The sequence below is a fragment of the Lucilia sericata genome, unplaced genomic scaffold (assembly GCF_015586225.1).
Source record: "Lucilia sericata isolate MDLA Ls3-8-SP2 unplaced genomic scaffold, ASM1558622v1 Contig000078F_arrow, whole genome shotgun sequence".
NCBI classification, from domain to species: domain Eukaryota; kingdom Metazoa; phylum Arthropoda; class Insecta; order Diptera; family Calliphoridae; genus Lucilia; species Lucilia sericata.
Genome location: NW_023994111.1, coordinates 647219 through 791397, shown reverse-complemented (window position 1 = coordinate 791397; position 144179 = coordinate 647219). Strand labels below are relative to the sequence as shown.

Below are 144179 nucleotides of genomic sequence, written 5' to 3'. Positions count from 1 at the left end.
TCACCCATTTGTCCTGGGAGATAGCTCCGTCATTGACACTTTTGTCAACAACGGTCCCAACTAGCGGGTTTTTAGCAACTTCGCTGTAGGGTCTGTTGACTATACGAGTCTCGAATTGCTTCTGACGTATAGTCTTCGGCTGTGGGACTGCCTGGAGAGCATGTTCTTCCTCCGATCGCTGCCGTTTAGACCCTGCAGATGTAGCTTGGTCCGCTGCATCTGATGTTGTAGGAGGGTCAGAACACTATGGCTGAGACAGTAGGGCTTTAGCCCAATCTAGGGACAATTTTTCGTCCGTGTTGAGCGACTTAATTCCAAGCCACTCGACTAGACGCAACTTGAACAAAAACCTTCCTAGGTGGATCATTGCGACTAGGGCGGTTTTCGTTAGCCGTGATCCCGGTAGAGGGAGCATTAGTTGGACCCGACATCGAGTTCGACGATCCAACCTGTCCAGAAGTCGTAGGGATCACTGCTTGGTCCGCAGTGCCCGAGGCAGGGGTGTTTGCTGGCGTACCAGTTAAGGCTTGTGCAGCTAATGAGGTGCTTGCCACGACGGGCAAGTGCGTGTTAGTGCGTAAATAAACTAGTCGTGAGCAATTCCCCTCAGCGTCATGGTAAAGTGCTGTTGAAAGTTAGTTTCCTAGCCCATGTATGCCTCCACTGCGTGGGTGGTCCGTCTGAACGAGCTTATTTATTCGTGGGCACAAAATGGAAAATTACTTAGAAAAAACAAAAAACAATATAATGGAAGGAGGAGAGGACAGTCTCCCCCTAGGATTAAAAATATGTTAATAACATTTCCTAATATATAAAAATTTTTTTTTTTGCCACGCCTAGAAATACCACCCTTTTTGTTTTCTATATGTATGTATATTACGTCGTCATTTTAAGTCCGATCCTAACATATGATTTAGGATTTTTTAATTAGACGTAATGTTCTGTGCCCGACTTCTGATATCTTAGATCCTTCCTCAAAATCTGAAATTGTGGCTATATAGGAATAAAAAGCATTTAATTATATGAAATATTGGCTTTTTAAATGCCCACTTTTATGCATAAACAGCTACATATTTTATAAATCATTATTAACCGTTCTCACAAGAAAAAATTAATTTGCCAGGAAAAACAGTCGAAAACTTTTTTTGAAAATGAATTATAAAATAGAAATCCTGATTTATTTTTTCAGTTACAAACCATTTCAGATCCTATTTCCTATCAAAAAAGAAGAAAACCTAACTCTAAATATGTCCCTATAAGCAAGAAGATACGATACGAATTCGTATTGCTTATACGAAAAAAATTATTTCGGCAACGTATTGCGGAAGATAATCCCTTCGGGAGAGATTGTGCGGCGATATCTTCAGCTAATCTTATTAAGGATAAATATAAGATATCTCTCGATTATCCTTATTTATTCGAAATAAAGATAAAGTGAAATTTTGATATAAAAATTAATTTTAGTATACTTAGTTTAAATTATTTATGAATTCTCGAACAATATTCTTTAGCAGACATATTATATTTCCCAAAGAATTCCTCAAACAGCAGAAAATGTATTGCACCTCAACATTTCAAGGACATGGATTTCTTGATGAGTTTAAAGAGCAAGTAACATCGTGAGCTTAAAAAAACAATTAAAAATTCAGCTGAAATTAATAAACAAAGAATATAAAGAAATTGGGGCTTGTCAGTTGGTACGTAAAGGAGTTGTCATTCGGTACCTAACTCTAAGTATGTATTGTTAGAATTTTTGTATTAGTATTGGAGCTCCAACCACTTTCACCACACTTTCCAAACATACATACTTGCATAAAATCGTACATAAAAATTTTAGGAAAAATAAATAACATTTAAATTTCTACATTCGCAGATTTTTGTTATTTATTTTTCCTAAAAATTTTAGGAAAAATAAATAACATTTAAATTTCTACATTCGCAGATTTTTTAATTTATTTTGCCCACATCTAATCAGTAAACATTTAATAAATATATTTTTCGGACATAAAATCTCTTTTTTTTTTGCAAAAAAATAAGTTTATTTTAAATAATTTTTTCATTTTTAATTTCAACACACAAAAATTAATTGTCAAAAAAATTAAAAAAATATTTTTTTAGTTTGTGAAAAATAAAAATATTTCAGATTGTTAAATGCGATAAAATTGTGTAAAAAATTAAAAAATAGTTATGTGTTTGTGAAAAAACGTCGTTCAAGTCCTATTATCCCGGTATTTTCGCGAAAAAGTTTTGAAGTGTTGTGAGAGAATTGAGTTCCCACAAGTGTGTTGAATTTACACAGAACTCGTCTGTGAAGAGAAGGAAATGTTATTGTTGTAAAACAATGTCATAGTCCAACTTCTTATTATTCTTTGTTAATAAACTTTATAAAATTAATACAATTTTAATTTATTATAAAAAATAAACATTTTACATTTAAATTGCGATTATACGCACACGCTACCACCTTCTCTCAAAAATTAGTTTTACAAAATAAAGTTGTATTAAGAGATTGCTTTCAAAATTGTAACATTTGTGTGCAATATACGCAACTTGATTGTAAGCAAAGTTGTTTAAAAGGACGCATCGTGTATGCCTTGCATAATAAACATTTGAAAAATTTTACAAAATTTGCATTTTTAATAAATGTATTGAAATTTGGATATTAAACAAATATTGCTTTGTGCCCGTCTACACAGGGAAACTTTAGTTGATGAACTTTTTCATAATTCTCTTTTAAAGTTTCTTAATTTTTACACCAATTCGAATAGACTATAAGGTGAAGTCATTTCATTTTGCGGCAAATTTATGAAACTTTTTATATATGGAGTTTGGCAGCCTCAGGCTAAATTTCCATAGACAAAAAACAATCAGCTGTTGTTGATATAATAAACTAATAAGGTGATGCATATCAACAATTATATTTAGGAATAATTGTGATTTTTTTTCTTTATGCACATTAATATGTTTAGGAACAAATCTGACATACACCTTACCCTCTTTTAACGCTGAAAATAAAATTTGTAAAAAGAGGATAAGGTGTACTTCAAAGTAAAAAATTCAGAAACAATATACATATCGTCACCTAAAACGCAAACGGCCCTAACTAACCAAAAATTCAAAATCGATTTTATTGTTGACTACAATGTATTGCATCAAAACAAATGTACACACAAAAAATTGGACCCCTCCGACCAAAATTAGCGATTGTATTGACAAAAAACAAAAGGCCCTATCTACAAAAACATTTAAATATTAAAGCTAAAAAGTCCAATTTATTCATTTTTATATACGTCATTGTCAACTATTATAACATCTACAATAAATCGCGTTGATAGAAACAAACTTTTTAATTGAATAGTTTTTTGCTTCTCCTGTAAAATTTTAAAAATGTTAGATAGGGCCGTTTGCATTTTAGGTGACGATATAAACTGATACATTACTTTACATATTTTTCTAAAAGGTTTAATAAAATGTCCCGTGAGGTAATATAACTCTATACAAATAATTTTTCTGCAAAGATTTTCTCAATTATTATGACATCAAAAAAAACTTTAGTTTTATTTCAGAATAATCGAAGAATTAATTTCCCCTGAAACTAATTTAGCTCAATTTGATTATATTTATTATTGTTTATGTTCTAATCCTAGTTTAAAATCGGTTTAAGAAATACTTAAAAATGTACTATGGCAACTCTGGATTCATAAATTTCTATAATTTCTAGCAACAAATAAGAGTCCAAGTTACAAAATGTATTTTAAATGAATTTTATAAATTCTTGTAATACCGTGAAATAGCATTTTAAAATTAATATGAATACAATTTTACATTGGGGGGAAATGGGTTTAAGCGGTCTAGTTCTCAGATAGGCAATTGTGGCAACATTTTGATATTGAATGTGTTAATATCAGATACTGAAAAATAACGGGTCCACTTTGTTTTTATAAGGTTAAATGCTGTGATCACCATTTAAAATTGTGTTTTTGCAGTTTATCACTGAGAGAAACCTTTATGTTAGATTTTTTTGATAAGTGGTTGAGAGAAGCCGAAAAGAAAAACAAAATAACTCGCTACAATTGATTTTTATTTTGTAAACATATCTGAAAAAGTCTGCTTATGATTTTTATTCTTAAAAGCAAAACAATAAATCGCAAACATAAATACACGATTACGACACATATACACACAAAATATCTTCAGAAATCATAGCAAACAATAACTACTTACTCTCCCTCTCTCATATAAGCAAGAGAAAAAAAGGAATACAAAAACCAAGTGCTCAGCCAAAAACATAAGTAACAATACAACAGTAGTAAAAGTTATACATTATAAAGCATTCATATTATAACTGTTATTCTGAGTGATTTATTTTAAAAAACAAAAATAAATCACAATTCAGTCACATTGGTTATGTGGCCTAGTTATTTTCAGTCTCTGGTGAATAATTTGTGTAACGAATTGTAGGAGAATTCTGGAGATTTTTTGACTATATTTGCTTTTAAAATTTTTTAATTATAAAAATAAAAAGAATTTTTTTTTACAATTACAAACCTTCCCATTATAGCTGAAATGACTTCACCTCTGGGATGGAAAAATTGGTACAATGGTACTATTTTATGTTCAAAAGTACCGTGATACTTCCGAGTCTTATTTGATACTCTCAATGCATCCTTAAAATTTTAAATTTTTATTCAAATTTGAAATTCCAAGAATTTTTTAGCACATATCTACATATAATTATCAAGAATGCATCAACAAAAATTTCTAGAAAAAACGGCGAATAAAATATTACCAGGATTAAAGAAATCTAGTTTTAAAAACCACTTATTTAGAAGTACATATGTTTGCAAATTACTAATGTAGCACATTCGAAATGGAATTTCGAATTTTTTTCTTGATTGACATTATATGAATATTAATCTAATTAAAATTCCATTGTTAATATTTTATGAGAAAATTACAAAAAATTTCAATTTTGAAAAAATATTTGACTTTAAAACTTTTTATTTCCAAATGACAGAAACTCGAAGGTTTCAATTTCTATCTAATATAAAACGATATGTTTTGAAATTAAACATTCAACTATAGATAATATAAGAAATATTTGGTCAAAAATATTTGAACTTTAAAGCAAATTATTAGTGTCTTCCCGAACGTTCGGGTACGGGTTCGGAGTTCGGTAAAAAGTGAGGTTCGGTCAATGTTCGGTGTTCGGCGAAATTTTGACCGAACGCCGAACTTTTTATAAAATGTTTTTTTTTATCATATTTTTATATCATCAAAAAGTTTTAAAAATGCTGAAAATCTGTTTACAGAAGTTATCATACATCCTGGCTGTACAATAAATTTCGGATATACATAGGTACAAAACGCCTTTTTGACCGTTCGTTTTTTCGGCTGATTTGAAAAACTGTTAACCAGAAACTGATTAAAAAGCTAAGAAAAGTGAAACATTAAATTTGAATTATCTAGTTTCAATTATAAACCTTTGATTTCATTTGTAACATCGAAATTTTCTAGGTTCTTATTCTCAAACGATCTAGACATGTCTGTCAGTCAGTCTCTTGAAAGAACGATAGGACCTAAACTATTGTTGCAGTTTGATTGGTATTCAAAATGGACAAAATCGGTTTACATTTGGACATGGCCTCCATATAATGTTCGCTTTAGAAAATTACTAACGTTCATAACAGGCTTAAAAATACTAGTATTTTAATGAAATTATAGTTACATTTTTTTATGGACTAAAATTTCATATAAATTGGCAAATTGAAATTTGCGAATTGTGTTAAGTATTGTATATATATTTTTTATTTTTTTAAAAACTAATTTTACTGATTCGATAAAATTCATTTTGATTTCGATACATATTTAAAACCAAATTTTGATCACATTGGATCATGATATCATGTATACCAATATTATGATAAATACAAAAGTATAATGATGAAATATTTTGACGGTATTTAATCATGATATTTTAAAATTGTTGCAATAGCGATAATATGTTTAGACCACAATCATAATTTTAATCATAATATGTTGCTCTTAGAACATGGTTATCACAACCATTATTTTTCTCAGCGTGTTCTTACAGATAATTATATCATTGTCAATAAATCATTCAACCGTTATGTCAATACCCACATACCCGGGTATGTTTTTCATTTTTGAAGTGATATATCTCCAGATCTATGTATCGTATCGGCTTGAAATTTGGACTAGCTTTCAGAGTAATGTTTTCTATACATTTTCCAAAAATTAGTTAGATGTATATATATATATATATATATATATATATAAATATATATATATATATATATATATATATATATATATATATATATATATATATATATTGTATATAGGTTCATTAGTTTTTTTGGTATTCACTTTTTTCGAAATCCATATCCGAATACGACTGTTCAAAAAAATAGGAGTACCGTATAGTATCTAACCTAAGTTAGATTAATTTCCTTTATTCGTAGTAAATATTAAAAATTTAACATAAAACTGTTATATTTAGATGATTTTGAGCTCAGTTCATAATTATTTCATTTAAAATCCTGAAAGAAAATGTCAGAATTGACGAAAATGAAATATGTTTAAATATCTTGAAAATTATAAAAATATCGCGAAAAAAATATGAAAGTTCTCACGGTAATTTCATTAAAAGATTTTTTGAATACTTTAGGAAGTCAAATGTTTTAAAATCTCTCATAAAAAATAAACATTTTATTCAAAAACGATAAGGGCTTATCATTTTTTAAAAATTAATCCCATTAGGGCGTCCCGAATTAGTGAAACTAAGCCAAATTGTAGTTATTAAACATCGTGATCAATATTCAGTTAGCTCAGATCAATTTTTAAACAAATCTTTTTTGAAAAAATTTAATTTTAGACTATAAAGCATATAGTGAAACCCATAAAGTTTGCCAAGTAACACATTTAGAGGTGGTTTCATAAATGGATGAGTTTTTAATGCATGAATACAACAACAAATTACATTTTTAAATCTAAATAAATTCAGAAAATATATTGGAAGTCCATTAATCGAAAAATATTAAGCTAAAACCAACTTTCAAGGAAGTTGTATAATAAGAATGATTCATGATGGGTCTTGACAAAAAGGGTATGGTCTAATAAATTGTAAAACGGTATCGTAGACAAAATGTTGTAGGTAAACATATTACCCCAAGATATGTTCTCATAATCCCAATAAACAAATTTGATAAAATGGCGGTGTTGTCCTATGAAAACATTACTGATTCCAAATTGGTGGAAGCTCGTTCCATAGGAAGTAGGCCATTACTTGGTTGTCGACTTACTGATTCTAAAGCAAAACGTTAAAAGACCTTGCGTATAACATCTTTTAAGGCTTTCTGAATAAATTACTGTGTATTTATTGGTAATCGGCCACGACATGTGTCATCAAGCCCCTCAAAACCGTTGTCGGAAGGCATTAAGTTCCGGAGGCTCATAGACCCAAATTCTAAATAAAATCTTTACAAAAATTACTGATGTTGTACTGCCACACATTAATTAATAATATTTTGGATGAAAGTCCTTTCAGTTTTGTTTTTATTTTAAAAATAGTTGAACTTAAATCAAATACTCCTATTATTTTGAACAATAAATTTTGTATATAAATTTTAAAAAATAAATATTTTTTTATATAAATTTCTTAAATATTTAAAATAACGACTATAAAAATAAGAGAACAAGTTAATAAATAAATCTTTCACTAAAAAATTCATATTAAACATTTTTAAATTTCACTCCTATTATTTTGAACGCAACTGTATATATATATATATATATATATATATATATAAACCGATTTATGACCGATTTTCTATTTTTACCTCGTGTATCTATACCCAACATACCCCGGTATGTATACAAATTATATGTCAGTTGTCGGACAAAAATTAAGTTCCATTATAAATTTTATGTTTAATTTTTAGAATTATATATATTCTTGTATCTTATGAAAAAAATTGAATTAAGCAACAAATTTAGTTTCAAATACAGAGTCATGTGTCTTTATTCATAAATATATATTTGTGACATATTTGTGGACTCTGTAACATTAACAAATATGGGCCGATTTTGATGATAATAATTTGTTTTTGTTGTATATGACTTAGTACAGTAAAATTATGATTATAATAATTTTATTCTCATATAAACAAAAATATTTAAGTTTAAATTTTTAATTTTTGACCATGACTTAGCAATTTTTTTTTTGCAAAAAAGTTCCCTACTTACGAAAGCAGAAACAATTTCTTTAATGCTAATCGATTTTATACACCTTAATAAATAAAATATAAAAAGTTTTGTTCAATTATCTTTCCCGGTCACAGAGTAATAGCTTCTTGAAGTCAAAATTTTACAAAGTCAAATTCTGCATAATGTACATTATACGTTATGAAGGCGTTTTCTTTAGGTTTTTTGCATATGACATTTTTGTTAACAGGAAAGCAATAAGAAAACTTAAAAAATGCTAAAATTTAATGGTTTATGATCAAAAACTATTTAATTTATATATACAGACGTTTTATTAAATTAGTTTTAATAATTATAGGAATTATACACTAGAAATGTATAAAAAGATAAAATAGCCATATGAATTGTATGACATACCTGTATGTTGGGTATTGATGTACGTAATTTTGCTCGGGTATAGACAAGACGGTTAAAAACCAAAAATAAAAAAGTATTATTTTTCATTTAAAAAAAGTTCGTGTTCACCGAACTTTGAAAACCGAACAAAGTTCGGGTTCGGCCGAACTTTCAAATTTACCGAAGTTCGGGTTCGGTGTTCGGTACCGAACGAAATTTTGAGTTCGGTCGGACTCTACAAATTATTTTTTGTTGTCATATTCAGAATATGTACATAAGAGATTTATTGACAAAAATTAATTACACTGCGCAACAAGAAAATCTTTCCCGAATGAGACCAACGGGAAATAATAGTTGTCCATCAGTAGATTTAAATTCTCAAAGGGTTTGAAAAAGTTAGCTCGAGTTTTTAATTTATAGGCATTTAAAGTTTTGCAATTTTGTGAAAAATTTTCCTATATATGTATGTATTTTATATGTATGTAATCCAATGAAATAAGTCAATATATAAATTACTTAAGGTCTTAGATAAAATACTCTACTAGAAATGTTCAAATCTTATTTGATTTATCAAAAAATAAAAATAAATATTTTAAAATTTGTACGGAAGTAAAATGGATTAGTTTACTAAAATTAGATTTTCTATGGATCCCTTCATGGTCCAACTCTGATTTTTTATATGTTGTTTTTGATATTATATACAAATTTTCTTAAAGGAATAATGAAAATGGGTGATACCGTTTTTAAGATATCCTTGACTCAAGGACATTTTTTTGATATAATTATCCTTATTTTAAAACTATAATATTTCAAAAAAAGTATTGTCAAACTACAACACATAGACATTAATTACAGTCTAAAATGATTAAAATCGGATAAATATATTAGAATATATACAATATCAATTTTAATCCTTTTTAGTAAAACTGTTAGAAATATGAACTTTGAATGTCGCACAAAGGTTGAATTTGGAAAAAATGGAGATTAATTGAAAAAGTAATATTAGTTAAAATTTTTAAAGAGTACAAAATTATACATCACTAGTAAAAATTTCAATGTCATATGTTGTTGAATTTTTTTGCTACATAGCTTTAAAGTTGAGAAATTTTTCTTGTTTTTGTAAAAAGTTGAAATAATTTAAATTCGGATTATTTTTAAACTTTATAACTTTTTTAATACTTTAAAAGTGATATTTTTATTATGGAATCATGAACTTCGGCCTATTAGGTGTGAAAAAAAGAATGGATTTAAAAAAACATGTTAAAATATTTTTATTATTTTTTCTTAAATATGTCCATTTCTGCGCGTTTTTCAGCAAATCACTTTTATTAAATAAATTGTAAAAATAGTCACTCATTAAAAACCAAATGTTCTTCTCATAATTGGTTTATCATCGTTTTCGTTGTTATGGTTGTTGTTGTTGTACTGAATTTTTATTTAGTTTTGATTTATGTTTACAACAGAGACGAGCAAAACCACTCATGTGATTATCGTGAATCACGCGTGATCTCAAATTATAGTGATTTTTACTTTTTTGTATTCATTCTCGTGGTCTTAATCATGGTGAGTCATAAATATATTGACGTGGGAATTTCGTTTAATGACCATGTTTGATTTTTCTTTCTCTACTATACTTACATGGTCGTGGGTAAAGGTACTCACGACCCCAACTCTAGTTTAGACAAAGCATTGAGGGCTGTTTTTTTTATTATTTAGTTCATTCTAATCAGCTAATTAGTGTTCATGTTCCTAAATAACTTAGGGATTAGGAATTTTATATGTTCCTAATAACCTCGGATCCAGTTATGTCTGGTAAAAGCAATTTATATGAAAAGAAAACTCCTTTCAACACATCAGAAGGTGGAAATATTTCAGATGAAAAATAGTTATGAGCTGGTTTATGAAGAGGAGTATAATAATTTTTGGCACCATTAACGTGTTTACCACATTTTTTAAAATAATAATAAATAATTTTAATAACACATTTTTAAAAACATATTTAAAAATGGTTAATTATAGCTACTTATTTCCAAATTAAAGCAAATTGATAAGTCATGCTCATATTCAATAAAAGTGTCAAATAAACCAAAAACAAATATTAATAATTTTTTTTATAAAATGGTTTTGCTTTGAGTGTAGTATGATTATTTATCAAGAAAAAAAATTATAAAAATTTATTTCATTAAGTTTTCAAAAATGTTGCAAAATTATTGATATCGATCTAAACCCAAATTTTGAATTTAAAGTAATTTTTTTCTATGTATGTATATACAAAACTGGATTAAAGCTCCCCTGAATTAATCTCCATTTTTGACAATTTCAACCCACTGTGCGTCGATAAAATCATAAAATGTTTGTATGTATGAAAAGAATGTGTGTACCGAATTTCATCTACATCAGAGAGGATCATGCTCAAAATTGTTTGATACTACATATGAGAAAATTTTACTGAAAAAGCTGAGTTTAAAATGCCTATAAATTAAAAATACAAGCTAACTTTTTAAAACCCTTTGGGGAATTGGGTCTATTAATTGTCTACTTTCATTTCCAGTTGGTCTTGTTCGGGAAAGAATCGAAGACCCAAAATTTGTTGCATAGTGTTATTAGCTGAATTTCTAAATTCATCATTCATGGACAAGAAATTTCATCAAATCATATCTAAAAGGTTAACATTGAGGGACAGGCAAAGATTCATCATATCAACATATAATGCCCTTTCTACTTCCGTTGTTGATTGTTTAAAAATTTCAAAATGCATAATAAATGCATTTAAGAAATTATCAACTTTCAGCAAAAAAAAATTATTTTAGTAATCTGAGATCCATAAAAGTATCCTCAGAAATATTTTTTGATACTGAAACAAAATCTAATTTTCCATCCCTCCCTCACCTTATAGTCTATTCGCCTTGGTCTACATCAACGGTGACCAGAAATAGAGTGTTTGAAACGCATATGTTGTAGCAAGATATATTAATTATAAGGTAGTGTTATCAGAACAGCTGATCGTTTTTTTCTACGATGTTTATTTTTCGCCGTGGTGTAGAATAAATGTCAAACTATGTTTACATTTTGTAATGTCGAACTTTGTTTTAATTTTGTTAATGTCAAACTGATTTCATTTTGTTTATGTGAAATTCGTTTGTTTTAAAACTAATAATAATACTACAGGAAATTAGTTTTATTTTTAAAAACATCAAATGAAATTACAAACAGATTCAAATTTATAAACATTTTTTGTTTAATAAAAATTCGGATCGATTTATTTGTCAGCTGTTTTTGACATTTCGCCTTCAAGTTCAGGCACAATTTCAAACTACATATAAAAATATTACCAATTCGCTCGGTATTCTGAATTCGCTGATGACACTACCTTATAAAATTAATATACCTTGTGTTGTAGTGTAAAATAGAAAAGAGAACATAAATGAAAATATGTGTGATTTGCACTGAAAAAAATTATATGTTTGTAGTTAGTTATTTGTGTTATTCATATCATTTGTATTATAAATGAATAATAGAAGGAATGAATATATCGATGTATGTATGTGCTAATGAAAGTATGTATTCATGCATATTTTGATGTAAGTATGTATTGATGTATTTATTTGCATACATATGTTTTAACGTATTGGTGCATAGATCTACCATGCCAGCAAATTTGAGTTTTATTTTGGATACATGAAGCTATAAAGGCTCAACTTTATGTTTCTCAGTGCTAAGTTAAAAAATTTACAAAAACAAAATACATTACTTTCTAATTTTCATCATAATTTTGTTAAATTTTAGTGCGTTTTAATATACCAAAAAGAAGCTTAAATGATAATAATTAGATAGAATAAAACTTTCAAAAACGAACACTTTTTAATGCACTAACAAGATAATTTAATGCAAAATCATTCTTGCTCTCAAAATTCAGAAGAAAAAATGTTTGCACATTTCAGTAAATATATTGAAAATTTCAGTTTGTAATAAATTGTGTTAATTTAAAATTTAATATATAAAAAACATAAGTTTAATATATAATAAACATATGTAAGAGATTAGTGAGTATAAAACAATGTTTAAATTATTCATAATGAAAGAAAAAGAGAAATAAAGTCTCTTTTATTACATAAAAGAGTGTAAAATTAGAATAATTTCCATTTTCCCTATTGTTATGTCAAAACTGGAAATTTACTACTTTTACGAACTTTTATGTTATAAAAAAGAGACTTGAAACTGAAACGAAATCGACTCATCAAGTTTCTTCCGAGCGGGGTCACTTTTCATTCACTCAGATTATATCAAATTAGATTGTTTTAAACTTTAAGCTGTTACGTTATGGTCACAATTTGGATAGAAATTGTTGGCAGGGTATCCATTGATGTTAATTTTGTTGTTTAAACGATAATAAAATGTTTTAATTTTATAAATAATTGTTTTAAAGTCATCAATTGAGTGTAATTTAAATGAATTTCTTTGTTTTTAAAAGTAATATTTTAATCGGTAAAACATTTCAAAGCAAAAACACGATAATTTAATATGTGAACGGTTTTATTTAAACTCATTGTGTTTTTCCAAAAACACGTTAAAAACATGAATATGTGAACATAGTATTAGCTTTTTAATAATTCATTATTGTTTTTTATTTATAAATTACTTTTCCAAACACTATTAACACCAAAAATAACTCTTTTGACTTTGCTAGGAATTCAGTAAAATTTCATTATTTTACAAGAACAAAAAATAAATTTATTCGTTTTAACCAAGAATTATTTATAAAATATGTTTTTGTATCAAAATAGTTATAAAAATTTCGGGAATAAAAATAACTTCGCAGCAAGAATTATTTATAATTTTTTTACATTTGAAATATATTTGTCCCTCTTTTAAATCTCCCGTGGTTCATTATACATTTTCCTTTGTTCATTTTTTGTAAAAATTTTTTTTGTTTGCCTCCACCATATTACTAAAATCAGCTGATTCCAGTCTATGATACTTTTCATGGAACAGTATACCCCTTTATAACTATTTCTTGCTTTATACGAATTCATCTTAATTACCGGAATTTTGATAGCTATTCTGATACAAATTCTTGGTTAAAAAGAATTACTATTAAGTCCCATGAATAAAATTTCATACAATTATCCATTTTCATATGGAACTTCAAAAAATATGTGTTGAAAATAATTATACGTGTTTTAATGTACATGCAAAGTTAAAAAAGTTGTTTGTGGTATTGATAGTTATAATGAAAAAACATTAAGGAATTATTAAAAAACAAATCCAACACACTTTTAATTAGAATCTATGCAAGTATATAATAAAATGTGGTTGTTTTCCTTTTAATTTTCATATTTTTGCAATTCTTCTTCACATACAATTTCTTCAATGTTTACATTTTTGGCTGTTTTTTTCAAACGAGCGATGAAAACAATCATACAGCTCATCTCACACACTCATCGATTTGTTAACACATTTTATTTTTTCTTTTGCTCTAAAATTTTACTTAATGGCGGAATTAAAAAAATGGTAAAATAAATGTTAACAAAACCATACGGTTCGAATTTACTTTTTTGACAGCTGTCAATGGTCTTATCTGGTTATGTGTGGTACTTTTGTGAAAAGATTTTAAATGAAATATACTATATTTCGTGTATATTTAATGGGGTGTAAGTTTTTGACAAAAATTTTCAAAAAAAAATATTAAAAAAAAACATTTTTAAATTTTTGAAACAATGAAGAAATAGCTATCTGAACTCCTTTAAACAATTTTTGCTGGGACCTATAGGTGACCCCTCTAACTCTTGCAGTTCATAATCGATGGAGCTGAAAATTTGTGTCTGTCCTACTACCCTTTGGTACAAACCTTGGTGCAAATTCATCAAAATCGAAAGTTATAGATTTTTGACCGCCATCTTGTAGAATGGTCCACTGTGCGCCGCCTAGTCTTGCTTCCGTCACAGTTTTTAATAAAAACGGATTTTTCTAAAAAAAATTGCTATAAATAGTGTTTTAAATAAAAATAATTAAAAATATGTATTTCCAAAAAATCCTGTAATCTGGCAGCACTGGTTTCAGTATACGACTGTTATGTTTGAATTACCAAATACTCAAATATGATTACTTAGTTATCTTAATTTTATCATTTTGCAACACTGTTGCTAATCTTGTATTAAATTGTCAAATCATCCATTTTCTTAAAATTGTAAAGTAATATAATTTCTGCTTGAATTGAATAAAGATAATTATATAAACGAAGTAAATACAACATTGGTGTCAGAAGTGGGATAAGATGAGTATCTCACCGGAGCAGATGAATGCAATTGCGGGTATGCTAGCGGAGGCAATGCGAAGCGCAATGGGTAGTTCTACGTCGTCTGCGTCTTCTCCTGCCCTGGAGATTTTACCACGAACACCACAGTTCTCCATTTCCGAGTACAGAGAGGTTGATGGCACAACTGTAGCGGATTACTTTACTAGGTTCGACTGGGCATTAGATTTGTCTAAAGTGCCGGAGGCCGATTTTGCAAATTATGCCCGTGTTCATATGGGAAGCCAGTTAAATGCCGCTTTGAAAATCTTGGTGAGCCCGAGAGTGCCGGGTGAACTAACATACATGGAGACTAAGAACACACTAATAAACCATTTTGATGGAAAGCGGAATAAGTATGCTGAGAGTGTGAAATTTAGATCTCTAAAACAGCAGTCGGCAGAATCCATCGCAAATTTTGCATTGCGGTTAAAACAGGGTGCAGCTTTTTGTGAGTATGGAACATTCTTAGACCGGATGCTCATTGAACAACTGTTGTTGGGGCTGGAGTCTGCAGCGGTTAAGACAAAAAGTAGTAAATCATCTGTACCACAAATGAAGAATATACAGTGTTATGGGTGTGGTGGCAACCACATTAGAGCAGAGTGCAAGTTTAAAAATTCGAAATGTTTTGCCTGTGGTAAACTGGGCCATATATCAAAAATGTGTAGAAATAAAAGTAAACAGGTGTCTGTTGAAGTGGAAGATCACGAAGTAATGCAGCAACTAAACCAAGTAGCAAAGGCAGGTAAATCGAAGGGGGTGGAACGTAAACTTTTAGATGTGTTGATTAATGGTAAGTGTGTGCAAATGGTGTTAGATACGGGATCGCCTTGCAGCATCATTAATAGAAGAAATTTATATGCTATCAAGAACAAATGGAATTTCGTCAAAGCTGATAGGAAATTCGTTAGCTATACGGGTCATAAAATAAACTGCATTGGTAGAGTGGTTGTCAACGTCACAATTGGGAAAACCACAAAATTGTTGAATATATATGTTGTTGAGGATGATCTTGACACGCTTTGCGGCCGAGAGTGGATCCAACATTTTGCGCGTGATATTAATTTTGCTGACCTGTTTGCGTCATATGACAGCGAGGGTTGTTCCGATGTTGACATACATAATATCAACAGTATAGTGTCACATGTTTGTAACCTTACTACTAACGAGAAAACTCAATTACAACAAACAATTCAGCGGTTTGAGGAAGTCTTTGCTGAATCCGCCGGTAAGCTGACAGGTCCACCTGTAAAGGTACACATGAAACCAAATGCTACACCTATTTTTTCGCGCGCAAGAGAAGTTCTATTGGCACTAAGGGATGCTTACGCTAGGGAGATTGATGATTTGCCCACGGTAATACAAGGAATTCCAAACGTTCTTAATTAATATTTTGGAAACCACCCTGAACAGAATGAAGACATGTGGCTTGAAACTAAACAGGAAAAAGTGCATCTTTGCTGCGTCATCCGGTGAATTTTTGGGGCACATAATAGATGGAAAAGGTATACATAAGTCCACAAAACACGTCGAGGCAATCTCAAGGGCACCTAAGCCATCCACTCTAGAACAGTTACAACTTTTTTTAGGTAAAGCATCCTACTACGGAGCATTCATCCCCGATTTATCCACGAGAGAAAAGCCCCTACGGGAAATGTTGAGATCAAAGGATATGACTTGGTCTACAGAAGCAGACAGGGCATATAAGGACATCAAGACCATTCTAATGTCACCACAAGTTTTAATTCCATATAACCCTAAGTTGTCATTGTTGTTGGCAACAGACGCAAGCAGTACTGGGCTGGGTGCCGTGCTGTCGCACCTATTGGACAACGGTCAGGAGCGTCCTATTGCCTACGCCAGCCGAGCAATGAGTGATACAGAACGTCGATATTCACAGATTGATAAGGAGGCATTGGCCATAGTGTGGGCCGTTCAGAAATTTTTTAAATACCTCTATGCTAGGCGATGGACGTTAATTACAGATCACAAGCCTCTGACGCAGATTTTGCATCCGGATAAGTCACTTCCCGTGCTGTGCATTTCACGTATGGCGAATTATGCCGACTTTTTAAGTCATTTCAATTTTAATATTGTGTATAAAACATCGAAACAAAACGCTAACGCCGATTACTTGTCTCGTATAACGCCACATTGCCCACAAATTCGTCAAATAAAATCGAATAATTCCACCACATCTGAGCTGGACGAATTTGATACCTTCACTGCAGATAAAATAGAGCGCGAAACGAGAAAAGACGTGGAGCTGGGGAAAATTGTTCAACTACTATAAAAGGGATGCTGCTTACTTAAATATACAAGTCTCCTGAGGCGAACTACATGTTGTCAGATGGCTGCTTAATCTTTGAGCATAGGGTGGTGATACCTAAAAAATATCGAGAGTGTATTCTAAAAAGTTTACATGCTGCACATTTAGGAATAGTGAAAATGAAGGGAATTGCTCGCTCATTTGTATATTGGCCAAAAATAGATACTGATATAGAGGGTATGGCTAAAGAATGCGACAGGTGTTTAAGAATAGCTAATAGACCGAAAGTTTACGAGGGTCACCACTGGGAATACCCTAGAGCACCATGGGAGAGGGTCCATATGGACTACGCCGGTCCAGTTGATGGAATGATGTTGCTCATTATCACGGATGCATACAGTAACAAGATCGATAACAGCGACAGCAACAATTGAGTTGGTTGATGAGGTATTTGCAGCTTATGGCGTACCAACAATGGTTGTTACTGATAATGGTACTAATTTTACGTCGAAGGAGTTTAACGATTATTTGACTAAAGTTGGCGTCAAATATCATAAATATACCGCCCCATACCATATTATATTATTATATTATATATTTTCTACCTAATAACAAAAGAAATGCACCATGGGTAAGAGGAACAATATTAAACCGAATTGGCGATATACATTATGAAATTCGCTTTGAAGGGAGAATCATAAAAAGACACATCAACCAGATCCGCCGTGGCAACAAGATCATTAAAAGATGCCCAGTTGAAAAGAAACGATCAGGAAACAGTAATTCCTATCAACATAGAGACACATTCGAGGAGGAGACTAGTCCCGAAGGTAACTTACCTGTTCTAAGCTACACACACCCCAGTCCCGAAAATAATTTACCTGCACAAAGCTACACACCCCCAAATATCGAAGGGAAGTCGAGCACTTCAAGTGACACACCCCCAAGCTAACGATGGCCATCAGTAGAACGAGAAGAAGCTGGAAATAATAGTTCAGTGCCAAGCGTAAGAAAACCGTTCCCAACGAATGGTTCTGAAACTTCCTCTTCGCAACTAATAGGGTTCGAAACACCACCATCTGTTACAACGCGAGCTGGGGATTCCACTTCGGGAGAAGTACCACACCAGAATGCTGTAAAGCCACCACCAGCACCCCGACGGTCCTCTAGGCCGCGCAAACAAAGAGTCTTGTTCTCTCCGTAAACTTTCCGAGAAGGAGGGGAAAGGTGTTATGTTTGAATTACCAAATACTCAAATATGATTACTTAGTTATCTTAATTTTATCATTTTGCAACACTGTTGCTAATCTTGTATTAAATTGTCAAATCATCCATTTTCATAAAATTATAAAGTAATATAATTTCTGCTTGAATTGAATAAAGATAATTATATAAACGAAGTAAATACAACACCGACTATCACCCAATTTACAGATGATTTTTTTTCATGTTTGCCCAGACGTCTGTTTTCATGTTTGTCGATGATTGTTGGTAAGGGGGGTAAAGAAGAATGGGGGGAAAGAAAACAAACATGATTTGGAATTTTCATGATTCTCAGATTCCTCTTTACACTTCTTCCTACTGTTGATATTATACTCATGTAAAAAAATAAATACGTGTTTTTTTTTAATAAAAACATTAAAATTTGCGTTAAAAAATACTATTTATTATTTTTAATCAAACTAAATTGTTTTTATGTTAAAAATTTAATATTACTTTTATTACGAATAAGTAATTAAAAAGGATTATACAATTAAACAGCAAAAACATGAATAGTTGCATGTAAAAAATCACCATATAAATGTTCATGATTTATTGGAAGATTCTCAAAAGAGAATTGGAAAAAATAGACGTCTGAAAAGTCTTCATGTAAATTGCGCCTATTAGTCGACTTTCTATCTGCTTCGCCCATTGTTCCATTTGCGATTGTTGACAAGAATAATAAACTAAAGATTACGCCTTGCGCATGATATACAGTTAGATGACGTAGTTGTTCCCTTTTGAAGGTTTCCAAATATCTTTCATGTGTAGAAATTAGAATTTCTGGAAAAACTCTTATGTATATTATAATAGTTGGTAACCTTTATTTATTTTACTTTTACTAATTTAATTTACTTTGACAGTTTAGAAAAAAATATTACACCAGTTCTTGAAAAATATAAGGAATTTCGCCTTAAATTTATTCAAATATAACATTAAAAAATATAAGATGATAAATAAGTGTAGCGGAGTTCGGTAAAAAGGATCCAGAACATAGAAAAATGAAAACAAAATTTAGAGGAAAAAACATAAACATGGAGTGAACGGTGGACAAATGTAATCAGTGTTTAAAAGACTAGACTACATAAGCAGCGGGGGAAAATGCTAGGACTTCGATTCGTGGGCCTTCTAAAGACATATTTACATATTATAAAGGTTTCTCAAAAGGATTCATGCACATTTATCAAAGGATTATGTATCAAATTTTGCATGAAAATTTGCTTTATACAATTTTTATAAGTTCTAGTGTATAATTATTAATGTAATTTCCTATAAGGCCATTTTACAAATCGACTGAAAATCTTGTAAAAAGCCTTTAACGGAAGACCATCTACAGGCCTTTTTAAGCATGTCTAATTAAAACGATTTTGCAATGCGGCTGATTGTACTTGTGTCTATAGAAAAATGTCCTTAGTAAGGCCCCTATACTGAACCTTTTTCCCGTTGTGATATGTTTATTTGTTAGTTTATTTTTTTTTTTTTTGTCGAAGTTTTTTATTTTATTCTATTGCTACTTCAATAATTAGGTAGCAATAGAACGATCAACTAGTAGCAAATATTTCTATTGCTACTTATCAAAAGTAGCAATAAAATTATTTATATTTTTGGGCTACTACTCCATTTGTAGTTTATGTTTTTTTAGAACTATTTCTACTGTTACTGTTTTATTACTACTGCTATATTTTGAGATTTACTTTTTTATAAGTAGCAAAAGTTTTACAAACTTATGATTATAAAACAAAACAAATGCTACTGCTACAACATCACACAAAAAGTGAAGTGAGTGAAAAATTGTGGAAAAAGTTTTACATTGTGCCCTTTTTTCTATATATTTTTCTCACTTTTTAGTATTAAAATAATATTGAATATTTTTTTTTTTTAAATTGCAATAAATAAATAAATTTATGAATAGAATGGTTACTATCCATAAATTATAAAAATAATAAATTGTCCCACTGTTATATTTATAGCTAAAAATTATTAACCAATATTAACACAGATTGTGTGACGTCAGAGCTCCTATATGCGCAGAAAGTTTTAACTATGTTCGCCTGACGACGTAATCTTTATCCCTACATGAAATGTATGACCCACAGTGGTATAGGAAAAAAAAAAGAGGGAAATAATTCGGTAACTTCTAAACGGTTAATCCGATTTTAATGAAATTTGGTATGCACAAAGAGGAGGTGTTGTCGAGTTTAGGTTTTGAATTTGGACCTTATAGGCCTACCAGGGGCCCGGCGGGGGGTCCTCAAATTAGGACACCTCGGCTATGTTAAATTTTTAAAACGATCCTATTTCTTCATTTGAGTTCCGATTTAAAAAAAAATTTCGTATATAGAATCTCCTCATCGAGCACTATAAAAAATGTCGCAGTAAATTATCTCTTATAGTTTAGGAGATATTCGCATTTGAAAATTAAAATTTTAAAATTTTTACCGTCCTTACTTTAGTTTTTTTGATAATAGCGGGTCCAAATATTCCCGATTTTCGCCATTTTTTTTATTCGCTTAAAAACAAGTTTATATATCAAGCAGTGAAAGAATTATGTAAAAATCATGACTGAGTCCAAAGTTATAGGCATTTTAATTTAAAAAATTAAAAAAAGGCGATTTTTTGTCATTTTTTTGGGAAAAAAGTATCTTTTTCTTTTTAAGTTATCTAAAAAGTTTCTAAGAAGATGTATATAGAATTTATACTTTTTGGAAAGCTGACTTTACATAAAATACGATAAATGAAACAAAACCTAAAAATTTTTGATACCGAGGGGACCAGGTCCATCCAAAAAAACCCTATTTTTTATGGAAAATTCAATTTTGAGCAAAAATTCTCAAATCGCATAGTCGATATCAAATTATAGTGACCTGTTTTATATGACCCAATATGTTCTTAATCATTTTGTAACGGGTTTCGATAACCCCGCCCCTGGTATGGATATAATAGGCAAAAAACCAAAAAATCCCATTTTTGGGATTTTTTAAAACTTTTTTGGGAATTCCGGGATTTCTAATAAGAAAATTCGAACTTTTTATTTAATTTTAGATTTTGAGTAAAAAAATCTACCTAACTGTAAAATTTCATCAAAAAATATTCATAAATAAAATTTTTATTGCAATTTGAAAAATTTGTATCTTCGCAAAAACTGAATAAAAAACATTTTTTAATTTTTTTTTAAAAAAAGTATTCCGCGAATTTTTTAATTTTCAAAAATTATATACAGTTTTGAAAAATAGACAAAATTACCTTTCCATTGATATATAACATGCCTACCTAATGTTTTTTAAGTGACAAATTAATTAGGGAAAACTCAACATCTTTTAGAAAATTTACCTAGCACTATTATTTTCATCAATATATGTAACAAATTTAAGAGTTAATTTTATGGATGAAAATAATAGAAAATAATAATTGGAGAACTTGGTTGATTTCCTTTGTTTAGTTTTAACGTATACGTTTTTACACTGACAGGCAGATATAATAATATTTTTTGTGCATGTGCGATCCTAAAGTAGGCCTTAACTTTGGATCGCAAGCAGTGTTGCCAATTTGGTTATTATTAACTAAAATTGGTTATTTTTATTTTGCATGTGTACATGTGAACTATTTTTTCGTTTTGGTTATATTTTGCAAACAATTGAACTAAATGATGTTTGCTTTTATTCTATTTGTAAAAAGTGAAAAATAAAAAGACTTTTTTGATCTTTAGTAATAAACCAACTATGTAAATAAATATATGTACATACATATATTTTATTATAACCACCGTAAAAGAAGATGGGGGTTCTGTCATACCGTTTATAAATATTACTCATATACCCACAAAAGTAAGACGATCCAACTATGTCCGTCCGGCTGTCTGTCTATTGAAAACACAAAAGAGTCGAAACGGAACAAGATAGCTAAAATATTTTGTCAAAATATTTTCAGTTGACCCAATTTGTTTGGTTTTGAAAATGGAAAATATCGGTCAACGATTTCACCTAGCCCCCATATTAGGCCCTACTCAGAAAATGACTATATTCCTAGTAACTGGCTTGAAAAAACATGTATAGCGATGAAATTCAACATAAACAAGTTTTATTGGAGACGAAATGTTTTTGTCAAAGTTTATAAGGATCTGCACAAAATTGGCACTATCACCCATATTAAGTCCTCTCAGAAAAATACTTTAAAGCTTATAATAAGCTAAAAAACTGCAATATAGCGTCAAAATTCACCATAATCAAGTTTTAATGGAACTAAAATCTCACTTTCAAATTTTATGAGAATCGGTACATAATTTACCCTAAATTATTCATAATTTGGTTATTTTTTATTCTAATTTTGGTTAAAAAAAATATTTATTGTGGCAACACTGGTTAACCAAATTTACTGTTTTTAGTGAATAAATATTTTTCGGGCGCTGATTTTTAGCCAATGGGAGCCGACAAAATCGGCGGCGGCGCGCTGCCGAATTTGAGCCGGTTGGCTTGTTTCTCTGTTGGCAACATAGGGTTTTCATATTTTTTGCGCCGTGATTTGTTTATATTTTTGTTTCGAAATCACAACAACCGCAACACAATAAAATTATAGTTCTAAAATACATTAATTAAAAGCCAAAATGCCATTTGCAACTTTTACTAAAGTACGAGAAGTGAGCAGTGAGGACAATGTAAGAATTGTATTCAAATATTTACACACGTCTTTTAAATATTTACTGACGTTCAATGATTTAAGGTTCATCTGGCTGAAAATTTGATTCAAATTCAACCAGGAAAGAAGTGGAAAACAAAAAACGCTGGAGAAAAGTCGGCATATGTAATTTTAGAAATGTCAGATTGCCAACAAATTACAGGAATTGATATTGGTAATGAACACTCAGCATTTGTTGAAGTTTTGGTTGGAAAATCCACTTGTGGTCCTCAGGACTTTAAAGTAAGTTATTTATAATAAATTATTATAAAATACTAGAATGTATGTACCTACAAATATTATGTTTAACAATTAAGCCATATTCTTTTAGGAAATCTTAATAACATGTTCTTTTATGACACCCACTGAGAGTAAAAGTTCAAATAACACAAATAGAGTGAGGTGTTTCAGTCGTGAAGCCTTGGTTCCTTCAGTTGCAGACAGTAAATGGTCACTTGTAAAAATAATTTGTACCCAACCTTTTAATAAGCATGTTCCGTATGGGCTTTCATTTATTAAAGTTCACATCACTGAAAATGAAAAGAAAACACCATGTATAACCCAAAACAAAAATGTTGTACCTGAGCAGTTCCTCAATAAGACTACTAGTATTATTGGTAAACTAAAATATAGAGAAGATTCTCCAGATTCAGAGAGTGAAAATACTTCAAGCCTTTTTAATCGGTGGAAAAAATCAAAGGAAAATGATGTTGAAACGACTACTGCTGCTGCAATAAGGACAGCTTCAAAAAGTCCCCTAACATTAATTTCTCGACGCCTTAGTGATGTCTCCAGACAAACTTCCCAAACTATAATGTCGGAAAAAATTCCCGATCGAAATCGGGACAAATTGCTATTTGGAGACGAAAATGATGATATAGACAATGCAAATGTGAAAAAACGGGAGCGTTTATCTGAAAAAATCGAGGCCGATAAGGAAAGACGGCGTTTAGAGAAGGAAAAGGAATTGAATAAAAATAAACGTAAATCAATAGACGTTACAAAATCATTAGAAATATCAAAGAATATGAATGATAAATTAGTGGAGCCATCATGCTCAAAAACCATTAGCATTAATAAAACTTCATCGGAAGCTATGAAAAAAAGACAAAGCTCTCCTCCAGAAAATCCAAAGAAAAAGATAAAACCTACAAAGAATTTTAGACCTTTTAATCAGCTGTTGAAAGGTGTAGTTTTGGTTATAAGCGGAATACAAAATCCAGACCGAGGAGACTTGAGAAATAAAGCAATAGCTTTGGGCGCAAAATACAAAGCTGACTGGGACAGCTCCTGTACACATTTGATGTAAATAAAAAATAATTATGATAATTGCAATAAAAATGTGTCTTTTCTTTTAGTTGCGCATTTAAAAATACACCCAAATACAATCAAGTTAGAGGTAAAGGAAAAATTGTTACACGCAGCTGGATTGAAAAGTGCTATAGTTTAAAGAAGTACTTGCCATGGAGAAGGTATGCTTTGGACAGTATAGAATTAGCCAAACCGGAAAGTGACGAAGAGATTTTTGACGACACTAAGGATCCTCAAACTGCTGTAGTCAATATTGATACATCAGTAGAGAAGTCTAAAGAAGGATGTGAAGACAGGAATAATACCCTGGCTTTATATGATATTGATGACCAAAAGAATACTAATAATTCTACTTTAAATAATAACGAATCGTCTTCGGAGAGTGATACTGATGATGAAATAAAACGAATAAAGCAAGGTAAGGTATAACATGAAATACATGTAAAGATAACGTAAATGTGTATATACACATACATACATACTTTCAGTGATCAACACTGTCGATAACAACGCAATGCCGAATTCAGTTAACATATTCGAAGCATCAACTGATGAGGAAGATTACATTACAGAAAAACTAAATCAAATAAAATAATTAAACGTTATTCTTGTAATTTAAACCTTTATGCAGGGTGTTTTTTACCATTAAAACGAACAATAAAAAAAATTATTTAAAAAATTATTTTAATGACAGGTTTTTTAGTATTAAATAATTTGTCAGCTTTCATTTCAACTTTTATTTAGTTTTGACACAAACTAATTTAAAATTGTTTGAAATAGGCACAAATTGTTTACATAACACTACGCGACAAAAATAAATACCTGGGAAGTGATACTATTTTTCTTCAGATCCACCTATCTGAGTAAAACAAGAAACTGTTTATGAAATTTCTCAAACACCTCCAAAATCTTGAGATATGGGTAAAAAAAAACAGTTTTTCTCATAGTAGAAAAATATTAGAAGGTACACTGAAAATAATCCATGCTTAACTTTACGAAAAACATTTCGTAACTACTTTTTTCGTAATATATACGAAAATTTCGTGTATAATACGAAATATTGTTTAATCAACCCCTTTTATAATTTTACGAAAGTACGAAAATCTGTCGTAATATCTTTTTTCGTATATATTAAGAAACATTGTTTTCTTTTACAAAAATAATTTCGTTAAAGCATGTAATATTTAACGAAAGTAACGAATTTTTTTCGTAAAAAAATTATTCAGTAATATACAAGAATTATTTTTGATTTCACAAAAAAAAATTATTTTGTTACGATTTTTTGTTTTGTCATTTTCGTAATTTTAAGCGAGTTAAATTAAACGTAATTTTAAATTTACGGGAAATTATATGCTTAATTTCCTGTAAAATTATTTATGTGTTTTTAAAAAACATAAAAAATTTGTTTTTTTTTTTTTCTAAATTTACAATAATTATTTTGAAAGAACTAACATATTTATGTCTTTAAAAAAAATCGTAAAATGAACAATTTTTTTTTCTAAAATTATATAAAATTATTTTGCATTTTACTAAAATATTTCGTACAATTTCGAATATATTACGAAAGAATTTCGTGGTGCGAAACCACAAAGCATTTCGTACAATGTACGACATTTTTCGTGTATATTATGCATGGATTATTTTCAGTGTAGTTTCGATTTGATATTTTTGACGAGAATGGAGATTTTTGAAGTTTATTTTATTTGTAAACTAGCTATACCCAGTGTGCTTTGCTACCCTAAAAGCAATATAAATAATAAATCTTCTTAATAATTTTGCAAATTCTAACTGTAATGCTTTCCAGAGATATATTTTTTCCGAACGTTAATTAAGATTTTAATGTAATCGATGACAAATTAAAAAAAAAAAATCTAATATTTTCCCAGATATACGAAATTTTGTATTTCTTCAATTAATATTTGAAGATTGTAGCTCTAATAGTTTCTCAGATATAATAATTTTCCTATTTAATTTATATGGGGGCTCCAAGCTCCCCATGACGAAAGTCGAAAGTCGGAAAGTTCTTAGTGCAAAATTTGAAGAATTTAGTTCTATTAGTTTCCCAGATAAACCAATTTTTGTATTTTATTAATATGGGAGGTACTGCTCCCCTCATGGATAGTCCGCCAATTTATTTCCCAAAATGTTTACATGGATGTTAAAGTTACTCGTGGAAATTTTTAATATTCTAACTATAGTTTCCAAGATAAACGAATTTTTGTATTTAATTTATATGGGAGGTGCCACGACCCCTAATGCTAATCCGCCCACTTTTTGTCTTAAATAATTATTTTGATACTAAAGTTGCTCCGACAAAATCTGAAGACTCTAACTATTATATTATCTCAGACTAGCTATACCCAGTGTGCTTCGCTACCCTCATCGTAATGGAATAAAATAAATATTATTGTAAATGTATATATATCTGCAATATCAAAAAGTCCCCTATTTAAATTTATGTTTATATATTCAATATTTTAGAAAACTCAAAAAGTACCAATGAAGTACGAAAAAGTAACAAAAGACCTCTTTTATTTAATTTCATGTTCCTAAGTTCAATATTATAGAAAATTAAAAAAGTACCAGTTGAAGAACGAAAAATTACCAAAGGGTCCCCTTTTATAGATTCTCATTAACTCCGGGCTCCACATGGTTAATTTCATGTTATAAAAAACACAAAAAGTACCTTTTGAAGAACGAAAAATTACCAAAAAGTCCTCTTTTATATGTTCTCACTTACTCCGGGCTCTACGTACTTAATTTCATGTTTCTAGGTTCAATATAATAGAAAATTCAAAAAGTACCTTTTGAAGAACGAAAAAGTGCCGAAAAGTCCCCTTTTATAGGTTATCACTTAATCTTGGCTGTACTTGCTTAATTTCATGTTTCTAGGTTCAATATTATAGAAAATTCAAAAAGTACCTTTTGAAGAACGAAAAAGTACCAAAAAGTCCCCTTTTATAGATTCTCATTTACTACGGGCTCTAAATGCTTATTTTCATGTTTCTAGGTTCAATTTAATAGAAAACTCAAAAAGTACCAGTCGAAAGACGAAAAAGTACCAAAAAGTCCCCTTTTATAGATTCTCATTTACTCCGGGCTCTACATGCTTAATTTCATGTTTCTAGGTTAAATTTTATAGAAAACTCAAAAAGTACCAGTCGAAGGACGAAAAAGTACCAAAAAGTCCCCTTTTATAGATTCTCATTTACTCCGGGCTCTACATGCTTAATTTCATGTTTCTAGGTTAAATTTTATAGAAAACTCAAAAAGTACCAGTCGAAAGACGAAAAAGTACCAAAAAGTCCCCTTTTATAGATTCTCATTTACTAAGGGCTCTACATGCTTAATTTCATGTTTCTAGGTTAAATTTTATAGAAAACTCAAAAAGTACCAGTCGAAGGACGAAAAAGTACCAAAAAGTCCCCTTTTATAGATTCTCATTTACTAAGGGCTCTACATGCTTAATTTCATGTTTCTAGGTTAAATTTTATAGAAAACTCAAAAAGTACCAGTCGAAAGACGAAAAAGTTCCAAAAAGTCCCCTTTTATAGATTCTCATTTACTCCGGACTCTACATGCTTAATTTCATGTTTCTAGGTTAAATTTTATAGAAAACTCAAAAAATATCAGTCGAAAGACGAAAAAGTGCCAAAAAGTCCCCTTTTATAGATTCTCATTTACTAAGGGCTCTACATGCTTAATTTCATGTTTCTAGGTTAAATTTTATAGAAAACTCAAAAAGTACCAGTCGAAGGACGAAAAAGTACCAAATAGTCCCCTTTTATAGATTCTCATTTACTAAGGGCTCTACATGCTTAATTTTATGTTTCTAGGTTAAATTTTATAGAAAACTCAAAAAGTACCAGTCGAGGGACGAAAAAGTACCAAAAAGTCCCCTTTTATAGATTCTCATTAACTAAGGCCTCCGCATGCTTAATTTCATGTTTCTAGGTTAAATTTTATAGAAAACTCAAAAAGTACCAGTCGAAGGACGAAAAAGTACCAAAACGTCCCCTATTATAGATTCTCATTTACTCTGGGCTCTACATGCTTAATTTCATGTTTCTAGGTTAAATTTTATAGAAAACTCAAAAAGTACCAGTCGAAGGACGAAAAAGTACCAAAAAGTCCCCTTTTATAGATTCTCATTTACTCTGGGCTATACATGCTTAAATTCATGTTTCTAGGTTAAATTTTATAGAAAACTCAAAAAGTACCAGTCGAAAGACGAAAAAGTTCCAAAAAGTCCCCTTTTATAGATTCTCATTTACTCCGGGCTCTACATGCTTAATTTCATGTTTCTAGGTTAAATTTTATAGAAAACTCAAAAAGTATCAGTCGAAAGACCAAAAAGTACCAAAAAGTCCCCTTTTATAGATTCTCATTTACTAAGGGCTCTACATGCTTAATTTCATGTTTCTAGGTTAAATTTTATAGAAAACTCAAAAAGTACCAGTCGAAGGACGAAAAAGTACCAAATAGTCCCCTTTTATAGATTCTCATTTACTAAGGGCTCTACATGCTTAATTTTATGTTTCTAGGTTAAATTTTATAGAAAACTCAAAAAGTACCAGTCGAAGGACGAAAAAGTACCAAAAAGTCCCCTTTTATAGATTCTCATTAACTAAGGCCTCCACATGCTTAATTTCATGTTTCTAGGTTAAATTTTATAGAAAACTCAAAAAGTACCAGTCGAAGGACGAAAAAGTACCAAAAAGTCCCCTTTTATAGATTCTCATTTACTCCGGTCTCTACATGTTTAATTTCATGTTTCTAGGTTCAATATTATAGAAAATTCAAAAAGTACCTTTTGAAGAACGAAAAAGTACCAAAAAGTCCCATTTTATAGATTCTCATTTACTCCGAGCTCTACATGCTTAATTTCATGTTTCTAGGTTTAATTTTAAAGAAAACTCAAAAAAGTACCTGTGTAGAACGAAAAAGTAGCGAAAAGTCCTTTTATTATTAATTTCATGTTTCTATTTCAATGTCATAGAAAACTCAAAAAGGACCAGTTGGAGAATGAAAAGTACCAAAAAATATCACTTGATACCGGGGTTCCAAATAACACCCCATTAGGATATTTAGTGTTTCTAAATTTAAAAATTTTATCTAAATTGGATCATTGTGGTTGAATAAAATCAAATTTCCCGTTTTTACCCCTTTTGGTACTTTTTTTCCTCCCCATTAACGAAATAAAAATTCTATTCCAAAAAGTTGCAACATCGTAGTGGGAGCCCGTTACTATGTATTCATATGTATAAGTTAATAAACCAAAAACAATGTTTTATGAAAAAAGTACCAAAAATAGGTACAATTTTAGCCCCTTAAACGTCCGTATATCCAAAAAGTACTAAATTCATATTTTTATTTTTTCGTTAAGTTATGAAGGAGTCAAAAATGTTTTTTGAATGTGCACTGGTTTAAAAGATACATGGGGTGCGAAAAAAGTACCAAAATACAGTTTTTACCCGTTTATTCCCTAAATGGGCCGAATTTTAAAAAAGTACCAGACACCTGTCCGTTTATTTTTTAAATGAACGGCGATAAGCTTTAAACTGTTTTTGTATCTTTTCTAGTTTAGGAGATATAAGGTTACCGAATTTACCCGTTTTTACCCTTTTTTACCCCCTAAACATTCGAATTTCCAAAAATCCCGTCTTAGTGGATCTATTTGGCGGGAGACCAACCTCCTGTCCAAATTTCAGCTCTTTAGCTTCAACCGTTTAGGCTGTGCGATGATGAATCAGTCAGTCAGTCAGTAACGTTAGAATTTTATATATATAGATATACTAATTTAATATTTTCTTAATATGGGCGTGGCACGTCGCCCACGTGAAATTTCAACATAAAAGGTAGCCTATAGTTCCTTCCAGACATACAGGAAGAAACTGTGAAAATTTCAGGAAAATCGGTCCAGCCGTTTAGCAGTCTATAAAGCCCAAACAAACATCCCAACAAACCAAGCCATAATCAAAATATAACTACATTTTAAAATAAACTTATAATAAAGAATTTTCTACAACATTTCATAAGGATACTTATGATAGGTTTATTTTAATGGAAATTATAAATACTTTTAAAATAATGCTTAAAAAACGCTTCGTATAGCAACAATATTTGCAATAATACTTGCTGTACACTTAGTTAGGATAACAAGTTTTACAAATGTGATTGTAAAAGACTAATGATCGCAATAGTTTTGTAATTGTTTTCCTATAAGATATCCCGTTATTTTATTGCGTGTTTTTCTTATTATTATTCTTCTTCATTTCAGTCTTCTTGTTTAGTTTGGCAAAGGCAGTGTTTTTAAGTGTTTAAGATTGTAATTTTATAAAATAAAGTAATATAAAATTTGTGTTTAAAAATGGTAATTTAATTAATATATAAAAAATGCCACATAATAGAACAATGTGCTTTTTTATTTTATAGATTCCGCTTTTTCTATATTCTATTCTATTTCAATAATAGACTAATACGTAAAATATATATAGAAAAGTGCAAAATTGTAGAAAGTATAATTGAAAAATATCAGTAAAGTAATGAAAAATAAAAAATATGTATGAAACAAAAAAAAAATATTGTTTTAATTGAATTAATAAGCTTATAAAAATGTTACGAAAATAAGCTTATTTCAATCATGTTTCAAAAACTATTTTTCAGTAAGCTTATTTCATAATTGCGATTCTAAGCTTGTTGTAAACTGCAACTAGGAATATTATCACAAGGGTTCAATTTTCTTGATAAAATAATTGTTAACAAGCATTTTACAATAATTATCATAATAGTTTTGCAAACCTAACGCTTATGGTAGTAAGTTTGTTATAAACGAATTTTAAAGCTTTTTGGTTTGTTGGGATAGTACATACATACAAACACACTTTCATTTTTATATATATAGATATTTAAAGATAGCATTGCCACATTTAGGAAATGTGTAAAATACTTCAAGAAATTTTTAAGCAAACATGTGTAATTTAAATTTCTAATTTAAAATTCTATTTTTTTGAAAGTTACTAATTGTGCAATTCCAAAGCAACTTCAAATAATATGTACTTGAATTGAAGATCAAAAGTAAACAATTTGTTGTTTCTTTTTCTATAACACTTTTTAATTATTTTAAGTGCAACATTAAAAAAAGTTTTTCTCATAGTGGATAGACGTGTTTTAAATCGCTCTCACAAAAACTAACATTGTTATTATAAATAATTAATAAAAATATAACAAAGATAAGTAACAGCGAATGGACGATAATTAAATACTTACAGTCAAACTCGCTTATAACGAACTCGGTTATAACGAATTCTCGGTTATTACGAACAAGTTTTCAAGTCCCGCTATTTTGGTAACTATTTTCATACAAAAAACTTCTCTTATAAAGAACTCGTTTATTACGAATCCTCGTATAAAACGAACTACTTTTTCAGTCCATCAAGTACATTTTCATACAATTTTCCTTTTTTTATAACGGACTTGAAAATTATTTGTTGAAATCATAAGGATATATGTTGCTTTGTTAAAAAAAAAACTTAAATTTGTTAAGAAAAATATGAACAAAAAAATGGTGTTTTTTTGTAAAGAATATTAAATAAATTTATAAATCATATTCTTAAAATTTCGTAAAATGCCAATTTATTTTTGGAACTACAAAAACTTCACCTGTCTTATTACAAACTTCGCTTATAACGTACAAATTTGACTGGTCCCGCGGAGTTCGTTATAAACGAGTTTGACTGTATATATGTATATTTTTTAATATTAAAAATACATTTGAAAATAAAATAAATTGTTGTTGTTGTAGCAGCGACACGTGTAAAGTCGGTGTGGCTGGGTTGACAATCCTTGGTCGTTGTTCGTTGAACTCCGAGTCGTTTCGGTGCGAAGAACCGATTGTCGTGGGAACGAAAATAAATTGTCGTTTTTGTTAATGCAATTATTAACAATAACAAATTGTAGCATAACAAAAAGTATTAAAAAAGAAAAAAAGAACAACAAACCCTTAAATAAAGTGTAGTGTTTGTGTTATTGTGCATGAGTTTCTCTAACTCTCCAATAAGTGAAAGGAGGCTCTGTAGCAATGAAAAAAATGCATACATTGTTATGAGCTCTCCATACAATAACAATTATGATCCAAAAAATCATAAAAATTATTTAAATGCAAGAACAACAACAAACGAGAGATCACCTCTCCCAAGTGCGCCAAACCAAAGCAATTTTGTGGATAATAACACAAAAGAAAATATAAATAAACAACAGCAGACTCAAGAACAACAACAAACGAGAGATTTCCTCTCTCAAGTGCGCCAAAACAAGACAATTGTGTGGAAGATAGTGCAAAAAAAAAAATAGATAAACAGAAAACTAATTCAATGGTTGATGTAAATAGTAATGCTAATGTAGACAATATCACAAATAGTACCATAGTAGAAAAAGTAAAGTATAACCCAAAGTAAATTAATAAAGTAGCGACACGAGTTGTTGTACAACAAACGTCTACAAAAACCACAGGCAATTTGTTTTTGTTCGAAATACTCACTTGTCAAAATTTGTTTACAAAAATGAACCAATAGTTAATGGAAAATATGGCATTATTGTTGTACTTTCCAAAAATATGTTGTTATTTATATTAAAAGTCACAGAGTTTTCTTTATTTTTTAAAAATTAGAACATTTTTAAAAATATTATACACTTAAAATACACTTTTTCACATTAAATACAACAAATTACTCAGAAATTTGTACAAAAGCAAGCGTTAAAATGAAAACAAATATGGCAACATAAACATTTTTGACAAGTAAGTCCACAAATAGCAAGTTTAAAAAAAATAGTCAGCTGTTCAAATGAGTCTACTTTATAAATTTACTTTGGTATAACCGTTCTCTCTTTTCGTATCCATGTTAAACTTCTGATAAAGACGTGCACAGTTACAACTGTTTGCACAAGTTTTATAGTGTCTACTACGGTGAGTGCGTATTGATGAGTAGTTGAGTAGTTCTGGTACAAGTTGATATTGTTATTTTCTCAAACATAGGTTGTGTGAGTGAGTACAAAGAGAATAAGAGTAACATACTTGTTTTGCTATACGTTTGCCAAACAAATAAAATAGATAATGATGGTTGTACAACAAATAACTTATTGTATGCTGCAAGCGTATAAAAACACAGTTGTTTAGAAACATTTTTTTATTATTTTATAATGTATATTCGGTATCTCGTGATCTATATCGTAGCAAAATTTAACATAGTTAGAGCTGAGGTGTTTGCGTATCTACTTACAATCTGTAGACTCCGTAGGTCCAATGGAGTCCAGTGGTAAGGCCCTTAAAATTGGTCACCTCGACTCAATTTTTTTAAAATCAATAAAAGTGCATTTATGATCCGAATTAAAAAAAACATTTAAATGAAAAAATACCAAACAAAACTTTTGAAAGGGTCCTTAGTTTCCTAATTGAAAATCCTGATCTCAGTACAATTTTCCAAAAAATAAGTTTTTAACTTTTGTCGAAATTCATCTCAAATATTCCCTAAATTGTAAAATTTGTAAGAATATTTTTGGTCCACAAAAAGACTTTTATTTAGCGCATTACAAAGAATTGAATTTTTTCGAAATATGTAAAAATTATCGTAATTTTAAGAAAAGTTTACAAAAATATTTAGCTTTTTACTTAATGACTTTTTTAATTTATGTAGGAATTCTGAAGCACTAAAAGTAATTCTGTGGAATAAAAGTACTTCAAACAATTTTATGATTATTTTTTCTAAAAAATGTAGGAAACTTTTTTTATAATTTGTGATGAGATCATTATTTTCAATAGGTGGGAAAATTATTTTTTATTTTTTTTTTCGAGTTCACTACGACAATACACATCATTTGAGACTTGTGCCCACTTTAAATCACAAAAAGCTGTTTCTCGTTACACTTTTCTTTAGATCAGATATTAGGCTTAGACTTTTTTTGAGAGACATTTTTCAAAATTAAAAAAAAAAAATGTTCTTTTAAATGTTGTATTTTAATTTTTTTTATCAAATATATGATGATAAGGAATATCTATATATTTTCTTTTCATTTATTATTGATTTTATGTCGATTAAAAAATATAACTCTGGAGACCACCTAAGAATATTTATGTAAAATTTAATTTCAATATCCTCAAAAGTTCACTAGAATTATTTTCAGAAAATGTTGAATTACTATCAGAAAATATCACAGAAAAAAACAGATTTTAAAAAAATTCAGTTAAACTATTAAACGAAAATTTTAAAATGGTTCAATTCATTTTGTGTTTGAATCATAAAAATGTATAATCAAATACGTATTTAACAACAAAAAAATTAGAAACAAATAAAAATGTTGTGTGAAATCAATCAAAAATGAAACATCAATAAATAAAATAATTGAAAACAAGGTTTTGGTAATTGAATTCGTTTTTCATTTTAAATAAATATTAAATAAAAAAACTGAAAACTGAACTAGAACTGAACTAGAATATTAAATAAAAATATAAATAAATAAAAAATAAATATAAAAATATTCACTAATTTATTATTCATTTATTACATATTTTTCTTTTGTTTTGAAATAATCTTATTTAATATAAATAAACATACTGCATCAATATAGATTCTTTGTATTACTATAAGTAACAACAAATAGTCAAAAATATTTGTAGTACAACAGTTATTTGAGAGCAAGAAACAAATACAATACAGTATTCAACTCAAAACCATAAGCAACTGGTATTGTTTTTGTGGATAGAGTGGATGAGCACAAGCAAAAGCATACAATATCAGTTACACTCATTCTCTCATTCATACTTATAGTATTAGGTACTCACCATGGTGTATTTGTTTTACAAATACTTTGTGGTGTACTACTGCACGTCTTTAACTTCTGACGTTTAAGCGATTTATTTTTTTATATGCTACCATATTTACTTTATAAATCCAAGTTTTTTGTTTATTATTTTTTTTTTCTTTCAATATAAAAATAGAAAATATTTTTCAAACTAAATTCAAAATTTGAATTTCAAATATTCTTCAACATAAAATACAAGTAATAAAGAAAATAATAAAAATGTTAAAAACCGTTCCTCACTATGCGGACGGACCCTGCTGATTTGAAGTTTGCTTGTAAGTAGTGCGGGCCATTCTCCGTAAAACAGATATGATTTCTCTGTAATTTCTTCTTTGTGTCCAATCCAATCCAATCAAATAGGGCCTTCGGATTAACTTTAAGAGACATGCCAAGCAAAAACCTCTAGATTTCGACGGATCTTCAAAGGAATGCTACCATAGACCGACTCGCAAAAATGCAGCTTATGTTATATGATATTAACCAAAATATTTTGGGATTTGTGTTGGGTTTAATGTTGTCCGTTTGTGAGCTGGACCGTTTTGATGAAAATATCGTTAGAACAGACAATTGTTATGTTTTATCATGGTTCCCAAAATATTCTGAGTCTATCGATGGCTGATGGGTGCTTACAAATAAGACACTTTTTAGTACTTTTTTTAATTGTACAGTTTTTCTAAAATAAAATATACAACATGAGAATAATTTGATAGGTTTTTGAATCCGCGTCTAATGGTGTACTAAACTTGGAAGCATTGGATTTAGCTTTAAAACCCCTTTCAAATGATACCTCTGATTCGAATATTCTAACGAATATATGGTTTATCATCTTGATTCTTTCTGTGAATTCTTGTATCTAGTAAATAAATTCCACATTTTTTATTTCTAATTTCCTAAATATGATTTTCCCTTCTACATGTGTGGCAACGTTTCTCCTTATTTGTTTACAAAAAATAAATTTCAATAATTCTTATTTACGTCAAAAAACTTTTCATTGAGAGAGAACGGAGTTACCTTGTTTTCTTTATATCATGAATAGTACTAAGAACAATATTAACACTATGAAAACCATTAATGATAAGGAGAATCAGTTAAGTCCTATGCCAAAAAATACTGGTGTCATACCAAAAAATACTCAAAGTACATTGAGCTTGAATAGAACAGAAAAGATCCAAACAGGAATGGACCGTTACGTTACTTATACAAAACGTAAGTCCAGCCCTAGGACTTCAAAATTGGAACCAAATCCAAAACAGGCGAAAACAAATTCGGTAAGTCAGAATCGTTTTGCACTCCTTACACGTATCAACTAAAAAGTGCAAAGAGTTTGACAGTAGTTATCAAAGGTGTAGATAGTTCAGTTCCAACTGATGGCATTAAAAAAGCGCTAGAGTTTGAAGGTTATGAAGTGAAGTCCATTCACAATATATTTAACAAGGATAAAATTCCTTAGCCAATGTTTAGGGCTGAAATTATTTTTAACTCTTCACAATTAAACAAAAAGAGTGATACACATCCAATATAAAGCTTAAGATATCTTCTAAATAGCAGAATTACGGTAGAGGAACCCATTAAGCGCAGAGGTCCTCCTCAATGCCTAAATTGCCAAGAGTTCGGACACACCAGAACATTTTGCAAATTACCTTCTGTTTGTGTGAGATTTGGAGACATTCATAAGAGTCAAGAATGTCCCTAACCAAAAACAGATACTAATAAAAGAAAATGCAGTAACTGTGGTCAAAATCACACTGCAAACTATCGCGGGTGTCCAGTATTCCTACAGATCTAACAATCAACCAAGGCCAGAAGAAATTTATATGCTCAATATAAGGCTTCTAACTTCCCAAGCCTTCCTGATACTTCTAGTGCTCAATATAGAATACGACAAAAGAGGGTTCCGTTACCCAAATGAATGCAAAACAAACTTCTAGTGCCCAATGCACATGCATTAAAAGAGGGTGTACCTGTACCCGAAACAAATTCTCAAAGCTCCATTGAGAATCTAATTCAAACCATGAACAGTTTCAAGGTGAACATGCAAAATATGTTTCAACCATTGATGCAGAATCAAAGCATGCAGATCCTGCTTGAAGTACAACAATTCCAGCTACTTCAAGATATTGATGTACTACTAGTCTCTGAAACACACTTTACCCTAAAGAATTGTTTCAGAATTAACGGATACTAAACTTATGACACAAAACATCCAAGTGATAGAGCTTGTGGCTGAACAGCTATTTTAGAGAGAAAAAATATTAGGCATTTTCCAATGCCAGAATACAAAATGGACCACATCCAGGCCACATCTATAAATATACCAGATTGTAGAGTTACAATATCTTCAATATATAGTCCTCCTCGGTATAATGTTAATCGAGAGCAGTTTCTCGAATACTTTAAAACTCTTGATCCAAGATTTATAGCAGCTAGTGATTATAATGCAAAACATATTGGGGCTCTCGCCTCATTACTCCCAGAGGTAGGTAATTGTTAGAAACAATATCGCATAACAGACTAGATGCCATATCTAGTGGCTAACCTACTTATTGGCTTACAGACCTCAATAAGATTCCCGATCTAATTGACTTTGCTGTAATAAAAAAAATATAAAACGAGAATTTATTTCAGTGATCCCTTCACTGGACCTCTCGTCAGACCACTCGCCTACAATTTTAATGTTTTTAGAAACTCCAAATAAATTGTAAAACGATTATTCTTGTTTCCTTAACAAGAAGACGAACTCATTGAAAAATTACCACGAAATACAATCCGCTGTCGATATATTTACCGATATTTTACAAGACGCTGTCAATGTGTCTACACCCCCTGTCACCTTGCGAGACCATAAAAATTAGAAATGTCCTAGAAACATTGAGTCTCTTATAAAAGAAAAGAGAATACTCAGACGTCAATGGCAGCAATCGCGATCTGCGAATATAAAGGTTAAACTTAATCAGTGCCAAAGAAGACTCCATATCGCCTTAAAAAATAATAAAGAATTTAATCTGAGAAATTACCTCAAAAACTTAGACCCAACTAAGAAAACAGAATATAGTCTCTGGAAGGCTGTCAAAAATATGCAATGCCCTATTGCATATGAGTCACTCATACGCCTCCAGAATGGTGAATAGGCAAGAAATACCTCAGAAAAAATTGAAGCATTCGCCAATCACTTGGAGAATGTGTTTACTCAAAATGACACAAATTCATCTATTAGTGCCAACATTATAGATAACGAGGTTCCACACAATAAAATTCAGGCTCTCTACCATTAAGACGACAAGCAAAGGTCAAAGGCAGGAAAATCACCTGGTACAGCTAAAATTACTACCACCATGATAAGTAACCTGACCAATTCAGCACTGAAAATTATTCTGTTCATTTTTAACTCGATGCTACGTATTAGATATTTTCCTATCTCATGGAAAATATCTGATATAGTTATGATACCAAAACCAGGAAAAGATGTCACTCAAGTGACTTCATACCGTCCCATTAGCCTCTTGTCTATATTCTCAAAACTTTTCGAAAAGTTATTGCTCGAAAGCCTTATAGTACACCTTAACGATAATTGCATTATTCCTGATCATCAGTTCGGTTTCAGAAGAAAACACAGCACTATCGAACAGGTACATCGAATAACCACTCCTATTCGGAAGGCCTTGGAGAGCAAGCAATATTGTTCAGCATTATTCATAGATATTTCTCAAGCTTTTGATAAAGTCTGGCACGATGGACTAATACACAAAATTATCACATTACTATCTGCGAATGTTCACAAACTGCTTAAAAATTACATATGTGAAAGAACTTTTCAAATCAGATCTAAAGATGTGATCTCTTCACATCGTAAAATATCTGCTGGAGTAAACTAGGGATAATATACTGCAGATATGCCAACGAGCGCACTGACTCACACATCTACATTTGCGGACGATACCGCATTTGTAAGTATACATGAAAACCCTTTAATAGCTTCATCACAACTCCAGACCAGCGTTGCCACTTTGGTCCAATTGGACCAAAATTGGTAGTTTCAAATCTCTGTAATGACTTTTGGTAGTTTGGTTGGTAGGTTTAAATTTTGATCCAAATTTGGTAGGATGAGATAATTTTGATCTCATGCATATGAATTTATAAACATTTCTGACCTTGTTATGGCAAAGTAATAAGAATTTCAATTAATACGTCAATCTTAAGTTTATCCTTGTTAAGTTTATAGTTTGTTCTAAGAAAATATTAAGTTTCTATGTATTTTAACATTTCTGATTGATGAATGTTAGTAAGTTTGTTAGTTTGAAATGAGGATTTTACATAAAATCCGAAGGAATACTTCTAGGCCTGAATAAACCAATGCCTCAGCTATAACATAAACCACAGACCTACTGGAGGCCACACTAATTCATTTTTTTCTAAGAAGCCAGATTCATGAATGAATATACAATTTGGTATATTTTTTGATTCCTTACAAACGGAATCACAAAATTAATATACCCAAATCTTTTTGATGGGTATAAAAATATTAGGGTATATTGATTTTGTGATTCCGTTTGTAAGTATATATTTTTTCTACGTTCTTATTAGATTCAAAGACGATATAGCCATGTTCGCCCGTCTGTCTGTTGAAACAGTTTTTTAAGAACCGAAATCTATGTCGATTGGTTCACAATTGATCCTATTACAGCCATATAGCCCCTTTTTAGGAAAATAATTTTATTATCAATAAATAGCAAATTAGTTAACCGTAGTATAATAGAAGGATTTATCCATAAAGTAAACTATATAGTACGAAAGTATTTGGAAATTTTGTCTAAATACGTAAAAGTAAACCATTGATTCTTTGGAGCAAATCATTGTATGATATTACATATTAGTTTTAAAAATAATGAAACTCTAAACAGAAGCAATCCCAATGTCCCTAAGGAAATTTGTTAGTTTTTGGAACGTTTTGGTAGTTTTTTGTCGGAACTTTGGTAAGAAAAATAAATTGTGAGTGGCAACGCTGCTCCAGACTCACATTGGCGAATTGGAAAAATGGCTGGGCAAATGGAAAATAAATGTCAATGCAACAAAATGTACCCACGTTACATTTACTCTAAGACGACCCTGCCACCAATTTTGTAGTCGACTACGATAAAAATTCACTTCTAGTTTACTTTTACAGACTGACTATAAGCTAACTACAATGTAATGCAGAGCTGTCCCGAAATTTTGTATTTGGCAACGTAAAGAACCGACTTTTAAATACTAACTACAAGCTAACTATAATGTAATGCAGAAGTGCCTCAAAATTATCTGGAGAGAATTAATTGTATTTCAACATGTTTCTCTTGTTTCTGTATTATTATGATTTTATTTGTTAACTTTATTAGACTGACTATAAACGAACAACAATGTAATGCAGAAATGTTCCAAAATTTAGTATTTATTAACGTAAACAACCGACTTTTAAAGACTAGCTACAAGCTAACTATCATATAAAGCGGGAGTACCCCAAAATTATCTGGAGAGCAATTTGTTTCGACATGTTTTCTCATGTTTCTTTATTATTTGGAATTTTGTTTTAAATTTTTGTCATTTTCTTGTATACGTTGAGAAATTAGAGTCAGTAAATTGGAAAAATTAATTATAAAAGGTTAAATATTTCAAAACTCGGTCCCTAAATTCTGCTGATTAATACTGTAAATATAATACATTAACAGTTAACATTACACATAACATTTTAAAATTTATTTTAGATTTGGATCAATGGAAATCATGGAAATAATGAACAAATCATTCATAATTTTATGGATACCGGTGTTATTATTAGTTCCCCTGCAGAAAACTGATGTCTATTAATTTTAACGAACTAATATCATAACTTGTATTAAAGCGAAATGTAATTTAGATAACTAGTAGTTAAATTTTAAATATATTTAAATAAAATGTTATTAATTAATGCAGTAGGGAGTACAAAAGAAAACTATTACTTGACTTTTCTGCAACTAACTTTAAGTTAGTTAATAAAGAGTTACCTTTAAGCTAATTTTTTAGTAACTAACTTTAAGCTAGTTGAAAAGTCATGCAGAGTCGGACAATTGACTACTGCGTAGGACATCGCCATGTTAAAATAGTCAGTTGGCCCCATTAAAAATAATCCAAGAATCAACCATTACTAGTTGATGAAAAAGTCGGCTTTTAATTCATTTAAAGTTAGTTGAGTTGCTGGCAGGGGAGAGTTCTCCAATACACATAAACAACGTCAAAATTCCAGCTAAGGTTACACAAATAAAATTAAAGTCAGCTCAATTGCACTGGCTAATTCGCCCACGGTCTGATCTAGACTTAGAGTACAAAGTACTTTTGTACAAGACTGTCATTGAACCGATATAGCTATGGGGAACAGCATCCTCATCTTATGTTGAAAAATTGCAAAGAAAGCAGTCAGCACTGTTAAGGACAATAACAGGTGCCCCGTGTTACATTCGCAATAGTAATATTCACAGGGATCTCAATGCCCCCATAATACGTGAGGAGAGCAAACTCTCCAGTTTAACCTACCTGTCGAAACTAATGGATCACTCAAATCCCCTTGTCAGGTTAAGATTTTAATAATTATTGTAAATTTCTACTTAAGAAAGATTCAATAAAGAATAAATAAAATGAAAAAAAAATTAAGTACAACAAGTATCAATTAAGCCGAATCTTACACAATAACCACGATCAGAACATGTGTCATAACTAAAAGAAGAAGGTACAAGTTATGGAAACAGCATGAAAATGCTCTTATACAAATTTACAAAACTGTCTCTTAGAAAAAATTTATTGTACGCTCGACCCTACTTTAAGCCAACAATAAGTTGAATTCTTACAAATTTTGTCTCTGATTAAGCTTTTTTCATTAATTTTAGGTTGAAGACGAAAACTAATCATGTTTTATTCTGAAATGAAATCTAAAAATTGTAATTTTAACGTTTACAAATTTGTAAATAAAATTCCAGATAAATTTTAAAAATTTCTATTTTGATGAAAAAACTAAAATCTAGGCATTATTGGATTAATAGATGAATATTTGACAGTATTCCAATGGGTCAATACTATTTTTGGCAATTTGGAAATGCCCGCCTGTCAATCAAATCATGGCCACAATCATTTTATTTGTCTTTTTCATAGTTTATTCGCTAAATATAAAGCCATGAAGTAATTAAAGTATCAATGCAAAATATCTTCTCCGGCAATAAAATGTAGTCTTTTATCAAAGAAATTTATCAGTATTTGCAAAAATTTATTAAAAATTGCTAAAAAAATAAGTAAAAATAACAAAATGTGCATAGTGATGTTTATTTTGTCACAAAATATTCGTTATTCGAATACTTTTAATTATAATTAAAAATATATATGTTATATTCATTCATCTGAACTAAATATATATTTATTGTAGCCATGTATACATTTATTTTTCTTAAAAGTTCGTTCTTATTTTCAAAAATGTGTTATAACCAAAAATATAAAATTAAGAAAACCGACTCAACGAATATTTTATCCTAATTGTTCGCAACACTAACACAAAAAATGACAGCCAAATTGTACAGTGCTGCCAAGGTAAACAATAAACAGCACAATAGTTAATGTAGATTTATTATTTGTTTATGAATACCACAATTTTATTAATGGCTTTTAAGTCTAAAGTGTACTTTAACTATTGTGTGATTTGAATCTAAAATAAGCATTTTTTATGAATACAACTGTAAAAATATAATATCAGTTTACAAATAATTATGTTGCAATTCAATATTATGTTTTTATTAATTAATTGCTGATTGTGCTTCTTATTAGGTATAAATATGACACTTAGAATTAAGAAAGTTAGTTTATTGTAAGACGCGGTGTTATAGTGTTAAGTTAATAATGTAAAAGTGAAAGTGAAAATAAAAATATATTTTTTTTTAATATAAAATAAACATTTTAATTGGGGGCTCAACCGGGATCCTTCTTTAAAAAAGGGTCCAACCACAAATAAGTATCCTTTAAAAAGGAGAAAAAATTCAACAAATAAGTATCCTTTAAAAAGGAGAAAAAATTCAACAAATAAGTATCCTTTAAAAAAGGAGAAAAAAATCAACAAATAAGTATCCTTATAAAAGGAGGAAAAATTCTACAAACAAGTATCCTTAGAATAAGGAAAAGAATTCTACATATAAAAAATATTCCTAGAAAGAAAAAAAAGGAGAACAAGTTCTACACAACATTTTACAACTGCGAAGAAATCCGGAGTAAACCAGAGAATTTAAATGTAAGATTATTTTTATATTTATTTTTTAAGGAAATATTTTTAACTTCAAAACTGATTAATTATCTTATAAAACAATATCCTTTGAATCATATAATTTTTGTATTTGTTGTATTGATTGTGAGGCTTAAAACTGGCTTATTCAATAGAAAGTGTAGTGGACAATTTAACGGACTAAGAATTGAAATATTTAACTAATTACAGGACACTGGATATAGTTGACGAAGATTAGAAGAACTAGAAAGAAAATATAGTATAGACGACTCAGTTGACGAAATTACTGGACTATTTAGGAGTATGAAAACAAACAATATGGACACAGAACAGGTTTTACGACTAGTTACACAATCCACGGCACCACTCCTAAGAGAGTTGGAGTTGCTGAAGGTAAACTTTGACAAACTTACAGTCACAAATACTGTTACTGAATACAGACAGGAAACTATTGACGAAACCAAACTATGTGACGAAAGTTTGGACATTATTAAATCCCTTCCAAGTTTTAATGGTAAGGATAATTCGTATGTGAGTTGGCGAGAAGCAGCAAACAATTCAATGAGTCTTTACGTTAGGGGTAGTCGTAGGTACTTCGCGGCATTGACTATTTTACGCAATAAAATATTAGATGATGCAAATGACACTTTGACAAATCATGCTACTGTACACAATTTTGATGCTATAATAGCTCGTTTAGATGCCGACAAAAGGCCAATTCATATTATTGAACAGGAATTAAGTATTATGAGACAGGGTTCCTTGACTATTTTAGATTATTATAACGAAGTGAATAAGAAACTGACCTTATTAATAAATAAGACAATAATGACTCACGGTTCAAATTCTTCTTTGACAAATGAATTGAATAATAAAAATCGGCAATATGCTCTCAGGGTTTTTATTACTGGATTAAATCCGCCATTGGCAAATATTCTATTTTCAATATCACCTTCTGATTTACCTAATGCCTTAGCCAAGGCTCAGGAACTAGAAGCTAATCATGTTAGAGCTAATTTTGCAGTTCAATTTAACAGAAATCAATTCAATGGCCAAAATCCAAGAAATAACCAGAATGTTTTACGATTTCCTCCCAGAAATGACAATAACAATTTTCAGTACCAAAATAATCGACACATACGTCAGGCAAAGCCTGAACTGATGGAAATCGGCAGTTCAGCAAATCTTGCTGTCAACACAAATAAAATTCCTCAAAATGGACAAACTCAAAATTACACTCGAGGACCACAATTCGGTCAATGGCAACAACGACCACAAAACTCAATCAATTTTTTCAAAGGCCTCAATTTAATCATGGCTTAAAAAGACAACAACCAAGTGGACAGTTTAGTTCTCAACCAAATAATAAGGCACAAAGAATAAATAATTTAAATGAAACTGCTTTTTTAGACATGACCCCGGATTGCCCTATATCATCAGAATGGGAGCATCCGGAAGAACGTACAGAATTTTAATTGACAGTGGGGCAACCAGTTGTTACTGCAGCCCAAATGTCCTTACTAACAGGAAAGACTTAGTTCTTAAAAAGAGAATTAAAACTATAAATTTGATTTACAATTATTCACCATTTCTACGATGCAAGACTTTTTGGCATAAGGGAAAGATTCTATGCAATTCCCAACTTAGAATCTGATTTGTTAATAGGATATAATTTAAAAAAAAAAGCAAATATTAAACTTGATTTTGAAAATGGCACGATTACTTGTGGCAATAAAACTGATAAATTTTTAAATTTCAATAAACCTACGTCAATTTCTAGTAGAACTATTAATGATAATAATCATAGAAGCGAAATTGAGGAAAATATTATAAATAGATTTACCGACTCAGGAAATAATCTTGAGGACAAACTTTTTGTAGATGATACTCTCAATCATGAGAAAAATACAATTGATAGATTAGAAAGTGAAATTCGTAAGGAAATAGATAATTTGCATTCAAAAATTAATACAATTTTACCACTTAGAACGGATATAAAAGCTGAGATACGTACAATTGCTGAAACTCCTATATGGAGTAAGCAATATCCCTATCCCCTCTCAGTAAATTCATTCGTAAATAAAGAAATACAAAAACTATTAAATGACGGAATTATACGTCCCAGTAAAAGCCCTTACAACTCCGCAATATGGGTAGTGCCAAAAAAAGGAATTAATGAAGATGGGACTAATAAAAAATTAAATGAAAACACTATATCATATAAATATCCGATACCGAATTGTAACGTTATACTTTAAAATTTAGGAAAAGCAAAATACTTTTCCACCATTGATCTCGAATCCGGCTTCCATCAAATTTTAATGAAACCGGAAGATATTGAGAAAACTGCATTTTCCATAAATAATGGAAAATATGAATTTATTAGACTACCTTTCGGATTAAAAAATGCACCAAGCCTTTTCCAAAGCGCCATGGATAACATTTTAAGAGACTATATAGGGAAATTTTGCCTTGTCTATATAGATGATATAATAGTTTACTCTGAAAATTTAGAAGAACATAAAAAACATTTAAATATGGTAGTCCAAAGACTTAGGGATTCTAATATGAAAAACTCCTTGGAGAAATCGAATTTTTTTAAGAAAGAAGTAGAGTTTTTGGGTTATATTGTTGCCCATGGAATAATTAAAACTGATCCAGGAAAAATAGAGACTATATTAAACTACCCTGAACCTAAAACTCTTAGACAATTGAGAGGATTTCTTGGTATAACTGGATACTCTAGAAAATTTATAAAGGACTATGCCAAGATTTCAAAACCATTAACAAAATATCTTACTGGAGACAATGGAAGAATTTCACAATATGTGTCCAAGAAGACAGCAGTAGAATTCGATTTAGAGGCAAAAACCGCTTTCAATAGATTAAAAAATTTGTTAACTAACCAAGTTTCACTATCGCAACCTGACTTTAATAAAAAATTTACACTGACAACTGACGCGTCTAACGCAGCAGTTGGAGCTGTCTTAACCCAAGAGGGTAAACCTATAATTTTTATCTCAAAAACACTGACTTCTACTGAACAAAATTACGCTACAAATGAAAAAGAATTATTCGCTATAGTTTGGTCGTTAAAGACCTTGAGAAATTATTTGTATGGTGTTGCAGATTTGGAAATACATACTGACCATCAGCCACTAACATTTGCAATATCTTCTAACAATCCAAATGCAAAACTTAAGAGGTGGATGTCTTTTATAGAAGAGTATTCCCCGAAATTTGTTTATAAGCCGGGTGCGACAAATATTGTAGCAGACGCACTTTCCAGACATGTTTTGAATAATATTTCTGATGACGAGTCTTTACATAGTACACAACATTCTGCCGAAAGTAGTGAAGAACTCACTATTAAGAAAACTTCCAAACCACTTAATGAATTTAAACAACAAATTCTTTTAAGCAGGGCCAATTTCACAAATTATGAATCACTTACTCAATTTAATAGAACTAGACACATTATAGAATTTGATACAAGGGAAAATCTCAAGAACAAATTGAAAGAAATTTTACGACCAAATTTAGTGACAGCGATACATTGTTGTCCTGAAGATCTATATGAGTTTAAGGAAACAATAAAAGGAATATTTACAAAACAAGTTTGTTTTTACAAGAATCTTTGCAATTGATATTGTTAATATTAATGACCAAAAAGCCATTATTAAGGAAACTCACACTAGGGCACATAGGAGTTCTAAGGAAAATCATAAACAAGTTTATAAACAATATTATTGGCCCAGGATGATTGATCATTTTAAGGAATTTATTAGGCATTGTGATATTTGCAATAAAGCGAAATATGATAGGAAGCCAACAAAGATTCCAATTGGATAGGCTCCAATTCCTAGCAAGGAGGGAGAGTTCCTTCACATTGACATTTTTTATGCCCAAAATTTGAAATTCCTTACATGTATTGACGCTTATTCAAAATTTCTCGTAATAAAGCAAATAGAAGACAAAACAAATTTAGGCGAAAAAAAAAGACTATTCAAATTCTCAATTAATTTCAATACACACTGGACTAACAAGATTGCAAGACGGAAATTTTAAATTAATCCATTCCATAGATTTGGACAAATATGAACAAGTAATTACGAATTTAAAAGAGGAAATTCGAAGGAAAATACCTTCAAGCAACTCCATACTTCCAATAATCGACCATGAGATTGAACAGACTCGACTGCAACTAAACAATATGAGACCAAGACAGAAACGTTCACTAGACATTTTAGGGACAGCTTGGAAATGGTTGGCAGGAACACCGGACCATGACGATCATAAAATAGTACTTGATAAAATAAATAACATGTTAGAAAACACGAACAGACAACGTATAATAAACAGGGATACCGCCACAAGACTAAACCTAATGACTAATATAATAAAACCTGGAATAATCCTGTTAAATCAATCCATGGAATTTATCAGGAAGCTTTTTAATAAAATTTCATAATACCACAATTAATTTAGACGGTATTGATTATTTTGCAATGGAAGTACATGATTGGAAATCGCTTCCACCAATTCTGCAATTAACAAAACAGATATTGAAGAAATTCTTTCTCTTCAAATGTTGAAAGAAGTCCAGTTGACCAATGTTCAGGAATTAAGCTCATTATCAACCGAAGAAAGAATTGAGTTTTCTTTAAACATAATACTTTCAATGACAGTAATCATAATTATTATTTACACTATATGGAAACAAAAAGACAAAGCAAATTCCACAACCAATAATCAAGGAACTAAGCCAACAACTCCACATCCTGAGAATCCGCCAGATAGACAACAAGTTATTAGAACATTAAAACAAATTTTCCAAAATGATTCAATCGGGACGATTCAACTAACAAAAGGGGGAGTTATGGAAACAGCATGAAAATGCTCTTATACAAATTTACAAAACTGTCTTAAATAAAACTGACCTAAATAAGTTTCACTGAACCTGAAAATTATTTGCTGACAGTTAATAAAATATTTATAAAAAATAGTTTACAAATAAATTCGCTGAACATTAAAAATATAATATCAATTTACAAATAATTATGTTGCAATTCAATATTATGTTTTTATTAATTAATTGCTGATTGTGCTTCTTATTAGGTATAAATATGACACTTAGAATTAAGAAAGTTTGGAGTTTATTGTAAGACGCGGTGTAATTCATAGTGTTAAGTTAATAATGTAAAAGTGAAAGTGAAAATAAAAATATATATTTTTTTTTAAAAAATATAAAATAAACATTTTAATATATTATCCGGGGATTATCTGTTATAGTGTTAAGTTAATAATGTAAAAGTGAAAATAAAAATATATTTTTTTAAAAAAATAAAAATTTTAATATATTATCCGGGGATTATCTGAATTTCATTCATATAGTAGACCAATCACATTATTTTAAGATTGATAAATATCAGTGTTTAAACAGTATTCTGGGAGGGCATTAGTATGTGGACTAGCTCAAATTGTTGGACGACATTCGCAATACTGAATAAGCTGCATCAATAGAGAATATGATTATTCCTCTAGTTCATTTGGTGGTGTAGGTATAAAAATGCATGTAATAAAAAAAAAACAATCTATTAAGAAAAAGAACACCTCGACCAAGAAAAATGGCATTATTGAAGAAGAAACTCGATCTGCAATTCATATTCCCATTATTATCCTTCACTTTTTCAGTTCTGTATTATAGCCATGATCAAGGCACGTGTAGTCAGTTTACCCTGGATATGATGTTATAGATTTGAATGGCTTTGGGAAGCTTTCATTATGAGCAACCCCGTTTGGGATTTGCTTCAAAAACGCTTCTAGCTCTCACAAAAATTAGCGGTCAGCTTATTTTACAATTTGATATTGTATATTTTCTTTGAAAATTATTTCTTTTTTAAACAAAATATATGTATAAAATTTGTTAATTTTGTTGGAAATTTTTTGTTTATATTTTTATTTGAAATATAAGAAAAACCGTACAAATTATTACAGATATGGTAATTGTCAGTTGGTTATTCAGGGTGACATTAAGACAAATTGAAACTACCTTCTAATATTTTTCTACCAAGGTTTTTCATATCTTTAAGCACTAAAAAGTCCGTAACTTAGGTATATCTCAACCGATCAACCGGATTTAGAATGCAGAAGCTGAGGCCTTTATAATGACATATAGGGTAGAAGGGGGACCATACGCCACTTTTTTTGAGGCGGCCTCAAATTAAAACCACAATACATATTCTTAATTTCTTTCTTGGTTCGGATACTTAGATATGTTGGCTTTAGTTTTATTCCTTTCAATCTTTCCTAAGTCATCCTCATGTACATATTTTTTTAACTTTTCCGCACTGACCAAAAACGGCGATACCGCCCCATCCATGGGGTAAATTCGCCAAGGGGATGGGGCAGATTTGTCATTAGTAAAATAAAAGAAAAAATTACAAAAATAAAAACATATTTTGCTGTTTTATACTTTAATTCATTAAACAAAGTATAATAAACCAGATATTTATTGTTTATTTCACAAAACTTAACAAAAAAATTAAAACAAATTATTACTGATTTTTTCTATATTTGAACCAAATTTTGTTCTACATCACAAGCATTACATATATTTGGCGCATGTGCCCCACGGGCAGTTCTGGGGTTTAGTTTCAATTTTTTCGGGCTTCAAATTATATTATCGAAAATATTATTATGTCTTATTGTTTACTATTATTGACGTTCTAATACTGACCAATATATTTTTTCTATCACAAAAACTAAAAAAGTTAGCACAAAAAGTTCACACAGTGAAATATTTTCACAACCCTTTGAAAAACAATTAATCATGTCTGCCTCCCATCATATGTAAAGTTAATGTTTCAAATTTTCAGGGATGATAGATAATCAATAAACGAAAACAAAATTTGATAATGCGATAAAATCGATTACTCAGTTTTCAAGTTATTCGCTATTGGCAGATGTGCCCCCCTTCTACCCTATGATGTTTAAGGAACCTAGAAAAATATGTGTGCATTTAATCGGAAAACATGTTTTTGATTTTAGCTTTGCACCGTTTCTAAAGTTTGGAGATGTTTTTTTAAAGTATTTTATATAGGAACCGTACTATTTATTAATTATTTATAAGTCTATGTTTATTTAAGAGTAAAACGCAACTTTGATTTTAAAAATCCGTTTTATATGCCATTTACACCAAACAATAACTAGTTGTTTTCGGTCTTATTTGGTTTTTGATTGAAAAACTACTAAAATTTCGTTGGTTTTTCCATACAAATAACTAAAAATTAAAATTCCATATCTGGTTTTCTCACTTTTGAGCTTTTAAAAAGCTTTCATAAAGAAAAATGTCAAAAAGAAAAAAAATATTTTTTAATTTTTTAAAAATACATACTTTTTGTTAATATAATCGTATATTTTTGTTTATTTAACTAAAAAAAACTATATTAGAATAAGTTCTTGAATAAAAAATTGCATCCTAACAAAAAAGAAAATTTCATTGTGTGTATGTATAGGTGAGTAGAAGGCAAACAAATCAAAAGCTGTTGGTATAACCGTATTGATTTTTAAAATTTAGTTTTTCAAAAACCAACTAGTTTTTGATTTGGTGTAAATGACATATTAGCAATTGACGGCGTTATTGATATTTTTCTTAATACAAAATTGTTAAAAAATTATTTTCTAAAGTATGCTTTATATGGGGGATAGGGTTAAATAGAGTCCGATCCTCATTAAATTTGAAGGAACTATTTATGTTTATACAAAAGTTATTTATGCTGAATTGCATCGTGATATTAATATAATTAAGGTACATAATTATAAAATTAAAGTCATTTTTTGAAGGAGGGTTTGTATGGGGGCTAGGGTTGTTTTGATGTGTCAAAAATCAGAGTTGATTTTCTTTCTCTGTATTTAAAGATTAAGTAATAATAAAAATTAATTAATATTGTTATATAATTAATATAAAAATTTTATTTTCTTTCTTGGTCTTTTCTTTTTTCTCTTATGGCGTTTATGTTGACAGTAATTGAAAACAAAAAGAAAAATATGTGTGAAACAATTGAAAAAATAACAATAAAATGTGCAATGAGATAAAAACAGCTATAAAAGAAACAAATGTAAAAACAAAAATGTCATACGCCCAGACTTTATCAAACAATATAGTGATGCCAGATGTATCGAAAAATGTCCCATTAATTGTGAGACCAAAATAAAAACAAATAAAAAAGTATAGTCCGGCGTGACCGACCATATGATACCCTACACCAGTAATGGATATTGCATGTAATTTATTTTTCATAATAAAGCATTTATCTTCAATATTAACTTGTTCCGATACATTTATGGATGAAAAACTAATTTTCTAAAAGAGGCTTTATATGGGGGGGCTAGGGGTAAATATGGACCAAGCTCGATAAAGTTTTGTGAATATATTTATATAATATTTATTTGTGCTAAATTTCATCGCGATATTTGTGTTTATAAGTTAATTTTGGACATTCAAGTAATTTTCTAAAAGGAGACTTTGTATGGGAGCTAGGGTCAAATGAGGGCCGATCTTTATGAAATTTGGCAAGGTCATCAATGCTTATATAAAACTTAGTTGTGCCGCTTTTTATCGATATATAGGTAAATTTAACATAATTATGAGCTCAGAATTAACGCAAAGAATAGATCCAGTAAATTTTAAAATAACTAATATAGAAAATAAAAAAATGGTACATTGTTAATTCAAAATGAGAGTAATGAAGAAAGGAATAAAATAATTGACGCAAGACCGTACCAAAGCAAATAGAAAATAATAACAACAGATATGCACTTTAAAATTCAAGAAAACGAAATAATTGATAAATTGATAAAACAAAATGAAATTTTAATTTTAATGGAATTAATAAAAATATTTGAAACAAAAAGATTTAATAAAACAATATATAACGCAAAAATTAAAATAGACAATGAAACATATGCAAAAATTATGGCAGTACAAAAAATTTATGCTGGTTGGGAAAGATGTAGGATATTTGATGGTACTAGTATAATACAATGTTATAAATGCCAAGGATATAACCACAAATCATCGGAGTGTAAAAATGAAGAAATATGTTACAAATGTCATGGAAATCATAAGAGCAAGGAATGTAACACAGAAATAATAAAAAAATGTATTAACTGCAAAAAAGAAAACAAAGGACTTAATCTAGGATTAGATGAAAACCATGTTACAAACAAAAGAGAATGTCCTGTATTTTAAAAATATAAATAAAAAAGAAGAAATGGTTTAATAGCATAACAACCAAAGTCAATATGTGAAATGTATACAAATATCCAAGGTCTAATAAATAATTTCAATCAATTAGAAATAATACACCCAATTTCATTATATTATCAGAAACACACGTAACAGATGATATAACTAAAACTGAAATTGACCTACCAAAATATGATCAATATATGACTATATCGAAATAAAAAAAAAAGTTTATACAAAAGTTATTTATGCTGAATTGCATCGTGATATTAATATAATTAAGGTACATAATTATAGAATTAAAGTCATTTTTTGAAGGAGGGTTTGTATGGGGGCTAGGGTTGTTTTGATGTGTCAAAAATCAGAGTTGATTTTCTTTCTCTGTATTTAAAGATGGAATAATAATATACTTTAAAAAACAATATAATGTAAAAAAGATAAATGAATTAGTAATGGATCATAAATACTGGATTAGTGCCTACAAAGTGAAAAATGGAATAAATACATTTACAATAGTAGCAATATATAGGTCGCCAAGTAGTTCAAAATCTAAATTTTGTGAACACTTTCAAAAGACAATTTTGGAAATATGTGATGAAAACTGTGATATAATAATAATAGCGGGAGACTTTAACATAGACTGGAATGATCCCGATATATGATTGAAAACTGAATATTTGAAAAACAATAACAAAATGTATAGCAATCATAAATTCATCATCCTGGTGTTTAAAATATGATTATTTTTAAAAATTTATTTTGTGGTCATATTTCAAGCAGTTGGAAATCTAAAATTGTTCCTTATGTAATTGTTTTTGTTTGTAATGAAATAGTAACACTTACACTTAAAAATTACTCAAAAACGATTCGAAACTGATTAGAAATGGGGCTCAGAAAAGACTCTTTTGGAAGAGTTAGCGAAACATTTTGTGTGGCCTAAAATGAGTTGATATAATTCTCATTTCGTTTATAAAATTAAATGTATAAGTATTTGAATTTGTGTGATATTTATAAAGTCGTTTTTTTTTGTCAAGGAGATTGAAATTATATTATGCTTTAATTATAATAATTTTCTGTGTTTAATGATCTTCTACGGAAGATAGTTGGGCGACTAATCACTAAACTAAGTCTAAATAATCCAATTAATGTTTGAAATCTGATTTATTTGAAAAACAATAACAAAATGTATACCAATCATAAATAGATCATCCAGGTGTTTGAAATATGATTGTTTATAAATTTAGTTTGTAGTTATATTTCACGCAGTCGGAAGATCAAAAACTGTTTTCTGTTGTATTGTATTTGTCTGTAAGAAACATAAACATTACTCAGAAAAGACTCAAAAATTACTATAATATGATTCGGAAATAACTCAAAAACGACCAGTTATATGGCTCATTAATGACTCAAAAAAGATTAAAAAATTAGTCATAATTGATCAGAAGTGGGGCTCATACATGACTCATTTAGAAGAGTCGCGGGTAGGGTACCATTTTCTCCCGACGAATGTATCATTTATGATCAGAAAATGAGCGCATATATGATCATTTTAATCGTGTAGAAGAGTTATAAATGACTCGAATGTGATCAAAAATTTAAAAATTTGCTAGCTGGGGATTATATAATTACAAATAATGAAACAATAGTAGCGAATAATAATAAAGACAATAAAATTGCTGATCATGAAACAATAGATATAGTTATAACATGAAATAAACAAGTAAAAAAGCTAAAAAACGAAGTAGAAATTTTTAAATATAGTAAAATAAACTTTAATACAGAACTAAGAGCAATATTACAATATAACAACCTAAGTACAATAAGACAGTGTGATGAAATAAGCAATATAGATGAATATGTTTTAAACTTTGACAATTGCCTAGAAAAACCATTACAAAAATTCGCTATTAAAAATAAAATATTATATTCAATTAAAAATAAATGGTTTAATAACTTAGAAATTTAAAAAATGGGAAAATTGTTAAATATCATAGAGCAATTAATGAAAATACAAATGATACTCTAATATTTACGGAAGCAGAAACAGAAAAGATATGCAACAATAACTTACAACCAGACATAGACGGCTTCTAAATGAATTATTAACAAAAATAAGGATAAAATTTAAAATTTATTTTAAAAAAAATTAACTTTTTTTCGCAAGCCTTCTTTCACAAACCAAAAAAATAAAAAAGGGTGTGTAAAAATTACTACCACGTCATAAGTTAAAGTTAAATATGCAAAATGACAAAATTTTAAAAATTAACGACGTAATAATAGACGTAAACGACGTAATAATAGATAACGAGCTGAAATTAAAACATATCGAATATATATGCCAAAAAATAGAAAGTAAAATTGGATTTTTCAAAAGAATGCGAAATAAAATACATTTAATAACAGCAATAAAGAAAAGCACATTGAGAGAAAATACGTATGCAAAATTTGACAGCCGTATGGCTCTCTTCATTTTTTGAAATGATTAAATTGAATTGAATTCTTTATTGAGACTTTTTTCTTTTTTTAACAACATTCGAAAGGTTAATATTAACCATATGATAATTAACAGATGATTCTTGGAACTATATCCGTATTGTTCTAGTACACGGTAATTGAATAAGCAACTTGCTAAAAATATAATTGACAATTATTCTAAAGTATATGTATAATGAGTATTTTCAATGCTTGCTCACGGCATTTAAGTTAACAAACAGAGCCATAGTCTGTATAAACAAAAACATAACATCAAATAAATAACACTTAAAACTATATAACAAAACGAAATGTCAAAAGCATTCTCGGAATGACAATAATGGGTGAAAAGCATGAAGTAAACATTCGCACCGATAACAAACAAGGTATGTATATTAATATAAAATCCTGGAGCAAAAAATTAAGTATGAGATGTCCAACTAGCCGTTGTCGTCAAACAGTCTTCTTAAGTGAATATCACATATAAATCAAGTATCATTAGCCTAAGTATGTATAATATATATAAATTAAATAAATGTATTTCTTAATGTTAGTATCACAGTCGGGATTCAGCTAGCCCCTATGGGAGCCTGGCGCGGTTCTGAGGGAAAATTGCGAGTGAGAGATGGCTTCGTGGTCAAGGTTAACAATGCTAATGGGAGACAGATAAGTAGAATTGTTCCAATCAATTCAATCAATCACTTTCAAAAATCTCAATCATTAGGTGGTTATCATGGAACTCAAGGTGCTCTACAAAACGTTTTTGTAAAGTCAGTGCGTAAGTACACAGCGGAGTTATATCCGAGTTTTCATATATATATGAGTTAGAGAACCGTCTAGTTGGGTTCCGGAAATTCTTACCAAGACATTTTCTCAATATGGACCTCTCAAAGATTTCCAGATCTTTCGCTATCACGGGAGATATGGTGAACCAAATGGGGAAAGCATATGTGAGTACTGGTCTAATCGCGACATTATACAATAGTAATTTGGTCCTCTGGGGGAGAAATTTGCTGTGCATTACCCTCGAAAATATTCGCGTGATTTTCTTTGCTTTCGCCAAAAGGTATCTGCTGTGATTATTAAATTTCCTTAATTTGTTAAAGTGAACTCCAAGATATTTAATGGACGGTTTGAAGGGGATTTCTGAATTGCCGAGGCTGAGAGAGAGATGTTTACTTTGTGGTACGACCTGGCGATGACATTTTCCTGAGGCGTTTCTAGTGCAAATTGCCTCGGATTTTGAAGTATTTATACGGATTCCCCATTTATTATAATAGTCATTGATGATGTGCCGTGGCCTCTGTTAATGCCCGCAGTGGAAACTCGTTATGTGAATATATCATGCAGTCATCAGCGTACAATATTGCCTTTGAACCGGCCATGGTATGTGGGAAGTCATAAAGGAATATATTAAATAACAGAGGTGCCAGGACACTTCCCTGGGGTACCCCACTTTTGACATTACCGAAGCACGAGGACGAGTTATTTATCCCAACGTAAAATTCGCGATCCATGAAATAATTTGTCAAAAGTTTAACTAGGAAAGGATCAACGCCTAAGTCAGCTAATTTGTATAGAATCCCCTTATGGCAAGCTGAATCAAATGCTTTTTCAATGTTGCCGCCTAAATCCAAATTTTCAATTTTTTTCTTTAAGATATGCTCAAAAACTTTACCAACATTCGATAATAATGAGATGGGTCTGAAGTCATCAATCCGAGTGCTGTTGTTTTTCTTTTCAATTGGAATGATTTAAGAAGTTTTCCACGCTTTAGGAAAGTAGCAATTATTCAGACAATTGTTAAAAATACATGACAAGAGTCTGGTAATTTTTTTATTAAAAAGTTTGGTATATTGTCAACGCCATGAGATTTTTGTTGTTTAATTTCAGGAGGATATGTGAAATGATAACTGTCGTCGTTTCGAATAGAGCCGAAGGAAATATCAAACGAATAAATATGTCGGGGGCAATCCGCGATGTATGATGAAACTCGCTCAGAGAGGTCGGAAACGGGACACACAGGTAAATTTTCACTGTACACATCTGAGTAATAAGAACGAAATGCTTCGCTTATCTCAGAATCATTAGAGATGGTAGTATCATTGACGATGATTTGCGAGCAGAAGCCAGATTTCCCCTTCCCCACCATATTATAAATCTCCCTAAACGCCGATGGGCCGGGCTTTATATTCTCCAACTTGTTGCTGAATATTTGCGCATGGTCCATATTAATTAGATCTTTCAGGATTATCCTTAAAAGGCCAATTTGTTTTGATAGAATGTTATACTCAACGCTAGCCCGGTTGCCAGTTCGATGGTATATTTGTTTAAGAATTTAGTTAAATTCATTTATAAGAAAATCTATTTCATTGTTGCTAAGATTTCCGTATTCAGGAGGTGTAATAGAGTTCATGGCAATATCTATGTCAGTTCCAGTTCGACTTTTTATATGAGGTATGAAAATGTGCAGGATTTAATATAAACTCCGTATTCTCTAATCTCAATTCCAATTTTAAGGGGAAATGGTCCAAGAAAGTTGACAAACTAGTAATCCTAAAGTTTTGAAACTAGTAATCCTAAAGTTTTGAACAAAATGTGCACTAGAGTGGGTCGGTCTCTATGGACAAAAAAAAAGTTGTGTCAGTCACCCCCTAGGATTAAAGATATGTTTTTTGCCACGCCTAGAAATACCGCCCTTTTTGTTTTTTATATATTACGCCGCCATTTTAAGTCCGATCGTAACATGTCATATATCAATATTTATGGCTTGACTGTAGCTATATTTCACTCTTAGAAAATTTTTTTATTCGACGACATTCTCTATGCGTGACCTCTGATATCTCGGATCCTTCCCCAAAATCTAAAATTGTGGCTATACTGGAATAAAGTACATTGAATTATATGAACTATTAGCTTTTAAAATGCTCACTTTTATGCAAAAACACCTATTTTATAGATATTTAAAAATGTTCAAGTATTTATCAACCGTTCTCACAACAACAATTAATTTGCCAGGAAAAACAGTCGAAAAAAATTTTTTTTATGAACTATATAAAACAGAAATCCTTTTAATTTTTTCAGTTATAAACCATTTCATTTCTAACTTCCTTTCAAAATAAAAGAAAGTTAACTACATATATCCTACAGCAATATAGTGGTTTAGCTATGTCCGTCCTACTGTCAGTCCATGTAAACCTTGTTGTCAAACTACAAATCGCAATTTTCCAGATAATTTGATGAAAATAGGCTCAAATATTTCATTTTACCAAAGGACGAAGTTGTTTGAAGATGGATTAAATCGGAGCCTTTAATTGTGGCTTGCCGTTATTTCCCTCTTAAACACTACCATTATGATAAAATTCTGCATATCTAACTCCTATATGAACATAAATCCCTCCACTAAATTTTGTTGGGATCGGTCTATAATTGATCCTAGCTCCCATATATAGGCACTTTCAGAAAATCAGTTTTTCATCAATAAATTGCTTAAAAAGTAGTGGACAAATTTCTATATAAATGCTTTATTAAAAAAGAAATCACATTTTAGATATACTCATAACTGGTATCATTCCCGACTAATATTTATACCCTACACCACTATAGTGGTGTAGGCTCTTTCAGAAAATCAGTTTTTCATCAATAAATTGCTTAAAAAGTAGTGGACAAATTTCTATATAAAGGCTTTATTAAAAAATAAATCACATTTTAGATATACTCATAACTGGTATCATTCCCGACTAATATTTATACCCTACACCACTATAGTGGTGTACAAAAATATTGGTCCTACACTCACCTTAAAGTATACCGATCGATTCAGAATCATTTTTTGAGTCGATTAAGACATGTCTGTCCGCCCGTCTGGCTGGCTGTCCATCTAAACCTTGTGCGCAAGGTACAGGCCGCAATTTTCAAGATAATTTGATGAAACTTGGCCCAAGCATGTTTTTGGGCACAGGGACGAAGCCCAAATTCGGTCCATTATTTCACCAAGCCTCCATACAACCGTACCTCCCGATTTGGGCTTTTTATGCCATAATTACGTCAAATATACTGTTATCTCTCTAAAAATTAACACAAATAAGTTTTATATAAGTACAAATGACACTGCAGATTTTCGTAATGATCGGCCCTTATTTGACCCTAGCCCCCATACAAACCCCTCTTCAAAAAATGTCTTAGACGTCTAAAATTGACTTGTAACCATTTGTATCGCAATGAAACAAAACTAACTGTTATTTAAAAATATATCCTTTTCCCAAATTTAATAAGGATTGGCCCATATTTGACCTATACTCCTATATAAAGCCTCATTTAGAAAATTTTGATTTTTATCAATAACTTGCTTAAATACTTTGGAATTAAGGTAAAATTCAAAGTTATTTTTAAAATTTTAAAAATATACTCATGGTGTAGGATATTATATGGTCGACCATGCCCGTCTATACTTTCCTACTTGTTATACCCTACACCACTTTAGTGGGGAGGGTATATTGGATTTGTGCTGATGTTTGTAACATATAAAAATATTCGTCCTAGACCCACCTTAAAGTATACCAATCGGCTTAGAATCGTTTTCTGAGTCGATTAAGCTATGTCCGTCCGTCCGTCCGTCCGTCCGTCCGTCTGGCTGGCTGGCTGGCTGGCTGGCTGTCCATGTAAACCTTGTGCGCAAGCTACAGGTCGCAATTTTCAAGATAATTGGATGAAATTTGGCACGCACGTTTTATTTGACCCAAGGACGAAGCCTATTGAAAATGGTTAAAATCGGTCCATTATTTCACCTAGCCCCCATAGAACAGAACCCCCCGAAAAGGGCTTCTGAGCTCATAATTATGTTAAATATACAGATATATCGATAAAATATGGCACAACTATGTTTTATAGAAGTTTCGATAACCCTGCCAAATTTCATAAAGATCGGGCCCCATTTGACCCTAGCTCCCATACAAAGTCCCCTTCAGAAAATTACTTGAATGTCCCAAATTAACTTATAAACACAAATATCCCGATGAAATTCAGCACAATAAAATATTATGTAAATATAAATATATTCACAAAATGTTATCGGGCTTGGTCCATATTTGCCCCTATCCCCCATATAAAGCCTCTTTCAGAAAATTAGTTTTTCATCCATAAATTGCTTAAATGTATCGGAACAAGGGAATATTGAAGATAAATGCGATATTATGAAAAATAAATCACATTTAATATTCATAACTGGTGTAGGGTATCATATGGTCGGCCATGCCCGACTATACTTTCTTACTTGTTTTTTATTAGTTTTTATTTCAAGAACTTCTTTAAAAATATATAACTATTTAAGAAAAGTTAATATATCTTTAAATAAATTTATTACATTTTATAAAAATTAGTATAAACATTTTTGAAAATTGTTAAAAAAAACGAGCAAGTAATTGTATGGTAAAAACATGAAATATTTTTATAAACTCCTTAATTTTTCAGCGATTTTTATAAAATAAAATGTTTAGTTTTTATGTACCTACGTGATTTTGTTATTAATGAATAAAATTAAATGCTGAATAAAATTATCTTTCTTGTGTTAAGATAGGGGGCAGAATGAAATTTTTGTATTGTAAATTAATTTGAAAAAATAGTTTTCGACCATATCCCCAGCAAATTAATTGTTTGTAGTTAGAACTATACAGGTAGTTTAAATACCTGTAAAATAGCTGTTTATGCATAAAAGTGAGCATTTTAGAAGCAAATAGCTCATATAATTAAATGTATTTTATTACAGTATAGCCACAATTTTAGATTTTGGGGAAGGATCCGAGATATCAGAAGTCGAGCATAGAATATGACGTCGAATTAAAAAATTGTCAGAGGGTGAAATATAGCTACAGTCAAGCCATAAATATTGATATATTATATGTTACAATCGGACTTAAAATGGCGACGTTATATATATAAAACAAAAAGGGCGGTATTTCTAGGCGTGGCAAAAAAATATTTTTTATATTTTTTGAAATGTTATTAACATATCTTTAATCGTAGGGGGTGACTGACTCAACTTTTTTTTTCGACCCACCCTAATGTGCACTCAGAAGAAAGTGGTCCAGAAACGAGTCTCCATTGGGGTAGGACGGTCTAATATCACAAAGTCGGGTGGTCTTGAAGCCAATTGTACAAAGTTTTTCCATTCATATTTTCGGAGTGATCACCCCAGGATGTGTTCTTGGCGTTGAAATCACCCCCGAGAATCAGACCATCGAAACGGCTTGCTGTCTCCAGAATCACGTTCAGTCCGCCAGTCAAGGATTCGCGAGATAGATTTGTAGGAATGTAAACGGACCCAATTAGAATTCTCTCGAGTCGGCTGTTCTTATTAATCTTAATTTGAATAAAATTAGTTTGAAATTGGTTGATATCAATAAATACTTTTTCAAATGAAATGTTATTTTTCAATAATATTGCCATTCTGACAGGAGAATTGTCTAGGAAAACATTGTAGCCATCTAGAGATATGCGCCTGTTTGCCCTGATGTGGCACTCTTGGATAAATGCCACGTCAATTTTATTATATTTTAGAGTATTTGAAAGTTCAATTTGTCGAGTTCTGTCGATCAGAGACCGTACATTAAATGTCATATAATTAAGATGTCTATGGAACATTTTTGATTTTATTGTAAAGACGTAAGAATTCGATCTTAGCGGTATTCTTTAAGGAATTTTTCAATTTCTTGTTCAATGGTAAGTTCTTCCGGTACCATAAAGTAATTAGTTAGTTTAAGAAATTCGTCGACGATCGATGTTTTCACCCTGTTCTTATCCTTGTGAAAGAGGTTAGCAAATGATTTACCCGGAGAAATAAATGAGGTTGCCATGTTCCTCACATTGTTCTTGGCAATCTCCTTTTCCTCCTGAGATTTTCTCATTCTTTGTCGTTTCATTTCAACGTATTTCTTATAGGCGCTGCAACCTCTCCAATTAGCCGGGTGGACAACTTCACCACAATTCACACATGCTGGTTGAGTGCCATCTTGATTTACTCTCAGGCAGTTGCCAGGCTCGTGATCTTGATCGCATTTGACGCATTTAAATGCAGCGTTACAATTCTTCGCGATGTGCCCCCAGTGCTGGCAACTACGACATTGGATTTCCTTTAGTTTATTCTTAGGTTTCTCCCACGATATGATCTGACTCGAGACGCTTTTTATATGCTTAATATCATCAATATTCCTTCCGGGATGAAGGGTAACAAGAAACAGGCCAGTCTCATAGTGATTCTTCATTGAGTGAGGAGTAGAGCATTTAGAAATCCTCTCCACAATCCCAGGAATCCTTCCGTCAAGGTTTTCTTTAACTTCCTCAGCTGACGTTCTAAAATCAAGGCCACGAAGAACCAGCGATATCTGCTTCAATTCCTTTGGGGTAAAGGAATATGAGTTGATTTTCATTTCGCTTAGTATTGCCATCATCTTCGAATGCACAGCTGCGTCCGAGAAATAAATTTTGCTCTTGCGGTGGTTCACATTCTTTATCTTAAAATTAATTTTCGGTGTCCTTGCCTCTAATTGGGCTGCCAGAGCCTTTATATTCTGGTCGAAAAGGAAAAACTACGACATTGGATTTCCTTTAGTTTATTCTTAGGTTTCTCCCACGATATGATCTGACTCGCGACGCTTTTGATATGCTTAATATCATCAATATTCCTTCCGGGATGAAGAGTAACAAGAAACAGCCAGTCTCATAGTGATTCTACATTGAGTGAGGAGTAGAGCATTTAGAAATCCTCTCCACAATCCCAGGAATCCTTCCGTCAAGGTTTTCTTTAACTTCCTCAGCTGACGTTCTAAAATCAAGGCCACGAAGAACCAGCGATATCTGCTCCAATTCCTTTGGGGTAAAGGAATATGAGTTGATTTTCTTTTCCCTTAGTATTGCCATAATCTTCGAATGTACAGCTGCGTCCGAGAAATACATTTTGCTCTTGCGGTGATTCACATTCTTTATCTTAAAATGAATTTTCGGTGTCCTTGCCTCTAATTGAGCTGCCAGAGCCTTTATATTCTGGTCGAAAAGGAAAATCGGTGGGCAAAACTTTCTCCTGGCCTCTGTGGGGCAATCAGTTGTGGTGGCCTCATTGGTGTGATTTTTGGTATTGTCGGTATGTTTGGAGAATACGTTCTCCTCATTGCCCGATTCCATAAAATCCAAATCACCCAATTTGGAGAACCTATTCTGGTTATCAGCATCAAAAGATGTCACGTCAACGTTACCTGATGAATCATCATGCCTCATCCTCTGTGCGCCGTCATCCATGGCCCCCTCCTCCGTCATCCCAGATAATCCGAGATTCCACGCAATAAATAATAAAATGTGTCAATAATATTGCAAAAAAGTGATACAAAAAACTACCCGCCTTGTCAGCTGTCAGTTTGTTTCCCTTAATATGAAATGATAAAAAAAATGATTAAAAAACAAGCAAGTCGCATTAGATCAGGGATGTATTTTTATGTTAACACATACAAAAAAAGTGAAATATAAATCATACGACTTTTATTCTCTTTTTTGTCATACGGATGGAATTTCATTTTACTTTTTCATTAGACTTGTCGGCCCTTCAGTGTGATCGTGGTGCCACTTCCAATTTCATATTTTATTTTATTCGAAAGTAATTCATTTTTTCAAATGTTAGCTTAATAAAATGAAATTATTTGTTTAGGTTAGGTTGATAGGAGGATGTATCAAATCCGACGAAATACACCTAGGCCACTATCGGGCCTGTTGTGCGCTCCAATTCATGAAAAAAAAACTTGTTCACTGAATGTATTATTTTTCCATGTTCAGAAATTCAGTTTCCTGGACGTAATTCCTATGAATCTTCCAATCAGTGTTGGCTAAGAATGTTATTTCCGGAATAACATCACTTCCAAGATACTTGGATCTAACTTCGACGAATGCCTGACAGTAGCAAAGAAAGTGCTCCAGAGTTTCGCTGTCCTCTCCACATGCTCTACATTCGTCTGAATCCGCACGTCCAATTTTGTATAGATGTGCACGTAATCCTGTGTGTCCACTCAGAATACGTACCATCATACTAACCTCAGACTTGCTCATTTTGACGAGATTTCTCGTCTTGCCCTCATCAGGGTCACCCCATAGAATCTTTGTGGTTCTACCCACCGTTTCATTATTCCAAGAGGCCTTATGGGATTCTCTCATCCATATTTTTAATTCAGCTTTTGTTGCGTCGAATGGTTTTGCGTTTGTCAGGTTAACTACATCGAGCTCCCTTCCCTTTAAAGCTATTACATTCGCCCTTTCGTTGCCGACTACTCCCGAGTGGCCTGGTACCCATATGATGTGAACCTTACCTCTGGGAGAGTATTCAGTTAAAGCTTTCTTACAATCCAATACCTAATTGCCTTCTGACTGTCGGTAAATATATTAAGCCCTGTGGGAGCCATATTTATTCTAATCCAATTTACACATTCCGTTATTGCTCGTACTTCTGCCTGGAAGCTTGTGTTATGATTACGTAAACGGTGGTATATTTCTGTTTCTGGGTCTTCAATATAGAACCCCATGCCCACTTTGTCCCCTAATTTAGAGCCATCCGTGTAGCAACGGATTCCTACTGGTATTTGCTCCAATGTTCCGCTTGACCAAGACATTCTATCTGGGATTAGAGTTTCAAAGTTTCCGACATATTCTTTGTCTGGTATGCGATCAGGCACGTCCGATGAATGTGTATAACCTTCCAATGTGTCTAGTATACATTGATGACGTGTCCTATAACCGTTTTTGGCCAGTTCGCCTAAAGTAAAGAGCCGTTCGGCTGTAAGCGCCGCCTCATATCTTATATATGTTTCAATGGGTGGAATATCTAGCAACGTTTCCAGAGTCTTGGTTGAAGTAGTACACATGGCACCACTTATACCCAAGCAGCATGTACGCTGAACTCCCTGTAGTAGTTTGAAATTACACTTTTTGTCCAAAGCGGTCCATCAGATTATTGAAGCATAAGCTAGAATTGGTCTAATTACACTTTTATAAAGCCAATTTGTCATAGTAGGACTAAGACCCCATTTTATGCCTATGGTTCTCCTACATATCGCACAGCACCGATGTGCCTTGTTGATCCTATCCACTATGTGGTGTCTCCATTTTAATTTCCGGTCGAGGATTAGACCTAAGTACTTAACTTTGTCTGTCACCGGTATCTTCTTGCCCAGGAAGCAAGGTTCAGTATATAAAGAAATTTTTGTCTTAACATTGAGGCCTCTCGGTTGAGCCCAGCTCAAGGCCGTATTCAGAGCCTCCTCAGCTCTTCTACACAAGTAATTTGGATCCTTTCCCTTAAAAAGTATTACGACATCATCTGCATAGCAGACAGGTCTAAGTCCTTTCTCGGTTAGAGTCCTTAGGAGGCAGTATGCCACCCTGTGGTATACTGCGAAATACCTTTTTCCTGATAATTATATCGTACATCTCGCAGCTTATCCATCTGTTCCTTAGCATGTGGTTGATCCAGTTACGGAGCACCCGGTCAACATAAAACTGGTCTAGGGATTGGATAAGGGTATCAGTGTGCACGTTATTTAAAGCGCCTTCGATGTCAATGCTTACCGCCAGTGTATACAGTTTGCTATCGAAAGATTCAGCGGTTTCCACCGATCGTCCCTTTACATAAGCATGCTGCTTATATTTAAGCTCTTTGTATGGTATACTGCTTTTAACCATGCTATCGACTATCCGTTCCAAGGTTTTAAGTAGGAAGGACGTAAGACTTATCGGTCAATAGGACTTAGGTGTCGCATAGCTTGGTTTCCCTGGTTTGGGTAGAAATATTACCCTTGCATCTTGCCATTTAACTGGGGTATATGCCAATTTTAAGCATGCAGTGAATATCTGTGACAGATGTACGGAAACAAGTCCCGCCTCCATCTGCAAAAGTGCCGGAAAAATGCCATGTCAGATGTAATAACTATTTCCGTGTTACCCTATCGGTTCATCTATGTTATTCGATATACCGGGTGGGAAATGAGAATCCATTAGGAGTTTCATTGTCTTCTCCATATGGATAGGAATTTTTTTATTTTCTACCTGTTCACAGAAAAGTTTCCAGGAGTCTCGTTTGGCATTTCGAACGATTTTCTTATATTCACCAAGTTTATTACGATACTCATCCCAGTATACTGCGGTCTTTTTAAGCCGTGCCCGGTTAAATAGTTTGCGAAGAGTCTTCCCAAGGTTCTGGATCTCCCCAGTTACCCAGGGTTTTTCCTGGGCAGATCTCCGCTCTCGCAGAGGGCAGCTCTCCTCGAACGATTCAACCAGGGCACTTGTGAACGTTTCCACTTTGGCATCTATATCCTCTTTATTTCGACATTGAAAAGTGTCCTGACTTAAACGGTTCTTTAGTAAGGTCCCGAACATTGTCCAATTAGTTTCAGACTTATTCCGAAACTGTATCGGCTTTGGTAGTGGCCTTAGTATTTTGAATCTTATGTACCGATGATCAGAAAAGGAGTGCTCGTCCGAAACTCTCCAATCCTGAATTTCGTTTATAAGCTCTTCTGAACATATAGTTATATCTAATACTTCTTCTCTGATTCTATTGACGAAGGTAGTTTTATTACCTAAGTTCAATGTTATCAAGTCTTTAGTATTAAGAAAATCCATGAGGGCTTGTCCCCTACGATTGGTGTTTGTACTACCCCAAGCTACATGGTGCGAGTTGGCATCACAATCTATTACAATTTTCTTATTTTTCCTTTGTGCCTCTTCAACCAGTTTCATCAGATCCGAAGTTGGTGGTAGTATCGGAGAATCGAAAGGCGGTAAACAGATGCAAGGAATATGTTGGCACGACCTTGCTTCAGCACCGTTGCATCCGATGTTGATAATCCTGTTGAGAGGAGAAAACATAAGTTCTTGTGACATAAGATACATGTTCTCGGGCGAGACCCTGTATCAGCGTAGAAAAGTTGGAAATTTACGTGATTTAATCCAGTTGGAAATTTACGTGATTTAATCCTGTTGAGAGGAGAAAACATAAGTTCTTGTGACATAAGATACATGTTCTCGGGCGAGACCCTGTATCAGCGTAGAAAAGTTGGAAATTTACGTGATTTAATCCAGAAACCTTGTTGCGAATCGTCCAAGGTTCCTGGATTAAATCTATATGTATTTTACCTGTGTTAATTTTAGCCATCAGAGAGTTGGTAGCTGTCTCGCTCCGATGGAGGTTTATTTGGATAACCTCAATCATGGTCATCCATTAAACTGTCTTCCAGCGAGTTGGTGGTCACCTCCTCGCTCTTTGGATTTGACTCCTCCGGGTAGCCTGAAGTGGCTATTAATGTAGTGGGTACTGTTGATGGCTCTGCGGTGTCCTTATCAGGCATAGGAATAGCAGTATTTTTAATAGACACATTTCCAATTCTGGAGAGCACTGCTGTTCTGTCTTCTGCCGGGTGAGTGAGGAGGAGCTCGCTTTTAGGATTTGACTCCTCAACATTGCCAGTACTTGCTAATGATGCTTTTGGGTCTTAGGTGTTTTAGTGTCCTTGTCGGGGCTGGTTTTGACAGCCCTTTCAATTGGCGCCTTCCCAATTTTGGAAAGGGCAACTACACTTTCTTCTGTCGAGTTAATGGTAAATTCCTCGATTTTAGAATTTGACTCCTCAAAGTTATCGGTAGTGGATACTAATGCTGTGGTCTTAGGTTTTTTAGTGTCCTTTTCGAGGCTTGTTGTAACAGCCCTTCCAATCGGCACCTTCCCAATTTTGAATATGACAGCTTTAGAGGCGAAGTAAGCCCTACCTTTATTCTTGGCAAGACTAGCCATGGATTTCTGGTCGATACCTATTACAAATAAAGTTCCCTCAGGTTCTTCTTTCCTGTAAAAGACATCCCATTTTTCCACGGCCAGCTCAGCATTTTGACCTCCAAGAATTTCCAGTATACGTTCATTAGCCAGTTTACTGCCCCATCCTTTTATGTAGACAGTGGACTTTAAGAGCACCGGAAGCTCCCAGCCTAGGAGGAGGGATACTTTCCACCAAGTTCTTTAGGGTGATAACACATTGGTGAGATGCCAACCTCATCAACATCACGCCCATGCTGAACTCGCAGCTCTCGCTCTCTATTGGTTGTTTGCCCTTTGAAGCGATTGCATGGTCCACTATCTTATTGTTGACCAGGTCTTCTATTTTACTCTTTTGGTCTATTGGAATTTTGCCTGTCGGATTATCGGCATCGTAAACTGCATAGCAGAGATCGTCCCGGTGCCTACTTCTGGCAACTTTGGCGTAAGATGGCGGCTCTTTACCTTTTCCTCCGTCTAGCTTCTCCTTCCTCGTTTTTCGGGGCTTCTTTTGGGGATACCCTTACCTTCGAGGTTGATTTCGCCGACGTGTTCGTCTTCGGAATATCTTTCTTGCCGTTGTCACCCTTACTCGCAGGGTTCTCACTAGAGATTCCTTTGAGTGAAGTATGGCTTGACTTCGACTTCTTCTTAGGCTTCTTAGGCTTATTCTCAGTTGTCAACTCCTCGGGAGACCTGATCCTTTTTGCCTCAGATCTTGTGAGAGAGTCCGATTTTTCCTTTGGAGTGTCGTGGTATTGACTAATTATGATTTCCTGAAGCATCTTTTTCAACTTCCTCCTCCGTGCTCCAGAAAGTCTTTTTATACCCTTCACCTTCGTGAGAAGGGTATATATAAGTTTGTCATTCCGTTTGTAATTTCTACAATATAATTTTCCGACACTATAAAGTATATATATTCCGAGTCCTTATAGATAGCGGAGTCGATTGTCTGTCCGTCTGTCTGTGTGTTTGTTGAAATCAATTTTCTAAAGACCCCAGATATCTTCAGGATCCAAATCTTCAATAATTCTGTTGGACATACTTTCGAGAAGTTTCCTATTGAAAATCAGCAAAATCGGTCCAGAAATAACGGAGATATGAGCAAAAATCCGAGACAACATCTGAAAATTTCATCAAAAAAGCAACAACAACACAGCTTATTGTATAAAAGGTTGGTTTCATTGCGATGTGTATTTTGTTTTTGTTTTTTTGTGCATGTATTTCGTTTCATATGTTTGGATGTCTGTGGTTTCATTGCCTTGTGTATTTTGTTTTTGTTTTTTTGTGTATATTGTTTCGAATGTTTGGATGGCTATGGTTTCATTACGTTGTGTATTTTGTTTTTTCTGTTTTTTATTTCGTTTAGCATTGTTGTTGTTTCTCTTGTTTTGCTTAAGTTATGACAGGGTCGGGAATATGAAATAAATTGACATTATATAAAATTAATATTTTTTAAACACAATATGGTGAAGGGTATATAAGATTCGGCAAAGGCGAATATAAACTTCTTACTTGTTTTAGTAATAGGTAGTTTAGCTATGCTATCACTTACCTCTTTTACCATTTGCTCTACTTCATCCTTTTTGGGATTTGCTATAATGGTATTATTATTATCATCTGAGGATTCAGAGTCGGAACCCCCACCTATATTTAAAGGCTGAGGTAGCTTAGAGCTCTCATCCTTCTCTTTCACCCCTATGTTTTTGCCAGTAGCATGCTGTACACTTGACGCATTGTCCGCCACGGAGGCCAAGGTACCCACCTCCGTAGTAGTATTTTGCTCACGATTGCAGTATGACGACGACACGTGACTCGCGAGTAGATCAACACTTGCCGCCGGTACTGAAATATTTAGGCCCTGCACCGTAACTTTTATCTTTTTATTTTCCATATTTGTTTTTTCCAGTTTTTTGGTCGGCGGGGAATATAATATTCCCAGGTGGTGGAAAATCTGCCCTCCCTCAGCTTAAGTGAAATTAAAGCTGGGAGAGGACAGATGGTCCATCACCACCCGGGGACGCGCTCGGTAGGAAAAACTGAAAAACTCCCCCGAGGGGAATTATTTGTTTAATAAAAAATAAATTATTACAAGAAGATCTAAAACTTACAGCTAATGGTAAACAACAATGTAATTTAAAGTATTTTAGTAATGTTTTTTTATAATATAATAAAATAACCACTTAAAAAATTAACTCAATATTTATTTAAAAAATCAAGATATTAGTTCGTTTATAAAATATTTAAATAACTACATTAAGAATTATAAATATGGCAACACTCACACTCATTAGCAGGCATGCCTTAAAAGACATAATGTGAACATTCAAGATTTTAGGAAGGGCATTAAAAAGAAAATTGAGAAAAAGTCTGAAGTCATATGATAAAACTGGACTTAGTGTTGTGTACAATTACGATGAAATATTCGTTGATTCGGTTTTCTTAATTTAATTTTTTTGTTTGTAATAAATTTTTGACAATATAAACGAACTTTTAAGAAATATATATATAAGGATTTAATAACTGTTTATTTAATTGAGATGTAGAAATATAACATATAATTTCTAATCATTATTAAAAGTATCCGAATAACGGATATTTTGCGACAAAATAAATATCGCAGCACATCTTATTTTTACTTATTTTCCTTGTAATTTTTGATATTTTTTTTTTGCAAATATTGATAAATTTCTTTGATATTTGCCTAATTTTAACGCCGGCGAATATATTTTGAATTCGTATAACACTAATCAATATAATTTACATGATTAATTACTTTATGGCATTATATTTAACCAACAAACTTTGAAAAAGGCAAATCAAATGATTTTGTCCATCATTTGGTTGACAGACGGGCATTTCCAAATTGTCTAAAATTAGTGCTGGCCAATTGGAATATTGTCAAATATTCGTGTATTACAATTTTAAAGTCCTTTAAAAAGGACAAACGATCAGAAAATGAAAAACTGAGTTCGCAGTTATACCATATAAATTATGTGCTTTCGTATGTATATGGTTTGGTTCGTGTGTGAAAAATGGTGTTGGACGGTGTTATTATAATAATGCCTAGATTTGAGTTTTTTTCCGAAATTATTATCGTTAAAAATTGTTCTTGGATTTTATTTATGAAGTTTTAAAATATTTTTAATGATATTCCATGTTTTGTTAACTTTAATTATCCATTTATTTATAAGAAAAATCATTGTTTGTTATTTTGGTGTTTAGTTAGCGATTTAGATTTCAGTAAAAGGGCATTACTAATCTTTGTTTATAAACAAAAACTTGCAATTTTTTACAAATTGGCGTTTGAGTACTTTTTTTGGTTATTTTTTGGATTGAGAGTAAATTAAAAATTACTCTCTATCATAAAGTTACTGGATATTTTTTACTGGAAAATACGCGAACACGCCTCATAATTAGTTTTCGCTATCAACCTAAAATTATCGAAAAAAAACTTTCTGAGAAAAAAATTTTTAAAAATCAACTTATTGTTGGCTTAAAGAAGGGTCGATTTTATTAGATTTAAATGATTCTGTCGAACAATTTCATATAAAAATATTACTTTATAGTACTGTGGCATCACCATCCCACATACTTTATTATATAACTTTTTACTACTTTCGTTTATATAATCAGTAGCTATACTCAGTGTGATGTGCTACCCTAAAAGGAATATGTATAAATAAATACCAGATTTATTATATATTACATATGAAAGATGCCAAGCAAATTATTGCAAGTTCGACATTTTCTATCTATCGCCAATTTCTATTTATCTATAAAAAAGTTGAATAATATAAGAGTTTCCAAGATGCACGAAATTTTGTATTTAATTCATATATGTTGTGCCAAGCCACCCATTGAAAGTCCGCCCGTTATGCTCTAAATGTTCACATGAATTTCAAAGTTCTCCATGTAAAATTTTAAGATTCTAGCTCTAATAGTTTCTCAGATATACGAATTTTTCTATTTGATTCATGTGGGGGCTTCAAGACCCCCCAGATGAAAGTCCGCTTTTTTTTCCTCCAAAATGTTCAGATGAATATTAAGTTCTTCGTGCGAAATTTGATGAATTTAGTTCCATTAGTTTTCCAGATAAACGAATTTTTGTTTTTAATTAATATGGGATGTGCCGCTCCCCTCATGGGTAGTCCTCCAATTTATTACCCAAAATGTTTAGATGGATGTTAAAGATTCTAACTGTAAAAGTTTCCAAGATAAACGTATTTTTGTATTTAATTTATATGGGAGGTGCCACGCCCCCTAATGATAGTCCGCCTACTGTTTGTCCCAAATAATTATATTGACACTAAAGTTGCTCCGACAAAATTTGAGGACTCTAACTGTTATATTATCTAAAATATACGGATTTAATATTTTCTTAATATAGGCGTGGCTCCTCGCCCACTTCCAGACATACAGGAATACGCTGTGAAAATTTGAATAAAATCGGTTCAGCCGTTTAGTAGTCTATAACGTTCAAACATACAAACATATAAACATACAAACATACAAACATAAAAACATACAAACAAACACACATTCATTTATATATATAGATTTTACCACAAAGTATACAGAGGTGTCACTTTTGACATTTAAAAAAGTCAAAAATCAGCTTTTGTTTGATTTTGAAATTGTTTGGTGAGAAGAGGTATATAAAATACAGCTAAAACAAGAAAGTGTAGTCGGGCGTGGCCGACCATATGATACCCTACAAAAATTTTGAATATTAAACGTGATTTATTTTTCATAATAAAGCATTTATCCTCAATATTCCCTTGTTCCGATACATTTAAGCAATTTATGGATGAAAAACTAATTTTCTGAAAGAGGCTTTATATGGGGGCTAGGGACAAATATGGACCAAGCCCGATAAAATTTTGTGAATATTTTTATATTTACATAATATTTTATTGTGCTGAATTTCATCGCGATATTTGTGTTTATAAGTTAATTTGGGACATTCAAGTAATTTTCTAAAGGGGACTTTGTATGGGAGCTAGGGTCAAATGGGGCCCGATCTTTACGAAATTTGGCAGGGTCATCAAGACTTCTATAAAACTTAGTTGTGCCGTATCTTATCGATATATCTGTATATTTAACATAATTATGAGCTCAGAAGCCCTTTTCGGGCCGATTTTAACCATTTTTAATAGGCTTCGTCCTTGGGTCAAATAAAACGTTCGTGCCAAATTTCATCCAATTATCTTGAAAATTGCGACCTGTACCTTGCGCACAAGGTTTACATGGACAGCCAGCCAGACGAACGGACGGACGGACATATACTTTAAGGTGGGTCTAGGACGAATATTTTTGTATGTTACAAACATCAGCACAAATCCAATATACCCTCCCCACTAAAATGGTGTAGGGTATAAAAATCATTGAAATCGTTTTGTGCGAAAGAGAGGGAAATAGTTTTTTGCTTGTAACGCCTCTGTATACCCTGTGATTTTACTACTATTTTTAAATTAACCATTATTTTATGTTACTTGAAGTACAATCCTGTATTGCACATGTACAATTTTGATTTTGTTTTGTAAATAAAGTTAGTTCTATGAAAACCACGAAACAGCGTACACCATAAATGGTGACCCCGACGTGATTCGAAAACAATACGGTTTTTTGGAACGCGAAACAATTAAACAACTATTTTAATTGTCGTTATTTATAAGGAAAATAAATAATTATCCCTGGTGGCAATGAGGTTGAAGGAGCTGCCGCAGCAGCTACCACTGACTCTAACAGACATGTTGCCAGCAATGCTGATGGAGATGCTGCGCAAATTGCAAGAGTGTCAATACGGAACAAGGTAAAAAAAAATCACAACTAAAATTCTTAATTGACACTGGTGCCGAAGTTAGTGTCATTCCACCTTCACCCAAACAACGAAACCATCCGCAGGACAATTTGTATTTGTACGCTGCTTACCATTCGCCAATAAAAATGTTTGGTGAAAAAACAATTACTTTGAACTTGGGACGCCATCGTGACTTCAAATGGAATTTCATAATAGCCTATGTCACTCAGCCAATAATCGGGGCAGATTTTTTGTCGTTTTACAACTTGTTGGTCAACGTACGTCAACGCAAGCTCGTAGATTATTTAACCAACGTTCAGAAAATTTTTCTTTACGCAAGAACGGTGAGTTTTATAAAAGTCTTTCATTTATTAATCAGAACGATTCTTTTAAGAAACTTTTAAATGAGTTCAGGGATATCACCTAACACTCTATTGGCTCTTATAGTGGATGCATCAGGCACCGCAATGGGCGCCATTTTACAACAACTCGAAGACAACATATGGTAACCCCTAGGTTTCTACTCAGAACGGCTGAACCCAGCACAACAAAAATATAGTACCTATGATAGGGAACTGCTGGGGGCCTACAAAGCGTTTAATATTTTCGTCATATGGTGGAAGGTAGAAATGTATGTATTTACACCAGTGTTGGCCAAACACATACTGTTGCACATTAATTTGTATTGGTAAAGCAGCAGAGAACAAAATCATAAGCCCTTACAATACGCTTTCCAACAGAAGTCGGAAAAGGCAACACCACGACAAGTCCGCTATCTCGATTTTTTGGGTCAGTTCACGACGGACATCCGTTATATACCCGGAAAAGACAACATTATAGCCGAGGCTCTATCACGGATCAAAGCTTTACACATATCATCGAACATTGACTACGCAGAACTATCGAAAAGTCAGGTTAACGTCGAGGAACTCAAAAAATTTTAAGAGCACGACTCGAACTTAAACATTAAGGAAATTTAAATTTCTGGCACACAGTCGGTGATATTTTGTGACGTCTCAACTGGTAGAGCACGACCATTTTTAACACCGTCTTATCGTAGAATAGCTTTTGATTCAATATTAGTCACCCAGGCGTAGCCAGAACAACGAAAATAATTTCTGAACGTTTCATTAGACCAAAAATGAGAAAAGATTGCATGAAATGGTGTAAGGAATGCATTCCATGTCAACGAAGCAAGATCCATCGACATAACGAAGCCCCGATTTCTAATTATGCTCTTCCTGGTGCAAGTTTCGAACATGTCAACATCGATATTGTGGAACCCCTGCCGCCATCCATGGGTTATCGTTACTGTCTCATATGTGTTGACCACTATACCCGTTGGGTCGAAGCATACCCCGTGGAGGACACTACTACCGAAACCAATCTAAGAGGACACCTTTCATCGAGAACTACTTGAGCACATCACCAGCGGTATTCGTTCGTACAGATGCAGTACGTCGACCTTTAAAACAACCTTATTAAGGCCCATTTGCTGCAATCAAGCGTTTTGACAAATTTTATAAAATTAATATGAATGGCAAACCAGTTTACGTAAGCATCGATCGTTTGAAAGCAGCATTTAATTGCATAGAACAATCACAACCGGACACAACTTTAACTAATGAAGAACCAGCCACAACCAGTGAAGAACCTGCAGCCTACACTACAGCCTCCGGAAGAAGAGTTCGTTTTCGTGTTCCTTAGAAAGGGGAGTAATATGGCATCACCATCCCACATACTTTATTATATAACTTTTTACTACTTTTGTTTATATAAGCATTTTACTATTTTTAAATTAACGATTATTTTATGTTACTTAAAGTACAACCCTGAACTGAACATGTACAATTTTGATTTTATTTTAAAAATAAAGTTAGTTCTATTAAATCCACCAAACAGCATACACCATAGTCCATTTTTGATATAAGCATTTTTCACATACATATATGCCATCTACCCGTGGCTATTAAAAGTCATGTTATATGAAAATTGTGAAACACGAAATTTTATTATGCAGTAGATATTTTGCGACATTTTTGCTTAGAGCAAGATATAAATTCAAATTTTTTATTTGAAAGAAAAAAATAGAATATACAACTGTAACCAACGTCCTCAAGCTAAAACGGACTACAGTTATATATTTTTCTAAATAATATAACAATATTTTTTAATTTAATGAATTTATGAAAATAATATTTATTTCTTTAATAAACATGAATTTTTAATTTTTTTATATTCACGGAAAAATTAATATATAAGAATTTCTTTATAAGCCCATTGTGGCATATACTTTTTGCATTGTTTCCTATGTATTGATTTGTATTAACATGTGAATGAATACTTAATGATGGGCTCCTACTACGATATTGCAACTTTTTATAATAAAATGTTTATTACTTCAATAGGGAAAATAAGTACAAAATGGTGGAAAAACGGAAAATTTGATTTTATTCAAACTCACTGACCCATTTAATAAAATTGGAGAAATTGATAGATTTAGTAACACTAAATATACCAATTGGGTGTTACTTGGAACTCCGGTACAAAGGACTATTTTTTGGTACTTTTTCGTTTTTTAACTGGTACTTTTTGTGTTTTTTATAATATGATCCTAGAAACGTGATATTAAGAATGTGAACCCCGGAGTTAATGAGAATCTTTAAAAAGGGAGTTTTTTTTTGTACTTTTTCGTTCTTTAAAAGGTAATTTTTGAATTTTCATTATTGAACCTAGGAACATGAAATTTAGCATGTACAGACCGGAGTAAATGAGAATCCATGAAAGGGGACTTTTTGGTACTTTTTCGTTCTTTAAATGGTACTTTTTGTGTTTTCTATAATATTGAACCTAGAAACATGAAATTAAGCATGTAGAGCCCAGAGTAAATAAGAACCTATAAAAGGGGAATTTTTGGTACTTTTTCGTTCTTCAATAGTTACTTTTGAATTTTCTATACTATTGAACCTAGAGACATAAGGAGTAAATAAGAACCTATAAAAGAGAACCCTTTGGTACTTTTTCGTTCTTCAACTGGTACTTTTTGACTTTTCAATTATATTGAACATAGAAACTCAAAACTAAGCATTCAGGCACTAAAATCTAAAATGGAGTATTTTCTGGTACTTTTTCGTTCATTAAAAGGTACTTTTTGAATTTCCGATAATATTGAACTTAGAAACATGTATAAACATTAAATGAAACACGCAATACCCTGATTGAACGAAAATATACAAAAAGAGACTTTCTGGTACTTTTTTAATAATACTTTTTGAATTTTTTGAAACACAAAATTGGACACGCAGCTTCTTGAGTGTATACAAATCTGTATGAGAGGAACTTCCGGTTGAAAATTTAATATGCACCATCCTTATTCAACTAAAATCTAAAAAAGGGACTTTCTGCTACATTTTTGTTCTCCAACTGATATTTTTTGAGTTTCCTGTAATATTGAAACTAGAATCAATCATTATTGATTGAAAATCTATGAAATATTGAACCTAGGAACCTGTATGAAAATCTATAATAGGGGACTTTTTGATATTGCAGAAATTTACTGAATGACTGAAAATTTACAATAATATTTATTTTATTTCATTATGCTGAGGGTAGCGAAACACGGTGGATATAGCTAGTATGTTTATAATTGTGTATTCTTTTCGTATTGATAACTTTTTTGAAAACTACAGTATATTATGAACTATGTGAGGTATATTTATGTCATTTTGGACATACACCCTACAGTCAGTATATACCGAAAATATTTTTAAATATTTGTATTGAGAAGTAAAATAAGTTTGAAATAAACACTATAATCATCATAAAATAGTTAATATTTAATCATTAGAATAGATATTTTTCATTCAACTATTTATGGTTATATTTTTTACCAATTTAGTAATATTAATAATTGCTACAGTATCTGTTATTGAAAAAACTACATAAATATTACATATAAAAATAATAATTCTTTTCGTTACCCTTTTAACTAATGCATTTTTTGTTTACATTTTCTTTACAAAATTATTTCTTTAGTAGAATTCAAATGGGAAGATATTTTTTTTTAATCATCGACGAGATAGCACCCCAATATTCTCTTCTGTTTAGGATTATGTCAATAATGTTGTGCACATTTAGTTTTGTTTCTATATATTCTTCTGCTCCGCAGCTCATGGATGAAGCGTGGGCAGTAAAACATGACATGTTCCGCGTCTTGTTCTTGATTAGGGCAATATGGGCAGTATGGAGTACTGTCCAAACCGAATCTATACAGGAAACTTCTGTACTATCTATGACCAGAGAGAAATTGTGTCAGGTATTAGTTTACTTCCCCATGCCTTCTTTTTAGCCATACATCAATTCTCGGTATTAGTTTAATGGTCCACTTTCCTCTAATACTTGATTCCCATCTATTTTGCCATTGTCTTATAGATTCTTCTCTTTCAAGTTTTCGGACAACTGTTCTTGATCGTGTTGAGTCTCTATTTGTTTCGTTTAGACGTTTAGCTTCATCAGCCAAAATATCTATTGGAATCATTCCCGCAATTACGTGGGCCGCTTCGTCAGAATTTGTTCGGTATTAACAACAAACTCTTAGTACGAATAACCTGTATACTGATTTCAGTGTCATGGCTGTGGACTTTACTTTCAGAGCTCCTGCCCATATGGAGGCAGCGTAAAGTATTACATAGCTGACCACTGTTGATATAATTTCCCGTTTACATTGCATAGGTCCACCTACATTTCGCATCATTCTTTCAAGTGCCGATCTAACGTTAGTTGCCTTGTTAGAAACGTATTCAATGTGAGCCTTAAAATTTAATCTAGCATCTATAATAACTCCAAGATATCTTAAACGCTGTTTTGAAGTTACTTGGTGCTTCCCGACTAATATTTGTATATTTTCTCGTTTTCGTCTGCTAGTAACTTATACGATTTCGGTCTTATGTTCTGCTATTTCTAGACCTGCGATCTTCATCCAATTTTTAATAATACACACTTCCTCGTTTGCGATTAGTTCTACTTCGTCTATGAATCTTGCTGAAACTGTGACTGCTATGTCATCGGCGAACCTTATAATTTTTTGCTTCTTCCGGTATACTGAGCTCGAGTTGAGTTGTATTCCTCCTAATGACACCAGTTCTAGACACATCTCCTCAAAAATATAGGAATTTTTCCTAGTGCCTCTCAACATATAAATTTTTGCTGCCCATATTTCGCACAGTAGCGACTCTTAAAGATCATATTTTCTTCTTTTTTCGTTTTTGGTATTGTATTTTATTTTAAAAAATAACGTGCAAAAATTTTTTTTATTTCGAAATTAAATATAATTTTTTCGATACAAATATTCACTTTGAATTGTATCCAAAAGTTGTATTTGTTTATCCGAGACACAAAACAGTGTTGCATAAGCAAATCTTGTTCGAAAAAATACATTTTCGACTTGTTATAAATCAAATCTAGTAGATTAAGTAGATTTGGATTTGTAAAAAATGTATGGCAAATCTACATGATTTTAACTAGTTTTGCCCAAATCCACTAGATTTGCTCAAAACGCCTCAGTGGAAACATAGCATTAAGCTATGTCCGTGTGTGTGTCTGTCTGTATGTTTGTTGAAATCAATTTTCTGATACCTTCGGGATCCAAATCTACAACAATTCTGTCAGCTGTCGGTTCATAAATAACGGATATATGAGCAAAAATCCGAGACAACCTCTGAAAATTTCATTAAAAATTTAGATTTTTCGTGCATGCTGATGCTGAAATTATAAACAAACAATAACAACAACACACTTAACCATACGGTAAATTTTGTTATTGTATTAGGTTAGGTTGATAGGAGGATGCATCTACAAATTATTTGTTGGTAAAAAGAAAAAAAAACTTATATAGTATTCACTAAATGTATTATTGTCCGATGTTCAGAAACTCAGTTTCCTGGACATAATTCCTAAGAATTTTTCAATCAGTGTTCGTAAGGGATATTATATCACGAATAATATCACTTCCAAGATATTTGGATCTAATTTCGGCGAAAGCCTGACAATGGTAAAGAAAGTGCTCCAGAGTTTTGCTGTCCTCTCTACATGTTCTACATTCGTCTGAATTCGCACGCACAATTTTGTGTAGGTGTGCCCGTAGTCCTGTGTGTCCGCTCAGAATACGTACTATCATACTAATCTCAGACTTGTTCATTTTGAGGAGACTTTTCGCCCTGCTCTCGTTAGGGTCACCCTATTGTGGTTGTACCCATGGTTTCATTATTCCAAGAGGTCTTATGGGTTTCTCTCACCCATAATTTTAATTCTGCCCTCGTTGCGACAAATGGTTTTGCGTTCGTCAGGTTAACTACCTCGCGTTCCCTTCCCTTTAATGCTACTACATTCGCTATTTCATTGCCGACTACTCCCGAGTGGCCTGGTACTCATATGATGTAAACATTACCTCTGGGAGAGTATTCGGTTAGAGCTTTTTTTACAATCCAATACGGTTTTAGATTTAACTTTATCACCTGATATCGCCCTAATTACCTTCTGGCAGTCGGTAAATATGTTAAGCCCTATGAGCGCTATATTTATTCTAATCCAATTTACGCATTCCGTTATTTCTCGGACTTCTGTCTGGAAGCTAGTGTTGTGATTAGGTAAACGGTGGTATATCTGTTTCTGGGTCTTCAATATAAAAACCATCCGTATAGCAAAGGATTCCTATTGGTATTTGCTCTAAAGTTCCGCTTTCAAAGTTTCCGACATATTTTGTCTCTGCCTTCCAATGTGTCCAGTATACATTGATAACGTGTCCTATAACCGCTTTTGGCCAGTTCTCCTAAAGTTACGAGCCGTTCGGCTGTAAGTGCCGCCTCATATCCTATATATGTTTCAATGGGTGGAATATCTAGCATTGTTTCCAGAGCCTTGGTTAACGTAGTGCTCACGCCGTGAGATCTCAGTCTAGTAAACTGCTTTTAACAATACTATCGACCTGTTCACAGAAAAGTTTCCAGGAGTCTCGTTTCGCTTTTTCAACGATTTTCTTATATTCACCGATACGATACTCATCACAGTATACTGCGGTCTTTTTCCGCCGTGACCGGTTAATGAAGGTAGCTTTATTACCTAAGTTCAATGTGATCAAGTCTTTAGTATTAAAGAAATCCATGAGGGCTTGTCCCCTGCGATTGGTGTTTGTGCTACCCCAAGCTACATGGTGGGAGTTGGCATCACAACCTATTACAATTTTCTTATTTTTCCTTTGCGAATCTTCAATCAGTTTCATCATATCCGACGTTGGTGGACGTGTCGGAGAAACGAAGTGCAGGTGAACAGATGCAAGGTATATGTTGCCACGTACTTGCTTCATCACCGTTGCAACTGTTGCGAATCGTCAAAGGTTCCTGGATTAAAGATATGTGTATCTTACCTTTGTTTATTTTAGCCATCAAAGCATTGATAGCCGTCTCGCTCCGATGGAGGTTTATTTGGATAACCTCAATCATGATCATCCATTAAACTGTCTTCCGGCGAGTTGATTATCACCTCCTCGGTCTATGGATTTGACTCCTCCAGGAAGCCTGAAGTGTCTATTGATGCAGTGGATACTATTGATGGCACTGCGGTGTCCTTATCATGCCTAGGAATAGCAGTCTTTTTAACTTGCACGATCCCGATTTTGGAAAGCTCCGCTGTTCTTCTGGCGAGAGAGTGATTTCCTTCTCACTTTTAGGATTTGATTCCTCCTCATTCATGTACTAGCTACTGATGCTTTGGGCACCGTCTTAGGTATTTTTGTTGCCTTGTCGGGGCCAGTTACGACAGCCCTTTCAAACGGTGCCTTCCCAATATTAGAAAGGGCAGCTACACTTTTTTCTGGCGAGTTAGTGGTAATCTCCTCGCTTTTAGGATTTGACTTCTTAATGTTACCAGTAGTGGCTAATGATGCTGTGGGCACCGTCTTAGGAATTTTAGTGTCCTTGTCGGGACTTGTTGTAACAGCCCTTCCAATCGGCACCTTCCCAATTTTGACTATGACAACTTTAGAGGCAAAATAAGCTCTACCTTTGTTCTTGGCAAGACTAGCCATGGAGTTCTAGTTGATACCTAACCTATTAAAAATAAAGTTCCCTCAGGTTCTTCTTTCCTGTAAAACACATCCCATTTTTTACACGGCCAGTTCAGCGTTTTGGTTTCCAAGAATTTCCAATATACATACGCTCATTATCCAATTTACTGCCCCATCCTGGTATGGCTTGGCTTCGTCTGTTTAGAAGACGGGGAGCTCTGTTTCTTTTTAGGTTTATTCTCAGTTGTCCACTCCTCGGGAGACCTGATCCTCTTTGCCAAATAAAACTTGAAATCCAGAACACTGGTCATACTAAACCGTCACCTGTCATCCGGCGCCTGCTGATATCGATGGATATTAGACAAACGTAAAACGGATTCTGTTTTGTTTCATTATCAGCCCTATTAAATCCACTCTCAATTTTAAATACACAAATACAGTATTGGCCAAAACTAATTGAAGTTTTGCCAATTACTTTTGTAATTACAATTACTTGTAATTGTGAATTTTGTTCCTTATAATCAGTGTTAGAAAAACTACGTTTGCTACCAAGTATTATATTATTGCTTTAACTACTGCTCCAAACAATTGTCTGAAGTTGTAGCAGTAGCATTTGTTTTGTTTTATAATCATAAGTTTTTAAAACTTTTGCTACTTATAAAAAAGTAAATCTCAAAATATAGCAGTAGTAATAAAACAGTAGCAGTAGAAATAGTTCTAAAAAAACATAAACTACAAATGGAGAAGAAGCTTAAATGTGCAAGAATCCTCTAAATAGAGGAAACAAAGTCCATTGTCTCTTGCGAAATGACAATGAGAAACCTTTATAATATATCTTTAGAAGGCCCACGAATCGAAGTCGTAGTATTTTTCCCCGCTGCTTGTGCCTTTTTTTCTGAATGTCGTAATTTTTTTATTTTATTTTAATAAAATTTTTATTTTTTTATGCTACCAAAGCTTAGGATTTTGGTAGCATTGCTACTTTATTTAGGTAGCTGTTGCTACCAAACTTTTGATTGCTGAAAAATATAATATAGTTTATTGCTACTTCAGGAAAATATTTACTGCTACTATTTGAAGTATTCAACTGCTACATAGAAACATTTAAATACCAATACTGTATTACTGCTATAAAAATTTTTATTTTTTTGCTACATCTATAACTACTGCTACCAAAATCAAAAGGTACCCAGCAAAAGATAATTGATGTCACACTTTACAAACGACATCTTAATCACATCTAAAAATGCGATAACATATTTTTCGCTTTTATAAACCAATTATTTCATTACAAATGAAACCCACTTAAAAGTGAGTAATGAGATGTAGAAAAGTCACTACAAATAACATATTCGAAGTACATCAAATTTTAGTGAAAGACTAATGAAATTTACATAAGCGTGTCATTGAAAGAATGTGGTTTATTTTTGACATCCAAATATATGATTTTTACTGCTTCTAATAATAAGATTAGATGTAGTTCAAAGTTGTCAAAAATTAACAATATCCCTCCAACGACACGCTCATGTAAAATTCATAGGTTTTTCACCCGAATGTGAAGTACTTCGGGTTACAACTTGTGATGAAAATACTACATCTTTTTCCACACCTTTTTTGATGGGTAATAGTAAATGATTTGCTGCTAGTTTTGGAACATTTTATAACTACAAATGTAGTTATTTTTCGTTACTACAGCTACTTGTAGTCTTGTTATTTAAACACTGCTTATAATAACATCCCAGCAAAAAGAAGTAGAATTTTCACCACAACCCAGCAAAAAAAGTGTGGAAAAAGATGTAGAATTTTCATCGCAACCCAGCAAAAAAATTTTGAAGTTGTTAAAGAAGAAGGGATATTTTCATGATTTCTTTAGTAAGTATTCTATTTAATGCGTTTTTAATACATGCCTAAATTCTAATAAATTTGTCATCAGTGAAGGCATGAAAAATGCACCCAAATTCACTCATGTAACTCCACTATAGGAATTGTAATATTTTACTGTAATTTGGTATTCTCTTAGGAGATTTAACGAAAACGTGCATTTCATACAATAAAGATTAAAATGACATTAATTTTTTATTAGATTTTTGTTAAAATTAGTAATATTAAGTCCATTAAAATTAGTAATATTAAGTCCATTAATAGGAGAAGGAAAAAACCAAGACAGCTTAACGGATTTTAAAACACAATGGGTATTTTTCCTCTGCATGAATTTAAATCCAATCAAAATCAGTTATGTTTTATCTTATTCTATTTTTATCAATATCACGCAAAAAAATTATTTAAATATTGATAATTAAATCGAAATACCATTAATGCATTTTTAAATAAATATAGTGCACCAATGAAAATTCGCTTGAGAATCATCGAATATTCATAAGAACTCATTTAAATGACGAACTATTTTTGCAAATACGAACCCATGCATGCCAATGACACGCTAATGTTAAAATCATGCATGTTTCCCCTAAATATGAACCAGTTCATTATCAGTTCAACCCATGCATTTACTACTTTTTTGCACGTCTTTTTTTGCTGGGAACTAGTAACCCTAAGTGCTTCAAATTCAGGTGAAAAACCTATGAATTTTACATTAGCGTGTCATTGGATGGATGTTGTTCATTTTTGACAACTTATCTTTAGAAGCTGTAAAAATACGATATTTGTATGTCAAAAATAAAACTCATTCTTTTAATGACACGCTTATGTAAATTTCATTGCTTTTTCATCAAAATTTAAAGTACTTCGAATATGTTGTTTGTAGTGTCTTTTCTACATCTCTTTCCTCACTTTTAACTGTGTTTTCATTTGTAAAAATATGTTTGGTTTATAAAAGCAAAAAATATGCAATCGCATTTTTTAGATGTGATTAAGATGTTGTTTGTAAAGTATAACATCAATTAGTTTTTACATCTAATCTTATTTTTAGAGGCAGTAAAAAATTAATATTTGGATGTCAAAAATAAACCACATTATTTCAATGATACGCTTATGTAAATTTCATTGGTTTTTCATCCAAATTTTAAGTACTTCGAATACGTTGTTTGTAGTTACTTTTCTACATCTCATTCCTCACTTTTAACTGGATTTTCATTTGTAAGGAAATATTTGATTTATAAAATCGAAAAATATGTAATTGCATTTTTAGATGTGATTAAGATGTTGTTTGTAAAGCATGACATCAATTATTTTTTGCTGGGATGTAATTGGTAAGCATAAATTACAATTTCAATTAATTTTAATTGACAAAACTTCAATTACAATTAGAAGTAATTGTAATTGGCCATGTAATGAATTACTTTGTGTAATCATTACCCCCATCCCTGATAGATAGAGACATTATTAACAATAGGAATTTAACGGAGGAATAGGAATTTAACGGAGAACAAAAATAAATTTCAATATCACAGAAATTCTGTGATAATAGTATTAAGTTTGACTTCCATCTTAAATGGTATTTGGTAAATTATATTTTCCCAAAGCAGCATCCCTGATAGATAGAGACATTATTAACAATAGGAATTTAACGGAGGAATAGGAATTTAACGGAGAACAAAAATAAATTTCAATATCACAGAAATTCTGTGATAATAGTATTAAGTTTGACTTCCATCTTAAATGGTATTTGGTAAATTATATTTTCCCAAAGCAGCATCTATAAACGTTTCTTCTACTTTTAGCCTTCAAATTATTTTTTAGCAAAAGGTGGGCATCAATTTAATGTTTAATACACAGCAAAAATCTTTGCTTTGTAGTACCATATTTTCAATTTTTTGTGTATAAGTAGTTTTTTAATTTATTTTTTAAAATAATATTTACAAATAATCATTTAAAGTCACTTAAAATGTATATAAAAAATCCCTAAAATATTAGTTTTATAAGTTCTTAATACTAATGGCACGATTTTCGTTATACATACATAAAAAATTTAAAACTACATAATTTATACATATGTATATGTATTAAGTAATATATTAATAGTAAATTAAGTACAGTTCTTTCAAAATTTCAGGGTATCATTTCAAAAGTAGTTATAAAACTTAAATGCTGAACATTTTTACGATTTCACATCAAGGCGTAGAAAGACAAATGGATGGACGTAGTTAAAGGTCTAGGTTTCATCCCAACCTGGACGATTTCTAAGTTAAATTATCTAAGACATACATATCATCGTTGCTCCTACCAAAACAGTCACAATTTGTTTATTTCATTATTCCCCAGCAAAAAATAATTGATGTCATACTTTACAAACGACATCTTAATCACATCTAAAAATGCGATTATATATTTTTCGCTTTTATAAACCAAACATATCCTTACAAATGAAAACACAGTTAAAAGTGAGGAAAGAGATGTAGAAAAGTCACTACAAATAACACATTCGAAGTACTTCAAATTTTGGTGAAAAACCAATGAAATTTACATAAGCGTGTCGTTCCCACGACAATTGGATCTTCGTTCTGGAACGACCCGAGTCATACTCGACCAAAGATTGTCAACCCAGCGACAGCTGTATCAACCGAAATTTTTTTCCCAGGAACTGTTACAACAACAACATAAGCGTGTCATGGAAAGAGTGTGGTTTATTTTTAACATTCAAATATCGGATTTTTACTGCTTCTAAAAATAAGAATAGATGTAGTTCAAAGTTGTCAAAAATGAACAACATCCCTCCAATGACACGTTAATGTAAAATTCATAGGTTTTTCACCCGAATTTGAAGCAGTTCGGGTTACTAGTTGTGATGAAAATACTACATCTTTTCCATCCTTTTTGCTGGGTCATGTCTTTTTTAGTCATACATCTACCCAACAAATCCTGTAAAGATATTTTTATTTGTTTAGAAATCATTAAAATCAGTAATGTGTAATAAAAATAAAGTTTTCTACTCTCTGAGCAACGACGATATGTTTGTTTAAAATTAAAAAATCTAAAACACAAAGATACATTCTACTTGAATTAAACAATAGACATTTTGTAATAATCTATTTAGAATTTAATAAAAATATATAATTAAGATAGCAATACATTAGTGCATATCACAGTCTTACAATTTAGAAGCCCATACAATATATTGTATAAATGTGTGCAAGTTTCTAGATGTATAAAACACTACAAAATAGTTTCATCGCCGTAGCGATGTAGTGAATTTGTGTTGCAACTAGTTGAGGAATTTATTACTAAGTGGGGATACATCACATGATTTTTTGGAGTTTTAGTTCGTCCAGGGCAATAGTTGGGCAACTGATTCATTGAAATTGTATTATTAAAATGTTTTGTATATTGGGAAGATTTTTTTGGTTCTCGAACAGTCTGATAAGATGTGGTACTGTAGGCATTATTTGAAACCCGATTATTGCAATTGTGTCCAATTAATTTATGTTGAGCAGGCACAGCCTGCATATTCGGTTCTTGTAATTTATTTGGAGGAGCTGATAACTGACGTTTATACAAAGAAGAGATTTTTGGTCCCAAAATGCATGCAGAGCAAATAATACATAACACTAGTTCCATAAAAGCTCTTGTTAAAAATGGCCATTCCGGAGTTTGACCGTAAGGTGATTCACTTAACCATACGTCGATGTTTGCAAACTCATATATCACGGATAATAGCAGTAATGCATAAGGTAAGCAATAAATAAATAAGAACACTCCGGAAATACTACATTTCGTCTGTAGTAATAATTGCAGTGATGTAGAGTTCGTATTGCGTAAAATATCCCTGTTTCGACGATAAACTAAAAATCCGGAAGCTAAATTCATAGATCCAAATATCCAATAACAAAACAATGGTGTGGCTACTAAAATCTGGAGTCCCTTGTCAGATTGGTTGCCTACATAACAAGCACCTATTAAAATAAATATTACAAGAATCAAATTAGTACACTTATTCAGATATTTATTGCTTACCTAATAACTCATCAGCATCCACCAATCGTGCAACAATCACTGCAGCTGTTTGAAAAGCTGGCAAGCCCCATGCTAGAAATCTTGCCAAGTTACTGCTCGTTATACTATTATCTATTTTGCGTGAAAGTTTCGTAGTAACACTACTATTATTTAGAGATGGATAAACATTTGTCCCAAGTGTCATGTGACCTAATGAGTCGGGACTAATACGACGCACATCACGATGCCATCCTAAACATAAAATTGCCCACCTATAGAGTAGAAAAGATAAATTTTAATTTAAAATATGAGTAAATTATGACTTAAATGCAACCAAATTTGAAATTAAAGTAGTACGTAAAGTACTAAAGTTTGTGTCAAATAATAACCCACCAAAAAATAATTGATGTCATACTTTACAAACTACATCTTAATCACATCTTAAAATGCGATTACATATTTTTCACTTTTAAAAACCAAATATTTCCTTACAAATAAAAACCCAGTTAAAAGTGAGGAAAGAGATGTGGAAAAGTCATTACAAATAACATATTTGAAGTACATCAAGATTTGGTGAATGAGTAGTGAAATTTACATAAGCGTGTCATTAAGGGAATGTGTTTTATTTTTGACACCCAAATATCGGATTTTTACTGCTTCTAAAAATAAGATTAAATGTAGTTAAAAGTTGACAAAAATGAACAACATCCCTCCAATGACACGCTAATGTAAAATTCATAGGTTTTACACCCAAATTTGAAGCACTTCGGGTTACTAGTTCCCAGCAAAAAAAGTGTGGAAAAAGATGTAGAATTTTCATCACAACTAGTAACCCGAAGTGCTTCAAATTCGGGTGTAAAACCTATGAATTTTACATTAGCGTGTCATTGGAGGGATGTTGTTCATTTTTGGCAGCTTTGAACTACATCTGATCTTATTTTTAGAAGCAGTAAAAATCCGATATTTGGATGTCAAAAATAAAACACATTCTCTTAATGACACGCTTATGTAAATTTCACTACTCTTTCACCAAATCTTGATGTACTTCAAATATGTTATTTGTAATGACTTTTCCACATCTCTTTCCTCACTTTTAACTGGGGTTTCATTTGTAAGGAAATATTTGGTTTATAAAAGTAAAAAATATGAAATCGCATTTTAAGATGTGATTAAGATGTGGTTTGTAAAGTATGACATCAATTATTTTTTGCTGGGTTGTTATGAAAATTCTACATCTTTTTCCACATTTTTTTTTGTTGGGAAGCAAGCCATTTTTTTGTAAGATTAATGCAAGTTGACGAATGATTTTCTGTTATTGTTATTTTGAGATTTTTACTTTTGTATTCTATATTGTTATTTTCTGATCAGAAATTTTGAGTAATAGTTACGTAGGAAATTATAGAATAAAACTGATATTAGTAACGTTCCGATATACATATGTATGTACATAAATAAAAACACTAATCAAGCTGACTACACACTAAAGGCTGGCACAAGACAACAATAATGCGACAATTTGCTAAAAAATTTCGTGTGCTTATGATGGCGCACACGATATTTCCCAGCAAAAAAAGTGTGGAAAAAGATGCAGTATTTTCATCACAACTAGTAACCCGAAGTGCTTCAAATTCGGGTGAAAAACCTATGAGTTCTCCATTAGCGTGTCACTGGAGGGATGTTGTTCATTTTTGGCAATTATGGACTACATCTAATCTTATTTTGAGAAGCAGTAAAAATCCAATATTTGGATGTCAAAAATAAACCGCATTCTTTCAATGACATGCTTATGTAAATTTCATTGGTTTTTAATCTGAATTTGATGTACTTCGAATATGTTATTTGTAGTGACTTTTCTACAACTCTTTTCTCACTTTCAACTGGGATTTCATTTGTAAGGAAATACTTGGTTTATAAAAGCGAAAAATATGTAATCATATTTTTAGATGTGATTAAGATGTTGTTTGTAAAGTATGACATCAATTTTTTTTGCTGGGTTTTTTAACAAATTGTCGCTATTATTGTTGTCTTGTGCAGGTCTTTACTACACACCACAGTGGGGCAGAATCGGAATTTTTTGGAAATAAATCTGGCATTTCTAAACGGCTGATCCGATCGGGATAAAATTTGGCGTGAGCGTAGCCAAGGAGTATTCGAGTTTAAGTTTTGAAGATGAACCCTGCAGATGCCCCAGGGACGGCGCTGTGGCTGCTCAAAATAGGGTACCTACGACCTGTAAAATTTTTAAACTCGTGCCATTTTTTTGTTTTTCACCAAAATACAAATATTTTCTGAAAGCGCTCGACGAGATCTTGAAAAAACATGAGTTATAGGCATTTAAAAATTTAGTGATACAAAATTTACCATATCTTGGTCCGCCTTTTTTTGAATACCGGGCGTAATTTTGGACCAAATGGACTCAATTTTTCCAATAATATACAAAAAATTTCAGATCAATATCATTTACAGATCCAAAAATATACGTTTTTTAATTTAAGAATTCAAGAAATTTTATATTCTTGCCGTTTTTTTGCCAAAAATGTGTCTTAACTCTTTTATTAATAAAATAAAATTTTCTTTAAGAACATATAACAATTTTATAGTTTTCTAAAAGGTATCTTTACGCAGAACGCTTTGGCGTAAAAAACTTGTCCTATTTTTTGAAAATGTTGCCACTGCGTCCTTCCGAATATGACCGAATATGATCAAAACTTCAACTTTGGGCGACATGTTCTAAAATCCCAAAGCTGGGATCAGAAAACTGAAAGCAGTTTTGGAAACCTCAATATGTTTTCTATTTACTCCAAAAGTATTTTCCCAGCCCTGAAAGAAATGTGGACCCTATGGGCAAAAATGTAAAAAATCCCATTTTTGGGATTTTCATTCCTATTTTTGGGAATTGCGGTATGCCCTTTGACCTTTTCAATTTTTTTTTTGCATTTTCTTATTTGAAATGACAAATTTAACAAGCGTTGAAAATTTCATTGAGTTTTGTTCATAAATAAAGATTTTGTCTTATATTACACATTTGTTAAATTTCTAAAACTATGATTTATATCAAAATTTTTATAGGGTCGCAGATAGCTACAACAATTTAGTCCATATTTATCCCTTAATATCATTTTTTAGTTAGATATGGAAATTCTCGACCCTTTACAAAAAATTTCAAGCCAATATCTCAATTACATTCAAAAATATGTTAATTTAAACCTGTATCCTTTAATTTCATATTTTTCATATTTTAGTATTAAATATGACAGAACATATTTAAATCTTATATTTACCTATTTTCTATTTGTTTGCTTATCCTTATAATTGAAAGGTCCTATTATGCTTAAATTTTCAGAAATTTATAACTATTTTTTACATAAATTTTTTCGACAGATCATTTCGTTCTGTTTCGTTTATGATCATGTAGGTAAAAATATACAGGTAATGATAATTTCGATTCATTCACTAATAAGAAATATCAATGACTGAATTACAGGTTATAGTAATATAGTCCTAAATGTTAATAGGTAGACAATTCGTAATTTTTTACTTTGGATCCACTTACGATCCAGGAAAAAAACAAACTATCCTACCATCACCTATTGCTGTTAATGATGTGGAAGCTTGTATTGATATATCATCTTTGCTCGAAAACACAGCATCAAGAATTGTGTCAGACTTTTCAGAAGACCAACTAAGGAAAATTCATAACTGTGATGTTGTCTTAATGTGTAAGTGGGGATGTGACGGTTTATCAGCACTTCCAGAATACAAACAAGCTTGTGGAAGTCGGACATTAGCAGACTACAAAAGTGTATTTATGTCATCATTAGTGCCATTACGAATTCGTTCATATTCCCTTAATCCATCATCGTCAAGCTTTGAAGATATATGGATCAATACAACTCCGGGTTCAAAAAATTTTTGTAGACCCATTGGATTTGAATATATAAAGGAGTCAAAGAAAACAACAAAAGATTTAGTGGAATATTTAAAAGATGAAATAAATGCACTGGAGCCCATTTGCATAAAAATAAAGGAATTCTCTAACGTATCATATCAGCAAAGCTTAACATTGATTGATGGAAAGGTCAGCAATGCCATAACAGAAACTTCTTCCTTCTGGAGATGATCAATATGTAATGAGAAAAAGTCGCAATTCTCAAATATAAACAAAAGCAGAAGTATTAATGAAGAAGTCCTGTCTTTCGGAATTTCACCACTTCATGCCAGAATACGATTTTTGGATTACTTTTTACACATAGCATACGACCTCAAATATAGAAGTGTGCCAGAGAATCTTACTAAATCAACAAAAAATAATGAAGAATTGAAAGAACTGAGAGCTGCGGAAAAAAGCAGAATCCAAGAAGAATTTAAAGTTCAGATGGGATTAAACATCGACAAACCACTTCCAAGTTGCGGTAGTACAAATGACGGTAATACGGCGAGAAGGTTTTTTCGTGATTTTGAAATTACTTCAAAAATAACTGGAATCGACATGGAGTTGCTTCGAAGAGTTAACACTATTTTAATGGCACTGAATAGTAACCATAAAATTAATGGAAATCGATTTGGGGAATATATATCTGAAATTTCTAAATTACTTGTATCTCTGTATCCATGGAGGGAACTAACACCAACAGTACACAAAGTATTGTGTCATGGTCAAATAATAATTGAATCGAATATTCTTCCACTTGGAGAGTTAACAGAAGAAGCCCAGGAAGCGAGGAATCGAGATTTTAAGCATGTTCAACTATTCAGAAGAAAATGCTCCAGGCAATCACAGAATGAAGATATTTTTAATAGTTTACTTCTATCTTCTGATCCTGTTCTTTCAACTATGCGAAAAAGATGGATTTGTTATGAAACTCTATCATCTCAAAACAAGGAAGATTTAAAGGACTTATATTACCTTCTGGATATGTATACCGATATGACAGATTATTTTATAGAAAATAAGTAGTGTTAGGAATTAACTATATAAGTAGGTTGTAAGAATTAATTGTATTATGTTTAAGATAAACAGTTCAAATAAAAAATGCTATTATACTAACTGATGATGTTGTATTAAATTGTGTTTTATATTTCGGTGGGCGGGAAAGGTGGTTTGTGTGGGGTGATTTAGGTGTTGTTGTGCGTGGCTAAAATTAAAATTATAATTTTTTTATTGTATATACAATGTTATAATCTTTAATAAAATAATTAACTAAATAATTTTTAAAAATTGTTCAAATATTTTATTCAACACCAAATGTATGTTCTGTCATACTTAATACTAAAATATGAAAAAGATGAAATAAAGGACACAGGTTTAAATGAACATATTTTTGAATGTAATTGAGATATTGGCTTGAAATTTTTTGTAAAGGGTCGAGAATTTCCATATCTAACTAAAAAATTATATTAAGGGATAAATATGGACTAAATTGTTGTAGCTATCTGCGACCCTATTAAAATTTTGATATAAATCATAGTTTTAGAAATTTAACAAATATGTAATATAAGACAAAATCTTTATTTATGAACAAAACTCAATGAAATTTTCAACGCTTGTTAAATTTGTCATTTCAAATAAGAAAATGCAAAAAAAAAAATTGAAAAGGTCAAAGGGCATCCCGCAATTCCCAAAAATAGGAATGAAAATCCCAAAAATGGGATTTTTTACATTTTTGCCCATAGGGTCCACATTTCTTTCAGGACTGGGAAAATATTTTTGGAGTAAATAGAAAACATATTGAGGTTTCCAAAACTGCTTTCAGTTTTCTGATCCCAGCTTTGGGATTTTAGAACATGTCGCCCAAAGTTGAAGTTTTGATCATATTCGGTCATATTCGGAAGGACGCAGTGGCAACATTTTCAAAAAATAGGACAAGTTTTTTACGCCAAAGCGTTCTGCGTAATGATACCTTTTAGAAAACTATAAAATTGTTATATGTTCTTAAAGAAAATTTTATTTTATTAATAAAAGAGTTAAGACACATTTTTGGCAAAAAAACGGCAAGAACCTAAAATTTTTTGAATTTTTAAATTAAAAAACGTATATTTTTGGATCTGTAAATGATATTGATCTGAAATTTGAAAAAATCCATTTGGTCCAAAATTACGCCCGGTATTCAAAAAAAGGCGGACCAAGGTATGGTAAATTTTGTATCACTAAATTTCTAAATGCCTATAACTCGGATATTATAAGAGATAAGTAGTATTTGTATTTGGGTGAAAAACAAAAAAATGGCACGAGTTTAAATTTTACATGTCGTAAGTCCCTGGGGCATCTGCAGGGTTCATCTTCAAAACTTAAACTCGAATACTCCTTGGCTACGCTCACGCCAAATTTTATCCCGATCGGATCAGCCGTTTAGAAATGCCAGATTTATTTCCAAAAAATTCCGATTCTGCCCCACTGTGCACACCCTAATATTCAATTAAAATTAAAAATATTATAGTGTAATAAACTTACTGAAAATACGGATGGAAAATTGATCGTATGATTCTTTAAATTTTTTGAAAAATTTCAAAACGATTGATTTTTTTCGTTTTATCAGAGTTTTATTTTTATTTAAACACAGAAAAAATAAAAACATAAACAAAATCCAATTTAAAATGAAAAATTATGTTTTTTCTTTGAATTTTTTCGAATTGAAGTTTCATTTTATTTTAAATGTGAAACCAAAGTATAAGAAGTAGTCCGACTCTTTGACAGCAGTACCTAACTCTAAGCATGTGTTAGTGAAAAAGTACCTAACTCTAAATATGTGTTAGTAACAAAAATTTATATGTATTGGTGCATTCTAAGCACTCAGAGTTTTATAAAAAAATTACAATTGAAACTCTGTTTGTAAATTAAAATTCAACAACAACAAAAATTAAATGTCAATAATTAGAAAAAAATCTTTTTTTCTAGTTTATGAAAATTAAACAAAATTTTGTGCGAAAAGTGTGATAAAATTATTTTAAAAAATTACAGATTTTTTGTGCACAGCCGTAATTTCGCGTACAATCCTTAAAAGTGGTCAAAAAAGTAAGTTAAACATTTGAGTGTTTTGACAAGTTTAAGTTTCTCACAAGAGAGTCGAATTCACACAACACTCGTAGATGTGAGACGTTTGGGCGAATTATTATTTTATTGCTTAAAATCGTGCTACCATATCTACCTTAAAAACCTATGTTTTTTGTTTACTTTTATATTTCTTTTTCAAATGTCTGTAAAAAATATTTTTTCAAACATAAATTAAAAAATATTATAAATAAAACAAATAATCCGTGAGATTACAAAATATAAATCAAATAATATTATCTACCAAAGTCTGTTGCTTCCAAATTTGTGTGTCGGGAGATGTTGGCCAGTCTCACTGGCCAGCATTATATGGGAGTTTCAACATACCATCAAAGAAGAAAGTTGCTGACGTCTTTGTTCTAGAGAATATAATTTTGTTTAATAAATAGCGAAAATGTTCTGATCAATCTTATATCGTACTAATCTAGCAGCGCTCACGATATTTGATAGTTTTACTTCTTCAGGACCATCGTATATATATTGTGTGTGTATGTCCGGTAGGCCATTTATTTACACTGTAAAGTCTAATAATATCCCTTTTAATCCAGTGGCATACTACGTTTTATTTTGACCTGACTTTAAAGCGGAATATGCCAGTTTATTATACCCTCCACCACCATCAGTGGTGATAGAGGGTATATATAAGTTTGTCGTTCCGTGTGTAACACCAAGAAATATTCATCTAAGACCCAACAAAGTATATATATTCTGGGTCCTTATGAAATTCTGAGTCGATTTAGCTATGTCCGTCTGTCCGTCTGTCTGTCTGTCTGTGTAAAACACGCTCACGTTAAAACTAAGTAATGGAAATCAACCAAATTCACCCAAAATATTTATTATTATCCTAAGCAGTTTGGTACTGAAAATCAGCAAAATCGGTTCACAACATAAAAAGTTATGAGTAAAAATTTCAGACTACCTCGAAAAAAATTACGTTTTTTTCATAATTCTTTTGAAGTTTTCTCAGAAACTACCAAAGATATTTCGATGAATTTTGTCATACATTATTTTTTCAGCGTAGTGATCAATTATATTCAAAATCTTTACAATCGATCTAATATTTCCTATAGCCCCCATACAAAGGTACATATTCCCGGAAATTAGTTTATCGTTAATAACTCAATCAAATATATCGGTATCAACACCAAATTTTGTACATATAAATATAATATGAACAGAAATCATACTGCCAACGTAAATCTCAGTCGGTCCACAATTGGTCATAGCTCCCATATAAGGTCCACTTCCGAAAATCACTTAAACGCACATATTTCATTGATGAATAAAGCTATTGTGATAAAATTCGGGCTGGTTATGTTTTGTGTACATACAAATCATTCTACCAAATTTTTTTCGGATCGGTCCATTATTGGTCATAGCTCCCATATAAGGCCCACTTCCGAAAATCATTTAAAAGCTCATATTTCATTGTCAAATTAAGTTATCGTAATAAAATTCGACACAAATATGTTTAGTCTAAATATAAATCAATCTATGAAATTTTTTCCGGATAGGCCCATAATTGGTCATAGCTCCCATATAAGGGCGACATCCGAAAATCACTTAAACGCATATATTTCATTGAATTATAAAGCTATCGGGATAAAATTCGACACAAATCTGTTTTGTATACATACAAATCTTTCTACAAAATTTTTTACGGATCGGTCCATTCTTGGTCATAGATCCCATATAAGGCCCACTTCCGAAAATCACTTAAAAGCACATATTTCAATGTCGAGTAAAGCTATCTTGATAAAATTCGTCACAAATATGTTTTGCCTAAACCTGAATCACTCTACGAAATTTTTTCTGGATAGGCCCATAATTGGTCATAGCTCCCATATAAGGTCCACTTCCGAAAATCACTAACACGCATATATTTCATTGAATTCTTAAGCTATAGGAATAAAATTCGACTTGAATAAGTTTTGTGTACATACAAATCATTTTACCACTTTTTTCTCGGATCGGTCCATTATTGATCATAGCTCCCATATAAGGTCCACTTCTGAGAATCACTTAAACGCACATATTTCATTGTCAAATAAAGTTATCTTGAGAAAATTCGACACTTATATGTTTTGTCTTTACATAAATCACTCTACGAAATATTATCCGGATAGGCCCTTAATTGCTCATAGCTCATATATAAAGTCCACTTCCTAAAATCACCTAAATGCACCTATTGGAGTAAAATTATACTTTATCTTTTTCTGCATTATGCGAAATAGTTTCCTGATCCGTGCATAATTGGTCACAACTCCCATATAAGGACCATTTCTGAAAATTACTTGAACGCACATTTTATACATAGGTATACAATTTTTTCTGGATCGGTTCATATTTGGTCACAACTCCCATATAAGGGCCATTTCTGAAAATTACTTAAACGCACATTTTATACACATTTAGGTATAAAATTTGACGTAAATGTGTATTTTGTATATAAATCATTAAACGGAATTTTTTCCGGACCGGTCCATAAGTTGTCTTAGCTCCCATATAAGGTTAACTGTTGAAAATCACTTAATACCACTTAATTCTTTATAAAATTATTATCTCCGGATAAAATTCGACATAAGTATATGTATAGATAAATCATTCTAAATTTTTCTGGACCTAATCAAAATTAGTTCGACAAAAATTTTGGCGACTTATCTAAAAATTAGATAGTTAGATGGGTTTCAATAAAAAGTAGCTTGCTTGTGGAGGGTATTTAAGATTCGGCATAGCCGAATATAGCACTCTAACTTGTTCTATTTTCGATTTTCATTGCACACAGGCGACAAGATCTAGGAATACCAGTAAATCAACCAGTACCTTTTAGAAATTCAGAAGCACGTCCTGAAGTCCCTTAAAAACCAAATAAAGAAATTAGGTGGCGTGTCATAATGTCTATGGACGATATGACACATTAAATTAAGTCATAGTGTCCATGGACGTTGACAATTTTAAAAGTGTCACAATGTCTACGAGCAAAAGGACATAAAAAAGTACATTTATCAAAAATGTCTTAATATAGCGAAACCGGTATTCGAAATACCCTAGAATTTAAAACCCCCTTACGAGGACACTTTTTTAATCCAATCCAAAATGCAACATACACCAAATTTAGGAGCAACTCTTTTCGGGATGAGAGTGTCCCTTTAAATCTAAATAAAATTTCCAAAACTTTTCTTTTTTAAAAGTGTCATAATGTCCATGGACATTGTGTCACTGGAAATTATGATACGCCACCAAGAAATTACCATTGAGTAGAAGAAATTCCAGCGAATTTATGGTTAATCGCCTTCATTCCTTCTTTGTAAAGTGTTAATTTATATAAAAATATAAAACAATAATAAAACATTTATTAAAACGTATTTATAATCGTTTATATTTGCAATTCACAACAGTTACACTTTTGTAGTAAACAAAATTACACATTTTTTAATTCTGATTTCCTAAATATAATTTCCCTTTTAAACTGTATGGCAACGTTTTTATTTATTTGTTTACAAAAACTAAATACATATCAAAAAATCTTATTTACGTCAAAAATTTTTTCATTAAGAGAGAACGGAGTTACCTTGTTTTCTTTATACCATGCTATTTGTTATACTTTGGTAGAAACAAAAAACATTTTCTATTCAATTTTTTGATAATCATACCAATTTCTCTCATAGTGTGTAGGCAGCTTAAGTAGCAAATTTTCCACTGGTATTTTTAAAAGCAGTCACAGATGTTTTTATAATTTAGTTTTTCAGAATAAGATGAAAAATGCAGAGCACAATTATTTGCGGCTTTTCAATGACAAAGAAGTACTTTAAGAATATGTAGCAAAAACGTCTAATTAATTAATATTTTAAGCTGTATGGCACCCAGCTGGAAAAAATATTAGGACTTTAATTTTTAGGCCTTCTAAGAGACATGTTTACACATTAAAAAAGATGCGATACTCATTTCATTCTCGCATAAGATATTCCACAAGCACATTGTTTCCCCTTCTTATAGGATTCATGCACATTACTAGATGCATTGCAAAGCAATGCCAAACAAACAATTATTAAAATTCAAACATGATTGGGTTTGCAATTATTTTTATATATTGGCTCTCCCTTTAATTTTATTTTGCTCTCTTTTGTATAAAACGCTACCTGAAAACAGAAGAATGTATTTTTTACATTCTAAAGTTTTTTGCTAAACTTTTGTTGTAAAGTTTACGTAAAGTACACATGTGACTCTTAGAGCGGGTTTTTGAGATGGTAATCAAATGCCAATTAATAATCAGATTAGTTAATCTAAAAATAAATTTAATCTTATGTTAATCCCCTTTGATGTTTATGAGTACAAGATTAAACTTCGCAGTGTTGCCATACAAAACAACAGAAAACTTCACTGTTTGTTATCAAAACAATGCATATTTTATAAAAAGAAGAAGACAATTGTAAATTTAATATGAAAATTAATGAAAACTTAAATTAAAAACAAAAAAATGTATTTTGAAGTGTCCATAATTTATACTAATCAATAAATAGAACATTTTAATGTTTATATTTATAAAAATTTTATTAATTTTTTTGCATCAGCTGTTTACACTTTTGCATTTCGTGCTTAAGATTACACCACCTCCATTGGGCGCTTAAACTTGCAAACAAAATTAACTAATTGAGTACTCAAAAACATCTTTCGAGGATTAATTTTAATTTAATCGCTAATATTTCACCTAAAGATTGGCCCTTAAAAGCCAAATCCTTAAGTTTAATGTTGAATTTATTAATATCTTTCCTAATAACTTATGCGTCCGTAGGCTTTGTAGAATGCCTACACAGGTAATTATATTAAAAGTCTTAGGGGCTTATTGATAAGAATTTATCAAAGTTTTATATATCTATACAATTTTGTATGTAAAATTAGTTTTATAAAAATTCTTATGAATGTCCCTAAAAGTTATATTATAATTACCTGTACTGACTTTCTACAAAACCTTCGACTGAAGATCTAATTGCTGGCCAGCAATCATAACACATCAGAGGTGTGATAATAACATACAGTGAATTAAGTAATTTGCCTATGTAAAATTTTATAAATTTTAAGAAAAAAACTTTATCTGAACAATTATTTTTAGCAAAATTAAGGAATTTGTTTGTTGTATTTTTTAAAGAATATCTTATATCTTATATCTATAATTTTTGATAAAATGTATTTTGCTTTTTAGGTTTTTTGTTTTTTTTTTTTTTTAATATTGCAGTGTTATTTTATAAAATTTTATATTTTTATTACTCCTATATATTAAACTTTTTTTAGATCTTTTAGTAGTGGTACGACTAAATTTGGACATTTGTTAACCGACTTATTATCCTATAAGAATTTGTCAATATTTGACTTAACATGAAATCTATCGTTTCTCTAATTTTATTTCAAAAATAATAAGTAATTTTGAATTGAATACATGATATACTAGAAAATCAATGGATTTGGACCTAGAACAAATGTTTATTGGGCTATAAAACTATTGTTCAATTCACAATCAAGTTGTATATTGTACCTACTGAAGTGTTTGTGAACAGATCTTTGCAGCAAGTCATAAGTTTATGTTCTCAATGAAAAAACAATCAAATAAAACATACATACATAACAATGTCAAAAAATAAAAATCAAATAATATTTAATTAATTAAACAAGCAAAATAAACCAAATTAATTTCTTTGAATTTTAAATTCTTTTATTTTCTTTATTCCACATTTTAAACTAATAAATAGACTGTTTTTATACCCACCATCAAAAAAGATGGGGGGTATATTGATTTTGTCATTCCGTTTGTAACACATCGAAATATTGGTCATAGACCCACAAAAGTATATATATTCTGGGTCCTCATTAAATTCTAAGACGATCTAGCCATGTCTGTCCGTCTGTCTGTCTGTTGAAAGCACGATAGAGTCCGAATGGAAAGAGCTAGAGGGTTGAAATTTCACATAAATATTTCTTATAGGTAAGGTTTGTTTGGTATTGAAAATGGGCAATATCAGTCCACGTTTTCGGATAACCCCATACAAGTGGCCCCTCGAAAAGCAGCTTTAACAGCCATAACTTCTTTAAAAATACGAATATAGCGATGAAATTCGGCATAAGTAAGTTTCTTATGATCCAAAATCACTATGCAAAATTTTATGGTCCATAATTTTACGATCCATAATTGACCCTACCCCCCATATAAGGTCTCCTTCAAAAAATGACTTAAACGCTCATTACTGGCTTAAAAATACTAGTATATAGATGAAATTCGACATAAGTAAGTTTCATACGAGTCAAAATCTATCTAAAAAATTGTATGAGGATCGGTCCATGATTGACCCTACCCCCCATATAAGGTCCCCTTCAGAAAATGACTGCAACGCTCATTAATGGTTTAAAAATACGAGTGTAGCGATGAAATTCGACACAAATAAATTTAATACGAACCAAATTCTGTCTACCAAATTTTATGAGGATCGACCCATAATTGACCCTACCCCCCTATATAAGGTCCCCTTCAGAAAATTACTTTAACGCTTATAACTGGCCTAAGTATACGAGTATATAGATGAAATTCGACATAAGTAAGTTTCATTCGAGTCAAACGAGATTTGATGGTGGGTATATAAGATTCGGCATAGCCAAATATAACACTCTTACTTGTTAATATTTTTTTTGTTTTGGTAAACAGCTGTCTGTTTGTGATTTCAATGTTACCACTTTATCGTTTTTATGCCAAAATCGATTGAATTTTTTGTATATATGCTGAAATCATACATGGGAATTTTTCATTAAGCATTAAAATTTCATTACCATTTATAGAAAAAATTGTAATGAAAAATATTTTAAGTACCATTTAATGAAAATTATATTTTTTTCATTATAACTTTTTTTGATAATGGTAATGAATTTGATAATGAATTTTCAAAAACGAATTTAATTAGTATTTATAATTGTCGAAAAATATATTAAGGAAAATTTTTCGAAGATTCGAGGTTTGAAAGCTTTTAAAACCAGTTCCCGTAGCCCAAATTGGCTGAAATTTTGCAGTCATAAGTACATCTGATGACAATACAATAATATGTTCGAATATTCGAAATTAAGTTCGAAAATTCGAAGTTATTTTCGAAAACTTTTTTATGTTTTTAAATTAATCTCTGTGTCATAAAACCTAAAAAAAAAATTTCGAAAATTCGAACTTGTGTTCGAAAAACTTTTAAAGCTGTTAAAACTAGTTCTTCTAGTCCGAATGTGCTGAAATTTGGCATACATGATTTCACCTAATGACAATACATTATAATGTTCGGATATTCGAAATTAATTTCGAAATTCGAACTAATGTTCGAAAATTTTTAAAATCTATTGAATAATTTTATTAATTTTTTTGCATCAGCTGTTTACACTTTTGCATTTCGTGCTTAAGATTACACCACCTCCATTGGGCGCTTAAACTTGCAAACAAAATTAACTAATTGAGTACTCAAAAACATCTTTCGAGGATTAATTTTAATTTAATCGCTAATATTTCACCTAAAGATTGGCCCTTAAAAGCCAAATCCTTAAGTTTAATGTTGAATTTATTAATATCTTTCCTAATAACTTATGCGTCCGTAGGCTTTGTAGAATGCCTACACAGGTAATTATATTAAAAGTCTTAGGGGCTTATTGATAAGAATTTATCAAAGTTTTATATATCTATACAATTTTGTATGTAAAATTAGTTTTATAAAAATTCTTATGAATGTCCCTAAAAGTTATATTATAATTACCTGTACTGACTTTCTACAAAACCTTCGACTGAAGATCTAATTGCTGGCCAGCAATCATAACACATCAGAGGTGTGATAATAACATACAGTGAATTAAGTAATTTGCCTATGTAAAATTTTATAAATTTTAAGAAAAAAACTTTATCTGAACAATTATTTTTAGCAAAATTAAGGAATTTGTTTGTTGTATTTTTTAAAGAATATCTTATATCTTATATCTATAATTTTTGATAAAATGTATTTTGCTTTTTAGGTTTTTTGTTTTTTTTTTTTTTAATATTGCAGTGTTATTTTATAAAATTTTATATTTTTATTACTCCTATATATTAAACTTTTTTTAGATCTTTTAGTAGTGGTACGACTAAATTTGGACATTTGTTAACCGACTTATTATCCTATAAGAATTTGTCAATATTTGACTTAACATGAAATCTATCGTTTCTCTAATTTTATTTCAAAAATAATAAGTAATTTTGAATTGAATACATGATATACTAGAAAATCAATGGATTTGGACCTAGAACAAATGTTTATTGGGCTATAAAACTATTGTTCAATTCACAATCAAGTTGTATATTGTACCTACTGAAGTGTTTGTGAACAGATCTTTGCAGCAAGTCATAAGTTTATGTTCTCAATGAAAAAACAATCAAATAAAACATACATACATAACAATGTCAAAAAATAAAAATCAAATAATATTTAATTAATTAAACAAGCAAAATAAACCAAATTAATTTCTTTGAATTTTAAATTCTTTTATTTTCTTTATTCCACATTTTAAACTAATAAATAGACTGTTTTTATACCCACCATCAAAAAAGATGGGGGGTATATTGATTTTGTCATTCCGTTTGTAACACATCGAAATATTGGTCATAGACCCACAAAAGTATATATATTCTGGGTCCTCATTAAATTCTAAGACGATCTAGCCATGTCTGTCCGTCTGTCTGTCTGTTGAAAGCACGATAGAGTCCGAATGGAAAGAGCTAGAGGGTTGAAATTTCACATAAATATTTCTTATAGGTAAGGTTTGTTTGGTATTGAAAATGGGCAATATCAGTCCACGTTTTCGGATAACCCCATACAAGTGGCCCCTCGAAAAGCAGCTTTAACAGCCATAACTTCTTTAAAAATACGAATATAGCGATGAAATTCGGCATAAGTAAGTTTCTTATGATCCAAAATCACTATGCAAAATTTTATGGTCCATAATTTTACGATCCATAATTGACCCTACCCCCCATATAAGGTCTCCTTCAAAAAATGACTTAAACGCTCATTACTGGCTTAAAAATACTAGTATATAGATGAAATTCGACATAAGTAAGTTTCATACGAGTCAAAATCTATCTAAAAAATTGTATGAGGATCGGTCCATGATTGACCCTACCCCCCATATAAGGTCCCCTTCAGAAAATGACTGCAACGCTCATTAATGGTTTAAAAATACGAGTGTAGCGATGAAATTCGACACAAATAAATTTAATACGAACCAAATTCTGTCTACCAAATTTTATGAGGATCGACCCATAATTGACCCTACCCCCCTATATAAGGTCCCCTTCAGAAAATTACTTTAACGCTTATAACTGGCCTAAGTATACGAGTATATAGATGAAATTCGACATAAGTAAGTTTCATTCGAGTCAAACGAGATTTGATGGTGGGTATATAAGATTCGGCATAGCCAAATATAACACTCTTACTTGTTAATATTTTTTTTGTTTTGGTAAACAGCTGTCTGTTTGTGATTTCAATGTTACCACTTTATCGTTTTTATGCCAAAATCGATTGAATTTTTTGTATATATGCTGAAATCATACATGGGAATTTTTCATTAAGCATTAAAATTTCATTACCATTTATAGAAAAAATTGTAATGAAAAATATTTTAAGTACCATTTAATGAAAATTATATTTTTTTCATTATAACTTTTTTTGATAATGGTAATGAATTTGATAATGAATTTTCAAAAACGAATTTAATTAGTATTTATAATTGTCGAAAAATATATTAAGGAAAATTTTTCGAAGATTCGAGGTTTGAAAGCTTTTAAAACCAGTTCCCGTAGCCCAAATTGGCTGAAATTTTGCAGTCATAAGTACATCTGATGACAATACAATAATATGTTCGAATATTCGAAATTAAGTTCGAAAATTCGAAGTTATTTTCGAAAACTTTTTTATGTTTTTAAATTAATCTCTGTGTCATAAAACCTAAAAAAAAAATTTCGAAAATTCGAACTTGTGTTCGAAAAACTTTTAAAGCTGTTAAAACTAGTTCTTCTAGTCCGAATGTGCTGAAATTTGGCATACATGATTTCACCTAATGACAATACATTATAATGTTCGGATATTCGAAATTAATTTCGAAATTCGAACTAATGTTCGAAAATTTTTAAAATCTATTGAATAATGGTAATGAAAATTTATTTTTATATAATTACTAATGAAATCGTTTCATTAAAAACCATTACCATTAGACAAAATAATGCTAATGAAAAAAATAATAATTATAATTTTTTTCAATTTAATGCTAATGAAATCGTCAATTAATTAGTCGATATAATTAACTACTCCCATGTATGGCTGAAATAAACAATTGAAAACACTAAATTTTCTTACAACATTCGAAAAACATATCGTTAGCTTAGTACGCAAAGGTAACAAGTCCACTTTTTATAAAAATTGAGTTTTTAATGCAGAATGGTAGTATAACTTGAAATACACATGGTACAATAAAAAAATTACCTTATTTTTAATTTAAACATGTACTTTTGCTGTGGTATGCAAACTTGTTAAGTCTTCAAAACAATAAAAATATACAAAGGAAAAGTGCTAAGTTCTTTCAATTTGTTATTATAAAGGCATTAATTAGTCATGTAAAAAGAAATATCAAACATTTTGTACATCAACGTTTAGGAAATAGTTATAGTTTGTAAAATCTTCAATTGAGTGCGAAATCATGGATTACTTTTTTGAAATAAAATAAAGCAAGTAAATATTGACAAGAAACTGATTTTATTTAAGAGGGATGAGTAGTAGAGTATAGTGTAAATTATGGACCGAATCTCATAGTAGTTAGTAAAGAAATTTTGGTTCCTTTAAAACTTGTTAAAGTTGAATTGCATCACTATATTGTTATTTTAAGCCAGTTGTGCGCTTTAAAATTAAAGGCCGTTGGGTAAAACATTGCCCTATCCTCACAAAATGTCGTAAATAGTTTTTGTGATCCCATAAATCTTCTTTATGTCGGATTTCATCACTATTCTGCTATTTTAAATACAGTTATAAGCGTTAGAGTACTAATATGCGAACGATGGTCAAATATGGACCGATACTTGTAAAAATTAGTGTAGCTGTTTATGTTCACTAAAGTTTTGTCTATATAGAATTTGGAAACTTTACTGATATGTTTAATGCATTTATGAGCGTTAAAATAATTTTTTGAAGAGGGTCATATATGGGGTCTACGATCAAATAAAGCCCGATGTCCGCCATTCTTTACTATATAATTTTTGAATACAAAAAAATAACTTGGTCCAAATTTGATCACGATTACTAGCTACTCATTACATTTATATGTGTTTAATCTCTTTTTCGAGGTGCCACATGTATGGGGATCATGACCAGTAAAAAATAAAAATTCAGAAATTCAGTCCTAAAAAACCGCCATAAGTATTCAACAGCATTATTTTTAAATTGTTTCATAACTAATATCAAAAAAGGAGAAATCTAAGAAGAAAAGATTTTAAAAATATGAAATAACGGAAAAGTTATGAAGTTTTTTGCTTCTCCTATAAAATTTACAAAAGAGGACTTGTTACGTTTGCGTACTAAGCTAACGATATGAAAAATTGTCGTAAGTGTTGTATAGAGCATTTGCATAGAAAATACCAACAACATTGTTATGACTATTGTAGCAACTTCTGACATACTACGCATACAACGCTACAACATTGATTGTGAATTGAACATATGTATACATATACACTCCCGCTCACTTAAATATGTTCTCTGTTTTGATTACATTCAAATTAATTTTTTGCAAAAACTAATGGACTAATTAGTAATATTAAAATTTTATATAATAACATCATGTCTTAGGTATCACTAATGAGACAAAAATTATCGCAATACCTAATAGCGGATTTTTAATAATTTTTTTTCTAACATACTACATATTTTAGCCATATTTTTTGGCTCACTTGATTAGGTTCAATCAGAATAAAATTAGTTTACTGCTGGCAGTGAGTAAAATTCATTCATATTCTAGTGTCTGTGAATATAGACAATATATTTTTTAACAAATAGGCTGCGGAAAGGCATTAACTAAAGCATAAAATGACAAAATTCAAGCGTTTTTGGAAACTGCCCAAAATCACAGGAATTTTTCAAAAAAATTGGGCAAATTCAGAATGTTATTCAATGTTATATCAACATCTTGTTCTTCTGGATGAAAAATGTTTAATTTAGATCCAGATCGATATAATTATTATTTTTATGATTTTTTAAAGGAAGAGCTCTACCTGAGTCGTTTGCATAGCTTTTGAGGATGTGGGATGTAGTGGGGGGCAATTTCGTATCATGAAACATGTGAGCTTAAATTTCTTTCATCTAGTAAGAATTGTAATATTTGTAATGCCATACTGGAAACCGTTTTTTTTTACATTTTCGGATCCATACCGCCAGGGCTGTAAAAGGGTGGATTTGAAGCCAGAATGTAAAAATTTTGTAGTGGCCTCCATAATCTTCTCACCTATTTATTATTGAAAAGGTTTCGGATATTATTTCGCGTAATGTGTATAGGTCGGGCAGAAAAGAAGCCTAAATTGAAGGAACTAAAAAGGCTTGGACCGAAATTTCCTTGCCATTACTTAAGAATCTTTATAACTCTTTATCATCTCGAATTTTCGGATTTATATCAAGTAACGGCGGATATGTTCCTTAGTAAATATTTTCTAAAACCTTGTAAAAATGTTTATAAAATAAAAAAGTTTCATGAAATATGCAATTTGTTGTTGTTTTTGTCAATTAAAGATGACGAACCTATTCAAATGAGCCAAAAAATATTGTTCAAAAATGTAGTATTTTAGAAAAAAAAATATTAAAAATCGGTTATTAAGTATTGCACCAATGTTTGTCTATCTAGTGATATATAAGACATCATGGTATTAATTAAAATTTTAATATAACCAATTAGTCCATTATTTTTTGCAAAATATTAATTTGAATGTAAACAAAACAGTGAACCTATTTAAGTGAGCGGGAGTGTATTATAATAAAATAGTCAAAATAATAATTACGAAAACCCCATTGGGGAGTACTGTGTGAATTTTATTTAGAATTGTATAATATTGATAAAGCTAACACTACCCTGCAGGAAATGAAGCGATAATTGTCTTAATGCCACTAGTACTAATACTAGAACAACAGACACTAGTAAAAATTGGGTTAGAGTTTATATGGAAAAATACTAGTACTAGGAGTAGTTGAATGGCGGCACTTGTAGACTGATTTTTGTTTGACATGTGTTGGAAAAAATAATTTTTTTAAATTATTAAAATATAATTTTGAAATATTTTGCATAAAAAACGATATTTTCAAACATATCCCTTCAAATGAGAGAATAAATAGTGCATGCAAATTAGGTCCGGTTGCAAGCAAATAGTTTAATATTTGTTTTATCGTACGGCAAATGTTTTTGTAACGAAATGGAGATATGTACCTGAATGGAATTTTTGGACACAATAAAATCAATGATATCAACGTGGTTTTCATATTGAATTGTTAGGTAAATGTATTTCCAACATTTTTTAATATATATTTTTTTGTTGCTATCTTTAGAAATAAAACCGTATAAAAAAACTAGTAGTGTAGTAATTTTCACTTGGAATTGTGCAGTAGGATTGCAAAAGAGCAAAACCACCAATTATTTCGACTTTTTATGAATATTAGAACTAGTATCAAACTGGTTCTAAAGAACACAATTGGGTACAAGCGTACAAATGTTAATTTGAGCATTATGATGGTATAGGAAAGTTTGCAGTTGGAAACAATCACTGGTAATTTTGGTACTAGTAAAATACTAGTTTGGTACTAGTTCCATTTCAAGCAGGGTATGTACCATCCTAGCCACTCTAAGTATCACCGTATACCACTATAGAACTACTATATGCTAAAATCTTGATTTTCTGCCTCATACTTTGAATGCTTTATTTTAATGTGTGTGAAGTTAAATTCGAATTTAACTAGCAAAGACACAAACCAGATTTGTTAACAGTGCTCATTTTGCAGCTCACTTAACAGAATATTGTAATTGAATTAGGAGAAAGAAAACTGACCATTTTTGAGAGGATTTCTTGACCAATTTTCAGGACCACTTTTCAGGGATTCTAAGATTATTTGGGATAAACCAGTAATAGGAAACTATTAAGGGATTACCGATTCCAAATATTGTGTTATCCCAGCTCCTCCTTAAAATTCCATAATGACCACAAACCCTCTCCAGAATTTCATGGCCAATTCGCAGGGATCCTAAGATTATTTTGTATAAACCACTAATAGGGAACTATTAAGGACCTTTGGTACTATCGATACTATTTCCATATATCGTGGTATCCCAGCCCCTCCTTAAAATTCCATAATGACCACAAATCCTTTTCAGAATTGTTTGACCAATATTCAGGGTTACTTTTTAGAGATCCTAAGATTATTTGGGTAAACCACTATTAAGGAACTATTAGGGACATCAGAGACCACTGATTCCATATATCATGGTACCCCATGGAATATAAATAAATAATTTTGTTAAAAAATTATACCGACTGTGAACCACCCAAAGATTTTGGGGGTCACCTTTGACAGCCTGTTTACCTCCTCAGCTCATGCCACTGCAATAACGCACAGGTTGCGAAGTAGAAGCAAGCTCCTCAAAGCGCTAGCCGGCAGCACTTGGGGAATGGGCAAAGAAACCTTGTTGGCTAGCTATAAAACAATTGGCCGGTCAGTGGTCAATTATGCTGCTCCAGTTTGGTCTTCTTGATACCCAATGGAAAAATATTCAAAGCTGCCAACTTTGTTTGTGTTTCAACATCAGCACTAACTATTCTCTTCAAAAAACATGGCCACATCTTTTTAAGTACGAATCGATTATTTGCTCTAAGTAATGATTTACTACTATAGTTTACAACTTTGATGGAAAACTATTATAAGTTCGAGTAAACGAGTGAACCGCTAACGATGTTTAAACATTGTTTGCCTCCATTAATTAGTTATAAGTTTGATTTGATCTTTCGCCATAGTGAAGCCATTTACTGCTTGTGCAGAGTTTTTTAAAGCTTACATTTACAAGGTAAATAATAAAGAAGGAGATTTATTCTCTGATTTTGATGTTTAATTAATTTTCTTGTGTTTTACTTTTTTTCTTTGGGAAACTTATTTGGTTTATCCATTTTGCACCGGATCGGATATACGCCGAAACATTGGTCCTTCGAACCGGAACTTCTTTTTTGATCGTCAACATAAGCACTACGTGCTATTGGCGTTATTACTTCCACGAGGTAAAATATAAATAAATAAATAAATAAATACAGAGAGATCTACGTCTCATTAAATTTGCAAATATTTTGTTTTATTTTCATAAAATCTTGGGAAATTGTGGTGGAACTGAACATTTGGTCTTAAATTATTGCTCTCTATTCTTTATTGGGCCTTTACTAAAAGGGTATGTTATAATATTTCCTTCAGCCTTGAGGTTCGCATACTCTATCTGAATTTAAGAAGGAAAATGTGAACTCGTTTGTAAATAAAACTGGTTTTTATTATTCTTGCGTAATATATTTCAATATTCTACCTAAAATTGCACAAAATTTGTGAATAAATCGAATTTATTTAAGTAAACTCCGTCCCATGTCACTACGGGATTCATATGCGGTTAGATCATCGTACATTAAAGACTTAAAAAAGCATGGAGGTCAAACAATTAAGGTTGTGGTCAAGATTTTTGGTGAATAGAGTAAGTCCTAATGTTGAAATACAAATAAAAATGGATTGTTTTACTTTCTGGTACTTTTTTGGTCAACAAAATGAATCATATGATTAAGTACATTGAACATAACAACATACTTTTTTGCGATTTTCAGCATGATAATGAACCAAAACCTTTAGCAAAGTTGATCTAATAGTAGTTATTGGGTAATGGGACCCAAATTCTTTCATTGCTCATCAACATCTCCCGACTCAAATCCCTTAGAGATGCTTTTCGGCGTTCTGAAGCGCTGGGCCGGAATTCGCAATTTTTGAAAACATTGCAGCTGGCAAATGGCTTAAAATCCTATTGGGATTCGTTACGAACTACATTAGTAACTAATCTATTCCATAAAGGTGTTTGTAACTCGAAAGGACCAAAGATTTTCATAAGAAGATCAAAAAGTTCCTTAAGTTTCTAACATCTATTTATGGAGTTAATTCCTGTAACTCACAGCGAAATGGAATTAAATTTTTGTTGTTGTTATTATAATGTAGATACATAATATTATACAAATCAATTATATAATTTTGAATAAATCAATTAAAATAGAAAATATAGCACTTTGTATACAATGCCAAAAAAAGTTGCTTAGGTTTCGAACATTACTGTATGTATGTACATTAAGTATCACAAGGAAAAGCATTTTAAGTGTCTTATGTAGAAATACCACTTAATCGATGCTTATTAAAGTACTGATAACGTGATAAATAAAAAATCATTTTTTGGAAGGGGCCTCAGTTCCCTACCAGCGCACAGTGTCGCATTTTCCTAATCTAGAACGACAAAAGTCAAAATAAAGAAGTTGAGTTTTCGCGATTTTTATATATATGTAAGTGATCTAAGACTTAGAGTAGCATGGAAACATCGGAAAAAATCCGATGGAAACATCGGAAAAAATCCGACCACATCGGAGTATGTATTTCAAAAGCTAACTTTTGCGACCCCGATAATTTTAGAGTTATTAGTACAATCGTCTAAAAGGGACATTTTCTGCCTTTATAGGCTAAATATCTTTTCAATTTTAAAGATATAATCTTAAATCTAATGCACATACTTGGCATGTGGGCGGTAATATAATTTCCACGCCCTCTTTTGATTACTATTTAAAGCAAAAGTTTACTAAAATCAGCATTTAACTTAACAGTTATAACTAACTTTTAAAAATTTGAAAAATATACTATAATGTTAAAAATAATCAACTATTATTACTAAATAATTTTCGAGATCCATTTCGAAAAGATTGCAATTTTATTGAACATATTTTAGACAGGTCCACGGGACATCCTAATTTAAACCGTTTGCGGTTTAGGTGACGATATATACTTCAACAACATTAAAAGTTGTAGTAAGAATATGAAAACTGTTTCTAATTTGTGCATGTCCTAGGAGAATTTAGACGGCATTTAGTCCACTGGATTTTAAATTTATTCTTTATCGAAAGTTTTAAGAGCTTTTTCATGTCCCCTTTTATTTAAAATTGTTAAAAATTTAATAAAAGTATTAATTAAAAATATTTTACCATGCACAAGCCGCCATTCCAAAATAATATCGAAGAATAAATGTTGTAGCACATGGGGCATTTGAAAGTCCATCTACTAAGAGTAAAGACACATTTGGTAACTGAGGGTCAAATCCACAAGATGTAGCAGTCCTACCAGCAATAAATCGAACTGTCCAACCAATTGCTACCATTGTGTGCGACCACATCAATGATGACAAAACTTTTATTTGACTAGATTCTTGTAATTTGGAAGCTCGGGAATCGGAGAATAATAAAGAAATGGTAGCCAAAAGCGATAGACCAGCTGCAGCATACGTCCACGTATGTGTCCAAAGTTCAGCAATGTGTTTTTCATTAGGTCCAAATAGAATATTAGCTTCGCACAGCGGAGCACAACGTCCAGACCGGTGTAGTTTCACGTACAATTTTGAGTGCCCTGGACATTCGAATGTGCTAGAAACTGTAGCTGGTTGAAATGGTGTGTTAACAGCAGGATTTGCTGGATACATTTCCTTTACAGCAGGAGCTTCTTGCACCTCACCAGGACCCTCCATACACATTGTCTCATGATTATTTTCTTTAGGAAAACGATGACAATCTAACGCCGGAGGCCAAGGGTAACCAAAACCTTGCAGAACTGGATGACAACGAGATCGTACACTTTCGCAAAGTGTTCGACACGGTCCTATAGGTACCGGCACTTTTGGGGTACACATAGGAACGTAAGTTGCACATAAAAATAATTTCAGCTGCGAACTACAGACGTATTCAATAAGTGGCGAGAATGTCTGCAATATGTATTCAGCGTCACTTTGTAATTCATTTCCCACCAAATTTGGCATCGACGTCTCATTATAGCCGATATTTCGACACAAATCGATTTTTATTGGTTCACATTGTCGTAAGGCAAAATCGCCCCTGCAGACACTCGAGTGCATAAGAAACCAAAATATGAATATAAATTGTAATTTATTCATTATTCACATTTACTCCAAGCACATATAACTTTCAATAGAAAACTTATATTCCGGAAACTTTAAATGCTATAAGATTACAGTATATTATCCTACTGCTGATGATTGAAGCTGTTTTAGATGCACAAATGCATAAAAACTATTATGGTTTATTGAAAGCTTTTTTTTTTTTGCTTTTAGCTTGTTAACTTGTTATGTATCATCGCCATGCTTCCAAGATACGTGATTATACCGGACCATCTCATGCAGTTATTTTCTTTTCGAGTTCAATATATTATAAGAGTTGTATTTATTCTTGTTTGAAACTATTCTGCAGCGAAGAGATCTTGTTATATATTTCGTTACTTGTTCCTCGTTTGTCTTCAGCTTTGGCTTCTATCGACCAAAAGTTGTATTTCAACTTCTTGAACACACAACTAATCAACTAAAAGTAAAGCACCTACAGTTATACATATATACACATATGTATGTACCTATGTACATAAACTGGTCGAGGGTTCTCACAAACGAACCATTATAATATTGGTTTATTTTGTATTGTACCAACAATTATACATACATAAATTTTTATTTTTTCATCAGTAATAAATTTTTCACGAATCTTCTTGAAATGTTCCAATATGTATTTTACACCGAGTACTTTTCCTTTTTCAATATTAATATTGGTATTATTTTTTTTATAACTTGTGATTTATTTATTAAACAATGAAACGTACTTTATAGTGTTATCTTGTAAAAACATATGTACATGTATTACGTACAGATACACTTTTGAATTGTTAAATTTTTTATTTATTGTACATACGAAGATAAATTTGTATTGTTTATACAATATACAACACACTTTGTTTATGTTTCTAGTTATTTTGAGACTTTTTATTTTTTATCGTATTCAGCTCAGAGCCCTGCGCCGACAAATATTAACGGCGGCGGCGACTGACACTAAATATGTCGGCGGCGGCTTAAAATCGACTGTAAGCCGGCTAAGTTTTCAACTACGTTTAGTTTTTAATTTTTCAACGATTTTAAATAAAAACGGAATCCGAGAGATCAGAAAGTAGGATTTTGGAAGCAAATATATTGTTTATAACAACAAAACAGAGCAAACTCAAAAGTTGCATGAGAAATTATGCAGGGATGAATAAAAAATTCTTAAAAATTAAAAACAAATCCTTTCTCCAAGTTTTACTAGGATCTGCCGATATTTAACCCTATCTTCCATATAAAACATCTTGCAGAAAATCAGTTTTGCATTAAGAAAATGATCAATAACGTAAAAACAAAGATATTTTATTTGTTTATTTACTAGCTATACCCAGTGTGCTGTGCTACCCTAAAAGCAATATAAATAAGAAACCTACTTAACAATTTTGATGATTCTAACTACAATGGTTTTCCAGATATACAATTTGTTACATATGGGAGATTCCACGCAAATTATTGCAATTTCGCCAATTATTCCGAACGTTAATTAAGATTTTAATTTAATCTATGAAAAATTTGAATAATCTAATAGTTTCCAGATATACAAAATTTTGTATTTAATTCATATGGGAAGTGCCAAGCCCCCCATTGAAAGTCCGCCCGTTATTCTCTAAATGTTCTTCAGTAAAATTTGAAGATTCTAACTGTAATAGTTTCTCAGATATACGAATTTTTCTATTTAATTCATATGGGAGCTCCAAGCCCCCCAGATGAAAGTCCGCCCTTTTTTCTCCAAAATGTTCAGATGAATATTAAAGTTGTTCGTGCAAAATTTGAAGAATTTAGTTATATTAGTTTCCCAGATAAACGAATTTGTGTATTTAATTCATATGGGAGGTTCCGCTCCCCTCATTGGTAGTCCCCTAGTTTATTACCCAAAATGTTTACATGGATGTTTAAGTTATTCCAGAACAACATCATTTAAAGGGATCACAAAGAGATTAAAAAATATTCCAAAAGTTTCACTTTGAAAACATTATTAGAATGTATGAAAACTCGCAACTCTAAAGGAAGACTATTCCTATTTTAGTGGTATTTTATGATTAAAATAAGTAAGAAGTAAGAGTTATATTCGGCAAATCATATGTCGTAAAAAAGCAAATTTCGGAAGTGATCCGATCATTAGATTAATAAGAACGTCACCGTGATTTTCGGATTAGGGACTTAAATGTGGAATTGGAACAATAATATATATAATTTAATTTTTTTTTTAATTCTACCATAATTCTATCATAATGATAACTTTTGGAATGATGTATTAGCTATAAACTGATTTTCTGTAAGAGGGTTATATTGGCGGACCGATCCTCATAATTTTATTTTTCATAAATGTGGGTTTCGGTTCCTAAAAATGTTTATTTCGTCGACATCGACATTTGAAAGCCATTTATATGCGTTTAAGTCATTTTCTGAAGAAGATTTCATTACATATTTTCGTTCCAACAAAAATTGTTTTATTATGGTATTATTAAGTACGTAGAAAACGTTAAAATTAATTATTGAAGGGGGCAGGGTCAACTATGGCCTATAGAGATTTCGATTGATATCGAGCCCTTTTTGCAAAATGGACATAAGCGAGATAAATTTTCGTTCAATTAGGATACTGCGTGTTTAATTTTATGTTTATATATTCAATATTTTAGAAAATTCAAAAAGTACCAGTTAAAGAACGAAAAATTACCAGAAATACTCCAGTTTAAATTTTCATTCACTCAAGTCCCTGATTGCTTAGTTTTATGTTTTTAGGTTCATTATAAAAGAAAATCCAAATAGTACAAGTTGAAGAACGAAAAAGTACCAAAAAGTCCCGTTTTATATGTTCTCACTTACTCCATGTTCAATATTATAGAAAATTCAAAAAATACCTTTTGAAGAACGAAAAAGTACCAAAAAGTTCCCTTTTATATGTTATTACTTAATCCGGGCTGTACATTCCTAAATTCATGTTTCTAGGTTCAATATTATAGAAAACTCAAAAAGTACCTTTTGAAGAACGAAAAAGTACCAAAAAGTCCACTTTTATAGATTCTCAAGTGCTTAATTACACGTTTCTAAGTTCTAAGTCAAAAAAGTACCAGTTGCAACATCGTATTGGGAGCCCGTTATTATGTATTCATATGTATAAGTTAATAAACCAAAAACAATGTTTTATAAAAAAGTACCAAAAATAGGTACAATTTTCACCCCTTAAACGTCCGAATATCCAAAAAGTACTAAATTTATATTTTTATTTGTTCGTCAAGTTATGAAGGATTCAAAAATATTTTTTGAATGTTCTCTGGTTTAAAAGATACATGGGGTGCAAAAGAAGTACCAAATTACAGTTTCTACCCGTTAATTCCCCAAAGGGGCCGAATTTGAAAAAAGTACCAGACACCTGCCCGCTTATTTTTTAAATGAACGACGATAAGCTTTAAACTGTTTTTGTATCTTTTATAGTTTAGGAGATATGAGGTTACCGCATTTACCCGTTTTACCATTTTTAACCCCCTAATAATTCGAATTTCCAAAAATCCCGTCTAAGTGGATCTATTTGGTGGGAGACCAACCTCTTGTCTAAATTTCAGCTCTTTAGCTAAAACCGTTTAGGCTCTACGATGATGAATCAGTCAGTCAGTCAGTAACGTTAGAATTTTATATATGTATTATGTATATAGATTTCGTGCATTGAATTATACTGTAAAAACATTGTAATGTTCGACTTGAATTCAAGTTTCACTGGAGAATGCTATTGAATTAAAGTGAAATTTGAATGTTTGACTGGAATTAAACTTGTTTTAAACTTTAATTCCAGCAAGAATGCTTATTTGGTATAGTGTGACAACTATAAGGGACGTAAAGTCGACATAAAGCCCACAATGGTTAGTACCAATATTTTGCCCAAACAACATCTACATAGGTACCTAGCCAGGTTATATCCTCTAGGTCCGTGAAGACATTCTCTACAAAGCTATAAATTTGTATAAAAGGCGGCTTAACAATTGTTTCTTGTAAATATTCGGCCACCATAGTGTTTGGAGACAACAAGAGCTTCACTGAAAGGCACACCAGACAGACATCGCGCTCTATTATGGGTGTATGGTAGTGATTCTGCTGAGATCAATGGTATAATAATAAGTATGTATCCCAAGGATACCCCCTGAATACGGCAATCAGCTTCCGTCCATTGCCTCTAGGTGATAATATACCATGTCACCACTAGCCGACCGACCACCACCCGCCTAGGTGTCTAGGGAGTTATATATGTGGGCATTCTTCCAGGAGACCATCATGATGCCTCCTCTTTCTTGAAAAGAAAGACGTTCTTTATAGACAAATAAATAATTAATTAACACCATTACTTACATTTTTTAATCTTCTAGATCTCACAAATATGCCAAATATAGATTTCGATAAACACTTTTGGGTACTAAACGAAAACAAACTCCGCCTTAAAAAAATTTCATCATAATTATTAACAATTTAACTAAATTCAACCCAACACTTGCTGTTTCTTTGTACAATGACCCTCGGTATAGTAGTATAGCATACAATCTTATTAATTTCAATTTTTAGTAAAAAATTATTTTTTTATTTAAAGAATATCATTTCTGTCATTTTAGATTTTCGCACACACACAACAACAGATTTTTTGTGGCAAATAAAAAATGCAGAAAACAGCTTGGCGCGAAAAATTCTAGCAGAATTTCTTTTCGCAGTCGGCAGAATTGACATCAACTGCACTTCCCATTTGAAATACACATGTTCGATACCCTAGCCCTTTACGGTATGACATACCAGCAATGTAAAAAGGTGTAGCTTCGTTGACGTCAACGAAGCTGGTTTGAAGTCAAAGCAGCGACTCGAATTAGGCGCGAAAACAAAGCTAACACTCAGACATGGTTGAATAATAAGGTGAAGTCAACTAAAGTCCTCATTTCACAAGCCCACAAGTAATATAATCTGTTAAAACTTTGTGTAGAAGAGTACGGATGGGATCATGCAAAGTATATTAATAAAATAGCATCACTTGAACAGCTGACTATTTTTTTAAACTAAACAAATGAAGAAGTTGTCAAAGTGTATTTTGAAAATTATCAACATTGTTTATGTCGCAATTTTTATGTAGTGCTTTGCTATTTGCTAAAAAATTTGTGAAAAGTTGAAAAAGTGAATAAAAAGTGGTTTTAAAGTGTTAAAAATTATATAATGTATAATAATATAACTATATCCTTAATATTTTAAACTTAAAAGTATTTTTTTATTTAAGTTTTCTTTCCATTGTTGTTGAAAGAAATTTTTGTTAAATTTTATAAACATAAACCATATGATTTTGACACAATCTTAAATTATTCCAAAAACAAAATACATGTGGTGTTGTACAACAAGACATGTCGCTACTTTATTAATATACTTTGGGATCGTCTAAACGCAATATGTAATGAAACCATCACATATTGAGAGAAAATACGGATGGAAAATTACCCCATGTCTATATTAGACAAATATTTATTATGCTAAACGTCAAATTATTATCACGATAAAAAATTAGCAGGTACAGACAGAATTTATTAGCGTTATAACGTCGTTATGACAGTGTTGTCTAAACAATTGATTAGACAACGCTGTCTTGATAAGAAACGTAATTTTATCGTAAAATTTGTTTAGAATTTTATTTTTGTGCAATTAAAATAGTTTTAGTGAAATTAGTGTTTATTTACAAAATTTGCATTTAATTTTAATTGCTTTTATAAAATGGTTTCCCTCATTTACACGTACGTACGTCATTCTCTTAATTTTGAAGTTTTTTTATTGAGATACACAGAGAAATATCTGATGTTAAACATGACGATAAGTTCATGTTTGGCGATTTTTTTTCTGAGTAAATGTGATAAATAAAGGAAATTTAAAAAAAGTTTAATAATCAACATAAACTCCCAAACAAATGTAATATCCGCTACTATGTTATTTCCAGAAATAAAAGCCGATTTTAGTCAATGTCCTGATAATATTTTCACTTAATTGATATATAGACCATTATACACTTAACAATATATTATTTTTTATATTTCATAAAATCTTCCATTATGGCAATGCTCAATAATAATAGTTCATGCTTCAGTTTTTTCTAACAATATTCATACAAAATCAAAAATGTAACTTTTTTGTCATTTTATTTAGAGTACACTGTAAAGTAGTACACTTTACAACACTAAAAAATGTTACAAACTTTTCTTTCAGTGCAAAGAATGCAAAAACAAAGATTGAAGTGGTGTTAGACTTGGTCCACACTAGGAAACTTTAATTGAGAAACTTTTTCTTAATTCTCTTTTGAAGTTCCTTAATGTCCACACATGAAAACTTTTATTTCAGAAACTACGAGTACGGGAAACTCCGTACCGCGAGAGAGATGAATGATATTCTTTCTCTCTCACGCAAAATCAAAAGTTTCCCAAAAAAAGTTTCCTAGTGTGGACCTGCAGTTAGTGAAACAAAAAAATTTTACGCTCTGCCGATGTCGGAAATATAGCATTACTAGCTATACCCTGTGTGCTTTGCTACCCTAAAAGGAATATGTATAAATAAATACCAGATTTATTATATGTAACATATGAAAGATGTCAAGCAAATTATTGCAAGTTCGCCAGTTTCTATCTATCGCCAATTTCTATCTATCTATTCATATATGTTGTGCCAAGCCACCCATTGAAAGTCCGCCCGTTATGCTCTAAATGTTCACATAAATTTCAAAGTTCTCCATGTAAAATTTGAAGATTCTAGCTCTAATAGTTTCTCAGATATACGAATTTTTCTATTTGATTCATGTGGGGGCTTCAAGACCCCCCAGATGAAAGACCGCTTTTTTCCTCCAAAATGTTCAAATGAATATTTAAGTTCTTCGTGCAAAATTTGAAGAATTTAGTTCCATTAATTTTCCAGATAAACGAATTTTTGTCTTTAATTAATATAGGAGGTGCCGCTCCCCTCATGGGTAGTCCGCCAATTTATTACCCAAAATGTTTTGATGGAGCTTAAAGTTTTTCGTGCAAAATTTTAAGATTCTAACTGTAATAGTTTCCAAGATAAACGTATTTTTGTATTTAATTTATATGGGAGGTGCCACGTGCAAAGTTTTAAGAATTTAGTTCTATTAGTTTCCCAGATCAACGAATTTTTGTTTTTAATTAATATGGGAGGTGCCGCTTCCCTCATGGGTAGTCCCCCAATTTATTACCCAAAATGTTTACATGGATGTTAAAGTTCTTCGTGCTAAATTTTAAGAATTTAGTTATATTAGTTTCCCAGATAAACGAATTTTTGTGTCTAATTTATATGGGAGGTGCCACGCCCCCTAATGCTAGTCCGCCTACTTTTTGTCCTAAATGATCATATTGACACTAAAGTGGCTCCGAAAAAATTTGAGGACTCTAACTGTTATATTATCTCAAATATACGGATTTTATATTTTCTTAATGTGGGCGTGGCTCATCGCCCACTTCAATTTTCGAAATAAAAAGTAGCCTATTACCTATTCCAGACATGCCGGAATACGCTGTGAAAATTTCAAGAAAATCGGTTCAGCCGTTTAGTAGTCTATAACGTTCAAACATACAAACATACAAACAAACACACATTCATTTTTATATATATAGATTTCAATAAAATTATCTGTGAGTTGTCGTGATAAAAGCATTTTGTTACCCCTACGCATTAACATAAACAAAAAACTGACAATTTTTCTGCCGACGTTTTGTCAAGTGCCGTGATAAATATTTGTCTAATATAGACACGGGATAAGACAGTCATATGGCTCTCTTAATTTTTTTAAATGATTCAAAAACAAGCAAGTCCACGGTATACTTAACAAGGTACCTGCATTTGAGAGCAACCGCAAAATTGTCAATTTTTTAATATGGAGTTTGACCAAGGCGAATTCAGATAAGGTGGTGGCAGTTCGGCAACAAAAAATTTTCCATGTAATTTGTTTTTTCAGTAGGTACGAACTGATGTCAAAAACAATAATTGCGGCAAATTCATTTAATGAAAATATTTTGTAAAATTTTTAAAAAAAATTCTACTCCGGCAAATTAATTTTGCAATACTTAAATTTGTGACCAAAATTATAAAAAATTAAGTTTTTGTAAAAAATGAACATAAAAATGTAAAAATTTACGGAAAAATTATATACCGAATGAAAGAATCTTTGTTGTAAATGGAAAATTCTACTCCGGCTGAGTAATTTTTAAGAATTACACGTTGTAGTCAGCTTCCGCTGGACCGGTAAATACCTCATATGGATTTTGTTATAAAAAACGTTCCGGAACAGAATTTTGTTAGTTAATCACATTATATACACAGTGTAAATATAAAACAATTTATTAAATCTTTTTAGATCTGAAAATTTGACCATATTTGAAGACAGCTGCCGCCGCACAGTGAGACATTTGGCACTTTTAGAACGACATTAATCAAATCTTAGTGATATTGAGTTCTAATTTTAGTTACAGTTAGCAAACAATTGGCCAAACGCTCCACATAATAATCAGCACGATAAGACTGCTGCCACGCCCATTTTTTACAAGTATACATTGAATAAAAATTAAATTTTTGGTCGCATATATCTCAAAACTTTTGCAATCGATTTTGAATTTTTATATATTTTTAGAAAGACAATTTTATACAGATTGCTATTTATTTATAAGAAAATGCAAAATATAAATATTTGTAGCACAGTCTCTGCAAAAAGTTAATAAAACCCATTTTCCTATTTAAACACATTTTCACCGTTTAGATACTGTTTTAAACGGGTTAGTATTATCCGATTTGTCTCAGATGCTCTGCATTACAGTTTAGTGCATGCTCTTCTATAATTTTTAAAAACATGCTTTATATAACCACCCTAATGAATATTAGGGTAGTCAAAAATTGAGCTTTTGTCTAAAAAATCATTGCAGAATAATCTTGAAGTACTAAATTATAATACACTGAAGAAACTATATAAATATCTGAAATATTTACCAAGATATAAGCATTCAAAATTAATATGCCGCTTCAGAAATATTACAAGAAAATTAATCTGCAATATTTTTAGCTATTTTTCTATTGTATATGGAATGTTTACTGTTAACTATAATAACAAGCAAGACAATTGGAAAGCGTTTAATTTTTTATTTTTGTCGTTCTAAAAGTACCAAATGTCTCACTGTGCGCCGGTCGGGTAAATTTCTCATGTAGGTTCTTTATATAGAATGTTCCGGAACAGAATTTTTTGGTTAATCGGGTTAATACAAAGTGCAAATATAAAATATAAAACAATATTGTTTAATTTGTTAGGATTTAATAGAAAAAATATTATTGTTATATTAAGTTTGTATATACGTACCAATTATTCATTATTTATATAAGAAAAATATTTGTTTACAAATTTCTTGGTATTTTCAGATTTTTTTACATAAATTATCCAAAATGCTAACGAAGTTTTTCTCTGTTTTAACGGAAATTTTTAAATATAAAAATGTAAACAATAACAAACTCTGACATCAATGCGTACCAGTCAAGTGAAGAAAAAAATAATCAGCTGATTGAATAGCACCACCTTATCTGAATTCGCCTTGGACTGTACCAAAGTATATTAATAAAGTAGCGACATCTCTTGTTGTACAACAACATCTACAACAACCACATGTATTTTGTTTTTGGAATAATTTAAGATTGTGTCAAAATAAAATTTCCTGGAACAACAATGTGAACAAAACATAAATAAAAATATTACTTTTAAGTTAAAAATATTAACTATTTAATTATATTATTATATATTATACATATTATTACACTTTTAAACTACTTTAAAACCACTTTTAATTCACTTTTTCTACTTTTCACAAATTTTAACAAATAGCAAAACACAATTTAAAAATGGCGACGTAAACAATGTTAACAATTTTCAAAACAAACTTTGACAACTTGCTTCACTTATCTAGTTTAAAAAAATAGTCAGCTGTTCAAGTGATGCTACTTTATTAATATACTTTGGACTGTACGTTAAAACAAACAACGCATCATGGCGAAACTAATAAGGTGAAGTCATTTCAACAGCTGATTGTTTTTTTGTTCATGGAAATTTAGCCCGACGCTGTCAAACTCCATATAAAAAAATCTCTCTCAAAACCGACGCTGTCAAACACCATATATAAAAAATTTAATGAATTCGCCGCAAAAACAAAACAAGAAAGCAAACAAAATGAAAATAAATTTTGTGTAAAATTTTAACATGTTTTAATAAATTATAATTGTATGTATATAAATCTAGTGTTTTATTAATATACTAGTGGAGCCCTGTCCGCTTTGCAGGCCTATGTTTAGCCATGTGGACTTAGTGGAGTCTTAGTTCCTGAATTTATCGATTACGAACAAACATTACTATTTTATTTATATAGATATGCATACATACATATTATGTTGTTTTATTTTGTATATTTTTAAAACAATTTAAAAATAATTTACTTGCCTCCAATAAGAAAATTTAAAAGAAAAACAAAAAATATGGTTTTATTGCATATCTCGCGATTTTGCAAAGTTTGTCGCTGTTATTGCTTGAAAGTATGCATAAAAACTATGTGTTTTGGAAGCTGATAATAAAACTTAATAATATAAACTATTCAGTGTTCTTTTATTTAAAATGAATGCAAATATGTATATTATTGACCGCTTGTGAGGTAAATTTATTGTTTTTTTTCATTTTTTTAATAATTTTGTATTTTTTCATTTTTTCGGCTTGAAAGTAATAATTTTAGGAAAAACACATAAAATGTGATTTTGTTTTAATTTCGTGCGAAAGAGGTGCACAAATATTTTATATGCAGTTTGACAGCATTTCGCACGAAATTTTGAGCGGAGTACCTAGCTATATTTTGAATTATTTATGTAAAAAATAGTCGTGCGTCTTGCCGTCCTTTTTGCTCTGCCTTCGAGAGTTTTACGTTTCACTACCGCATTGGTTTAGTGTGTGGCGTCGGATAACGGTACTGCGTTACTGTTTTTCGAGTTCTACATATTAACCATATGCATTCGGATTTATAACCCAACTTTTACTTTGATACATGGTGGAGAACCATAAAAAACTCATTGGATTTTGGTGGAGACCATAAAACTCATTAGCTAAGTCTAAGCGATCTGGCTTAGACGTATAGGTCGTTTCGGTATTTCTTGGACAAGGCTTCTTGGATTGTTACCCTGGCACTATGCTTGCTTTATGCGGCGCCATTTAAATTTTTAGATTCCAAAAAAAAAACAATCAAAACAAACATACATAACAATGTCAAAAAGATAAAAAATCAAATAATATTAAATTAATTAAACAAGCGAAATAAACCAAATTAATTTCTTTGAATCCTCAATTCTTTAGTTTTCTTTATTCCACATTTTAAACTAATAAATAAACTGTTTTTAATAAAATTTTAGTTTTTTTGTTTTGGTAAACTGCTGTCTGTTTGTGATTTCAGTGTTACCACTTTATCGTTTTTTATGCAAAAATCTTTTGAATTTTTTGTTTATATGCTGAAATAAACAATTCGAAAAACACACGAAAAATTGTCGTAGGAGTTGTATAGAGCTTTTGCATAAAAAATACCAACAACATTGTTATAACTATTGTAGTAGCTGCTGACATACTACGCATACACCGCTACAACATCGATTGTGAATTGAACAATCGGTCCATGATTTCACCTAGCCCCCATACAACTGAACCCGACGAATAGGGCTTTCAAGTTCATAATTATGTTTAACATAATCGTATCTCGACAAAAAGCTGCAAAACCAAGCCATTATCACTCTCATGAATTTTTTAATTATAGGGTCTCATTTGACCATAGCATCTATACAAAGCCCCTTTCAAAATTTGACTTAAAGGTCCACAATTTTATTCAACAATAAATGGCTTAAGTATATCTAAGACAAGGTACAATTTAACTTAAATGCTTTATTATGAAAACTAAATCACATTTTATTTTTGTAACAGGTGTAAGGTATTATATGGTCGGCCTCGCCCGACTATAATTTCTTACTTGTTTTTATTAACACTGTGTAGATAACGTGATTAACTAAAAATATTCTTTTAACAAATTAAACAATATTGTGTTATATTTACACTATGTAGATAACGTGATTAACTAAAAAAGTGTGTTTCGGAACGCCAGAGTAGAATTACTCAGTGAGACAAAATAAACGAAAATTAAAATACCTAGGAAGTGTCTCTGTTTTTAAAATTTGCCAATCACCTCTAAAATATTGAGGTATGGGTAAAAAAACGGATTTTCGTACCTTTAAGCACTTACAAGTCAGTAACTTCAATGAATTTTAACCGATTTTAAGTTTATAAACGGATTTAGAAAGCAGAAGTTAAGGCCTTTGTATGATTATATGATGTTTAAGTAAGCTAGAGAAATATGTCTGCATTTCATCAGCAAACATGTTTTTGATTTTATTTTTGCACCGTTTTTCAAGTTTGGAGATGTTTTTACAAAGTATTTTATATAGGAACCGCACTATTTATTAACATATTAGAAAACTATGTATGTCAGTTCATGAGTAAAACGTAACTTTTCTTTTAAGATCTATTAGAAATTGACGACGTTATTGATATTTTTCTTATTTTTCTATATTTTTCTTATTCTACTTATGTTTAAAGGTACGAAAGCCGCTTTCTTACCCGTATCTCAAGATTATGGAGGTGTTTATTAATTTGGCCCATTGTTTCACCTAGTCCCATACCACAAAGTATGCCCATACAACTGTATGATAAATATAACGGACACACAAATATTTTATCTATTTTGTATAGATTTTATTTTAAAAATGAAAATTATTTTTTCATATTTCAAAAATTAACAAACATATAAATTCAATAATGAGTTGATTAGAATAAAGTATTTTCAGTAAAGTATTCAATTGATAATAATATACAACACTTCCCCTGAATTATTACTTTACAATAATCATATTAATTAATAATAACTAAACCTATTTCAGAAATACATTTGTTATGTTTTGAACGGGGTAAATCTTTTGTTAAAATGTCAGCAAGCATATCGGTAGTAGGTATACATATACTCTATTTTAATATTTCCGCTATTTACATTTTCACGGACAAAATGGTGTCTCATATCCATATGTTTTGTTCTATTGTAAAATATTGGATTCTTTCTTAATAGTCCAGCTCCTTGATTGTCATTGTAAATTAGAATTGTATTTTGTATACCCAAAATTTCTTTTAAAAATCTTTTTAAATGTATTGCTTCTTTTGTGGATTCTGAGAGCGACATGTATTCTGCTTCAGTTGTAGACATTGCTACTGTTCTTTGCTTTCTCGATTCCCAACTTATAGCAGCATTATAAGATATAACCCGTATATGATCTTCTGTCGTCTATAATAGCACCGCAGTCTGCATCGGCATAGCCAGTTAATTGTTCATTTGTTCTTCTGTAATGTAGGCCAATATTTGGAGTACCTTTCAAGTAACGTAAAACTCTTTTAGCAGCTATCCAATGTACACTCACTATATGAGCGATATCAGGCCTCGTTGAAACTGCTAAATACATAAGGGATCCCACCAAATTTTGATACGGTATCTTTTCAACTTCTGATTATTCTTCTTCGGTTGCTCACATTTCTTTTGATAGTTTTATTCCCGTATTAAATGGTGTTCTTGCAGGTTTACAGTCTTCCATATTAATTTTTTTCAAAATATTTTGTATATATTTACGTTGTGCGGTAAGGAGACCCTAGAAGTCCTCCTTGACGCCCATTTATCCGGAAACTCGCCTCTGATGGGGGAGCTCCCGATGAACTCTCTGATACGCGCATGGAGGCAAACAATCTCATTAATGAGGATAAGCTGAAATGGGCTCTCGAGAGCTTTGACCCGTATAAATCATCGGGTCCCGATGGTATAATACCTGCTGATCTCCAGCACAATGAGGATGTCATAATCCCCTGGCTGACTAGAATCTACTCGGCCTGTCTTGAATGGTCCTACATTCCTGAATCTTGGACGGTGGTCTTTATCCCCAAAGGGGGAAAGGCCTCTCATGCAAAACCGAAAGATTTCAGGCCAATCAGAACTGGCTAGGCTGGGTGTTACCCAGCCGATCTCCCAATTTATTAGTAGGCTTTTGACTAATCGAGTCATAATTTCTACCATGGGAAATGCCACTGTTTACAGGATGGCGAAACGTGGTACTCCACAAGGAGGAGTCTTATCACCTATACTATGGAATATTGCCATTAACTCATTACTCATGGAACTTGATTCTATGAAGTGCAAGACCATTGCACATGCGGATGACGTGGCGGTCGCTGTGTCTGGCAAGCATCTAACCGCCATCTCACAATGCCTGCAACAATCACTGAGTCGATGGAGTTACAAGAGTGGTCTCAGTGTCAATCCTGGGAAGACCGAACTTGTTCTATTCTCGAATAGATACAAGATTCCCTCCTTTCCTCTTCCTCGCCTGAATGGGGTAGAGCTTAAACTCTCTGACAGTGCTAAATACTTAGGTATCATTCTTGATTCTAAACTATTATGGAATCTGAACATCAAAGTGAGGGCCTCTAAGGCATCTATCGCGTTGTACGCATGTAGGAAGGCCATTGGTAAGAACTGGGGAATTAGTCCCAAGACTGCAAAATGGATCTTCGACATGGTTATAAAGCCTGTTCTGATGTATGGAGCGCTTGTCTGGTGGAAAGCTTTGGAAAAATCCACCTACTGCAATCATACTGAAGGAATAATGCGAGCTTCTGCACTAATGATCACTGGTGCGATTAGAAGTACGTCATCAGAGGCGTTGTTCACACTTATGCACTGGTTGCCTGCCGATCTGATGGCCAAGCAACTGGCATTAAACTCGGAAGTCAGATTTCATGCTGCCGGAATATCGAAGCCAAACCGACATGGTCATGCTTCTATCTGGGGAGTACGACTTACATCCCCTATAATATAGACTACTGCTCTCTACTGGCGTGGGTAGTGGTTTCTTTATTCCCCGCTTAAATAAAGCGGTATGTTTTAAGCTGAACGATTACTGCAGCGTCCTACAGGCTGAAATCTCAGCTATAAAAAGAGCGGTTAACTGGATGAGGTACTATAGGATATGCAATGTTAATATCCGAATTTGTACTGACAGTAAACCTGATATAAAGTCTCTATCTGGTGTCTACACGACATCCAGACTGGTTCGCGAATGTCGGGTGTCTCTTGACGAGATGGCGAACCATTCGTGCCTGGAACTACTCTGGAAAATAGAAAAGCGGACGAACTAGCAAAAACTTATTCAAGCCTTCATATGGGGGATACTGACACACTAGTTGGTGTTCCGCTTTCATGCTGTAAGGCCTTTATTCAGCATGAACTGTATGGGTCTGCTCAGACCAGATGGTCATCACTGACCTATTGCTCTACATCAAGAATGACCTGGCCTCTCTATGATGAGCGAAGGTCTTTCTGTCTGATGGGGCTTTCAAGGATGAGACTACGTATACTGGTAGCCATCCTAACAGGGCACTGTACTATAGGTGCACATGCAAGAAGACTAAATCTTCCATACAATGACTATTGCAGGAGCTGTCAAAGTGAGGACGAAGAGGAAACTGTAGAACACTTTCTCTGCCTCTGCCCTGCCTTAGCAAATATCAGGACAGAGTTTTTAGGCAGTCCAATATTGCATGAACTTGCGGCTTTATCTAATATAGACATATGTATATAAGATAGAATAGTTCATTCGTGCGTCTGGCTTGTTTAATACCATGTTAATCACGGAAATATAATGTCCTATAGGTTGGTTTTCTTTTTGCAGGATCCGCTATAGGGTATCACAACGGGACCATTAGGACCCAAGTGAGTCGGTCAAATGGCCAACTGCCACAATAACCTAACCTACGTTGTGACATTGTTATTTCCTTAGTTTTTTCATCTTGTTTAAATTGGATTCCCAAACAAAAATTTAATTGGCCAAGGTATTTTATTTCGAATGATTTTGATAATTCCGATTTCAGTTCTCATGTTTTAACATATAGATACAATTATTTGAATTCAATGGTTTAAATTTTAATAGTTTTAATTTTTCATCTAACTTTTTGTACCATTGTCTTCCAGACTGCTTTAGTCCATATAATGCTTTCTTTAACAAGCAGGTTTTGCCTTTATTAATTAACTTTTTCTTTTTCTAATAAAAATTCTTGAATTTCATTTGGTATTTTCATATAAATTTGTTCTTCAATACTACCGTTCAAGTATGTTGTTACAAAATCAAGTTGGTATACATCTAATTTCAATTCCACAGACAAGGCCATTAAAAGACGTATGGACCCAAATCTTGCAACTGGCGCAAAAGTTTCATTATAATCTATGCCTGGTATTTGAGTAAATCCTTTCGCAACTATCCTAGCTTTGTAACGTTCAACTGTGCCATTGGCCTTTTTTACGTAATACCCACTTGCACTCTACAACCTTTTTATTTTGTGGGTAGTTGACTATTTCCCAGTTCTTTCATAAAACTTCATATTCAGATTTCATTGCCTTTTTCTATTCTACCGCTTCTGGGCCTGAAATTGCTTCTTCAACTGTTAATTGATCATTGTGGTATATTAAATTTGCAAAATGTTCTTCGTTTTCATTTTCGTTATCTTCAGCTTTCTTCTTGGTTTTCTTCCTAGCCATATATTAAAAGGAGTTTCAACACTTAAACTACTTGAAGGACATCTGTTTCGAATGTGATTTGCGGTTAGTACAGCTTCTGCCCAAAAACCTGGACTTAGCCCTGATTGTATCATCATACATCTGACCACTTCTACCAGTGTACGATTTTTTCTTTCGGCCACGCCATGTTTTATACCTTCATTCTTTAAAAAATTCTTAAATTCGTTGTTCGCGTATTCTGTTCCATTATCAGATCGAATTGATTTGATTTTCAGATTTGTACTATTCACTAGAGCCCTGCATGAGTGACTTAAATAATAAATTAAAACATTTGATTTTTTTCAAACACTGTGTTTGACTCACTCATTGTTTTATGAATGAAATGAATAGTATATTTGAAAATAAGGAATGTTAGTCAATACTCAATTCAAACGAAACAAGTAATGAGAGTGTTTGTGTGATTCAATTCAAGTAGTATACAGTGAGTGAATCGAGTGAAAGCAAAACAATTTTTAAGTTCGACAAATTAACAGATTTTTTGAATATTACTTCGAATTTTCGAACTTAATTTCGAATAGTCGAAGATAATATAGTAGCGTCATCAACTGTACTTAACACTGCCAAATTTCAGCCAATTTGGTCCACGGAAACTGGTTTTATCAGCTTTAAATTTTTTTCGAACATGAGTTCGAATTTTCGAAATTTTTTTTTTTAGTTTTTTGGACTCAAAGAATAATTTAAAAGCATAAAAAATTTTTCGAACATAACTTCGAATTTTCGAACTTAATTTCGAATATTCGAACATAATATTATCTGGTCATCAATTGTACTCAAGACTACCAAATTTCAGCGAATTCGGGCCACAGGAACTAGTTTTAACAGCATTCAAAATTTTCACCATTTATTCAAGAAAAAGTTTGAATCGATTCATTCGATTCAAACAATCTATTTTGTATTGTTTTAACATAAACAAATTGTTTACTTGCTCGATTTGAATGTAGTTGCACATTCACTTGATAGTACTCACAACGTTTGAGTATAACAAAACTTTGTAAATACTATTCTAAACAAACAATGAGTTGAGTGCAAAGCAATGAGTCACTCATTGTGTGTAGCAAATAGAGTTACTCATGCAGGGCTCTACTATTCACCACCATATTTTTAAATTCTTTAAATTTTTCAAATACTTCACTCTTTTTCTTTAGAAAATATATTTCCCACCATTTGGATTTGTTATCAATAGAGGTTAAAAAATATCTTGAACCACCAATAGAATTTACTCTCATAGGGCCGCAAACGTCAGTATGTATAAGTTCTAATAATTCGTTTGATTTTGAATTTGACCTTTTGAATGGCTTTTAGGTTTGTTTCACTTTCATACATACTTCACAAGTTTTTAATTTTTCATTTAGATTAAAATGTATTCCATTCACCTTTTGTTTTCTTAATAAATCTTTTAAATCATTTTCATTTAGGTGTCCGTATCGTTCATGCCATTCTTGTATTGTGGATTATTGAGCTGCTTTACAATTTTCAACTATTTCTTCAAAATAATATAAATCTTTAATTCATTTTGCCACCATTATTTTTTCACCAGTTATCATATTTCTTATAATCGCATAATTTTTGGTAAATTTCACTTCAAAGCCATGTTCAGTTGTTTTTGCTACTGATAATAAGTTTGATCTTATGTACGGAACGTATAAGGTATTTCCTAACTTGGAGGTGTATAAAGAGCAAGTTTTGATTTTTACGATTCCATTACCTTCAATTTTTGCTGATTTTTTTATATGCTGAATTTAGAACATCTGTATCCGGTGAGTTCATTGTATGGTATTTTGATTTGTCAAAACACATGTGTAATGATGCGTCGGAATCTAAACACCAACTTTCACCCCCACCATTTACTTGAAGTGCAACATCAGCATTTCGAGTTGTTTCTTGGTTTTTCTGTACATACCTTTGTTAATTTTGATTTTTGGACCAGCACTCATTTGCTTTGTGTCCTACTTTTCTACAATTGTGACAGGTAAATTTAAATTTTTAATTTTTATACCCTCCACCACCATCAGTTGTGATAGAGGGTATATATAACTTTGTCATTCCGTATGTAACACCAAGAAATATTCATCTGAGACCCAACAAAGTATATATATTCTGGGTCCTTATCAAATTCTGAGTCGATTTAGCTATGTCCGTCTGTCCGTCTGTCTGTGTAAAACACGCTCACGATAAAACGAAGCAATAGAGTTTAACCAAATTCACCCAAAATGTTCTTCATTTTCCTAAGTTGTTTGGTATTGAAAATGGGCAAAATCGGTTCACACCGGGAAAAGTTATGAATCAAAATTTAAAACAACCTCGAAAAAATAAGCATTTTTTACACATTCTGATGTATTTTTCTCGAAAACTATGCAAGATAATTCCATGAAAATCACCATACATTCGTTTCTACACAAGATCTTGATCCCTGCTGAAAACTGACCAGAATCGGTCTACAATTTCATATAAATCCCATACAAAAGTACATATTCCCGGAAAATGGGTTTTTTGTTAATAACTTCCGTCACAATGTCGATATCTTCACAAAATTTTACAAATTAAAATCCTATGTCAATAGAGTTCATTTAGAGAAAAAAAATTTCTGGATCGGTCCATAATTGGACATAGCTCCCATACAAGGTCCCCTCCCGAAAATCACTTAAACGCGCATAACTCATTACTAAATTAAGATATCCATATAAAATTTGGTACAAGTATTGCCCATATGCATAGAAATATTACTGAGAACACTTTTTCCGATCGGTCCAAAATTGGTCATAGCTCCCATACAAGGTCCCCTCTCGAAAATCACTTAAACGCGCATAACTCATTACTAAATTAAGATATCCATATAAAATTTGGTACAAGTATTGCCCATATGTATAGAAATATTATTGTGAAAGTTTTTTGCGATCGGTCCATAATTGGTCATAGCTCCCATACAAGGTCCCCTCCCGAAAATCACTTAAACGCGCATAAATCATTACTTAATTAAGATATCCATATAAAATTAGGTACAAGTATTGCACATATGCACAGAAACATTACTGTGAAATTTTTTTTCCGATCGGTCCATAATTGGTCATAGCTCCCATACAAGGTCCCCTCCCGAAAATCACCTCAACGCGCATAAATCATTACTTAATTAAGATATCCATATAAAATTTGGTACAAGTATTGCAAATATGCACAGAAACATTACTGAGAAATTTTTTTCCGATCTGTCCATAATTGGTCATAGCTCCCATACAAGGTCCTCTCCCGAAAATCACTTAAACGCGCATAAATCATTACTTAATTAAGATATCCATATAATACAAGTATTGCATATATGCACAGAAATATTACTGAGAATTTTTTTTCCGATCGGTCCATAACTGGTCATAGCTCCCATATAAGGTGCCCTCCCCAAAATCACTTAAACGCACATAACTCATTACTAAATTAAGATATCCATATAAAGTTTGGTACAAGTATTGCCTATATGCACAGAAATATTACTGAGACATTTTTTCCGATCGGCCCATAACTGGTCATAGCTCCCATACAACGTCCCCTCCCGAAAATCACTTAAACGCACATAACTCATTACTAAATATAAAGTTTGGCATAAGTATTGCTCATATACAGAGAAATAACAATGTGAAATTGTTTTCCTATCGGTCCATAATTGATCATAGCTGTTATACAAGGTGCCTTTCAGAAAACACTTAAAGGCATACCCAAAAAATATTTGGCATAAATACTATTTTTGTACACATAAATGTTATTTCAACATTTTTTCACGATTAGTCCATCCTTGGTCATAGCTCCCATACAAGGTTCCCTCCCGAAAATCACTTAAACGCACATAATTCATTACCAAATATTGATATCCATACATTTATCAAAATTATTGCTCTTATACACATAAATTACACTATAAACTTGTTTTACGATCGGTCCATATTTGGTCATAGCTCTCATACTAGGTCCCCTCCAGAATATCACTTAAATGCACAATATTCATTACCAAATAATACAGATACAGAATTTTGAAATTTTGTCTTTATATACATAATTCGTCATAGCTCCCATACAAAGTCCTTTTACGAAAATCTCTTAAACGCACATTGTTAATGCCAAAAATATATACTACCTTACGGTAATACAAACTTTCGAACGATGGATTAAAATCGCTAAACTAATCATACATGAAAGCTGCACGCTGCGAATAACTCATTATTCTTGTACAATATATTTAACGAAAATGGTAATTCGCCACTTTTTGGGAAAAAAATGCGTTTTCCGTTTTACGCGACATATTAGAATTTTTCAACCTCAGGTTTTGATCGCATCTTTGTTACTGGTACAACCAACAATTAAATTACAATAAATGAACTGAAATTAATTCCAATTTCGTTGTCTTTTATTTATCATTCTTCTACAAACTACATTTGCTTGGAGTGTCTGGCTGAGAGTTGCTAACATTTTCTCATCTTCCATCCACTTCTACAGTCCAAGTTAACACACATTACTAATTACCAAATAAAGCTATTGATACAAAATTTGCCGCAAATATTAGTTTCGTATACAAAAATTCTATTTCAAGATTTTTCACGATCGGTTCATAACATGGGTGCGGTCGGTGCAATATAAGGTTCCCTTCCGAAAATTACTTAAACACACATTACTTATTAGTAAATTACGATATAGATACAACATTTTACTGAAATATAGCTTTTATGTACAGAAATTTAGCTTAAAGAATTTTTTACGATCGGTCTATAATTGGTCATATCTAGGTATATCGTATTTGACTAGTTGCATTATCAATTTGTGTAGATTATATATATGTATTTTGAAAATTCTTTAATTTTTCATACACATGCATACATGCAAATTACTAAATATCGCTAAGCGCTATAAAAATATAAAGAAAATTGCGTTTGTAATGTTCAATAAATCTGGGAATTGTAATAGATTTAAGGTGTTTAAATATTGCGATTTTTCTATTTAAGACATGAGATAACTTATTTCTACAAATATTTGACCAATTAGAAAAGTATTAATATAAAAGTAGCTGGTGGAGGGTATTTAAGATTCGGCTCAACCGAATATAGCACTCTAACTTGTTATTTCGTCGAACTTCATTTGGTTTAAAAAACTTCTTATTCTTTTTCTTCGCAAACATAGCATCTGATGAAACTTCACAAACATTTTTTTGTAGCTTCAAATTCTTCTAAAAGTTTTATTTTAAGTACTCCTGGTGTTGGCAGCTTTTCTTGAGTCTCGATTGCAATTTTAAATTACTCGTGCTCATCAGGGATACTGTATAAAAGTAAAATCGTTAATAAGTCATCAATAATTCTAATTCCATTTCATTTATTTTATCTACGGTGTCAAACATTTTTCATTTTGATTAATATCAAATTCTTTAGTAGCAATGCCTTTCTTGCGGGTCTTTTTGATTGATAAATACCATGTAATTTATCCCACACATCTTTGGATGTCCTGCAGTTCTTGATCTGTTTCAACTCATTGGTTGAAATTAATAGAATTAGGTCAGCTTTGGCTTTTGCATCTTCGGATTCCCACAAACTTACAGTTTCTGGAGGATTTATGGGTTTTGGAAAACTTCCATTTACGTATTTCCATTCATCATTTTTTATCAGTAAGGCTTCCACTTGGATTTTCCATGTGTCAAAGTTATCTTTACACAATGGTTCTATTTTGAAACCAGAATAACTCATTTCTTAAACTTCTTTTTCTAATTCGTTTACTTTTATGTTATTTTGTTTTCTTTTCAATTCTTTTTCGCGAGGTTAAGGACTGGGCCCATAACGGTAAATATAACGGACACACAAATATTTTATCTATTTTGTATAGATTTTATTTTAAGAATGAAAATTATTTTTTCATATTTCAAAAATTAACAAACATACATATAAATTCAATAATGAGTTTATTATAATAAAGTATTTTCAGTAAAATGTACAATTCATAATAATATACATGAATACAAATAGGGTTTTAAAGCTTTAAATTATTTAAATCATATGTTTTAGGTCAATAAATTTTTAAATTTCTCTTTAGGTACAAACATTCTTTATATAAATACGAAGTTTAAATTCCTACAAAATTTCCAAATTCATTACGGTTTAGATTTTATTGAGGTTCAAAGATCACATTTTTTAAGATTTTTTCAATAAGCATTAAATTTAACATCGTATATTTTCTAAACCATTTATCCGATTTTAATGAAAGCCATGTCTCTTAGTTTCACCATATTTTATTTAAAATATTATTTAAAATATTTAACATAGGGATAATGATATCGAAAACGTTCTTTAGTTAGGGATATCTCAAAAAGGTATCTTACATTTTCTTTATTCCTTCACCAAAAAAAGCTTATAGAAATTTCAACAAAATATAAAAACTTCAGATTGGCACAATGAGGGGATCCTAAGTAATTCAACTTTTATTAAAATAATCCACATCATTTCCATACAAATTTGAAAATTTATATTTTTTTCTTGAACTCAATAAAAGTCTCAAAAATTTTAAACAAAAAATAAATTGTTTATTAACAGAAACTTATAAATTTTGAAATTTGTATTGAAATGATGTGAGTCATTTTCTTGAGATCCCCTCATTGCCTCACTCTGAATTTTTTATATTTTTCTTATGGCACTATAAGCTATATTTGGTAAAGAAATACAGAAAATGGATACACAATACAGATACCTCCTTGAAGATACCCTTGACTTTTCATATAATTATATTATTTATCAAAATAAATAAAAATATTTTTTATGTTTGTCTTTAAAAAAAATTCTTAATTTTATTTCAAAAAATATGAAGTGATTTTAATGGAATTTTAAGGGATATGCATGTTTATATACTTATATTAAGCTGTGTATATGAATCCCATTGTTAAATGTTACAGAGGACCTGGCAATGGACCCAAAAAAGCAAGATTTTTGATATCTGGAATAATCTGATTTGTGCCACTAAATTTGTAAATTTAGCTACCAAATTTTGGGTAACGAAAGTGAACCAGGCAACGGGCAATACTAAAGATTGTTGATATCTGAATTGCCCTGATTTGTGCCAATAAAGTTGTGTTGTGGCTACCAAAGTTTGGCCAACGGCCTTGGCAACGTGCGCAATACGGGGGATAGTTGATAACTGGAATGACATAACAAAGGGTGCAATGCGGAAAATGGTTGTGCAAACAATATACGTTTTTTTACAAACTAAACAATTTTATTTTTTTTTTTATTATTGAAATTTTATTTTGTTACCAGAGACTGAAAATAACGGGTCCACTTTGTTTTTATAAGGTTAATTGCTGTGATCACCATTTAAAATTGTGTTTTTGCAGTTAGATTTTTTTAATAAGTGGTTGAGAGAAACCGAAAAGAATAACAAAATAAATCGCTGTAATTGATTTTTATTTTGTAAACATTTCTGAAAAAGTCGGCTTATGGTTTTTGTTTGTTTTAATTTTAAGTTGCCCCCTTAACAGTATGATACCACTAAGGGGGATTATTTGGCCTCGAAATATTCATAACGCCATCACCAATTACGGCTTTCGCCTCGTCCAAGAACTGCCAATCCGACCTATACCTTCGTATAGGAAGCTGGAACTCCGTTCCTGAGTTTACTGGTCTTCACCAAAATCTTAAACGAGTTTTGTTTGGTACTCCACCATGTATCAAAGAAATTTTTAGGTTATCAAAAAGAATGCATATGGTTAATGCATGAAACTTCGAAGAACCGTAACGCGGTACAGTTATGCCACGCCACACATTAAACCAATGCGAGAGTCAAACACAAAACTCTCGAAGGCAGCGAAAGAAGGACGGCCTGATTACCCTTAAACGATAATGACGCACGTAGGTCTTTATTCACCCAGAGCTGAATTACGAATGTGCTTATGATTTTTATTCTTAAAAGCAAAACAATAAATCGCAAACGTAAATACACGATTAGGACACATATACACACACAAAGTAAATTTATAAAGTAGACTCATTTGAACAGCTGACTATTTTTTTTAAACTTGCTATTTGTGGACTTACTTGTCAAAAATGTTTATGTTGCCATATTTGTTTTCATTTTAACGCTTGCTTTTGTACAAATTTCTGAGTAATTTGTTGTATTTAATGTGAAAAAGTGTATTTTAAGTGTATAATATTTTTAAAAATGTTCTAATTTTTAAAAAATAAAGAAAACTCTGTGACTTTTAATATAAATAACAACATATTTTTGGAAAGTACAACAATAATGCCATATTTTCCATTAATTATTGGTTCATTTTTGTAAACAAGTTTTGACAAGTGAGTATTTTGAACAAAAACAAATTGCCTGTGGTTTTTGTAGACGTTTGTTGTACAACAACTCGTGTCGCTACTTTATTAATTTACTTTGTACACACAAAATATCTTCAGAAATCATAGCAAACAACAACAACTTACTCTCCCACTCTCATATAAGCAAGAGAAAAAAGGAATACAAAAACCCAGTGTCGCCAGATTTGGGGATTTGTCCCCAAATTGGGGATTTCAAGTTTTATTTGGGGACAGATTTTCGTGGGGAGGGATTTGGGGATTTTCGTAAAATTTGGGGATTTTTTTGTAATTTTTCCGCTATTTTTGGGGTTTTTATTTTTTCTTAAAAATATTAACATTATTATTATTTCTAGTCTAGTTTTTATGGGTTTTCTAGGTTTAAACAATTTTAAAAGTAGCTTGGCAATTATATCACAAAAAAATTAGAATGGGTTCATGAAGAGATCGCAAGAAAATTGAATTTTATTAAATTAATTCACATTATTTATTTTTTGTTTGAATTATTTTTTTCATCAATGAACAAAAGTATAAATTTTTAAATTTGTATAGAAATGATATGGACTGTTTTACTAAAAGTTAACTTTCTAGAGATCCCCTCATGGTCCCATTCTGTTGTTTGTATATGTTGTATATTTTAGTGTAGTAAAAATGGAAGATACAACAATTATAAAATCGGAAAAGTAGTTTAGAAAATATACGATATTAAATTTTATGCCTTTGAAAAAAAAATGTGGATTTTCAACCTCTAAACCGTAACGAATTTGAAAATTTTGGAAAACTTTTAATTTTGTATTGATACAAAAAATGTGTATACCAAATTTCATCGAAATCAGAGAATCATGTTCGAAAATTTTTAAAATTACACATATCGAGACACTACATTTAAAAAGTGCTAATTCAAAAATGTCTAGTTTTCAGGAGAGGAAAAAACTGTTTAATTTGTATAATGTTGAACAAATTAATAACATTCTTTCCATAATATGTTTATAATAATCTTACCAATTTATAATTATATACAAATTAATACATTTTGTGTTTTTCAAGGATTTATCTTTGGTTAGCACATTTTGTTCAAAGGAAAATTTTAAAATTGAAACATTTATTGGTAAAATAAAAATTACTATATTTCCGAAACTAAATATTGAATTCCAATTTATTAAACAGATTCCTGTTCAGTATGTCATATTTTATAATAGCGGAGATAAATATTTAATAAAATTAATTTTTTAAAAAATGTTGTAAAATTACTATGGGAGATAGCACTTATTTTCTTAAAAAATATTCTACTTTGTGTAGTAGACAAAACAGATACAAAAAGCACAAAAGTTAATATTTTGATCCCAAATTTATACCAGCACTTTTTGAATATAGGGTGTCGATATATTGATATTAATATGAACATCAGGGAGATTTTCGGAATAAGTCCATTAATTATGTACCGAGGTTTACAGAATTTGAAAGAGTTATTAGTTTCATATCATTTTTGTTAAATCTTATAGTACATTAATTTTTGAACGATTCACTACAGTAAACCGATTTGTTGTAAGAGAGGTAATATGGGGTGTTCGGTCAATTATGGACTGACCCACATGAAATTTGGTAGAGAGATTTTGATTCATATAACAATTGTTTGTGTAGAATTTCGTTCTTATACAGGCTTTTTGAAGCCAATCATGAACTTAAGCCTTTATAGCGTGTAACATTTCTGTAACAAACCCAAAAATTGACTCTAAAATAGGTCCTAGGCACTTATTTTCGAATCAAATTAGTGAAGCACATTCATGAGATTCCACTTAACTGTTTTGTATGTATGTATTTTAACACGATATGTGGCAAAACTATTCACTTATGCTAAATTGAATTTTCAGTTTTGATAAAAAGTTAAATTTTGTGTTCAAGCTAAATTGGTAAGATAATTTCGATTTTTAAAAATTTTATAAAAGGGGAAAAAAAGTTTCGTTGTTTTTATAAGATTTTGTAGACAATTTTGTGTAAATTTATTATTAATTAAAAAAAATAAACAATTTAAAATTTCTTGTATCATAAAAATCGATTTTAAAATCAATCAAAAAATCATTAATAAAACGCTAATAACAAAAAATTTTAAATTTCTGAGTAAAATGTATTTTATTATTTACCGAATTCTATCATGTCCCAAAAAATCAAAAAGATTTCAGCTCTTGGACTATAAAGGGTTAAAGTTATTTTCTGAAGGGATTTATATGGGGGCCAGGGATAGCAAATTACATTTTAAAATTTTACAAAATTGCGTGAAAAATAGTACATTTTTGCTTCTAATTGTACCAAATCATAATTATTTTACTAAATTAATATTAAAGTGGGAGTGTCCTTAATCGAAACAAAAACATTTCAAGCTATACATAGGTTAGGTTGAGAGGAGGATGTACAATACATCAAATCCTAAGAAATACTCTTAGGTCACTATAGTACCTGTTGAGCTCTCCTTATCCGAAGTACAGAAACTCTGTTTCTTTAAAATGTTCCAATCAGTGTGCGTGAGGGATGTTATATCTGCTCCCAAGATATTCAGCATAAAATTTTCCATAGAAAATTAGTCTGATCTGTGTAAAGCTATTTTACATGTATTTGGTCTAAAATGCAATAAACATTTTTATATTGCATAAAACTTTAATAGATATTGCGGAAATACTAGATTTTTTCACATTTGAATGGACTCATACTACTTTCAAAAACAATAATTTTATAATTTTGCTAATTTATTATTTTTTTCATACAAAAAGGAACTCATATCAATTAGCAAAAATTAAAATATATAGTTTTATTGTATTAGAAGAGTCTGCTAAATTTTTCGAAAATTTCAACTTTTAGCAGAGATGCTGACAAAATCTCAGATGAGTGATTGGTGTACTACCATTGTACTTTTAAGCATCGAATTGTACCAAAAAGTACAATTGTGCCAACTTTGCCAACCCTGATGGGGGCTAACTGTGGCCCAATGATTACCATTCTTACAGCATAATTTCTTGGTACACAGAAAAAAGTTTCAGCATAAATATTATGAACTGCTTTCATTGACAAAAGTTAATAATATTTAAGAATAAGTTCCTAAATGGTATGAATTTTTTCATTTTTATTTTTTCAAACATAATCTAGAAGCCTTGACTTAAAATATTTCAAATTTAATTTTTATTTTTCTATTTGTTAAAAAATGTTTGAAATTTTCTTTGGAAAATTTTTTATTTCTTTATGATTTTTAGATTGAAATCGATGGGATGTGCACGTAATTTGCGGGATTTGATGAAGAATGGATGTTTAACTATGTTTGCTGATGTTTTCTTATTTCAGATTTTGTTTTTCAACATTTATATTTAATTATCATACAAAATTTGCTAATATAGGATCACTATTTACAAGATATGGAAACAGATTTGTAGATAATGTACTTTTTTTGCAATTTTTTAAGAATATCATAGAAAATAAGTAAAATCAAAAAAAATTCTGTCATGTTGAAATTCATACATTTTATGAACTTTTAATATTCTGAATGAAAATGGCTTGGGAAAAAAGTCATGTTCGATTCATACTATTTATTACAAAATTCATTCCAGCTATGTATTATTTTTTTCTGTGTACATAAACCTTACTTGTGTAAAATTTTACCACGATTGCTTCATAATTAATTTATGTGTGAGGGCTATGTAAAAATCAAAGTCCGATACTGCCCATTTTTAATTGGGGTCTCCTTTAAGTAAACTTGGCCAAAAGTCAATATTTAAAAATTATTTTTTTGCAAAAAATATAGCGTATCTTAAAAGCCAAGACTTTGTTCTATATAACGCTATAATTAGTTTTTCGATTTTCCTTTTGTAGGCCTTTAGGTTGTGCATCAAAGTTTAGGTTTTTTATATATAATTTTTCATATTGTTTTTTTTTTAATTAATACCTTTACCTTTTTTATATAAAAAACTACCATTCCATAAATTTTCTTAAAATTTTAATTTTCAGTCCAAATATAATGTTGTTTTGTATGAAAAATTATATTTTAAATAACCATTACACAATAGGATTCAATTATTCATTACTTATTAAAATGCCACTTTTCATATATATATTTATGTTTTTTTGCCATTTTTAAAGGAGAAAAAGTACTATTTGGCCGCTGATGGCCCCTCGGCAACCATATACATATGTAAGATACTATAATGAGTTCTTAATATCACCACATCTATATTTTTTGCCTCTATGGCATTTTTTATTTATTTTTCTAACACTCCATAAAACAAAAATATTAAAACATTTGTATTTTATTTTAAAAAATCGAATTATTAAACACCAAATTAATTGATTTAAATAATTCTCCAATAGTTAACGAGTAACTAAAATTGATTTCACTCAACATTTCAAAGACTTTTTCATACGTTTTTACCATATATATAGCTTTTTTGAAAGAAAAATTAAATAAAAATTCACAGAGATTTTGTACTTGACTAAATGGTGTTATTAGTGCAAGTACTTACCACAATCGCTTACAAGTAATTAGAAAAATAAGTCAATTTAAATTGTATGAACAAATTTATACAGCTCCTATAGATGACAAATGAATTAAAAAGTAGTTATATATCACATTATTAATAAGACGTTATTAGACTACTTCTATGTAAACAGGACTATATATAGTAGTCATTGAAAACTATGTTAATAGGTAAGTGGTTACAACTGAAAGTCATTACCAAGTATTTGCTGGGATTATTAGTAATTTTTAGCGCTAATGATCCAAAAAATATGAAAATACATAGTGTATTTTTTGCGAAAATTTGCACTAAGTTCAAAGTTCTTTTTTAATATTTCAAATCTAGAAGCTCTCCCCTTTCTAACGCTACCAATCACTTGTATCAAAACTTTGTAGTTTAGTTAATGCCAAGATTTGTTCGGGGAGACCCCACTGTGCAGTGCCTATCAATGGAGAATACTTGTGACGAACATGTCAGTTTTTCATGAAAGAAATTGGGGAAAACTATGTGGATTTCAATTTAAAAATGGGGATTATTTGGGGACTTCAAGCTTAAGATTGGGGACATAAGTCAAAATTTTTCTGGCAACACTGCAAAAACCAAGTGTTATTCTGAGTGATTTATTTTAAAAAACAAAAATAAATCACAATTCAATCACTTTGGCCGAGTTATTTTCAGTCTCTGTTTGTTACAATCATTTCAGATAAACAAAAACAAATGTTGACAGAAAAGGTATGCAAATAAGAAAACAAACAAAAATATCAGCTGTTCGATTGCATATACATATGTACCTGATTAGTGTACACTGGTACTAATTATATACAAGTGTTATACCGTTTGACATGGCATATTGAACAAAACTGCAATAATTTTTAATAAGCGAAGACACGAACCAATTTTAAACAAGCTGGATAGGAAAGAAATAATAAGTTAAAATTTTTGCTTGGATAAGATGGATAAGAAAAAGTTTAAATTATAATACCAACAGCCAACAGATGGCGTGGATTAAAAATTAAAAATTTTTAAAACAATTGGATTCAGTGTTGTCAGAAAAATTTTGAATCATGTCCCCGATCTTTGGCTGGAAGTCCCCAAAAAATACCCATTTTCAAATTGAAATGTCCATTTATCCCCAAAAGAGATCATCATGGAATATAGCTGAGATATGTAAATATGTCTCACAAACTGCGTCATCTCACTATGAGTAAATTAACCAATAAAAAGTGTCTTTGATGAGCGTACATTTAATTTTTTAATGAAACATAGATGGCGCAATATAACATAATATTGTCAAAAACATAAATTGTAGGCAGAGCATAGCATACAAATGTATTTGAGTTTCCAGTATGTCAAAGCACATATGAAAAAAATTTGACATTTATTGAAACCACATAGAAATATTTTCACAAATTGACCTCATCATTAGATTATTTTCTTATGAAATTATTCATGAAA

The 144179-nt window shown here is 31.2% G+C and overlaps 3 protein-coding genes across 6 annotated transcripts; 1 reads left to right on the top strand and 2 right to left on the bottom strand.

The window, feature by feature from the left end:
* Positions 1-22817: 22817 nt before the first annotated feature.
* LOC119616530 (DNA repair protein XRCC1) lies at positions 22818-25104 on the top strand. 2 transcript variants are annotated; one of them, XM_037972934.1, is made up of 5 exons: positions 22818-23097; positions 23163-23360; positions 23449-24422; positions 24476-24846; positions 24917-25104. In XM_037972934.1, exons 1-5 carry the CDS (start codon positions 23047-23049, stop codon positions 25021-25023), a joined length of 1701 nt encoding a protein of 566 aa, XP_037828862.1. In that variant the 5' UTR covers positions 22818-23046; the 3' UTR covers positions 25024-25104. The 2 variants fall into 2 exon arrangements, with proteins under 2 accessions (XP_037828862.1, XP_037828863.1); XM_037972935.1 differs by lacking the exon at positions 22818-23097 and having other exon boundaries at positions 23435-24422.
* A 36840-nt stretch (positions 25105-61944) lies between these two features.
* Positions 61945-63538, bottom strand: LOC119616528. Its single transcript, XM_037972929.1, has 2 exons — positions 63074-63538; positions 61945-62523 (listed from the first exon to the last, which is right to left on the bottom strand). Exons 1-2 carry the CDS (start codon positions 63536-63538, stop codon positions 61945-61947), a joined length of 1044 nt encoding a protein of 347 aa, XP_037828857.1.
* A 23418-nt stretch (positions 63539-86956) lies between these two features.
* On the bottom strand, positions 86957-114102 carry LOC119616529 (frizzled-4). 3 transcript variants are annotated; one of them, XM_037972933.1, is made up of 4 exons: positions 112373-114102; positions 112237-112312; positions 87884-88134; positions 86957-87822 (listed from the first exon to the last, which is right to left on the bottom strand). In XM_037972933.1, exons 1-4 carry the CDS (start codon positions 113193-113195, stop codon positions 87086-87088), a joined length of 1887 nt encoding a protein of 628 aa, XP_037828861.1. In that variant the 5' UTR covers positions 113196-114102; the 3' UTR covers positions 86957-87085. The 3 variants fall into 3 exon arrangements, with proteins under 3 accessions (XP_037828861.1, XP_037828860.1, XP_037828859.1); XM_037972932.1 differs by having other exon boundaries at positions 112237-113616; positions 113752-114102; XM_037972931.1 differs by having other exon boundaries at positions 112237-114102.
* Between the last annotated feature and the right edge of the window lie 30077 nt (positions 114103-144179).

Excerpts from the sequence above, each read along its gene's own strand:
- LOC119616530 (XM_037972934.1), top strand. The coding sequence starts at position 23,047 with ATGCCATTTGCAACTTTTACTAAAGTACGAGAAGTGAGCAGTGAGGAC. Across the intron at positions 23,098-23,162 it reads AAGTGAGCAGTGAGGACAAT|GTTCATCTGGCTGAAAATTT; the intron begins GTAAGAATTGTA and ends CAATGATTTAAG. Across the intron at positions 24,847-24,916 it reads AATAAAACGAATAAAGCAAG|TGATCAACACTGTCGATAAC; the intron begins GTAAGGTATAAC and ends ACATACTTTCAG.
- LOC119616528 (XM_037972929.1), bottom strand. The coding sequence starts at position 63,538 with ATGAGGCATGATGATTCATCAGGTAACGTTGACGTGACATCTTTTGAT. Across the intron at positions 62,524-63,073 it reads TTAGAACGTCAGCTGAGGAA|AATCACTATGAGACTGGCCT; the intron begins GTTAAAGAAAAC and ends CACTCAATGAAG.
- LOC119616529 (XM_037972931.1), bottom strand. The coding sequence starts at position 113,195 with ATGAATAAATTACAATTTATATTCATATTTTGGTTTCTTATGCACTCG. Across the intron at positions 88,135-112,236 it reads GGAATGGCGGCTTGTGCATG|GTGGGCAATTTTATGTTTAG; the intron begins GTAAAATATTTT and ends TCTACTCTATAG. Across the intron at positions 87,823-87,883 it reads GGATGCTGATGAGTTATTAG|GTGCTTGTTATGTAGGCAAC; the intron begins GTAAGCAATAAA and ends TTATTTTAATAG.